Source organism: Sinohyriopsis cumingii, chromosome 2, assembly GCF_028554795.1.
Source record: "Sinohyriopsis cumingii isolate HCF-2022 chromosome 2, ASM2855479v2, whole genome shotgun sequence".
In the NCBI taxonomy this organism is placed as follows: domain Eukaryota; kingdom Metazoa; phylum Mollusca; class Bivalvia; order Unionida; family Unionidae; genus Sinohyriopsis; species Sinohyriopsis cumingii.
The window spans coordinates 56,159,311-56,303,489 of record NC_142962.1 but is presented as its reverse complement, the minus strand read 5'-3'; the positions used below and the strand labels follow the sequence as shown (position 1 = coordinate 56,303,489).

Genomic DNA, 144,179 nt, shown 5'->3' with positions numbered 1-144,179 from the left:
TTTAATGAAAACGCGGATAACGATGTTATCGAGTTTATAACCGATATTGATGAAGCACCATCAGTTGATTCCATAGACGGACTTATTAATAATTTAGTTGTATACGACGATGTGATGCTGGAAAAACAATCAAACCCAGCTAGGATTTTTTCCCGTGGTAGACATAAAAGTACCGATGTTATTTATGTTACTCAACGATACACACAAATACCAAAAGTGATCAGAGATAACTGTAATATTTTAGTTGTGTTTAATGGAGTTGATACACATACGTTGCGAAATATTCATCAAACCTGGTGCAGCGGTGACATGGATATAATTAAATTCAGAAATTTCTTTTCACAAGCGCAAGCTACTCCGCATGGGTTTATAACAATAAATTTGCACGATCCTAGAACAAGATATCGTATTGGACTTGATAAAATATTTGGATAAATTAATAGCAGCAGAGGGGTGATGACCTCAAGTTGGTTCATTTTTTTTTTTAATAGTAATTTTAATTTCACGAGTTTTCAGATCAGGAAAGCAATTTACGAAAACAAATGGTCTAATTAACCGGAGAATCCTCAATTTGTTTAGACAATCATTTATTTCAAGCAAATATTCAGCTCGAAAAATATTTGCGTTAGAAGCCTTATTTCGGGTTTTTGACGCTCCCCAAGTCGGTCTGTTCACCCCCTCTGCTGCTCGATATAATATACTTGTACTATTCTGTTTGTTTTGATATCATCGTATTGTATTATATATGTGTCGCGATGGCTTAATACAATTCTTTATCTGTGGTGATATTTTAATACTATTTTATCTGAAAACAATGCAAGTTCGATTCAGCAGTGCATCACAACGGGGTTTTGTCGTACTTGTTTGGGGAAGTAAGGGGAAATAACTTCGGTGAGACTCGAAAAGCATCTGGTCAAATTTCATTATCAAAGATTAATCTCCATGTCTGAAATGTGTGTGTGTGCGTGCGTGCGTGCGTGTGTGTGTCATTTTGATTTTTCATGTAGCTTTAAAAAAATTCAGTCATATTGATAAGTTATCTGTCGTGTGGCGGTTTAAAGTGATGATTGTCACTGGGGCATCATGCTGCAGATATGTATTATGATGTCCCACCCAGTCACATTATCTTGAAACCAGGCCGACCAGGCCTAACACTATGTCTGAAATTAAGGGCAGTTCTGTAGACACACACAATACAGGACACACGGTACTAATGGTATGGAAAAATGGGAACCAGTCTGGAAATGGGTGAAGAGTATATATGGGTTAGGCTGACCAGGATTGGTTAATAATGTAAGTTATGTTGTAGGAAAAAGAATCTTTTGAGAGCTTATCCTAGTTGTCAGTGAATTTTTTTTATAGAGACATTGTTTAATTGATGGAATTTCAGTCCTTTAACAGTCTTGAGTTTGAAACACTCATTACTAAAATTAGCACCTGACTCTTTGGTGGGGAATTGAAAGCACATGTTTCAAACACATACAGGTCCAGAAAATACCGCGGCTCATATCCTTTCCTCTACACAGAAGCTGACATCCAGGTTTCATCCATACTGATAAATATAGGTTTGATCATGAGCACTTAAAATTGTTAAAGTTATTGAATTTTTAATATCATGGTGTTTTCATTGGTTTCATATGGGTATTGAATTAGTACCGTGAGTCCTATAGCGTCGCATGGCATGAAAGAAAATCTTATATTTTCACATGTGTAAATATAAGTATATATTTTCACATGTTAAAATAAGGATATAATTTTCACATGTGAAAATATTGAAATAAAAAATATGAAAAATTATTTCGCCAATAAGTCTCTATATTTCACACTTAAGTATATAATAAATACGGAAAATAAATGCAAACCTACTCTAATATGCAGAATTTCTTACACCCATTTACGCAATACAATTTTGGTTTGGTACGCAATTTAAATTAGACAAATACTTTCTACAAATTTTCTACACACTCACTAAATATTGATACTCGAATGATAAGCTGAATTCTCAATGAAGTATTAAGAACTTTTCCACACGTGATCATTAGATTTATCGGATCTTTCAACGGATTGGCTTTACATTGCCTATTCAGCAACACACATTATCCTGTACACATAACACACCTGAATAATAATAGAATTATGCTAACACACAATATGTGAAGCGGTTCTGTTCACTCGATGTATATCAAATGGGAAACTATAGTGACCACATAAAATGCTTAAATTATGCTATTAACATAACAGAAGTGAATTTATGAAACTGCTGTTTTTATAACATAAATAAATGTATGAAACTGATATTTTACTTATTATATAACTGACACGAATATATAAAATTATGATATTGAACAGTTCATTTAAGATACAAGAAATTATAAACCTATGCTGTTGATATAACGGGCATAAAAATGCCACATTGCTATATAATGGGGCGGTACAAAAGGAACGAGTCCATGTACGATAGTCCTTCCTGTATAGCCGAGAACCTTACTGGAACCTCACTTCTCTGAAGACAAAAGCCATATACATGCTCAGCCCTTAAGATCACATGACGCAGATCGGGGTGACACGCGTATTCCACAATACCAACATAACTTTTTTCACAACCAATATTACAGGGTCTAGCACCAAGAAATCAGCTGAAAATACATACAACTGACGAATGCAATACATGGGCTAGAAGCTTTTGGCGTGCTCTTGTAAAAATAAAATATTAAAAAAGACATGCCACCATTAATTTTAGTACTGATACGCAAGAATAAATTAAAGATTGAAATTGTTCTGTCTAAAGAACGTAGGTATGTTTTTACATGATAACCAAGTTCTTACATGAATCTACCAATAACAAGAATAAGCACACGGATTAAAAGCTAAAACCCTTTTCATCCTTTACTATATACAACAATCATATCGTAATTCAATCCAGCTTGTCATTTGGGATAATTAAAAAAATACGCTTGTAATCTGAAATAGACACTGTTAAATCGGACAGGATTGTTATATTTGAAATTTGGCTATCATAAGAGGAAAACTTCAGAATCATCGATGGTAGAAAAATACACTCCAAACATTTATGATGGAAACAAAAGAGTAACATATGAAATTATTACCTAACTTCCCAGCTGAAAAATAAAACAACAACGAACTACTGTATAGAAGACAGAATCATAAAAATGGATTCAAGCTATGTTACTACACTACAAAATTCCAGTTCTATTTGATGTTACGTCGCGGAGATCACGGACGGAAAACATGTAGTAAGTGAATTCCTACTTTCAATAATTTGCACGTGCCACAGTAATGGGGCAGCCAAATAACTTAAAATATGCATGTCACAATCGTGCAACACAATTAAAACATACAAACACGTATAACGGCTGTACGCGGCAATATAGCCTATAACAAATTTACATTAGAATAAAATAAAATTGCAAATTGTGCACATAGTTCCGCGACAATCAAATTAATGTTTAAACTTTTCATATCCTAATACTAATTTACTTAGTACTCGCCTAATATTAAATTATTCTGCGATCTCTTAATCTCTGCCAAGTGTTTTATATTAGTATATGACATGTGTGAATGTGTGTGTTGAATTTTTAACGCAGCACAATCAATTTTGCAGTCATATCGCTACGATGTCTGCAGTGTAGCAGTTTATAGTGATGTCTAGCACTGGGACATCATGCCGCAGACATGTATCATGATGTCCCACCCAATCACATTATCCTGACACCAGGCCGACCAGTCCTAACACCAACTTCTTAATACTGAGCGCCTAGCGAGGCAGCTGTTAGTACCATTTTTATAATTGTTTGTTATGATTCGGTCGGGGTTCAAACCCACGACCTCCCGCATCCGTGGCAGACGCTCTGACCACTAGGCCACCGGAGCTTTTATATATATATATATATATATATATATATATATATATATATATATATATACAGGGCCGGCGCCAGACCCGGCCAGACTATCTGGCGCCCTAGGCAAGGTTAGATTCTGGCGCCCCCCCCCCCCCCCCCCGCGCGGAAAAAAATATTTCAAAATTTATAAACTAATTTTTTTTTAAAAAAAATGCGCCCCCTGAAATCAGCGCCCTAGGCGGCTGTCTAGTTTGCCTATATGGTAGCGCCGGCTGTGTGTGTGTGTGTGTGTATATATATATATATATATATCCTTGCACCATCTGCCACTTGTTTACAGCGGTAGTTTTGTTAAACATAAGCGTTTGATCTTAACTAATAACAAAATATTTTAAAACTGTTTCCTTTTCTGGATGCAAATGAGAAAATAATTAATCAATAGAAAACGCATCAAAGCTCTACTTTCTTTTTGACCCCACCAAACGCAAAACTCTCACATCTCATACAGAAAACCGAATAACGTCCTGCTTGGCCGAATAAGGTCATATACTTGATGTTTACACCGATACAAGCAGTCACTTAACTGACGTTGTTTATATATCGCCCATTGCCCAAGTTATGGTTGAGAAGAATGGTACTTGAAACTTTGACGTCATCCCGGAATGTTACAATCGTGTATCACTGTCTTGTGGGTCGAACTGACGATGACCCAGCGTAGTAAACGAGAAACCTGTAATGAATACGTAATAAGTATTTCATTCTTGTATTTATTAAAGGGGGTACTACGGGAAAGAAAATAGAGGAGTGGTGTTTCCAGAAAGCATCGTAGCTACCTCTATGAAGGACAGACCCTGCTCCTTTGGTAGTATCTCCGTAAAATATGTGAAATTACCAGGGTCAACCATACACCGAAACGAAGAAGACAAAATTTCGCAAAGTGCAATTTTACCCGCCACCCCAATTATCTATAGCGTAGCAGATGCCATTTGACAGACATAATTGCATGTTTATGATAACAGAGGCATGAAATAATAGAATGTCGCCGATCCCGCATAGCTGCCGCTGATGATTAAATTATGATACATGTAGTCAGGGGCGTATTAACCATTAAGCAGACTAAGCACGTGCTTAGGGCACCAGGGCCAAAGGGGGCACCACAAAGTTGAGAAAAGGGTGAAAAGAAAAAAAAAAAGAATGAAGAGTTGTAAAAAAAAAATTGATAAAACTAGTGCAAATTGATCATAATGTTCCGTTTCTTGATCATGGTGCACCCTAGGGTTATCTTCCCAGGTGTACGTGGAAAGGAGGGGGGCACCAAGATTTGTCAGTGCTTAGGGCACCAGTGAGCTTTAATCCGCCCCTGCATGTAGTCGAGTCACTATGCATAAAATTTGAGTATTGAGGGGAGAACGTGTTTTCAGGCGTCCACAGGTCCTCTTCAGAGAATAACTGAAAATATAACTATATAAACTTATAACAATCATGAACATTTCATATTTAAAAAAATGTAAATTTTAGGTTTTCTGCTACGCACGACGATGTGATACGTTAGTAGTTACAGGGGATACTTTAGAGTCTATGGAAATCCAAGTCAAAAAGGTCGTGTAAACGTTTAGGGTCTATGGGAAATTCAACATGGGGCAAAACATTGGGACTGTTTAGTGTCAATGGAAATCCCAGTCAGAAAGGTCGTGGGAACGTTTAGGGTCTATGGGAAATTCAACATGGGGCAAAATATTGGGACTGTTAGCGATAAGGCGAATTAAACATGGGGAATATTGGGTCTGGATAGCGACAAGGAAAGTTGGGGTGTTTTATAGAATCAATAGGCGGAGTGGTTAAACAAAGACACACAAACACACATATATGGCAAAGAGAATACAGTTTCTTCGAGGCATATGAGTGGCCCTGAAAGTAGCCTTTGGTTTTCTTCTTCTAATTTCTTCTATTCCTCCAGCAGCGTCTTATTTTCTGCCCTACACTATTTGTCTTCTTCTCATTCTTTTCCTTTTCCTGTTTTCCTTTTTCTCCTCCTCTTTCTTCCTCTTTGCATTTTCCTCTTCCTCTTCTATTTTTTCATTCTATTCCCTCATTCATCTTCTGTCCTCTTCATCCTCCTTTTGTTATTTTTCCTCCTTTATCATTTCTCTTAACCCATCCTTTGCCTTCCTTAGACGGTGGTGAGTATAGCCATAACCATCCTCCAATCCCACCAACATTTCACCCACCATCCCAATATCATCAACCACTTCTTGCAGCTTGTTGATTTTGTCCAGATGATTACTAGCCATCTTCTTTACATATTCAATGTTGAATGGCGCGAATGATGATTATGATAATACAATTTAGGTCGCCTATGCAACTAGTGCTTCTGCGACCGGTTAAGTCCTGAAAATCAGGATTCTTAATTGGTCGGGGATGTGGGTATGGTGCCACCGCAGCCCCATTTTTATGTGCAAATGTCGCATTCCTTAAATTTGGACATGTATAGGCGAGGTAAAGAGGAAAGGCACCCTGGGGACGCAAAAAGTCACAGGAAAGCGGTACGCCCTAAAACGCTGAAGCGCGTATGATCAAATGTTAGTCCAGTTTTGCTAGTGGACAATTACTTTCCCAATAGTGTGTGAACCACCTGTGTAATTTTCCAATTACATTGAGTTGTATAATTTCCTTTACTATTTCGACAAAAAGTTAGAATTTTGTGTACATGGCGTACCTTCAACTTTCTAAAGAGTACCAATCAGCTGGGGGTCAGGCACCCTATGAACCTGTTGTGTCATGTTATGTTTTCTTTGGTTTTGAATTTTGACGGTGGTAATCAAAAAGGATCAGATTAGCATTTTGGGGATAGAGCTTTTGTCAAAAGAGGACCTCATAAGCCAAAGGAAGAACTCATATAAGAAGGCAATTTGAAAGTCGATGTCGGTCTTAATTTTCTTCTTTGTTTTCTTTTATCCTCTTCTTTCTTCTTTCCGTTGGTCTGATGTTGGAGTAAGGTTTTTGGTTCCGACTCGACTTTCAGTGTTGTAGGCCGGCCATGATGTTTGCGACTGGTCCATGGGCTGTCATTTCTTATTTACTTGTTGGAATATTTGTGAATACATTGTGCCTCTAAAATTTGTTATTTATAAATGTATTGGTCTGATGGGTAATGTTGGGATTTGAGTGTTGTGTGTTTACGAATTTGGGGTCTGTGTATCTGTTGTTTTTAAATTTTATTTCCGCCTTGTGCTCTGGGCCTGATGACTGGCCTTTGTCACCTTATAGTATTAATTCATATGGAGACCTGAGTCTTTGTGGTGTTTGTTTGTTCATTAGAATCTTTGTCGCATTGTACAACCGGGCCTATTGGCAGGTTTAGCCACCTTATATGCATTATTGTTTCTTGGATGGTTGAGTTGTAGAGTTATTTGTGTAGTTCTTTCAGACCCGTGTGGTTAATATTGTATTAATAGCCTGAACACATGCAGTGGAAGGCAGTGTTAATTAATAATTGTTTAATTTTATTTTTTAAATTTATTAATAATTTATACATATACACATACATACACACACACACATACACTGACACACACAGATATATATATATATATATATATATATATATATATATATATATATATATATATATATATATATATATATATATATATACATACATACATACACATTTTTTATTTTATATTTTATTTTTTTTTAAATTTTTCAATATGGACCTGGCAGTTGGCTAGCGGTCTTACCCTACTTAGTCCTGTCTGGTGATTGCTGTTTTGATTTGATTGTTTTCTTAGTTTGTGGATATAGTTATTTATGTGATGTTATTTTCAGGCTAGATCTATTTTTGTTTTGGTTTGATTATTTTCCTAGTTTGTTGATTGAGTTATTTATGTGATGTTATTTTCAGGCTAAATCTATTTTGATAAGACATATCTTTGCCGAATACATCTGGTCTTTTTTATTCCCTAATTTTAAGTTTGTTAGCCTGTCTACTAGTTATGATAGGTTTGGACTTATTTGTTTTGTTTATTTACCTAGCTTGTGGATAGATTTATTTATGTGATGTGTTACGTGTTTAGGCTCGAATAAACAGTAACACAGAAAGAGTGAAAACAACAAGCTTTTTAAAATTAAACAAATAATATATTTTCCTGGAAAATTCTGTAAAAATGAAGAAAGGAGAAGAACTTACGGTTTCAAGAATCAAATCCAAAAATAATCTAAGAATAATCCACGAATTAAATTGCAAAAGTCCTGGTAATAAATGTTCTAATAGTTTCAAGTTCGAATCCTGATGGAAAATCCAAGATGGATGACGATGGCGTATGCAGTAGTCAGTACTGTGCTTATCTTCAGTTCCAAGTAGGAATACTATTAATGGCACTCCGGTATTGGAAATCCAAATTAAATTTGTAAGCAATGTCTTTCCAAAATGTCTGTGTGAGCACTCCTCAAAATATTTCCAGAGAATAAAGAATTAATCCTTTTGAAATCCAATTGATCTGAAGAATTATTATAGCTCAAATCTGGCTACAACAAATTAACTATACATCAGTATGAAAAGCCCAAAACTGAGAAATCTCTCTCAAAACAAAGATTGTATTGTATCATAAGACGCAGTTTCGAAATTCCCCCAAGTTGCGAAATCGGGGGTGGGGTGGGTGGGAGGATCACATGATCATGTTTATATCACATGCACAGAATATGGCATTGATTAGACCAATGATTTTATTCTCAGAATAATAAAAAAAGTGTTTACTTCTTAACCCACGTAGACCCATAATGACCTTTACAACAACCAATCATTTTTAAATAAAATAGAACCTTGTTTACTAATTCTGAATCCAGGTCAGAATTTAGATCAACACCTGTTGTTTATAAACTAACAGTCAAGGTCAAACAATTTTCTGAAGAAGTATCATCTCTAGTGAATAAATTTACATTACAAAAGCATGTAAGAAAAATAAAAAGTTAAAACTGACAAACAAACAATATATATATCTGATTTTATATATATATATATATATATATATATATATATATATATATATATATATATATAATCAGATACACGTAACAGATGTTATTTATGTGATATCTTACCCTAGCGCTTCAGTCCTGTCTAGTGATTGATGTTTTGTTTAATGTTATGTTTTTGTATTCTTTTGTTTGCTTATATTTTTTTTTCATATTTAGGTACCTTAACATATTTTGTATGTAATTTCGATGTTTTTATTATATTCCTTGTTTAATATTCCTGAGTATGTTGTATGGGTTCCGTATTTCTTCTGTTGTTCTTGGAAGTTAGTTCGTTGATTATGATATTTGGGGCAAGTGTTGAAAACATGGTCTAATGTTTCCACCGTTGGACAATGGGGACAGTTTGTGGTTTGGTTTGTTTCTTTCTTAAATGTTTTCCAAAACTGCTTCTTAGTAAAGTTTTTCTTGTTTTTAACCTGTTAGTAGTGCGGACGTCGGTGGTTTCTGTGTCGTTAGGTGTCATGATGGTTCTGTTGACCTCTTTTTTGCAGTTGAAATAGATGTCTGCTCTTGTTGGTATTTTCCCAGAGTTGCGTCCATTTCTTTTTTATTTTAATTCTTATTTGACTATATACCTCTTGTACACTGTAATCAAGGTGTGATAGTGTGATGTTCATGAGGTTAAGTTTTGCTTGTTGGTCAGCTTTGTCTTTTCCTGTTAGAATAATATGCGAAGGCACCCATAAGAATTCAATGCTTTGCTGTTTTCCTTCAATCTCTCTAATGGATATCATTGTTTCTTCTAACATATTACCTCTGCCTTTTGTTGTACCAGTCTCCAAGGATTTGAGTACGCTTAGAGAGTCTGTGATAATAACGTACTGACTGCACGTTTGGGTTTTAATCCATTTAAGAGCCTCATTTATTGACTAGAATTCTGCTGTAAAGATGGAACACTCATCAAGGAATCTGTCCTCGAGTGCAACCCGGTGTTTGGGTATTATTATTGCAGCTGCTGTTCGTTTTAGTTCTTGGGATTTGGATCTGTCTGTATAGATTTTAAGATGTTCAGAGTATGTTTCCTCAATGGTCTTGCGTACTTCTGTTATTGTCCCTATGGGGTTTTGCAGTTTGGATCCAAATGTCTGGACAGTAAGGTTGAATTTGAGGGTGTTATTTTTCCATGGAGTAGGATCTCATATTTTGTACTACTGTTCTGCTTAAATGCCCGTGAGTTCCATTTCTTTGCAGAGGGTATGTATTTTTTTGGCCTGCAAAGGGGGGGGGGGCGTGGGACAAGTTTTTTTTGCTGAATGGAGTCTTACATCTTTTCATCCTAAGTTTGGTTGGATTGGAACTTTTGTGAATTGAGTTTCGGGTGGCATATCTTAACATTTGTTCCTCTCGTCTCAGATGTAGTGGTAGATCCCCTGTTAATATTTGGAGTTCCTCGATTTAGGTATTAGGTAGAGCTCCCGTACAAAGTCTAAGCGCTTTGTATTGTATGTTGTTTAGTTTTTGGAGCAGATTGTTGTTGGCCGATGCACACACTTGCCATAATGAAGTTTAGCCCTGATTAATGATCTGTAGAGCATGAGCATTGTTGTTTGGTCTGCGCCTCACTTTGTCCCCTTAATATTTTTTTTACAAGGTTGTGGTCATGTTGGCATCTTTTGGTTAGTGCTGTTATGTGCTTTTTTCCAGTTGAGTGTCTCGTCAATTAACATTCCCAAGAAATAAGTTTCTTTAACAAATTGTATTGGTGTATTTTGTAGATGGAGTTTGGGATATGTCATATGTCTATTTTTGTTGGTGAGAAAAACATTCCAACAGTTTTGGTGCCTGATATTTTAAATCCCAAGTTGTCTGCCCATTTGCCGATTTCATCTAGGCTCTGTTGTATTTGCTTGATGTTGGTTTGGTTTTTTGGGTTGCCTGCTTTCCAGATTCCACTGTCTTCAGCAAATTGAGATAGTTCGATTAGTTTGTTGATAATATTGTCGTGGAGGTTGTTGACCATAAAGTTGAATAATGTGGGGCTTATCACACTTCCTTGAGGAGTTCCGCTGTCCAGAGTGTATGTATCAGAGAGAGCATCACCTAATCTGGTTTTGATTTGTCTCCCCGTAAGGAATTTTGAGATCTATTGGTTCATGCGCCCCATTATGCCAAACTGATTGAGTTTGGAGATCAAGCCTTTAGTCCAGACCAAATCAAATGCCTTTTCTAGGTATGCCGCTAATTTTGTTGTTGTTGAGTTTAATTATAATGGAGTGCGCACAATTGTGCATATGCCACTTTTTTCTGACTGCACCGCAGCCTGCTACTTGTTCCTGGGGAAGGGAATGGTTCCACCTCCCCCAGGCCTTTATGGACTCAAGGAACCCTGATAGTTTGGCCTCAATCTGTGGGTCCATAAAGGTCCCTTACAGTTGAATGGTTGGCTGTCATTAGTGGGAAGGAGAGCTCTTGAAAAGTCCTGCTTGCTTTACATCGCTGGTTTCTTGTTGCATTTGCCTGGTGTTTCTTGCGATTTTTTTTCGATTTTTTTTCTTCTTCAAATTGTTCTAAAGGGTGTGTGTGTGTGTGATGTTCTATGCTGTTTATAGAGGTTCTTAGTAGAAATCATGTATGAAGAGAGATTTTCAAGGTTATTATGATATTACTAGTCGAGGTGTTTAGGTTGTGCTTCCTACGTTATGTCATTTATAAGTTTTTAGATATTGCCTCTTTAAGTTATTTATTTATTAATGTTTTTAGAGATTGAATGTTATTTATACTTTATTTAGCAAGAGACCGGAGTCCTAGCCGATTACACGGTTCGTTAAGGAAATCTAGAACATCCGATTTTGCGGTTTCCTTAGTTTTTTTTATAGGTGTTTCGTAAGGGAATTATTTATTAATACTTTTATAAAATTGAAGGATATGTTATGGGTTTTTATGTGGTGGCTTCTAAATTTATTTAGCTAGTTACTGGGTCTTTTAGGGGCCTCGAGTGGTCGAGTGGTCTTAAGCGCTGACCGTTACGGATCACTGCCATCTCACCTCTGTCTGTGTGGGTTCGAGTCTCAGATTCAGCCAATGTGGGTATGTGAGAAAGCTTGCCAGTAGCTTCTCGTGGGTTGGTGGTTCTTTCCGGGGTTTTCCCGGGTTCTTCCTCCACCATTAATACTGGCCGCCATGTATAGCCTATCGTGTGCTGAAAAAATGGCGTTAAACCCTACAACAACAACTGGGTCTTTTGGTTTTGTGGGGATAGTAATTATATTTTGTTCCTAAGTCCTGCTGAGTCTATGAATTGATTTATATTTTTATATGCTGATTGTTTATTTTTATTAGAGTCTTCAAGTAACTCTGGGTATGTGTGTGGTGATCCAATCTCTTTTTGATTTTTGATAAATATTTTCCGAGCGGGTTGATATTTCGGGCATATATTGAATACGTGGTGTAGATCTTTGGTGGTGTGGCAGTTAAAGCAGTTAATGGTTGCTGGTTTGGGTCCTATAAACCTTCCAAAACTGCTTGCTAGTTTAGTTTATCCAGTTATTATCCTGTTTATGGTTTTCTGTTCTAAATAGGTACCCGTAGGTAGCTGTATGTTTCTATCGACGTTTTTTTTTTGGTTTCATGGTGCTTTTTAACTTTTGTGGAGGAGTTCCAAAAATCTTGCCATGTTTGGTCTAAATATATTTGTGCGAAGCTTAGTGCTTCTGTAGAGCTATAGTTAAGCTTGATATAGTTTTGATCTCCCAGTTTGGTTTGTGCAACTTTGTCTGCTGTTTCGTTGCCAGAGATTCCAATGTGCGACGGTATCCACATGAGCTCGACTAATTGATGTGCTGTGGTGATATCGTCGATTAACTGGCATGCTCTGTCAAGGAATTGTTCTCTAGAGTGTGTATTGCGATTTTGGATCGATTTGATAACGCTTAGGGAATCGCTTATAATGACTGCTTTAGATATTTGGTTGTCTTTGGTCCATTGTAGTGATTCAAGTATAGCCCAGAATTCAGTGGTGTAAATGGAGCAATAGTCAAGTAATCTGCATCCCGTTTGTATATTGAATTCAGGGATGACTATTGCTGCTGCTGTTCTTAGTGGGTTGTTTGTATTTGATCCATCGGTATATATTTTAACATAGTCCGGGTATTTTTGGTTGATTTCGTTTACCAGTACAGGTTTTAGTAAGTTTTCTTGTCCTTCTTTATTGTCTAATTTGGTGGCTTCAGTGTTAATCCTTGGTGGTTTTTGTAACCATCGTGATTTGTTCTGGTCTGTATTGTTTGTTACCTGCTTTTTAGTAGAGGTATGTTTTCTCTTAGTTCAAGGATTACTTTGCCACTGTGTGTGGTGGGTATGATTTTGGGTTTGAAGACAACTTTACACTTATTTATAGCTATTTTGGTGGGATGGTTGTCTGGGTGTGTATCTAATCGAATGGAGTATCGGAGGAGCAGTTCTTGCCTACGTAATTTTAAGGGTAGTTCTCCTGTTAGTGTTTGTAGTTCTTCTAATGCTGTTGAGCGGAGTGTTCCTGTGCATAATATTGAGGCTTTTCTCTGGATAGTGTCAAGTTTTTGTAGTACAGGTTGCTTAGCCGAGTTATATGCTCGGCAACCGTAATCCAGTTTTGATCTAATTATGGTTTTATATATCGTGAGGAGGGTTTCCTTTTTGGATCCCCAGTCAGTCCCTGTGATGTTCCTGAGTAAATTGAGATTTTTGTTACAATTCTGGGTGAGTTGTTCAATGTGCTGTTTCATGTGAGATGGTTGTCAAAGAACATTCCTAGGACTTTTACTACTGTTACGTATTTGAATAATTGATTTTGTACATAGAAATTTGGATAGACTAGGTTGTTATTTCGTTTGGGGGTGAATGTGATTGCCACAGTTTTTTCATGAGATATTTTGAAACACCATTTGTCCGCCCGTCTCCCGATGTTGTCTAGGCTCTGCTGGATTTCTTTACTGTGTTATTGGCAGGATTTCCATTCCTCCATATGCCACTATCATCTGCAGATTGTGACAAGTTTATTTTTGCGGAGGCTGTATTGAGGTCAAGGTCGTTTATCATTAGGTTAAATAGTAAGGGACTTATTACACTGCCTTGCGGTGTTCCATTTTCAAGTGAAAATTCTTCCGAATGGGTGTTGCCTATTCTTGTGGTAATTTTCCGGCCTGTGAGGAAATCGCCAATCCAGTTGAACAAGCGTCCATTTATTCCAAATTGGCTTAATTTGACCATTAGTCCATTGGTCCATACTAGGTCGAACGCTTTTTCTAGGTCTAGAAAAACCGCTATGAGGTTGCGATCGGTTTTCCTATGTGCGTTAAAAGCGAGTTTGATGTCTGTTTCCAATCTGAGAAGTTGGTCAGTGGTGGACCGTTTGTTCCGAAAGCCACACTGATTTATGGAGAGTAGGTTATTGGTTTCTAGGTGGCGTTTTAACCTATTTGCGATTATTGTCTCCATTATTTTGCAAATATTGTTTGTAAGGGAGATGGGTCGGTACGAATTTATGTTGTTGGGATCTTTACCTAGCTTGGGGATTGGTATTACTATGGCCTGTTTCTATTTGGTGGGTAGTTGGCCTTTATCCCATATCCTATTAAAGAGTTTGATTATGGCTATTGTTATATTAATAGGTAGTTTTTTTGTAGATAATGTAACGTAACTGATCTTTACCAGGGGATGTTTCATGTACTGTGATGTCGCTATTTAGGTGAGATTCTTTTGTTCCTTGGTCTTGAAACATTTGAAGTTGGGTATCCTCCATTAGTTTTTTGTGTTCTTGAAAGTTTCTGGTGTGATTATTGTTGCTACTCATGTTCGAAAAATGCTTCGCTAGGAGGTCTGCCTTATCTTTATTTGTTATGACATTTTTAGTTTTTGGGGCTGATGTAGTTGCTTTCCCTTTTATGGCTTTTATCTTGTCCCATATTTGTTTTGAGTTTGATTTTAGACTCAGTTTAGAGCAAAAGGTTTGCCATAGATTAATTTTAGCAGTTTTTATAGTTTGTTTTAGTGCTTTTTCTTTATCTTTATATTGATTGAAGTAGATATAATTTTTGGTGCGTTTATATTTATTTAAGGCCCTTTTTTGTCCGTATATGCTATAGTGCACTGTTTAGTCCACCATGGTACAGGGTTTTTATTTTGGATATTAGTTGTCTTTGAGATGCATCGGTTAGCTGCCTCTATAATTGTGTATGTTATGTTATCATAATACATGTCAATATTTGGGCTTTCTAAGTTATCTGGATTTACTCTAGCTAGTAATAATTGGAATTGGTCCCAGTCTGCCTGTTGGTACCTCCATTTAGGTGGGGTTTCGTTTGGAATGTGTTGAGTTTTTGTTTGAATATTGATTGTGATGGGGAAATGGTCACTTCCTAACGTATCTTTTTGATCCACCCACCAATTTGTGATTTGAGCCAATTTTGGGGTAGTGATGGTTAGGTCTATGGCTGAGAGAGTGCCATCCTCAGGGTTTAATCTAGTGTTCGACCCGTTTTTTAAGATGACCAGATTGTTCTCAGTTATCCATTTTTCAACCATTTTCCCTCTTTGATCTTTCTTTTTACCTCCCCATAGTTCACTGTATGCGTTCAAGTCGCCACACATCATTAGATTGTTGTTGTTGTTGTTATTAGTGATTGCCTTTAGTGAGATTAGGTTGGTAGGGCAGAAGGTACCCCCTGGGTCGTATGCATTTATTATTTGAAGGTTTGTGGTTCCTATATTTATCATTACTGACATTATTTCGATGCTATTATTGATGTTTAGGTTAGGGACTACTTCTATTATTTCATAGTAGATTAGTGTATCTATCAAAAAAAGTGCTAGTCCACCCCCTTTCTGCCACATGGGGCTGTTTTTAAAGATTCTCTGGGTATATCCTTGTAGTTTTGGCAGGCGTTTGTGTTCTTGTGTTATGAGGGTTTCCTGTAGGCAGATTACGTCTGGTTTTACGGCCGTATCATTCAATTTGTTCTGCAGTTCTGATAGGTTTTTAAAAATTCCTCTGCAGTTGCATTGCCAGATGGTGATTTTATTATTTTTTTGTACTATTCATTTTTGACGTTGTCTTTATCTCTTAGTCTTGCGGTCCAATCAGCTAGTATGGTGAAAATGGTTTTGCGGGTTCTCATTATGCTACTGAGATCTTGCATTAGGGTTCCTGTTGTTAGGTTCATTTTTTCCTGTATTAATTCTGTGTTGGGGTGTGTGTTAGGTTTGGGGATGTTTGGGGTGACAGTTTTGTTTGTATCTGGAGTGTTATCAGGGTGGTCTTGGTTTGTTGCAATGTGGGTTGTACTTTTTGGTTCTTTTGTTTCCTGATTCGAGGGTATGTTTTGTGGTGCAATGTTTTCCCTTCTGATTCTGCGTGGAGAGTTTTGGTGCTCATTGATTGTTTCAGAGGTAGATTTTGGTGTGTTGGGGTTGTTTTTACAGATAATGTTTTGGCAGAATAGTAGGTGAGGTGTTTTTCGTTCATTTAGTCCACTGTTTGTTTCTCTAATGCCGCTAATGAGGATTGGTTGGCTTTATATTTGTCAAACACGGACGTGAAGGAAAACATCCGTTGCACTCACTTCACATCTTATCTACTATCCACACAAACTTACGCTAACTCACACAAACCCCAAAGTCTACTATCCACACACGGGAAGAAGAAAAAACAATCACAAATATACTGTCCACACACGGACAGAAGAACAAACTATTATATACTATCCACAAACCCCATATGTATTATCTACACACGGAAAAAGGAATAAACCACAGTATCTACTATCCACACAAACGTACGCGAACGCATACAAACCCCAAAATCTACTATCAACACACGGAAAGAAGAAACAATAAACCCCAAATATACTATCACCACAACGTACGTTCACACACACACACACACACACACACAAGCACATCACGAATGTAATGAGTGTTTATAGTCATACTAATCCACATTCACACCAATTGGCAACTTGAATAATCTCTTTTCTAGAGATTTGGCATGACGTTCACAGTGTGGGGTAGAGGTGTTGCAAACAGAAGTTCCACACGAATCTGACCGGACTTTATAGGACTAGAAGTCGAAGGTAGTGGTGGTGATGGGGGTTGTAATGTGATGGCTTTGGTCGTCTTTTCTTTTTTAACTTCTGGTTTCCCTTCTTTCTTTTTGAATTCTGTCGAAGGAGGAGCGAACATCATCTTTTTAACCCAAGCTTTCAGGTCTTCTCGTTGGGGAGTGTGGGAAGGGGTCAACAACAACGCTGCAATCTTACTAGGAATGGGAGTTGATGACGGTGTTTGAAAGACTTCTTGTACCTCTTCTTCCTCAGACATTCGTCGGGCTGCGTAGGTCTTGAACTCTGTGGGTGGTGGTGTTGATAGACTTTTCATCACTGTCTTAAAATCTTTCAGAGCTGTTTCGTCTATAGCTTTCTGGTGAAATAATTGAAGTCGTTGCAATAGTTGACCGTACTTTTGCAATTTTTCTGTTTCGGACGATTCGTGTTGTAACTGGGACATCTCGGTCAAATGAGGATTGGGAGGTAAATTCGGGGTCCGTTGCTCTTGCCAACGATGGAATTCCATCCATCGGTTGTAACGCACTAAAGCCAGTTTTCGTCCTTCCATTCGATTTCAACAGTCATGTCTGAGATCTTTTGACTGCAGAGGTCCCTTTTATCTTTCTGGAAGATTGGGTAAAATACTTCCTACGTTCCCCAAAATGGGTCCTAATATTCCTTTCACAAGAGTTCCTAACAGGGGTAAAAGTCCCCCGTGTTGGACCAACATCTTTTTCTTTTGACGGATGGGTATTTTCTTTTGAACCATTTGGCGAAGAACGTAACGAAGCTTGGCTAAGCATTTTTTTTCTGGTGTTTAGACAAAGTTATCATGCCTTTCAAGACATTCGAAGAACGTTCGCTCACGGTATTGATGACGTCTTGAATGCTGTTTGAATGAGTTTTTTCACATGGGAGGAGAAGCTTTGGAAAGGACGGACAACATGCCCCCATGTTTGACTAAACGAGGAGGAAGTAATTTCCTTTTCTTACCTTTTTCGTGGGAAGAGGAATGTTTTCCGGGGGGGGGGACATTGTCGGTTCCGGGGCACACACAAAAAATACCTTGACGTCGATGACTTAGCACACGCCATTTTATCTTTTTTTACTATCGCTTCGTCAAAAAGGTGACGATAAGTTTTCCACAATCGTCAAAATCGTCAAAGAATCCTTTCCTTTGTCCCCAGGTTTGAATAAACGAGGAGGAAGTTCTTTCCTTTTCTTTCATTTTCTGGGGGGAGGACATCTTTGTCGGTTCCGGGGCACACACCAAAAATACACTGACGTCGATGACTTGGCACACGCCCTTTTATCTTTGTTTTTGACTATCGCTTCGTCAAAAAGGTGACGATTTGTTTTCCAAAATCGTCAAAGAATCCATTCAATTGTTTGCTCCTCTTTTTTCTTTGGACTACTGATGTCTTATCTGGGGATGATGTCGATGCTTGGCTAAGCGTTTTTTCGGATGAGTAGACTGTCCTTGTCTTTTTCGTTTTCCTTTCTGGACAGGAATGCGTCGCCACTGATTGTCTTTACGTCCTATCAACTTGATGACAGGAATCACACGTCGTGAAAGGGTTAGCAACGGACTAAATCTGGACAGTTCTTGATTAGACAAATCCAGCAAACTCTGTAACATGCCCGATCTCTCTTGGGCTTTGACATTGTGAGCAGGTACTTTATTAGCAACTGTCACTTCAGCTAAAGAGGAGGAGGGTGCCACAACTGGAGAAGTTCTTGGAGACGCGAGTTTCCATTGTTTCATCAAATGAGGAAGAACATGTGTTAAATGAGGTTTGGCAGGCATCACAAACAACGGAGAAGTGGAAGAACTTGAGGCTACTGAAGACGCGGCCACCGTCTCAGCAGGTCATGGTTTGCGAATGTACGGTTGCGTTCTGGCCGAAGTGCCTCTCTTGTGGGGAGAAGCTGCTTTCTGGGGGCTTTTTTTTCTGGAGACTTTTCGTTTTCGGGGTGTGTGGCCTGGTCTGGACACCGTTGCTGTTTTTCTTCTTTTGGGTCCGTTTGGCTTTTTTGGGAGTGGCATTTTTCTTGGGAGCAATGGGGGGTGGGGCATTAGGATCCCATTTTATGAGAGAGCGAATGATGATACCTTCAAGAGAACCGCTACATCCAGGTTTCAAAATGATTTGCTTTTTGTTTTGAGTATCGCTGCGGGGATCGGCCAGTTGCGTCAAGTCTACTTTGTTTCTGTCAAAAAAGCGTTTGGTTTGATGTGGAATGTGAATGGTGCTTTTCAGTAACTGACTTGCTGTCACCGTATACCATCGTAGGACTTCTCTGAGACTGGCTTCTAAGACAGGAGCACATATTTGTGGATTTTTTTCGCGACTGATGCCATACAAGGCACGAATCAATTTGACGGGAAGACTGAAGGGACGTCATGTTGACGCTGTATAAGACAGACCCAAAGTGTCTGAGGTTTTTATAGATATTTTTGTTCTTGTTAAGTCGACGACGGGGACGTGTAGACGACATACCCTCCATCTTGGCACCAGTGGTGAAACAGATGGGTACGAAATAGCAAATAATCGGGGGTAGTAGGTTTTAATTTCCACCAGTAAATATGGATCTGGGATTTGAGTGTCATCGTCGTACGCCTGAGTGAGCCAAGGCGTTCCTAACTGTTTGGCTAAGACTTGCATTTGTGATTTATCTCTAGGGCTTTTAAACAAGACCATGTAATGAGCATTGAGACCAATGGTGCGATGGGCTTTACCTTGTTGAAACAAATGTTAATGACACCGACATTATGATGATGCCCTTTGGGTGTAAACCATAGCTTAATTTCTTCTTCGTCTTCTCCTAACATGTCGTCGAAAATGACCAAATCGGTTTGACTGGGGTCAAACACGATCACGTAGTCTTCGCCAGGAATGCCTTCCGCACACACAATGGAATCGCCTTGACTTTCTCGCAAGAGACTGTACGCCGATTGCCACTCTTTGTAACACCACACGATCCGTTGAGGTGGACGATCGATCAAATGATGTTTATGTTCAATCAAACGTTTGACAAAATCGGTTTTACCTGAACCGCTGGGTCCGGCAATTAACATGTTAAAAGGATGGCGAAGATACAAGGCCTCCCAACTGGCACGATCTAAGTGTTCGTCGATGACTTTGGAAGTGGAGGAAGCGGAAGCAGAAACATCAGAGGTAGCCATAGTGCAGGGAATGTCACTTTTGCCACGAAGACAAATAAGACAAGAGTTTTTATACTTTTTTCATGATACGTTTATTTCAACAAATGTTTAAAATGGAACAACATGAAAGACAAAAATACATAAAAGCCAAATGGTTAAGTATAACGATAAAATACACATCAAAATGATCAAAGTGGAGTACAGACAGGTCTCTGCACAAGATTTTTGTTGCCCAAGGTGTGGTGTCCTACGGACAGTGTGTAATGTTCTTTCAGTCTCTACATTGGGTACAGTCACACAGGGGTCCTCCCGGAATGGTCTTTCGGGAATGTCCATGACAGTCCTGTCCTAAAGGGAGTGGTTGTCCTCTGTGTCAGGTTCTTTTTCTTCTGACACCGTCACTAACACAAGTTTAAAAGTTGCTTTTCTAATGGACACTTTAAGTTCACTTTTTCTTTTGAATGTATAACATAAATCTCGGTCAATATAAGCCACTTCTTTTGTCCAAGCCTCGAAACCCCAACTTTTACAGTCACGTACATCTTTCCAGTGAGAGTGTAAGTCACAAACTATACATACATCTTCATAAGTATCCGGAGTGACTAAAATTTCACAAAGAAACGTTTCTTCAAACAGAGGTCGAGAAGTTTATCAATGAAAGCGCAAAGCTTTTAAGAGAACGAGTTTCTCGTGTTCATTTAAAGGAAACACCATCATGTTTTTTGTTTGGTACAGTACAGATCGTACCGAGTCCACAAGGAATCAGCTGGTGAAAGAAATCCCAGAAAGCATGTCACTAAGACACACACCACACGTCGACCCCAATTCAACGGACACAGTTCTCATATTAAGTGTTGGTAATCCTCCACCGTTTGAACACTCTCATTGATTTCCTTCCACGGAATATGTTGTATCACCACTTATAAAGGTCGTGGCATGGTAGGCCGTTTTAATACATCTTTTTGTCGGAGGAAATAAGTATACTTTCTGCACAGAGATGATCGTACTCCAGTGGCGAATCTAAATGGTTTAGTCACTAACTTGCACATCAGACTCCGTTCAAAATATCCCTCTTGAACTAAGTTTACATCGTGAAAAAGATTTTGGTAATCCTCTAACTCTTCTTCTGGAATTCATTGCAGTATGTCTACTTTGTAGTAAAAAGAATGAATCACAACAAACCAGTCCTTCTCTCCCACGTCGAATTTAACAATGTCTGGTCAGTGGAACACATTCATCTGAATCAGTCCTCTTATACCGTTCAGGTAGCACTGGTTTAAATATCGGTGACGTAACGGATACAATTGTTCTTTGCGTTTCACATGTATTTTGACTAGTTCTCGGTAAATGCGTTCTCTCAACTCCGCAGGCAAACCACGAATGTTCTCTTGCAAAGCATCCATCCAGAGATTACTGAGATCGTCCCACTAAAGATAGGTAGTGACAATCCGGAGACCATCAAGCATGTCCCAGGTAAGCCGAACCTTTCTGCTCCCACTTGTGAAGTGACACACCCCAACTGAAGCACTTGACTTTTTCCCCTTCGCCCAAGTAGAAAAATCTGGTTATGGCTAATTCTTTAAGGGTAGGTCCTTCCAGATATTTATGCCATTTTCCCTTGAAGGTTTGAAATCGACTTTCAAAGGTACAGTATTCAGGCAAACGCACAGTGAACGAATATTCGTCTTTTACGGGCTCATTTCGATGAGGGTACGGTGAAATCTGCAGTAGTTTGCTCATTTATGGATGACATTCGTAGGGTGGTAGACACATTGTTTCATTTGGAGGATGACATCCACAATGAAAACCAGTAAAGTGATAAGATGTTCTGTAACGAGTGGCACCACTTTCGCATTCGTCGGGTTTGACACGCACAATACCACTTTCCATAGTAGGTGTTGTGGTAGTAGGAGTCATTTGTAGTTATCATGATTTATCGGTCTTGGACGTTGTCCATTTGTATATGCTGGCCAATATTGACGTGTCTGTACGGCAAAGTGAAGTGGTCGGGAAGCCACACTCGCTTCTGGTACCCGATCTGATACATTTTTCCAAAGATCGACTGACAATTTGGTGTGATTAAACGCATATTCTTGTGCGGTTCGTAGGTGGTTACTTTAAATTTTCCTTCCTGTACAGTTTGTAAAGCTTCTTTCAGCACGCCAAAGTTCACCACTTCACTGGTGCGATGATTGAGAGTCAATCCTGTCACTTTACAAACCGTGTGCACTTTTCATTGTTCGTCCCGGTATTGGTAACGTTATTTTTAGAACCTCCAAAAGCAAAACTTAGAATCTTGTTGTCGGGGTGCTCGTCCGTCCAGGCTCCCATACGGTCTCCTTCGATGTCAAGATGACGTTGACCCAGGCGATCAATGTAGTGAAATTGCCCTTGTCAAAATACGGCACGCTATCTCCCAACAGTTCTAAAGCTTCGTACAATTTTAAGCGAGCATGGGCTGCAACGTAAGCCGCAATGATGACATTTCCAAATTCTTCGGCTTCTACAAAATTCAGTTCTTCTTCATAATTGACTAAGATCAAGTTTTCACGAACGATGTCTACGTGTTTCATGTATTGGTTTTGTCGTGAATCATCTGGAAGTAGCAGGAAGGTTCTGTCAAATACTCCGTCTTGCGTAAACACGGTCGTTGTGCGATTTTACCCCACAAGCAATTTAACATCTCTTTGGCAAACGACCGCCCTCCTTCGTTTTCTCCACGTGGTTCAAAGTGATGCCTTCCTGCTCCAAGTATTTTTCTTTTAATTTATTTTGGTCTTCGGGAGTGTGGCACTAGGAAGGATAGCCGCTGACTTCTTGTTTCAGTTTCACAAAGTCATTCACGTAGTCTGCGAAAATGCATTTCTGAGTCTCGTCGCCCTTGTTGTATGTTTCTGTCTTGGGAAAGTGGTAGATTTCGTACTCTTCTAACAGTTGGTATCCTATGTGCCAGAGCTTTATACAGTTCCACGCTAACCCATGTTCCCGTCAAGGCGCGTTCTTCCTCGGTGTGCTGACAAGGTCGGTCTTGGTTGCACGTTTCGGCACAAGTAGGACACAAAGGAAACATCAGTTTCCCTGGCAATGGTGAGGTAAAACGGGATGGTACAAGTCCGTGGGAGGCAAGACATTACATTTTATCAATCCTTCTTATTGTCGAATTTTGTCCAGGTCGATGTGTTTCGTCAGCAATTGTGGGTGCCCTGCGGAAAAGTGATGATATTTGCACACGTAAGGTTACAGCGAACACACGTCCAAGTCTCTGATTTCATCTCCTTTCTCCTCGTCCGCGTGGTACAGCAAACAGGTGGCATTCGTCCGTCTCCCGTACATGCTGTCCCTCGGGTTCAGTGGGTCCACCAGCTTGTAACTTTTCTACGATGAGTTCAAATTCGGGATCGGTTTTCAAAACGGTGATCGTACTCATGTTCCCACATTTCTACCGTTTGGTATTCCTGCTGTTCTAACTTCAAGCTCCGCTGACAAGTGGCCTGGTACAAGTCTTCCATGGTCCGTTTAAAAACTGATTTTTATGTCACGTTGAGGATAGCGGAAGGGATATCCGTGAAATAAGCATCCATTAAACTCGTACACGATCTTGGGGTTTTCTAAGTCCCAACTATCACTGAATATCATCCGATGGTCTTTTTGCCTGCCCACGTTGCGGGCGTGTTGAATCCATTTGTCTTCCTTGTCGCACAAGTAATGTAGCCAGCGTAGGGCTTTGACCGAGTATTAACGTTTTACAAAGTTCGTCGTTTGAGGGCTTATGACAGCCAGGGTATTTTCGGGCATGAATCGTTGGTGGTAAACTAAAGAACAAGCTTTGGCAATGGTGCAGGATTCTTTCAAAGGATCGATCCCTCCGTGTTCTATGAACAGTTCTCGAAATTTTCTACAGCAACGCCGTAAAAGTTCCACGTCGGAACGACAATACTTTAACATTTATTCCTAAAAGTCGAAGGGGTCCAATGCGTGAGTCTGGTACCAAGCTTAGAAAGCTTGTCGTTGTTCGGTATAGATGTTGTCGGGGTCGTAGTAGTGATCCTCAGGCAAATGGAATAGAACAGCTTGATGATTGGCTTCGGTATTGACAAAGTGCGGGAAATAGCCTTTGGTCATTTTTGTCATTCCAAATGTTTTAGGCATTCGGCTCAAAGAATTGGCCAAGCAACTCATCGAATCTTTAAACTGCACTTGTCCCACTTGCATGGAAATGATTTTGGCTCCGTTCAAAGTCACTTTAGGCCATTCGGTACTTTGTTTAATATAGTATCTCAAAAGAAACTGTCCATCATATCCCGAGACACTGTGAGCCATTACCGTGGCATGGCGGTGACAATCTCCGTAACGTTCGGTGTCCTCTTCACTCCACGTCTCGTCGATTGGGTCTAAGATCCATTGGGCGAAATCCATCAGCGTGTTAGGTCTCCGAAAGATTTTTCCCCGTCCTCCAGGAATCTTTCTGCAGTGAGGGCAATGACTAAAGATAAGCTCTTGGATGCATTTCTCGCACGCTCGATGAGCCACGCAGAAATTAGGAATGCGAATACCAGTGCCTTGTATGCATTCGAAATCGAAAAAGATGAAATCGCCTTTCTTATGGTGGTCTTCGTCTTCCTCTTGATGTTTTGGAATGGTATTTTTGAATGAAGCATTCAGTTTTTTAGTATTAATCCCTGTCAGAACAAAACACTTGTTTATACATCTGTTACTGACCTTGTTTTAAAGGCAGCATCACACCAAGGTAATAGAAACGCGTCTAACGAGGACTATATCACTATGAACTGACTGACACTTGGGACAGAGCTGCAGTTATGTCGTGCCATTATGCTGAGATATATTTTCGCATCTGTCTCTTTGCGCGTCCATCACAGTTGTTCTAATAACAGTATTGCCGCGAAGTATAATTGCTCGATGGACAGACCTTGTCCATATGCATCGCGACGAGTGCAACACGCACGTGCACTTCTAACCAAATAGTTTTATACTGCCACACACTTACAGAAATATTTCCTGGGAAATATTTATATCTCCTGCGATTGTCTTGGTTAACATTACACCCCTGCTTGGTGTCGCAAATGATTGTTCTCGTTTATGACGATGAACAGTTTTACGGATAAGTGCATCTTTGATGAATATAATTCTGAGTTTTTCTTTATAGATCGAGTTAATTTTCGTGGTTAGATATAATTGACGGATCACCTGTATAATTTCAGTCCCGACAGTATAAATGCTGACCGGACGTTTTCACATGCTAATGCTATGATTCCAAGCTGGCGACGAGTTGGTTTCAGATTTCTAATTGGCCATCTGCGTAATTATATTCAATTGTATAATGGATATGTTAACCACGTTTCCACGCAAATATTTGTCGACAAGTGGAAAAAAAATGTTGTCGATGTTGACATGCTCTCCCAGCTTATTCATTACCGCATCACCATCATAGTGTGGCTGTTTAGGATCCATCACATATATGTAATGTTAAATGTTAGACACAAATGCAAGAGATAGTCAACTCGACCAAATCCACTTCGGTAGTTATCCTGGTCAGACCCATATCAGCGTTGTTTCTCCCATGTGCTGGAACGTTTATATTTTTCCTTAACGTATTTTTAAGAGAAGCCTCTCAGCGTCGTTACCCGATTTGTATGCTTTTGGGATGTTTGTCCGGTGATCTACATTACAACTCGATAGTGCAACACGAACTCGGGGACTTTAACTCTTTGACGACCTTACTTAACTAACTCGGCGGCGATAGCGACTTCGGAAGGGCGGAAGTCTTTTTCATCAACGACCTTGCGTACAATTGCAGCTCGTCTTGCCCGTGAAAAGCTCTTGATATGCAGTTGTGTCGCTGTTGCACGAAGCTGCCTCACGGTCGTCCGCAGTTCGTCCCTGAGTCCTGATAGAGTAACCATGTCGGCTTTTCTTGCGTCTCTTGCTATCTTTAAATCACGGTCTCGCTTGAATTGTTTGAGCTGATTCACAGTTCGCCCTGGAACCAGTTGTGTTTCATCTGAGTGAACTTACCTCACAACCGGCCGTTGTTCGTTTGCAAGTCCTAATGGTGTAAGTAAATATGCTTTTATAGTACCTCTTGTTATTCTTATTTCACCTTTTATTTAATTGCTTATTTAGCAATAATGTGTTTGTAAAAAAAAAAATCTTTAATTTACGAGGATCTGAAACCATAATCGATTCGGTCATGGATAATACTTTATGGATTTCTGCGTCTTTTTCGATAACGTCTTTTCTCAACCGCGACGACATTCGCTTTGGCAAGTCTTCGCCGACGCTCGCGATAATACTGGCGTACAGATCCGTCTGGGGGCATAACTGATTACGCAACTTAATTCCGATACCGCATACCGCATTTGTGGCATGGTCAAGTGCCAGTACCAAGATTTAATGTTGGCAAGTGGATCGACACAAATGAGTCCGTTTTCTTTTAGACTTCTTATATAAATATAGATGAAGATTATAATCTTTAATATGAAATACTGTTTATGTGTCTTTTCGATTCATGGCGTGTGTAATAGGAAGCGGAAATTTATCAGATGCTGCACTGGATGGTATACACTATTACACCAATCGGCAACCAGAGAAGACGTATCGTCCATGTTGATGTTAAAAGGCAACGGTAGCGTCTCGTAATCAATATATTCTGCCTCGTGGCAACCTCCGCAGATTGGTATAAAATAGCTCTTCCTGTTTAAATAATCGTTTCTTCAATCGGGTATCTGCCGATAATGTTAACACATTGGAACTTTGGCTAGCGAAGATGAGTTCCGATATGTGGGGTGGAAGGAAAAGAAGGATCGCGAATCGTATTTTCAACAACTGCGTATTAGTGTTGTGCTCGCTATATAGATGTATTCACTGAAGCCGTTTTAATAAACATGAAGAAAAAAAATATTTCCCCCACCACAAACAACAAACAAACAAACAAACAAACAAAACAAAAACTAAAGCATAAAATGCAACAATAATTTGTTCCTCCCCACCCCCAGACCACCGTAAAATTTGCCGCCCTAGATCTGGGCATAGTCGGCCTGTACGGAAAAGTCACTGCAACCAGGGTTTGTGGGTGGAATCAGAATACAGATAAACCCTGAGAGTACTTTAAATTATACACGCTGCACATAAAGCATAGTGACATTACCATAAAGTGACGAATGACATTCATATTCAAAACAAGAACTTAAACAGTAACTGAAACGTTATTTTAGGGGTCAGAGAGAGATTATGCGCAGGGCCGGATCAGTGGTGGGGGATCCGGACCTCATTCCGGCTATCCTCCCAAACCGTACACACACACACACACACACACATACACAGAGTAACTTGTCAATTTAAATGTGACCATCATTTTATTCGATATAACTTTTATTGGGTATTATGCACACTTTGAGTAAACAGACACGTAGAATTTTGCTTTGGTGCCCTTTCGAGGAAAGTCGAGGCCATTTTGAAATTTTGGAACTCCTTCCTCCAACACTTGACCTGACCCAGCTTTGATGCGCACATACAAACATACATATATACATCATGCATGCATGCGTATATGTATGTATACATATATGCATACATACATACCCACGCACACACACCTACCTACCTACGAACACACGCACGCACGCACAAATATCTACCTTCCTATATACATATTTGTTGCTGACAAGTTTACTATTCAAGGCATGCTAGGTGAGGTACGAAAATTACAGAAGGTTAAAAGTACAAGTTAAAAATTATACCAAGCAAAGAAAGATGGTCACTGAGAAACAACGAGACGTGAACAACCAAACCTACATGTAAAATAAAACAACCAAAGACTAAATATAGAAGAGGGCTCAATTAAGCACAAATACAAACTTCTTTGTTTGCTGTGGTAGTTGTTGACCACCCCACCTCACCCCTCGAAAACGCATTGCAAACACTGTAGCGCAGTCAATGAAATTTAATTAAATGACATTACAGGAGTCTTGAGTGATTTCGGGAGATTCAGGTTACAAATCAAATGAATATATGTTATCTTCAATGTTCATCTCCAAACTGGGGGCTCCCAGTGGCCGAGTGGTCTAAAGCGCTCTCCGTCGCGGATCACTGCCATCTGACCTCTGTCTGCGTGGGTTCGAGTCTCGGGCTCGGCCAATGTGGATATGTGAGAAAGCTTGCCGGTAGCTTCTCGTGGGTCTGTGGTTCTTTCCGGGGTTTACCCGGGTTCTTCCTCCACCATAAATACTGGCCGCCATGTATAGCCTGTCTTGTGCTGAAAAATGGCGTTAAACCCTATAACACCAACATCTCCAAACTTAATAAGACCATACACATACCTTCAGAGCTAAAGAAAGACGATGAAGAATTGCAGACACATGATTACCCGTACAGTTAAATGCAGGGATTATCAAGATTCTCTTTTGTTAGAATATTGTTTTAAATAATAAAAAACCTAAGTGTTGTTTTACATTATAAATAGCTGTTAAGTACAGAAGCTAATATCGTGTATTGTAGAAAATTTGAATAAGGGTTTATCTTTCTGGATTTTTGTGTAATTTAATTATTTTTTTTTCAGACTTTACATTAGATTGGCACCATAAAGCTGCTATTGTGCGGAGGTGGCGTAAGACGATAATCCATCCTTCCATACATACAGTTTTTGTAGCATAGCCAATTACAAACACAGTGGATCACATGGCAGATGGGTCAGTCATGACCAAATGTGTTTTATCCTCGTTAAAGACAGTTGTTTATTATTATTATTATTATTATTATTCATACATCAATACCGAAACCCCAAAACACATGCATGGGACTCATAGTTAACATGTACATAGCAATATGCGTCAAAAGACCGTATGGCTTCTAAACACAGTATATATAATCTAATCTCTACCAGGTTAAAGACCAAGCATGGGAGTAAACCATTCTCTTTCATTGGTAGAGATAGATTCTCAATAAACACGGTGGTCATTAAAAAGAGGAACTAAAAGTTGTTGTTTTTTTTTTAAATAACTCCAACACAAGTTAATATATTTAGATAATCTTTGCTGTCTACTAATGCTGTTTCCAACGAGAAGTGGCAAGCTGTATTGCATCAGCAAGACCATTGCAACTTGGTTCTGTTCTAGTCATGACAACTGACCCATGTAAATTTTAGTAGTGTGAGACGACATCCATATATGACTTCAACACTGCAAGAAAAGGCTAAATGTTGAAATATCAGCCTTCTGAAGTAAACTAACTGGATGGGTGACGGGTGTCAATAGTATGCTAGATCGACTAAAACTGCTGACGGAAGGAAGGTCTGAAAATGGTTATTTTTTTTCGGACCGATGGCGATTGATACCTAAATTCTTTGATAGCTTGGATATAATCCCTATTCGACGCCATTTTACATATCTTTTAAAAAATGTCAATGAAAAACGATGATCTTACGAGCAATATTACTTTTCTGAAGTTTCACGTTATGCTGACTTTGTAAGCCCGAGTTTTAATTTTAAATAATTTTAGCTGGTTTTACGTTGTCCTTGTTTACATAGTTTACATTTCGCCTTGCTTGTTCCTTTTATGAGATGCTGTCAAACTCGCCAGTTAAGCAAGTGAATATTCAAAAACCAATTTTCTATTGCAGTGTTCGAACAATGGTATTTTCATACGAATTTTGGTTGTTCGTTTCAGCTCTAGTTATGCTCACCACATCCTTGCTGACGCGTTATCTTTCCAAAGGGAGGTAAGGTTCTGTGTCTTGATCAGTTTTACAGCGCACCTGCCGTAGACATTTAACAACTGGCATCAGTGAACGCAAACGAGTAAGAATTAATGATTTAAAATAAGAATTTGAAAATTCGCATATCATAGATGTTTAGTTTATCCCAAAACAAATATACAAAATATTTAGTTATAAGTTTTGCCTTTCACAATTTCTTTTAAAATGTTTATTTTCTTACTTTCGTTTTAAATAACCAACACGTAAGAGGGAGTGAGTACATATAATGAAACGCCTCATGGAAACAACGAAAACGAGGTAGCGTTATCACGTGGTCTTCAGCAATCGTTTCCGCTCCCATGTGATGACCTAACTCCATAGTCCACGTTGTGAATAGGTTTGTATGCTTGACTATTTCTACTTTACGTCTTCGCTGTAGACAGGCACTAGAAAAAACAAATTAATGGAGGTAACGCTTGATATATATTTCTAGAATTACTATCTACATGTAATGACCCTTTTTCACATCGTATTCCTAGCCTATGCACCCAAAATCTGGGACATTTCCCGCGTAAAAAAAAAATCACACATGAGGTCGAAGATGACTTCCGCCCCTTCGTTCGTAATACTTTCTTTTATTCGGGTATAGTCAGCATGCAATTTTAAAGCCATACTCTCTTCTTTGCTTAGTTAACATATTAAGAATTTATTCCACTACAGAGGCTAGGATTATCAATTTAGCGTTTGACACCCCTCGTCTTCTGATGTAAAATATATTATTTTTATATGATAAACAATGGTCGTCTGCCTATTTCTTGTCCATTGCACCTGGTTCGAAAATAACATGAGTTTGAGCAGCTTCTCCAGTTATTTTATAAATGGGTCGTTAACCTATACAAGTGAATTTTACTTTAAAATGACATTCGCTTAGTGTTTGTATATTTTCCCTAAGAAATTTACTACATAGGTGCACTGCAGCATGCAGAATGTTTGTGCGACAATTAAAAAAAATCAGAAGATCATTAAAAAACAAAAGCAAACAAAATAATTATACTAATAACAATAAGTCAACAGTAGTCAAGAAATTATCTCAAATTTGCCGAGTTTCATCTGACCCGTACCACCCAATTTTTTTATTATATTTTGGACTCATCGTAAGATAAATGTCAGAATATAAAAAATGGTATGGCAAGGGTCAGAGGAAACTCACCTAACCTGGATTGCTGCTGTGTTTATAATCAATATGGTGGATTTTCAGTTATATGGTTTATTAGTGACATGGTAGCATTTCACACTGGATCACTAACAAACCATGTAACTAATGACCCTCCTCCCCCAGTTAACTTTTGCCTTAAGAATTTCATTGCACATTATTTTGACCATGTGAAAGAGTGGTGTAGAACTGTTGTGTAATTTCTGACAAAACATCATAATTACCTGGTATTTTTCCTGCTGACTATGTATTACTAATTTCTTCATTTGTCTCGCTTTAACCAGTAAAAATAAGAGGAAGGGGTAAAAAAAAAAACCGAATTCTACTTAGTTTTTGAATTGGAATCTTAGCACTGGTGGTAGTGAAATTCTGATTTCCATCTTAAACTAGCTTATATGTTTTTTTTAAACATATAACTTGGATAAAAAAATGTAATGACAGTTTTTTACCTCTCACATTCTCATTAGCACAGGAAAACTACAGCAGTCTTTATTATAAAAGTTGCAGATATTTACACAGGAGTATTTTTTACATTTGAAATAACCATTCTGCCAGACAATTTCATAACAACAACACTTCAAGCAGTTTTCAGATTTAAATAATGCATTTCCAAATTTGGAACTTTACCAAATTTGATATGAAAATTTAAAAGTCTAGCAAAAGTTGTCAAACTTGCAAGCATCCTGGGATCAAACGGAAACTGAACTTATTTGCTTCTCTTGAATCCAGTATGTACTGATGTAGCAAATATAACACACTTTTATTTGATGTAATTTACAAGCAAGTTTATAATTTCTGTTCTTGGCAAAACATGCATACATATAGGTTTTTTTTTCTTCTCATTTTTAATTGATTCTTATTTTGTTATTAGATATTCATTCTTTAAGGTTAGCATATTGTTTATTTTGTGTCCAATGTTCATTTTTATAATAAATCTTAGATGTTATGATACATTAAATTTAATATTAGGGCTCCACAATGAGATGTGGGAGCTTTATGTAATCATATTTTCCTTGCATCCATCAGTTCATCTGGCTGTTTGTGGATTTGTTCACTCTTCTTTTAACCAAAATTGCTATGTATCCTTTCCATATACATGTAATTGGCAGTCATTTGGTTAGTAAACTGGCTGTTACCTGTAGAAGCAGCTTTGAATGGTTTTGCCTTTTCCTTTGACATTTTTATACAGTTATTGCATATTTTCCATTAGTGTTACATCTCCCCTACAGCAGATTCTTTTAACTAGCATAGCTCAAGTACCATTCAGCATAATTATTATTGACCAGTATAGCTCTGCAGCCTTTTCACACAATTTAGATACCGCTTGAAAGGTGAATTGCCTATAACATGTAGATATGCCTTCTAAAGGTTTCATTTATTTAGGTCCAATATTTAGTTATTATCCTTTTTTCCCCATCAATATTAAATTTTCACTGCATCAGCAGATCCTAGTATCCAGTATAGCTCTACAACTATTTAATGTATTCTGATGCAGTTTAAAATGTACATTTTATTAAGACCTAGATGTGCCTTTTATGTGATTGGTATATTGACATCCATATCCGTTTGCCAGTAGCTTCTCATGGGTCAGTGGTTCTTTTCTGGGTTTTCCTGGGTTCTTCCTCCGCCATTAATACTGGAAGCCATGTATAGCCTATCGTCTGCTGAAAAATGGCCTTAAACCCTACAACAACAACAACATCCATATCCAGTAGAGTTATAGCCCTTGACATACAGTGAACTTCGTTTTTTTTTTTGGGGGGGGGGGGAATGTCAATTACAACAGCTAAAAATGATTATGTTCTAAGGCAGTTTCTTGTGAACATTGTTTTGTATTGAGCTGAAATGAATACCAGACTTTCCTTGAAATTATTCAGATAGAATGTTCTTTTGATGTTAATTGGGTTGGGTGACCATTTAATTTTTTCAAGCTTTATCATATCTGCCATATTCCCAGAGATTGTTCTGGTTTTTGAAGACTCATAATGTGTGTTTGGAGGACCCAAATGGGGGCAGTGTGCATGATCCCAAGAAATTGACATCATCCAATTGAAAATGAGTTGTCTTTTCATATAAGCTTACAGAACGTACAGGAAATTAAAATTTGACATAAAATTTTTTAAAGAACATAGCTGGTGGATTTAACATTGTTCAGTACCATCACCACACAAATGTGCTGATACTTGTATAATCTTAATTAGAAAGGCATTATTTAAATAAAAATATATACCAAGTTAATTTACTTGAAATCCATTGGACATTAGAATAATTTGTTCGTTAGATTATGTTCTTGCTGCTGTCATTGGTTGAGTGTGTGTGTATTTGTATTTGTGTGTGGGAGGTTTGAAGGTAATGCAAGTGTAATGTTCATCTTTGCACACATTAGAGACTTCAGTTTTTTGTTGGGAAAGTAATCTTTTTTGGCCTGAATTGTGTGGGGGAGTGTCAGATGTGCCTGGTGTTGTTGTTACAATATTATATTACCATTCAGAATTACTGATATCATTATGGTGTTTGCATTGTGTGCAGAAAATAAATCATTTTGTTGAGCTTCGCAGATGGCTTTATTAAGTCACACTTATGTACTATTTAGACTACCAGATTAATTGGGTTTTATGTTTTCTACATGGAGTGAAATTGGAGTTCAAAGAAATGTTGCCACTGATAGCAAACTTGCCAGCATTTCTTTAAAGATTGCTTAAACATTTTCATTCAAAGCATTGATGCGATTATTTTTGTTTTTCAACACATGCCTTTTTGATTTACATACAACTCCAAATAGATTGGGCTATTCCACTTTACCTATGGAAATTAGCCTAATGGGTTGACCCACAGCAGTGTTAAAAGTATGTAATAGGGTTTCACTCAAGCTTTTCTCAGCTAATTAGGTAATCTATTGAAATGATGTTGCTCTTGTGTGACCACCTTACCTTGCCTGAATGACAGTCTATTGTATAAACTGCCCCAAGGATAGTTTTCATGGGCTGTAAACAGGACTGTTTACTGTTTATACATACTCAGGCCATATATAGTGGTGATCGGAACATTTTGGTCGCTCTCTTTTTTTGTCTCCCAAATCTGATGAAAAACTGTGCTTATTGAAATATGTTCATGTCTGGGTTTCTGGGTGAAAAAAAGTTTTTTTGCATGAACTGTTGTGTTTTGACAGGTATGTTTTATGGCAGCCAGGAGTTAAACCCCTCCCCTTTCTATCCCCACAAGAAATTGAGATTGAATGGTTGATCCCTAAAAGTATCAAATGTGTCCTCTTTACTTTGTTTGCCTTGGTATTTATTGATACCAGCCACTCTCAGCCAAACTGCATTGAATACTGAACCAAGTCATCTAAATCTAATTAAATGACTGTTTATGGGTCCAGAGTAATTTTTGAGGAATCAAATGAAAATTCAAATGAATGTTGGTGTTATTTTCCATGTTTACATATAAACTCCTAAATATAGTTGTTTCTTTTGGTGCTGAAGATATACACTTATGGGGGAAAATACATTATCTGTTCATATGTATTTAAATGCTGAGCTTATCTAAAAAAAATGTCTCTTTAAAGTGATCTATACATAATCCAAACCACACAGACTTGTGGCTAAATTAATTTAATTAAATTTCAATGCATTGTATGTCTCCAGAATTGAATTTGTCATTATCCTAAATGCCTGGCATTTATGCTGGTACTACTTTTTGATCTCCAATGAAATGCCAAATGCTTAAAGAAGCCCATATTTAGACTTGATAAATAATTGCTTTAACTGAATACATGGGTTGACCCAATCTTTTATATGCAACTTGTACATTGAGAAATGGATTCTGTGGACAGCTTAAATATAAATTTTACGTGGGCCAGGTATCTCGGAAATAGTTAACATCTGAATCCTGTTGGGGAGTAGATACTTTGATTTCATGGCTAAAGATGGACTCCCAGCAAGAAGTTAAGTCATTTTCAGGAAGACATATGAAAATAATGTGAAATAATCCCTTCACCAATTGCAGTATGTGCAGATAATGGTGGCTTTTTTGTGTACTAATGCACAGCAACAACAGTGGTAAAGAAAATTTAAACAGAAAACTCTTGATTCTGCAATTTAAATAATTCTGTTTGAAGTCCAGTGGCTTAGTGGTTTGAGCGTCTTTATCGGATGCGGGAGGTCATTGGTTCGATCCCTGGCCGAGTCATACAAAAGACTTACAAAAATGGTACTAACAGATGTCTTGCTTGGCGCTCAGCATTAAGAGGTTAGTGTTAGGACTGGTCGGTCTGGTGTGAGGATAATGTGACTGGGTGGGACATCATGCTACATGTCTGCAGCATGATATCCAAGTGCTAGACATCACTATAAACTGCCACACTGCAGACATCTTAGCGATATGACTGAAAAATTGTTAAAACTATGTTAAAAATCCAAGTCACTCACTCACTTGAAGTCATGTCAACTGGCCCAAGTACATCTTTTACAATGAATCTGGCATATGCAGTTGAATTCACTTTGATGGAACTGTCTACTGTTTAAATCTACCCCTACATCTATACGACTCTGTCAAGCCCTGCAGCGATTGGAAAGGGCAAAAACGGCAGGTGAAAGGTGTCACTGGAAGCCGCAGTCCCAATCCTACATGTAGGCGACTCGGGCTTTTGGGCGTCTGATGTTGATCCGAAGACAATGCTATCACCTAGTAGCAGCCTGAGTGACCAAGCAGCCTTCTCTAGGGACAGCACTGCTTGCTCCCATAGAGAGGTGACTAGAAAAGGTGGACTAAAACTGGCTTGTTGGAACATTAGAACAATGCTAGACTCAACTGACAACAACAGACCAGAATGACACTCTGCCTTAATTGCACACAAACTCTCTCATCTTGGTGTTGCATTGTTGCACTTTGTGAAGTCCACCTTCCAGAGGAAAGAAGTCTGAGAGAACTCTGTGCTGGATACACCCTGTAGTGGTCAGGAAAACCAAAGACTGAAAAACGAGCGCCCCAGAGAGCCAAAAAAAAAAATCATCCTTGGAGATTTAAATGCCAAAGTGGGCCAAGACTCGGAAGCCTGGAAAGCCATTCTTGGGAAACATGGCGTGGATGGCTGCAATGACAATGAGTGCCTACTTCTTGAATTTTGTGCAGAATTACAGCTAACCATCACAAACACTGTATTCCAGCAGAAAGACAGCCTGAAAACGACCTAGATGCATCCTAGATCAAAACATTAGCACCTAATCGATTACATGATAGTACACCAGAGGGACTTAAAAGATGTCCTTCATACCAGAGTGGTGCAGAGTGCCACACAGATCATCATCTTGTCCAATGCAAGCTCAACTTCCAATTCAAGTCCAGGCCCAGACAACAAGGAGGCACCTCGAGAAGGAAGCTTCAGGTCAAAAAGCTGCTGTCTGCACACATCAAGGCAGATTTTCAAGAGAGCCTGCAGTCTAGACTTAAAGAACCAATTTTCCATCAGATCTACCTCAGGAAGAGATAAGGCTGCCATTCTGCAAACCTCTAAAGAAATCCTTCGCTTCACCACTAAGAAAAACAAAGGCTGGTTTGATGAAAACAACCAAGAAATCCAAGAACTGCTGGCCAAAAAAGAGATCAGAATACCAAGCCTAACTCCTCAACCATCCTGTCCACAGAAGAAAGAGCCTTCCACCTTATCTGCAGCTCCCTTCAGTGCAGAATCGGAGACATACAAAATGAATGTTGGACAAAGCTTGCAGAAAGAATCCAGCTGTATGCTGACATTGGTGACTACAAGGGGTTCTATGAAGCATTGAAAGCAGCATATGGTCCTTTCTTCCAAATACAGGGCATGCTATGGAGTGCAGATGGCCAAAAACTACTCACTGACAGGGAATCTATTCTGAACCGCTGTTCAGCTCTCTTCCACACCCTCTTCAGCACTAGCCGCACCGTCCAGGAGGCAGCAATTTACCGCATCTCACAGCAGCCACCAAAGATGTAACTTGATGAGGCACCCACACTGCAAGAGTCTGTAAAAGCCATAGAACAGCTGAAGACTGTAAAGGCTGCAGGAAAAGTATCCCACCAAAGATATAGAAGATAGGAGGCCCAGCATTGCACAACAAACTCCATGAGTTCTTCGTTTGCTGCTGGGAGCGAGGGAAACTTCCACAAGACCTCCGAGATGCATTCATCATCACCTTGTACAAAAACAAGGGGGAAAAGTCTGACTGTTTAAACTACTGTGGGATAACTCTGCTCTCCATTGCAGGCAAAATCCTTGCTAGAGTGTTGCTGAACAGACTGGTGCCCACCATTGCAGAGGAACATGCTCCAGAGAGTCAATACAGCTTCATAGCCAATTGGGGCACAACTGGCATGGTTTTCGTCCTGAGACAGATCCAGAAGAAATGCTGAGAACACAACAAAGGGCTGTACATCATATTTATGGACCTGATGAAAACATTTGACATGGTGAGCAGAACTGGAATGTGGAAAATCATTGAAAAACTCGGCTGTCCTCCAGAGTTCCTTACCATGGTCATCCAACAACATGAAGACCAGCATGGTCAGGTCAGAAACAATAACGATCTGTCACAGACCTTCCCCATCACAAATGGCATGAAACAGGGCTGTGGTTTAGCCCCCACATTGTTCTCAATCTTCTTCAGCATAATGCTCCAAAAAGCAACAGTGGTCCTTGATTACGAAGATGGCATCTATATCCGTTTTCGTACTGATGGCAACCTTGTCAGCTTAAGGCGACTTCAGGCCCAAACCATGACTTTGGCAAAACTAATTAGAGAACTTCTTTGCAGACACTGCCACCCTTGTTGCCCAAGATTGCACTGTATGGAGAGCTGGTCACCGTGATAGAGGGGCACTTCGAAAGAGATGTAAAGACTCCTTGAAAAAGACCCTCACCACCTGTGGCATCGATCACTACCAATGAGCAACACAAGCTGCTGACCATGAAAGCTGGCGATGTACCATTGACTGGACCACTGCCACTTTTGAACAAAACAGATGAGCCAGCTTGGAGGTAAATAGACGGCGAAGAAAAAAACGGGAGCAAATGGTAGCACCTTCCACAACTCGGAGATTCCCCTGTAGCCTCTGTGGACGTACATGCCTGCCATGTATTGAGCTCATCGTCCACCAGCATGCGTGCAATAGATGTGGACATCCCCCTTCCTAAATCTTTGCAACTCTTCTCTTTCACTTGATGTAACTAGGCAATCTTTTGTTTGTAGGAAGCATATCACTTGTCAGCCAATGGATTAATTGTAACAAATCAGCAGCAAATGACATCTGATAACAAGCTCGACTAGATGTCCTGTCTTACTTAATTCAAGGTAGTAAGTTAATGCTATATACTGCTCAGAACACGATAAGTTTGGAACCAGAAAATTATATAATTCAGAAATAACAAACAAACATGGATATCTAATTATCTATGGTTAAATGCTCATCGGGTATGTGCATATGAACCTAAAAATTAAAAAAAAACAGGGCCCTGAGTGGCAGAGTGGTCTAAAGTGCTCACTGTTCTGGATCACTGCCATTTCACTGCTGTCTGCATGGGTTTGAGGCTCAGCTAACGTTGGTATATGAGAAAGCTTGCTAGTAGCTTCTCGTTGGTTGGTGGTTCTTCCCAGGGTTTTCCAGGGTTCTTCCTCCACAAGTTATACTGGCCACCTTGTATAGTCTATCTTGTGCTGAATAATGGCATTAAACTCTACAACAACAACATATATTTAAAAAAATAATTCCAAGTGCCATTCTTATCTGTCAGTTTTGAAAAAGGACTGATCGAAGGCACTTCATTGACAAGAAGCATCATTAAACACTTAAAAACTTACAAATCTAGAGGGCAGAAATATGGCATGAATGACAAAAAGCTACATGTTGGGTATGATAATCAACGATTAGGTGAATTACATTTCAGTGTAAATTAACTTGCACTGACACAGCAAGTGTTACATGTATATGCATTGGCTTGTACAAACTTTGTGCATTTAAGTTTTTGGAACATGTAGTGTTTCATATGAGCATTAGTCCTTGGACAGAGGCCAGTTGTTTTGCATTTTTTGACATTTTCACTGGAGAATTCTGGCAGATTGAATGATGCTCAAAAACATAATATAATCAATACAATTCAAATGTGTGTTTCACACAGCTTAAGCTAATGTGCCAGTTGTTTGCATCCTTGATCACTGATATAAACTTACTTTTAATTTGCTGAATCATCATCCATTGAACAGTTGCAGTGTGCATTAGAATCATGGCAGTATGGCATACTCCATCAGTGAATGCATGGGACTGAGCCCAGAGCAGAATAAAATGGTGGTCGTTTGTAAAAAATGTTTAAAAATAGTGAATCGGTTTCCTGAAGATGGTGGGTGATACACAGATAAAGTATAATCTTTCTTGTTACCCTAGAGTTTCATGTGCTTGTGGGTTGCAAAGTTGTCTCTGCAAGGTATGGGATTGTAGTCTCAGTTGTTTGGGATATTTTTAAACATGGTTAGCATTTATCTTTCCTATAAAACATATAAATCAAGTCTTGATGATGAAATCATCAATAATTGAATGGCCCTAAGCACTTTTGGGGTGATTTTCAGATCTTGCTATTGGTTAGTGTAGAAAATACATGGACTATACTTACATGAACTTTGAGCAACAGGTTTTATAAGAAGAACAATTTTGCAAATAAAATAAGATTAAAAAAAATTTGAGAAGAAAAGCAAGAAGGAAAACATTTCAACTTTTGGAATACTTGTCAAACACCAATATCAGTAAAGTTAAGTATTTTCCTGGTCTTAATATTTGAATGAAAACTGGTTTAAAGACAATTTCTACTAAAACAAATAAATGATATATGACGTGTAAGGGGACTGTAGGTGTGTCTGCCTTCACAGATCACTCATACTTCATATCACGTTCTCCTTGGGTTAAAAACTCTGCTGGACCAATGTGGATATCTGAGAAAGCTTCATGTAGGTTGGTGGTTCTACCTCCACCAAGTATACTGGGTGCCATGTATAGCCTATAATGTGTTGAAAAATGGTGTCCACCCCCACCCCCAACATCATTTGTTAAGTTCTGAATTACACCAGTAAAGCATTAGGCCAAAAAATGTGTTTCTGGTTGGCTGACTATCCATATTTTTCGGTGCTGACCCTAATACTTTTTTCCTTCCATGGTTTAAATAATTTCAATTGAACCGGTTTATCCCAGTGGCTAAATCACATAGTACAATATATATATATATATATATATATTTTTGTTGATGTAAAATATATTTGCTTTTAGACTCATAGCTAACTGTCCAGTTATTATGCCCCTATTTCAGTTCCCTATGTTTGAAATCTAGCTTTAAATATGGAATTTCTATATTGTATTGGGCATGACAGATTGTAGGTCTATATTTTGTACCAAAATAGGATTACTGACTGTTTTTGTGATGGGCTTGATTGACAGGCACTCCAAATACATTGTCTGAATACATTTATGACTTTTACTAAAGAATAATTACAGTATTATCTTGAAGACATGGAGTATGTAATATAATAAAAAAATTCCAAGAGGAAGAAATGATAAGAATTCTATATTATTTGTATTCAGTATTTTGTAATATTACTTACTCAGTGTATCACATACATACACCTTCTGTTGTGAGCTTCAGTTGTATTATTTATATTTGAAATTGTAGAAATATAATAGCATTATACCACAATAGCTTTCAACTGTTTATATCAATATATCAATTCAGTTTTTAAGTTCAATAATAGTTCATTAACAATAAGTTAAGTTCAATAAGCTCTCTCTCCAGAAACATCCACAAATCAAGAAACCCAGAGTTCATGCCTCTTTAATTGTCATATTGGTCATATGTTTGTCTTGTTGCAGCATGAAGCACTAGCATGATGTTGGCTATGAAGGTATATTAGAAGTGTATCATCATTAGACAGTAGTACTTTATTGCCTAATGTATATTAGAAGTAACATAGAGACTATGGTAATTAGCATATATGTTTTTAAATGAACATGGCATTTTATAAAAGCATTTAATCATACAGTTGATCAAACTACCACAAGCATTCAGGCAACAAATTGAAACAATTTATATAATGGTCATATGTTTGTAGTTTATATTTCTGTCCATCTCTCATCTCCTTGATCAGTCATAATTGTTGTCTTTTATCTTCCAATATATAAAATCCAGTACCAAAATTTATATAAAATCCAGTACCAAAATTCTAGCCTTATATTTTTAGCAAATGTCTAGTTTGACCGAATTATTGATGTCAGATAGGTAATAATTTCATTCTTCAACAGGTTTCCATATCTATATCGTCACTGGATTCTCTGTCTTTCAATAAAATTGAAGGTGGAACTTGCATAGCCATTGATGATCTTGTAAAGTTCCTTAAATCTAACCACTCAATTCCTGACAGGAAAAAAAAATTATTTTACAAGAATTACTTGGATAATCCAGAGAGAAGAAAGTAATTTGTTTTGCTGATGTATTTCTTTTGATATATGTTTCATCACAAATATAAGATGACTTCCAGGTTTGCAAAGTGGTATATGATGAATAACAAACAGTCTATATTTTCAAACAAATTGAACAAATCAGCATGGAACCTTTATCAACAACTAGGGTCTGCTGAAATTCAAAGTCTGAGTTTGTATGAAGAAACCATTAAAAAGCTACAACTTATGGGGATGAAGATTTCATCTTTAATTATTGATTATAAAACAGTTCACCAACAGCGAATGGAATAAAATTCAACTGCTTGAATGGCACTATAAGAAAGAAGTATCAGAATATGAAAATGAGCAGGAAAGTAAATGGGAATCTTTGGATTATGTAACAAGTTGGCAGAAAAGGGACAAAAACTAAATTAGTCGTGTTTGAAGTTCTGTCAGTGGAATTTAGCTCGGACGTTTGCTGCTGATGCAATAAATGGAATTACTATCCATCTGGAAAGTATCCATTGACCTGAGAAAATAGAAACTGACACAGAAAATGCTCTTAGAGACATACTTACTCTTCATTTCAAAAATATCATATGTTTTCAGTGCACAGTTCTGTGTGCACATAAAGCAGGAATACACATTGGTATTGGATTACTGGAATCGCAACACAATGTTGAAACATATGATGATATCTCTCTGACAGTTATGCCTCTTGGAAGAAAAGTCAAATTGTATATGTGCCTGTCATACACTTCTTTCCCAAAGGCTACCTTCTGCCTGGTGAGCGTTTTGTTGCAAAAAGTCATGTGAAATCTGGAAAACTCCAACCCCATTACATGTCACTTTTTCTTGTCTGGATGACCAAGATCTCCCAGAGGAATGCAGAATTCTTGACTCCATTTGATTTCAATGTTTTAACGAGGAGAAACATTAGCTTGTAGACCCCTTAGATGTGACTTGCACATTCCTTTACCATTCCAGTGTTTATTAGAACAAACACTACCGAATAAAGACAGCCTCAGGCATCGATCATCAGATGATTTCTGTACCTCGAAAGTGTCATCTTTATATTGCCATTTTGATTCATCAATGTAATACTTGACAGAAATTAGAGTAGTCTCATACAAGATATCACAGATGAGTTGTTCATCAACTGCTATAACATGACATCTGTTTTTTCCCCTCAAATCAGCTGCCAATATAAGCCAAAGTCTGCAAAATGGAGATATTTTTCATCCTTGATGTGGAGAAAATGGATACTGTCAGTAATAATGAAAGAAACGAAAACTTCCCACTAAACATCTCCAGTGAAGATAATGAGGGCATTAATGGAGCCATTACCTCCATAACAGCAGCTGATGGTAATGGGGGTACAGTCGAAGGTATAAAAAACATCCAGTATGATCCAGATGTATCTTGTGATTTGTTGCCATGTATTGATATCAGTGTTATAGATGAGGAGGACATACAACCAATTTATGAAGATAAAATGAATGAAAGAAGAGAAGAAAAAAAGGAGGAAGAATATTCTGATATTATGATAAAAGTTGATGCTGATAAAGATATTCTCCAAGATGTTCAAGCCCTCAAAGAAATACAGATACCATTTATGACAAAGATATACCGCTCCGGTGGCCTAGTGGTTAGAGTGTCCACCTTGGATGTGGGAGGTTTTGGGTTTGATCCCCGGCCGAGTCATACCAAAGACTTATGGCCTGTCAGTAGCTTCTCGTGGGTCTGTGGTTCTTTCCGGGTTGTTCCTCCACCATTAATACTGGCTGCCATGTATAGCCTATCATGTGCTGAAAAACGGTGTTAAACCCTACAACAACAACAACCAAAGACTTACAAAATTGGTACTAACAGCTGCCTCTCTTGGCGCTTAGCCGTAAAAGGTTAGTGTTAGGACTGGTTTGTCTGGTATCAGGATAATGAGACTGGGTGGGACATCATGCTACATGTCTGTGGCATGATGCCCCAGTGCTAGACATCACTATAAACTGTCACACTGCAGACATCGTAGCGATATGACTGAATTATTTTAAAGCTACGTTAAAATCCAAATCACATGCACACAGACAAAGATGAAACTGGTTTGCGGTACTGATAGTAGCATACTATCAAGATCTAAACAACGCACCATCACCGCCACTATTATGCCGCCATCCTCCACCCTCCAGTGGTAGAGATGACGATATAGTCACATTGAAAGTGGTTCTGTTGTTTTTTTGGGAGAAGGCTGAATTGAGTGAAACAAATGAAAATGTTTTGTTTGCACCTGACTATAAGATTGCAAGAAACCTATTTAAGCTTATAGATGGGAACAAAGGTATGAAATATTTCTTCCAGAATTTCCAGTACTGTACTCAAGAAAGTCCAAATTCATGAATTTAATATCAGCCAATGAAACATCAGGCCTCATTCATATATATGAGACAAATGATGTTGAAAAAGACTGCAGTAAATTAGTAACTATTGAGAACATTCACGTGCAGAGGAGTTGAGAAAAAACTTTGTGATTGGCCAGCATGAAATGAGATTTTGACAAATGTTAAAGAATTCATTAAGAAAACATTCACTGAGTATAAAACATTTCCCTGCATACCAATATAATGAGGCATTGTGACAGAATTATAGCCATTGCCATTGCTGAAAGACTAGGATAAAAAAAATATGGACACAGATTACTTCTGGCCAGTGTGAAGTCTTCAGTTTCATTCTCATTCTTAAAAGGAACTTCCAGTTAAGCTGGATTTTGCTCACGGCTTTTGATAGAACATTACAAATCATGTCACTTTCACAGACAAATGAGACATGCTCTATTCAGTACCTCCCACAGTGGTAGTATTGTCAGCTTTGGATTAGACACAGCCCGAGAGATTGACCACAACGACGCAAAGAAATGTCTTTGACCAGGGACATTCACTAAGTAATGTAATGATAAAGATATCCACTGGAGATGACCAGAGACAAATGTATACTGTAATCCAGTCTGTCATCTCTGGAGAAGATGCTTCGAAGATTAAGCAAGATGGCACAAAAGATGAAGAGATACCATCCAAAATATCTGAAAGGTACATGGGGAAAAAAGCCAGTTATAATGACTTGGGACATATTGTAAGAACATTTGGTCTTGTACATCGAAAACAAAAAAAGTCATTAAGTTTTGACCCCATTCTAAGAAATGTATATCACAAGGATAATCCAGAGGTGCAGCAAGAGATGTTAGATTCAACCACAGAAGAGATAGAAAAATTTGTGACTCGCAGGTATGCAGCAAGAGAGGGTCTGTTGGTGTGACACATGGTGATTGTCCGAACATTGAAGTCATAAATGGACCCAAACATCTCATTAATAGAATAAAAAGACCAAAAGGGTCAACTATCAAGAGGACTAAAGGCGAGCCAAAAAATACATCATGCAAGAGCTTGAAAGAGAAAAGCGAGGAGAAAAGAAAAAGGACAGTAAAGAAGATGACAACGATTGTGGACTGTCTAAGCTCTTCCATGAATACTTGCCAGTCAATCTTTAATCCAGATGAGAAAATATTTTCCACCAGTGAATCAGCTGGTGTGAAATGAACTCTTCTTGAGTTCATGAAGAAAATATCTGATAAACGGGTACCCTATGGCACATTTTATAACCTAGGTTATTATGAATAGTCTGGTCCCCGAGTACCCGAATACCAATTGGCATCTTTACTAAGTTGAGTTGACGTTTTCCAGATTTATTGTTTATCATAACGATATACAAGTTTTCTGCCAGTGCTTGTAAAGGCAGCACTCACATTGTTTTCAAGTTGACAGTCCTTGTGATTGAGCCTTGAGTACACATAGTTTTTCAGTGCTGAGCAGTGGCAAGTAACAGAGGATGGTTATTTCATCTTGCTGCACAAATAATGTGTTCAGTTGCAACCTGTTACAGATTTTACAAATTGTATTATCGAAGTGTTACTTACAAAGCTCAAGCTCTGACTTTAAATAAGCATCCGCTTATGACAGTGAGGCCGAGGAAGAGGAGTCAGATGATATTTATAATGACTACATCACAAAGATTTACTGGACAACGATGGAGGATTTCTTGAACTTTATGAGACAATGAGGATGAATTCTTCGGTTTTGTACCAGATGACATTTGATAGTGATATTTATAATATACTTTGTGAATAAAAAAATATGGACTTGTACACATGTAGTACAATTTCCGTTTTTCGGGTTCCTGGGTAACTGATCGTTTGAAGAAGCAAATTGTTACTCTCTTATGAACTTTTCCCCTCTCTTTGTCTCTCTATCTGTCAGTCTGTCTGTCTCTCTCTCTCTCTCTGTGCTGATTCATGGTATTATGGAAAGAATATACACAGGCATAAAGTCTGAATCAGCTCAGGTTATCATAGATAACACATATAAAACATTACATTAGGCATTTATCTGATATCAGCAAGAGGTGAATATATTCTAAATTTGGAGGAATACTTATAGAGGTGGACAAGACCTTTATTATTTATTCCAAAATCATTTTCCTTGGTGAGTTTTGCTGAATATTTTTTTTCCTCCTATCAAATCGTTTGACACTAAATTTTTGCCTTGTCTCAAAGGTAATTGCAACATAAAATGCCGGATCAGGTCAGGGGTTGAGGGGGTGGGTTGGGTTACAAAATTTCAAAAGGGCCCTGACTTTACTTGAAAGGGCACTAGTGCAAATGTTTTTTGTGTCTATTTACTCAAAGTGTTCATAGTACCAAAAGAATAAAATGATGGCCAAATCTGTGTGTGTGTGTGTGTGTGAAATGAGTCTAGTCTAACTGGACTGTGATTTGGATTTCATTATGTGCTAATTTTGAAATTTTGTTTAATTTGCATATCATCAATAGAAAAATATATATCAAGTTGGTTGATTGTATTTTTTTACTTTTCTTTTAAGTCTGCAATAGGTGTTTAACATATTTGGTTCCAGTGTAAGAGAGTCATATATAAATACGGTGGCATAGCAAATGTTTTTTCTCTCATAAGTTTACCATCTTAGAATTTCTAAATTTATTATGTTAATGCAGGTGCATCATTCTTAGTTGCGGCCAAATTACAATGTGTTATGGACAAATTACAGTGTGTTATGGACAAATTACAATGTGTTATGTAACAACATTAATATGGACTATTCATAAATCCATTTAAAATGTTCATATGTGGCTGTGGAAAACAAGGAAGTAATAAGCCTTTATAGTAGACTGAAATGCATATGAATGACACTCATTGTATTGTCACAAACACCTGCATCAATTGCATGTTTGGTTGTTATGTGGACTAATAACCAGGTGCATACAGTAGTTTACACCAGCCTGGAAGAACTGTTAGGCTCACAGTGATCGGCTTGGGTTGTTGATAGCAGAGGGCCATTCAGCTGGAGTGTCGTATTACCATGAATAGAAACTACCCAAATTTTTGGGACCTGTCCTAGGAGTGTTTGTGTGTGTGTAAAACCTACTTACCTCCCCAAATTTTAAAACCAGTGCAATAGGAAACATATTTTTTGTGTTGGCCTTTGTGGAAGGAAAGTAATCAGATAATTAATGGGCCCTACAGTTTATGAGTCCTGTTTATATCCTTTGACAACTAGAATTAAATTATGTCATTGTTTTTTGTTTTGTTGATTTTCTGAATAAAGAATTACAGTAAAAAAAAAAAAAAGAAATTGTATTTGAATTTATTTACATAAATCAGTGTAAAAATTTAAATTCAGGATTAAAGAATGCATGCACCAACAAAAGAGTTTTAAATAGGAGTTGTGCACCTAAATGTCATTGTCATCAACTAACATGTTCTGAAACTTTTTTTTGCATTGTCCAGAAGTTTGGACAGGATTCAGGACAATTGCCTCATGGCGTACATGTATGCAGATGTAATCATCTGAAATACATGAGGCAATAAATAGAACTGTTTACTTCTGTTGGTCTGGATTGATATACCATTGATGTCAGTCTTCTACTATCAGATCTAACCCTATCTTCCATCTGTTATGTCACCTTGTAGTTCGTGATAAAAGAAAATTGCAAATATAACAGAATTGACAGTATAACTGTAAATTTGTTTTTTTCTTTAATTCGTTCAGTCTCTGCTTTATTTCTAGGCCTAAAAATTATAACTCATCATTGAATATTGTTTTCTAAAATAAATGAAAGCATTTATTAACCTGGTCTCAAATTTAGTTGGAAAGGGGGAGTGAAGCAGCAATTCTCCTTCAACATCCGAGTGGACATAAATGTTTTTTAAAGGGCTGTGTTAGTATTGAAGTGGAATCTTTTTACAGTGTTCCCCTATGTGACTGAAATCTGCCAAAATAGGCATATTTTAAATTTCGAACAGCCAGGTCTATGATATACAAGTTTTTTTATTTGATGAACTTTTCTTTTATTTGAGCTGTTTCTGCAAAGCGAATGACAGTTATGAAAGTTTGCAGGTTGTTAAGGTCCATGTGAGGATTGGATGAAGCAGCATATTCCAGATCTTTGTAGATATAACGATTAAGACACCTGTTGCTTGATTGTTGTTCCTTATCATCACTTGAATCAAATGATTAATTACACACGTATGCTTTGACACCGCAATTTGATAAGCATTATTCAGTTCATAAGGTTTCCCATCACATAATTCTTTCAAGACAAAGGTCTTGGATATTTAAAGCAAGAAACTGTAAGAAAATTGATGAGGGTGATGGAGGATGGACCTGAATTTAAGAATTATGATCCTAGAACTGAATTGGAGAAGTTGGCTCAAGTTTAAGAAAAGAGTGAATGAACACGTATAATGCTGTATCCCATAATGATGAGAAAAATAAAGGGATTGGAATATTATTATTTGTTTCTTTGGCAAATTTGTTTATGAAATGTGGAATTAATCTTAGGAAATAATACAGAAAATAAACTTGAATATGTTCTTTGATTCCATCTACCTGTATGCAAAACTAAATAATAGCAAGGTAAAGGGATTGAAAATTGTACAATCACAATCATATTTATCACAGTTATCAATGGCCTAAGATCACAATCACATTTATTGCAGTTCTCAATGGCTAAAATTTTTGTCATTTGTAGTAATATTAAAAATGTATAACCATTGATGAGCATTATCATTTGGATTGCATTTATATTGCTGACACAACGGTACAAACATATTGCCCTGAATTATTGCAAAGAAGAAGTAGGGTAAAACCCTCTAATATATAATGAATTTAGTTTTAATTTAATTTTAATGAAATGAATATTGTGGAGATGAAATTATGCATTTGTCACTCGTACAGTGTTGAAATAGAAACCATACCAATATTATACTCCTTTTCTCAGCTTCAGTTAGAGTCACTTGCTTTGCTTCAAAATATGCATGGAAAGTTGTAATGATTTAATAATTTTCTTGAATAAAGTGCCGGTATGCAGCCTAATTATATTTAAATATACATGTATGTTGAAATTCATTTTCTGATATTGCTACCTAATTTTTTAATGAAATGTATACCCTGTGTATGCATTTTTTTAAAATAGCCACTCTGATGGAGAATTTGTATACACTGCCATTGTAAGCAGAACACTTTTGGCTGTATTTAAAAAATCCACCTTAACACTTGCATAGTCACCACCCATGAACTGAGGAATGTATAACAAGCCAAATGCACCCTCCTGCATGTTGAAGAGGTGACAGCCTTCTTGCCCTGGTATGCATCCCATGGTGATGTTCTAGCTGAGAAGTTTTAAAACGTTTTAAAAGAGTGCAGTTTACATCATCTTTGTTTTGTATGCATTCTTTCGGTTGTCTTGGGACAAGATTGTGAGGATTGTGTTTTAAGGCCATTATAGCCCCATACAATAGATATATGTGCATATCATTCAGACAATATCAGATTGTCCATGAGTTGAAACACCACAAGACCAGTCTTTGACCATATTAGACCATTCTGTCTCACCAAATTAGCTGACAGTAGAGTAATATTGGGCTGCTATTGATTTTTGCAGCAGCTTGGTTGCAGGCACTTTTGGTAATAATTGGTTTGGGAGGGATGCATAACCTCTTTTCTTTCTGATGTTCCTATTTCACACAAGCTGTTGCAGATGGATAAAATATAATCTGAAGGGATACAATGTACTGTAATCATGAAAGGTCAATAAGTATTTCATTTTGTCAATTCACAATGTATTTCCATTGCTAGTCTTCTTTCTCCCTGTGGGATGGAAGATGTAGATTAGGCCGTATGCAGCCTATTGTATGTTACAAGAGGTGGCTAACGGAGATGGGAATTGTGATTGGCATGTAGGTTAGCATGCACTAAATAGCCTACTTGTGCTGCTGTGTTGGAAAACACCAGACCAAACCAAATCCAGCTGTAATCTAATCATGGAAGTTTACTGTCCAATTTATTTCCCCCATCTTTTTGAGGATGTAATGTAATTGTAGCTACAAACCATTCACTTAAAGACCCTCAATCTCTTTGTAACCCCCATCCTACCCTGTGGTATATTTGTGGCCTCCAACCTACCCTATGATCTATTTGTGACCCCCAGCATACCCTATGAGCTATTTGTGGCCCCCAGCCTACCCTGTGATCTATTTGTGGCCCCCAGCATACCCTATGATCAATTTGTGGCACCCAGCCTACCCTACAATTGATCTGTGTGGACTGTTGGACTCCATCAGAGGTATGCCTTTAGATTTAAATGCAGAGTGAAATGTTTTGTTTTTGTTGGGGAAAACAAGCCCCCCCCCCCCCCCCTTTCAATTCACAGTATTTGATGACATAACAGAGCTTTCTTTGGTTGGAATCTGTGTTGTCCTGGACTAAATGTCAAAAATTCGTCATTGTGTTAAAGTGTGTTAGACTACCACAAATTTTAATATTGTCTATAATTATAAGGACTTATATCCCAAATTCCGTTTTTAGAAATCTTAAATTTGGAGGACTGCTGGAAAACTACAACAGACAAAGTTTGTATGCGAGCGCCATCAGTAGTGTAGATTTAATTGCTAGGTATCAAGCAATTTCTTTAAATTTTGAAATTTCGGTGAATTTAAGGCCAGTGTATGTGATATATTGGCCGTTTCTGAAAAAGTTTTGAAAGCCAGCCATGGCTTTGTCTTTTTAGGCAAGATGTATGCCTTTGCAGAACATGTCTCAGTTGGGCCTGTGACTAAAAGAGCTTGAGGATATGTAATACATCTATTCTTTTCCAGAATATAAATCTTATATATTTCAGATAGCATCGGGGCTATTAAAGATACACCTTGAATGAACTGCACAGAATCCATGTTCTACTACAGAAGCAGGTAAGAAAGCTTGTTTTACTAGTAAAATATTATAAACATGGTTGTCATTCTCTTAGTACTGTAGAATTTGACCTGCGTGTTAACACAGTAACCCCCGGTGACGAGTTAACGTGGCAGGAGGTAGTGGCCTACTGCCGAGCTCTGTAGCATCATGGTCAGGCATGATACACTAAAGAGGCTGGTATTATAGAAAGGTAGACAGATGTAGCTTTACAGTGATACCAAATAATCGGGAATTTCTAGTTGCACTACAAAATAAAGAGGGAAAAACCTCATTTTTTGGACCAGATTTTTTTTCTACCCAAACTTCACCTGTGGTCGGGATCTGATTTTGTGTCAGGATTTTAGACTTGTTGGTCTCAGATCTAAGGCTAACTGGTTTGAACTGCAAACAGACAGATGAGCTTTTGCAAAAAGTAGGATAAGATGGGCATATGGAATAAAGAGTGGTCTCAATATACAAATAATGGGTCCATTTAGCAACAACAACAAAAATCCAACTTTTACCCTTCTAGTCATGCACGAGCCAAATAGCCAATGAAAAACCATGTTTCTAACACAACTAGGCATTATGCTATTGAAAGATCACCTGGGATTTGGTGTTTTCAGATCTGTTCAGAAATAGCTTTCAAAATGTGTTTCCTACTCAAATTTCAGGCGAAAATGACAAAAACCTCCAGGGGTTAATGTGTTAATGGGTGCATTTTGATGACATCACCAAATTTGAATATTCCTTGCGTATTTAATCACTTGTGCATCAATGTTGTACATAAATTACAAATTTAGCCATTCCTTGACGATTTGTAAAAAAATTAAAAAATCCTTGTTAACACATTAACCCCTGGCGACGAGTTAACGTGGCAGGAGGTAGTAGCCTACTGCCGAGCTCTGTAGCGTCATGGTCATGCATGATACACTAAAGTGGTGATATTATAGAAAAGTTGACAGATGTAGCTCTACAATGATACCAATTAATCTGGAATTTCTTGTTGCACTACAAAATACAGACAGAAAAATGTCACTTTTTGGACCAGAATTTTTTCTGCCCAAAATTCGTCTGTGGTCAGAATCCAGTTTTGTGTCCAGATTTTAGACTTTTTGGTCTGAGATCTAAGGCAAACAGGTATGAACTGCAAACAAACAGATGAACCTTTGCAAAAAGTAGGATAAGATGCGCATTTGGAATAAAGAGTGGTCTCGATACAAAAATAATGGGTCCATTTAGCAACAACAACAAAAATCCAACTTTTACCCTTCTGCTTATGCGCGAGCAAAATAGCCAATGAAAAATGATGTTTCTAACACAACTAGGCAGTACGTTATTGAAAGATCACCTGGGATTTGGTGTTTTTCGATGTATTCAGAAATAGCTTTTAAAATGTGTCTCCTACTCAAATTTCAGGTGAAAACGACAAAAAACCTCCAGGGGTGAATGTGTTAAGAAAATTTAAAAAAAAGGAGCAAAGATAGGATTTTTCCTTCAAATTCTGTGTAATCTTCTTATCCTCTGATATTTAATAATGACTATAGCAGTGGCTTTTTTCAGACAAGGATGCATCTTTATAGAACATGTGAGGCACAGCCATTTCCAGCTCTTAAAAAATTGTTGTATGAACTTTGTTGTAGTACATGTATTTTTGGTCTGCATGTCAAGATTATTAATCTTGAATTAGTAATAACAACCTCATAGCATGCCATTTGGAGTCTGCTACAGGATATGAGCCTATCAGGTGTCTTGTATGATTTTGAAAGTGTTACTGTTGTTGCTGTTGTAGGGTTTAACGCCATTTTTCAGCACAAGATAGGCTATACATGGCGGCCAGTATTAATGGTGGAGGAAGAACCCGGGAAATCCCCGGAAAGAACCACCAACCCTCGAGAAGCTACTGGCAAGTTTTCTCACATACCCACATTGGCTGAATCCAAGACTCGAACCTATGCAGACAGAGGTGAGATGGCAGTGATCCGTAACGGAGAGCGCTTTAGACCACTTGGCCACTCGGGGCCCCCGAAAGTGTTACTGGTACTTTACTGTAGCATTATGTTTTTCTGGTCTTTCTTGTGACTATCTGGCCCTATGTACTGGATATGCTTTCTTTTATCATTCTGGCCCATTGTTCTGGAAATGTGTTTCAAAGAACTTGTATCTGGCCACATGGACAGGATATGTTTCATGTGACTTGTATCTGGCCATAGCGACAGGAAATGTTTCGTATGACTTGTATCTGGTACTTTGGACAGGAAATTTGTTTCATGTGATTTGTATCTGGCCCTATCAACAGGAAATGAAACATGTTTAATGTGTCTTATGTGTGACCCTATGGACAGGAAATACATTTCATGTAACTTGTTTATGGTCAGGAAATATGTTTTGTGAAACTTGTAAGTTACTGTATGGGGAGGAAATAATTTGAACTCGTACTCAGATAATAATAACATGTATTGATTTGGTACAACTTCACTTAAATTATGGTTAGAGTATAGGTTGGATGAGGCAGAGAAAAATAAACTTATGCAAGCAGCATATCCACGATGGAAAGTTACATTTTTCATTAGGAGAAAAGGATGAGCAGAACACAATTATTTGTAAGGGCTTTGTTTTCTAAATTGCTTATGATTTGGCATAGTTAGTGGAAGGCAACCCTTTGTAGAAAACTTAAAATAATGCAGACCATTGACCATAAATAAAATTGGTCATCTGTCTGGAAGGCATTTGCATTTTTTCAATATTATTTCAATTAATTGTCACAGATAAACATTTTATGATTGAAGGTTCTGGAAGAACCTGATAATGTACAGTTCTAATTACCTAAACTGATTTACTGCGAATCTATTGTCATAATACTCCAGAACAATTTAAATGCTTTTTAGTTCTACTGGTCATTGAACAGGACAGCTTATGGTATGACCTGTTGTCTGATGTCTATCCATCTGCTAGTACAAGTTTGTTTCTGCTAATCCTCCTAAACTACTTGGAGGATTGCCATGAAAATTTACACCCACATTCATCCCATTTCATGTAAATATACCTACCATAGAAGCCATGGGTTGATATCATCATGGGGTTTTCTTTAAAAGACTTACAACATATAGCTGTTCTTAAGTGATAAAGGTTCTGATTTGACATCCAGTATAGATACCACCACATCCGTCTTAAAAATCATGATGCTACTTCTTCTGAAAGGAAACTCATATTGTCATGGGTTTTCACAAGAATACTTCTTATGATGTCTTATTGGTCTTAAATGAAAATAGTTCCACTTGGACAGCCAGTGTGACTGCCAGCAGAAATGTTTAAAATCTTGTTACCGCATCATTTAATGAATGTATGGTCATAGTAACATGTGGTTTCACTTACAGACTTTTTAAAATGTTTAGATGGTCCCAATTGAAAATAGTGCCAATTTGATGTCCAATATGTCTGCTACTGCAACCATCTTAGTTTGTTAATGCTACTTCTTTGAGGAAAGTCATATGAACAGGTAGTTTTCACCAGATGGTTTCTTATGTTGTCTAGTTTGTTGTAAATGAACATGGTTCTGGTTGGGCATCTAATTATGGATGCCACATTGACTATCTTGAACATTTGTTGTTGTTGTTGTTGTGGGGTTTAACGCCATTTTTCAGCACGATAGGCTATACATGGCGGCCAGTATTAATGGTGGAGGAAGAACCCGGAAAACCCCGGAAAGAACCACTAACCCACGAGAAGCTATTGGCAGGCTTTCTCACATGCCCACATTGGCTGAATCTTAGACTTGAACTGCCGCAAACAGAGGTGAGATGGCAGTGATCCGTAACGAAGAGCGCTTTAGACCACTCGGCCACTCGGGGCCCCTTGAACATTTGTTGTTGCTACTCTATGTGAATGGATGGTTATATTAACATGAGGTTTTCACTAAAAGATTTATGATGTTTAGTTGGTTCAGAAAATGATGCTGATCTAACTGTTGGTGTTGTTGTAGGGTTTAACCCCATTTTTCAGCACACGATAGGCTATACATGGTGGCCAGTATTAATGGTGGAGGAAGAACCTGTGAAAACCCCGGAAAGAACCACCGACCCACGAGAAGCTACTGGCAAGCTTTCCCACATACCCACATTGGCCGAATCTGAGACTCGAACCCACGCAGACAGATGAGATGGCAATGATCCATAATGGAGAGCGTTTTAGACCACTCAGCCGCTCTGGGGCCCCCCTGATCTAACTAAATTGCCAGCTTGGTAGCCATGTCGAAAATCTTGTTTATTGCTACTGCTCCTGAATGGAAAATCATATTGTGTGGTTTTCACCAGAAATCTTGTAGTATTTTAGTTTGTCCTGAGTAAAAATTGTGTGAATATGATATTAATTATGGCCACCACAGCCGCCATCTTGAAAAATCGTTTTACTACTCAAAGATGGGATGTCATATCAGTTAAAAATGGGTTTTGTCCAGAAAGATTCTTATGACATCTTGTTGGTACTAAATGAAAATGGTACTGATCTTACATCAGTATAGGCACCATAGCAGCCATCTTGAGAATCTTGTTATTGTTACTCCTGCTAAACAAAGCATTGTATCGATATGGTATTGTCACTGGAAGATTAATTATGATATCTAGTTGGTCCCGAATGAAAGTGGAGCTGCTTCTGTCATCAAATATATCTGACACAATGAACATATACAATCTTGTCATTTTATTCCTGAAGTCTTTTAATTCAGTCTGGTTTGTCAGACATAAAAATGGTGCCAATTGTGCATTCAGTATGACTGCCACACTAACCAGTTTGCAAATCTTATTACACAATAACATTTTTGATAGATTCAAGGCCCAGCACTTAAAAAGAAACTATGGTCTTGTATTGAATCATTGGAAATTCTTTTTGGACATTAGAGTGTCAGGCCTTGTAGGGACTCTTGTTTATATTTCTGAGAAACTTTAACATGAGGCTGATGAATTTAAACAAAATTGAGATTACTAGCATGCAAGTCTTTTGGTCTTTTAATATTATTTTAGTTTTGTAAAATTTATAAAATCTGTTATACTTGGGGTTACTTCTGTGGCATAGCATTAATAGGGAATGAAAATAAAAACAATGAGCAAAGATGAACTGGGTAAATTGATTGAATTTTAACTGGAAATAAAAATCCTATAAGTGTTTGTTAATAATAAATTATAAATCGTGTCAAAAAGATTACGAAATGAATGCTGTGTTTAGCCCATCTCAGCAGGTTGGCTTTGTGATCATACATTGAACTTTGTCCTTGTCTGCTTTGAAGAAATAATTACAAAGCACAATGAACTTGTCTAATTGCAGTTTTTCCAATTGTTAGTTGTGCATTTAATGAATTTTACTGAAAAGAATCCAGTCGTATGTCATAAAATAAAGTTAACCTGCTAAACAGAAAAAATACAGTAAAAATGAAAGAGTCTCTCGATTGATGAATAATGACTAACATAGTCACGTTGATGGGCATAACAGCTAATTATGGCCTATTTGAAATAATTTATTTAGAACTAAATAGGTATTGGGTGACGTTAAGGACTTAGTAGTTTGATGAAATACAGCGGATGAGGTCACAGGAAATTTTAATAAGATTATGAGTTAAGACTAATTCAGTTTTCAATGTATTAATTTTTACATGCTGCATTGAACAATTTGCTGATTTTAAGAAAGGGTAATGTTCAAGCATCATTTGTTTCTTGTTTTCAATAATATTGGTGATTTAAAGTGATGTTAGAAATGTTGTCCTTTGTGTTTGAAATTATCCCCAAAGTGTTTAAGGTAAAGGCCCAAAAGACCCTACCTTGCTGGGGGGAAAAACAACTGTGCAACTGGAGCAAAGGGATACTACTCCATGAGGTAACCTCCAGTATTGTATCAATTTTGATTCACCCAGAATCGTATTCAGTTAATTTATACATTATTTTTGGAGAGAATGTAAATAATCACAATTCTGAATTTAAAATTGATGTATTTTATTGAATTTAAATGTTTTATTATCCTTTAAATAAATTTAGGGATTTTCTTTTGCAAAGGACAAACAAATCTGAGGACTTTAAAACATGAAACCAACTTTTAATATACAGAAGTCTCACCATGGATGGGGGATATATTTGATCTGTGAATACCCTACAGTACTGATAATAAAGACATATATATATATATATATATATATATATATATATATATATATATATAATGCAGTAAACATGTACAAAGTAAAATAAACTAAAAACGTTTCACTAAATTTATATTTAATGGGGTGAGAGCATGGGTCATTGTGGTGCACCATGAGGTGCAAATTGGCAAATAGCTAGGGTTTCATATATCAGCCACAAAGTATTATGTTATTGTTAATTGTCCATCATTCTGTTCCTTATTTTGTGTCTGAACAATAAAGTTCTCCATCAACAATTACCAAACTTTGTAAGTAGCTGCAAAATGCTGTTGTTTCAGATTAAAGACATTAACACATTATCCCCAGGAGGATTTTGTCGTTTTCGCCTGATATTCGAGTAGGAAACACATTTTGAAAGCTATTTCTGAATATATCTGAAAACACCAAATCCCAGGTGATCTTTCAAAAACATACTGCTTAGTTGTGTTAGAAACATTTCATTGGCTATTTGGCTCGTGCATGAGCATAAGGGTAAAAGTTGGAGTTCTTTTCTTTTTTTGTGCTAAATGGACCCATTATTTTTGTATCGAGACCACTTTATTCCAAATGCCCATCTTATCCTACTTTTTGCAAAGGTTCATCTGTTTGTTTGCAGTTCATACTGGTTTGCCTTAGATCTGAGACCAAAAAGTCTAAAATCCGGACACAAAATTGGATTACGACCAATTTCGGATAGAAAAAAATCGGGACCAAAAAATGAGGTGTTTCCCTCTGTATTTTGTAGTGCAACTAGATATGCCAGATTATTTGGTATCGTTGTAGAGCTACATCTGTCTACCTTTCTATAATACAACCCACTTTAGTGTATCTTGCATGACCCTGACGCTACAGAACTCTTCAGTAGGCTACTACCTTCTGTCACGTTAACTCATCGCTAGGGGTTAATTTGTTTCAGGGATGTTTTCATTTTTTTACAAATTGTCAAGGAATGGCTAAATTTGTAATTTATGTGCAATGTCGATGCACAAGTGATTAAATATGCAAGGAATATTCAAATTTGGTGATGTCATCAAAATGCACCCATTAACACATTTACCCCTGGAGGTTTTTGTTGTTTTCGCCAGAAATTCGAGTAGGAAACACATTTTGAAAGCTATTTCTGAAGACATCCGAAAACACCAAAGCCCAGGTGATCTTTCAAAAGCATACTGCCTAGTTGTGTTAGAAACATCGTTTTTGATTGGCTATTTGGCTTGCAAATGAGCAGAAGGGTAAAAGTTGGGGCTCTTTTTTTTATTTTTTTGCTAAATGGACCCATTATTTTTGTATCGAGACCACTCTTTATTCCAAATGCCCATCTTATCCTACTTTTTGCAAAGGTTCATCAGTCTGTTTGCAGTTCATACCAGCTTGCCTTAGATCTGAGACCAAAACGTCTAAAATCCTGACACAAAATCGGATTCTGACCACGGGCGAAGTTTGGGGTGAACAAAATCTGGTCCAAAAAATGAGTTTTTTCCCTCTTTATTTTGTAGTGCAACTAGATATTCCAGATTATTTGGTATCATTGTAGAGCTACATCTGTCTACCTTTCTATAATACCAGCCACTTTAGTGTATCATGCATGACCATAACGCTACAGAGCACGGCAGTAGGTTACTACCTCCTGCCATGTTAACTCGTCACTAGGGGTTAATGTGTTCAAGACAAGTGGAAATTTTTGCTGGCAGTTGATAGTTGATCTAGCAGTTTTTTTTATAATCAATGGGATTAAGTCCAGCAGTTGTATCAGTCCAGATGGCTACTGCCGTCTTTTTGGGCAAGGCACTCAAATCCAATTTACAAGGTACTAAATGGCCTACTTGTGTTTCTGTGCCTTAGAAAAACAATCCAACCCAAACCAATGGCCAAATTATTATATATATTAAGATCAGTGTTTTGACCTGATTACTGATTTAAAAGCAAGATTAAAAAAAGTGTGCACTGTATTGTTAGAGCTTCTCAGTTTCTTCTATGACCTGTTTTTGTATTGTACAAGTAAAATTCCATAACCATGTAAGTATATAGGGATCATTATGTTTTTTTTCTTCAGGCATTGTTTGTTGAATGCCTTATCTTTTAGGATGGGGCTTCACCAATCCCTTTGGGATTTGGTGAATGTTGATGCCAGAAGAAAAAAAATGTATGACTGTTATTGGTGTAGGGGCTGAGGTCTCTCAGTTGTTAAAGCATCAGATTCATAATACAAGGTTCTTGGTTAGATACCCAGCCAGATTTGCTGGCTACCTCTGTTTGTTTTTGAGAAAGGCTATTTTACATAGTGTGCCACTTTTTTCTGGATTAATTACCAAATGAATGAGCACGTGCCACAAGTAAGAGAGTAACACTGTTATAATCTAGATTTTTGGGTGCCCTTGGCATGCCACACAAAACCTCTTGATGTGCCACATTGTGGCATGTTTGCCGTAAGGTTGCCAACCCCCCGATACAGGTATTAATGTGTTAAAAGAGGCGTTAAAACCAACAAAACAAATTTTGGATAAAACTGATAAAGTAAACTTTGAAATAGTTCTACCATTAGTACTTGCTTAGACCAGTTGTAAACTGCACATATCCAGATCTGCTGATGCATAATGCACTGGCAGACTTGGGCCTGTGCAGTTTGTTAGGAGTAATCAGTAGAACAAATAACATAGTTCCTGATCTGCAGGCACATTATGCTATGGCCGATTAGGCTCTTTGCTTGACTCGACTTAAAAGCAAGTACATATGGTATGCTATTTAAACTTTGTAATGTGATGGTGATGATCCTGTATATTGACTTTATTAATAATTTTTTGGGGGTTGGCATGTTCCTGAAAAGTTAATTTTTCTAATATCTTTTGAGAAATAACTTCTTTAGCCAATACAAATAATATGGAATGTAGTCATTTGTTTTGGGTGCACCACAGAAAAAAAGGTAAGTATAACAACACACCAGGGTAGTAATATGGTGTGTAATTTGTTTGATGTAAGTATATCAACACATCAGGGTAGTAATGTGTGTAATTTGATGTAAGTATAACAACACATCAGGGTAGTAATGTGTAGTGTAATTTTTTTTGTGTAAGTATAACAACACATAAGGGTAGTCATGTGGTGTATAATTTGATGTGTAAGTATAACAACACATCAGTGTAGTAATGTGTATAATTTGATGTGTAAGTATAACAACACATCAGTGTAGTAATATGGTGTATAATTTGATGTGTAAGTATAACAACACCAGTGTAGTAATGTGGTGTGTAATTTTTTTGATGCAAGTACAACAACACATCAGGGTAGTAATGTGATAATTTTTTTGATGTAAGCATAACAAGACACCAGGGTAGTAATGTGGTGTGGAATCTGATGTCGATACGTAAATATGGCCACATTCATACAGCACATCCAGCAATGCTGTGCACGCATCTTTATGTTAGAATAATGGTTACTTTTCATGATTTTCATGTCTGTTTTCTAATTGGCATGTACATGTATTATGGTTTCATCAGTTTCTATATTTGTGTTTGAAATCCTGCAGAAATACAAGAATTTATAAATTAATTACATATATGTTATATACTTATATACTGGTACAGTATACATGCCCTCCCAAATTGGCCTACAAATGTATTACAACACTATTCTTGATAAGGGCCTTGGCATCCCATACTACCAGCATAAGGCAGTAAGCAAACAAGAGCAGCAGTTTCAGTTTGTTGGAGTTGCTTAGTAACCAAGAGAAGAGAAGCCTAAATGTTGCTATGGTAATGTCCCTGTAGTCAGTTTTGATAAATAACGGAGCACAGTTCTGCTACCATGTCTCTGCACTGTTAGAGGTTCTGTATCATATAAGGCCTAACACCAGTCAATATTTTTGGTGCCTTGAAACATCCTAACATGGGACACAAAGGAAAGATTATAATATATTCTGGGACTGTGCAAATGGAACTAGAGTGTATTGGAGGACTTGCATAAACAATAGTAGGTAAGTTAAATGAGTCAGCTGGGACTAGTTACCAGTCATTAGCTGTTGGGGTGACCTTTTCTCTCTCTCTCTGTCTTGTAATTATCAGACACTTGATGTATTAATTAGAAGGCTGGTTGATGTGATGTGTATTCACATTGATACAAGTAAGAGAATTTGCTTGATATAGCTCTAAATATTTATTAGTCTAAAAGAAAATCACAATTCTCAATTCATGCAGTGATGTATTAGACTTTTATAATTGGTTTTGAAGAGAACCTTTATTGAAATGAAATTAAATCTAAAGTAATCAAAAATGTTGTTTTATTGTACATTGATTTACTTTTCGTGGTTTTTCTAAAAATGGCACCTTTTGGGTGTATAAAATTGGGTGTGTGTGTAAAGCATCAGAAAGAAAGCGGACCATGTGTAGATAATTGTTTGAAGACACTTTAAATTGACTGTGGTATGTCGATTGTTGGTTAATACTGGGTTCTTCCACCTCCAGTTATAATTCATGTCATTTATAGTCAGGTATTGAAAAATATTGTTAAAGTCACACAGACAAACCAATACATAAAAAAATTGTCCCATGCAAACAAGTAAATGTGTTGAGTTGTCACATAGATAATAATTATAAATTAAAGTTATTTAAATTGTACAAATCATGTATCCAAAATATTACATTGTCTTGCAGCTTTGACATCATAAAACTTATATTTGTATTTATATTTTTTATATTGTTACTTATTTAATTTACCATATATAATCATTTATAAGACTTGTCCAACTACACACTGCATAGACCCAACTCTGCTATATATATGGGTCTGTGCTGTTTGCTAGGACTGCTCAGTAAAACAAACATCACAGACACTGATCTGCCAGTGCATTAGATGATGACAGATCAAGATCTATGCTATTGGCAGTTAGATTTGATTTATATGACTATATGGTGATGTTTTTGTGCAAAGTATATTGCAGCAGAGCTGATTTCAGAGAATTGCGTTGATAGCCAGATCACAGACTTTATGCTACTTGCAAAGTTTGACGATGGGAATTCAAGCCGATTCATGTTAAAATGGCAGAGATAACCAATGGGAACCCATTGATAATGACTTTAAATTTAGACCATTGATATAAATTTACCTTTTATTTCACCTTTTGCACATATTCAAAACTCTGATCGAAGTTACTATTGAAATAACATTTATGAATTATTACCACTTTCACCAGACTTCTGTTTTTTATGAAAAATGTCAGATTCGTCAGCAGTTTAATGTAAATTGAGAGTCGTCAGCAGTTTAATGTAAATTGAAAGCATGTGAATTAAGATAATAGCATGATGTCTATTTTGTGGCTTACCCAATGGAAAAAGTACGCTGGAATCGTGATAAATGTAGAACCTAGGAGGTAGGAGGGGTGGGGGCTGACCCATTCTTTTGAGCAGAGGAGTAACAGCATATATAAATTTAAGTAGAATATTCATCAAGCAGGCATATAATGATGTAAATACACCAGTGATAACAGCATGGCACATTTAAGACCATGCACCAGTAATACCAGGGCTGGCAAGGCATTGTGTAGAGCTCATGAATTTACTGTCCCCAATCTAAAACCAGTTCTGCCATTAAAAAAAATGTATGTTACACCCCATCCAATTCCCCCTCCTTCATCGATGATTTTAGAAGGCAGTATGTTTTTAATTTGGGGATACAACTGTTGACTTAGGATCTGGAATACATGTAGGTCCAATGTTATGTTCCCTCCTGAATGTCATAAGAGCTGCCTAATGGAGCAACCATTTTCTCTGAGATGCTTCCTGTGTTGCTCAAGCTGAGAAGCTTATGGAATAATTTGACATTGTTTTGGAAGGATTTTACCATTTCACAGCCACCATGAGTTTCAGTATGTTAGGTTGTGATGTGTCCTTCCATTTCTGTGTCAGTCAGTTTGTTGCCATTAGTTACTAAACGTTGTGGATGACTTGTGCTTGGGGTAAGGAAAAAGTCTATTGATTTCAGACTTAAAAGGTCAAGGTCACTGGCTGAAAATAGTTGATGCATAAGTAAACTCCATTTATCCATAATCAAGAGTTACTAAACATTCTGGATTGCTTGCACTTGGGGTAAGGAAGAACCCTATTGATTTTGGTGATCAAATAATGAAAGATCAAGGTTACTGTGACTGAGAGAAGAAAAATGCTTTTTGCAAGCAACTCTGTTTTCCAAAATCTTTAGTTACCAAACTTTGTCAATGGCTTTCACCTTGGGTATGGAAGAACACTATTGATTTCAGGCTCAAAAGGTCAAATGTCACTCTGAGAGAAGAATGTGGGTTCTTTTGCACAATAATTTGAGAACTCCATCAACTTTGTTGATTGGTTGCATTTATGGTGGGGAAGAACTTTATTGACTTTCAAATCAAAAGGACAAAGGTCAAGGTCAGTATAACTGAATGAAGAAAAATGGTTTCTACACAATCCCAATATTTCTACATCACTTATTTTAGTCTGGCTATGTGCATGGCATGCACTTGGGGTCAGGAAGGATACTATTGATTTTTGAAGTCAAAAGTTAAGGTCACTGTGACTAAAAGAAGAAAAATGGTTTCTGCACAAAATGTGAGCTCCATATTAGACTGGGATCAGACTTTGTGGATGGCTTACATTTAGGTTAGTTCATTTTGGGGTCATAAGGACAGGGGTCAAGGTGATTGTGACAAGACTGTTAGATTTATGGTAAGCATATAAGATGCTATTCACAATACACTTGTTTAACTTGCACTTTATTTTGTACTGGGATGCCATTTTTTGGATACCTAAACTTAATCAGCACTATATAGCCATGGTTGAGCCATTAAACCCTGCACAAACATTACTTGCATCTTGGGGAAAGCACAGCTTTTTTTTTTTTTTAATTACATCACTGAGTATAATTCATATCATATATAGTCTTCAATACCATGGTTTGCCCAAAAGTTAACAGTTAACAAAAAGGCCAGGGGCTGTATGTTAAGCCCATGATTTAAGCATTTCTGAAAGAAATTTGAAGCAAAACATTGACAAACTAGATGCTGCTTCTGGCAGTGGCAGAAATTTACTGTTCTGTCTCAACCCAGTGAACATTTTTTAAAATGGGGAATGCAGCTTTTTATGTAAACACTATCTGTGGAGGGGGCACTGAGAGTTACCCCTGTCCAGCCTTAATCACGTGATGTCCTTCATGAATTTGGTTTCTGCTTAGAACATTTAGAAGGACTTCATGGCTGAAATCATTTAGTCTCGGGCTGAAAATTAAGTTCAACTTTAATTTTCACTGTTTTCCATAAACATTTAATGGATTTTGACCCCAGATTAACTTGGAAATTTGCTCTTCACTTGAGTCATATTGGTGTAGGGCATCCGTGTCAATATCTACCGTACTTAACTCCATCTAAAAAGGGTTATTAGTCTTAACACTGCATCCTTGCCCTATTTGCAGTAATTATTATTGTCTGAGGAGTAACTGCAAAGTAATTTTTTTTTCTCATCTTGTTTACTGCCAGGTTTGATTCTTTAGTGTTCTCCTTATTCATCCACACTATGTCTGTCAGTGTTGTACAATCTACCTGGTGAAAGGTATGTAATCATTGATAACTTTATCTGAATTGGAAGCTAATGTGGCCAATTTACCTTGCAATTATTTCTTTCAGTGGTTGGTTGCTTTTTAATGGCACTTTCAGCACTTTATTCACTGTATCATGCCAAAGAAATAGAAGATAAGTGTCTTTCCTAAGGACACACAGGGGCAGGCCTGGGGGTGTATTGAACTGATGATCCTTGGATTAGGAGTCCAGTGCTTTAACAACTGAGCTACCATGACTGTTTGCTTCAGAGTTAGGCAGCTGCACTCTTGAGTAGCACCTCAAAACCTTAATTCAATTAGTCTCATCAATTACTATATATATATATATATACACACACACACACGCATACACATGTGAAGAAGACCTTCCAAGAGTTTAAAACTTCTGCCAGATATCAAATATTTTGCATGGGGACCACTTTACCACTGCTGTCCATTCATCCCTACTGTCCAGTGATACAAATTTTCAATTATCAATCACCTGTGTGTTTAGTATATTTCCATTAATATGCACCACCTTAATTTTTGGTTTAACAAAAAAAAAAAAACTTCAGTACCAGTGCTTGCTTCATTGCAGGAACTTAAAGCCCCAATACCACCATTTATCGTAAATTTCACCATTCTTCCAGTCTAACTAAAGTTTGGAAGGATGGAAATGATTTATTAAAAAAGCTATATATTCTACATAAACCATTCTTTGACAAAATCAAGATGTTAAGTTTAAATGACATTCAGATATTCAGGTTTAGAATCAAAAGGTGCCACCCATCATGTCAGTCAGTGAAGTTGCTTGTGGTTCTGTTCATTTCTGGAGTGCTCCAAAAGTAGTGGTGTGATAAATTCAACATATTCCCCTAGTGACTAATTTGATAATATTTGCACTTGGCACACATTGATTTGAAAGGGAATAAAGAGATACAGGCCGACCTTTTTAAGCGAAGCTGAGAAGAAAAAATGTGCATTAGATAAGTCGGACATGGGTGAACATTGTTAATTAGTGGGGGGACTGGAATATTTTGAAGTGTACACTTGGGCTGAAGATGATCTGACATAGCATTGTGTTGACTTTTTATGTTTACAACGGTGTTGTCATCATATCTTGTGTTCTAGCTTTCGACTAAAAATCTGTTGACCAACAGATGTCACTGATCAACATCAGGTTAATTTGTACACGTGAAAAATGGCAGGCTTTATCATTTTGAGGGAGAAATTACATCGCTGAAAATGCCTTTTATGTGAGGGCAGAACTTTTTGAAGTATCATTTCTTTTCCATAATCTTCAGTCGCACACTTAGACATGTTAAATTTGAAAATATCTTCCAGGATATAAAACTTAAGTATATTGTCTGTGGTAAATTCACAGAAAGGATAAATGGTTGAGTAAAAGAAAAAATTACAGTAAGAGATCACACTGGCAGAAATAGAAGATATACCATGGATAACAAACGTAGACACTGCTGTTATATGTAGCATGTTATCCTGAGTCTACCATGAAGTGTGATCACATGACTCACCACTGGTAGACCGAAGTGGTAAACAGATAGTTTTGCTTATACAGTTCCATAAATACTACCAGTTTTACAGCACAAGAGACTGGATTTGTGCTGGGTGTGTGGATTTGGAATGGATACCATCCATGTGCTTATTCTCTCACTGAATTCATTACAAATAATTCCAGTCTGCAGTCAGATATGGCTGCTGTTACTATATACAGAGAAACCTTTAAAGAAACTGAGCAGAATTTGACCAAACTTGACGGAAGCATCCTGACTTGAATGGTTGTAAAGTTTGTACAGTCATGCTAATCTACTTCAGATGGGTACTATTACTTAACTCAAAATAGAAAAGCTGTAAATGACTTAGTCTCAGTAACTGTGAAACATAATTTGATAGAATTTGACAGAAAAGTATCCTGGTACGAAGACAATTTGGATATGTGTATCTGCCAATGAAACGTAACCAGCATTTTGAGAAAAAAAACAAAATACCCATTTAAATGAATCTTTCTCAAAAAGCACTGAACAGAATTTAACAGCACTATGTTGTTAAAAGATTTAAAGCTTGTACTATCAAATATGGACATGTGACTAAAATTAAGAAACACATTTAAAACAATTTTATCTAAAAGGATGCTCAACAAAATCGATCAACTTTGATATAAAAAAAGTATCAAGTGTAGAAGACCTGTCAATATTGAATAAATGATGCCAATAAGCTTTCAACTATGGATGAAGGTACAAAAAAAATATGAAAACCTTGAAACATAGTCAACATTACTTGAAGAAATTTCCAAAGAATATCTTGCTAACTTGTGTTTCTTGGCCAACTGCTCTTGCATTTAACTACTTGGTCCACTTGGCTTCTTGTTTTTCATTAAATGTTGGAAATTGCTGTTATTTGAATCTGATGTGCAAAGTTCAATGGATTTACTTGTACAGTTTGAAAGGATTGGATTTACTTGTACAGTTTGAAAGCATTGTATTTCTTTGTACAGTTTGAAAGCATTGGATTTCTTTGTACAGTTTGAAAGCATTGGATTTCTTTGTACAGTTTGAAAGCAAGATGATTACTAAATTCCAGTATATTGTCCAAAAGCTGCATTTGACTGTTGGATTGCTTATTTAAAAGGCAGACATGATGTCAGATTATGTAGCAATATTTTAACAGTTTTATAAAGTCTGTACACCATAAACAATTAGAGAATTAACACATTTTATTGTCACAACTTAAACTAAAATGATGAATTTGATTGGGACAAAGTTACAGCAACTTGTGAGTTCCTCTGCATTATAATTGTTGCATGATACACAGAGTGTAAAAATGCAAGATGCATTATAAAATAATTATCGAGAGAGAGCCAGTTGTAAAGGATGTACTCAATGAGTATCTATTGCAGAGTAGAATGGTACATCAACACATTCCTGGCTATATAGGGAAGTGTATTTTCAGGCATTATATATATATATAAGCTGCTTCTTAAAAAGTTCAAGCCCTTCTAAAAAAAGAACATCAGCACAAGATGAATCCCAGAGCTTTAATTAGTCATCCCTTACAACATGCCGGAAGGGTATGTCAAGCAAAGTCTATATTCTCAATCATTTCAGGGGTGTTCCCAAAGTGTTTTTTGTTTTGTTGGTTTTATTGGCAATTTTAACATATTTGCCATATTAGGAGGAGGAAGTTCATGCATTTTGAAAGGACACACAGGTTAGCATGTTTGGGTATTGGACCTGCAAACCTTGGATTACAAGTCTGATGCTTTTCAACTTACGCTACCATGGCTTGCAAATAAAGAAACCGATTGATAGTCTTGACAAACATTTGTTTTTCAGTTAGGATAGATTTTTTTCTGTATTGATTGTGTTTCACTTCAAAAACATTATCTATAAACAAAATACAAATGTAACAATTGCTGTTGGAGGTGTTTAACAAATATAATTATTCTTACTAACTTAAGCAAAACAGACCCTTAGTGTTAAAACATGTACCGGTAGATTTATTGGTTTGAAACAACTTTTTGACATCTTGCAAAGTCTTGCAAACACAAACTGCACAATTTTCTTCATTTTTGATATATTTTTATCTCAATCATGTGTTCATTTTATTGAAAAGATTTTAAGGGACAAAATGAGAGATTTCCCTTTGATTAAAAACACTTCATTGTTGCATTTACAGAGTTTGAACTTGGAGGTACAGTCTTGGTAGCAGCTTGGGGAGTGGTTTATTAGTTGTCATGGTGATATGGATTTGAAACTTTACTTTTTTAACTTCCTCTAACCCTGCTATAGATTTCCACACAGCTGTTACTCTAGGCTTACTAGTTTGACAGGGGTGACAGATTGGCCTGTGTACTGTTGCTATGGGAACATGCTTTCTATTGGTTAATGCTTTGAGTGACAGCACACTTGACAAATTGTTGGCTTGGGGCAATAGGATGTTCACCAGCCATAGCACAAGACATCTAGTCACATGTACATGCTTGTGTTCAGTATTTTTGAGGTAAGACAATTTTTTTAATATATTTGGAGATAAAATATTGTATATAAATTGTTTTTTATTAAATGCTTGAGGGAAGCAAAAGAAATATTACTTGTAATTTATAAATTAATATTTCCTCTACAAATTGTCCTCTGTAGAATGAGAGTCATTTTGGAGCCATTAAATAGCCATATTATGTCTTTTATTTTGAGGTTTTACATTGATATGGCCATTATGTAAGGCGTGGAAGGAAAGTCTTGACTTGGTCATGTCTGTTTTTATGTACATCTGTTCAGAGAAGCTTGTTAGCATGACCACCCCCCCCAACCCCATCCATTATACAAATGAAGTTTTGCTATAGCATATTTATGTCTGTATGTAGATATTCTGATTAAATTTTAGGTAATCACAACAATTTTGTATTGCTTTTATTAATTTTTAATATATATTTTATAACATTTGTGACTTTGCATGACAAAATCATTGATAGCTTGATTTAAACAAAAAACACAGGAGGTAAACAAATTAAATTTGGTAGACATGTTTGTATGCATATGCATGTGACCCAGATAAAGTAGATCAGTGTATGTAGGAAAATAAAACTCAAAACCTCCTACAGCATTTCTTTATTTCCTGTACAAATTTACAACCTGAATTATTTCTTGGAGGTCAGTTACATTTCCTTGTAAAATAGTTATTAAGCTATTAAGGGTGGGCGGGAGGCATTTAAAAGTAATCTGAGATTTTATAATGTTAACTTCTTGCAATCTATTATAGTAGTGATCTAGTATGAAAGTTGAATGAGATTTCTACTTTCCAACTTCATCAGAAAAGTGTTAACTAATAACCTTGAACAGAGAATGAGCAAATATTATATTGAGGACAAAAATTTTAGAGATGGGAAAAGTGTAAGCAGACGACATATTTCAGATAGTTACAGTAGCAGAGTAGATTATACATTGCAGGAAGTAAGGTGGGTCAGTTACACATTCACATCTAGCTAGGCCAGACTGGTATGAAACGGCATCTTATCAACATTCCTAAATTTTGGCAGACGACATCCCCTTTGGGGAAAACAAAATTTTGTAAGTGCAATTCATTTTTTGGGCTGATTATAAATCATTTCAGGTTTGTATAAAACTTCTGTTTAAAGTCGGCAGTTATTGTATAAGTTGTAACAGTAAAGTTTTCTCATTCATATTATTTCAACTGGGAAAGTTCAAAGTAGATGTAAAGTTTCAATTTATGTTCATGGAATATATTGGAGAAAAACTCCACCAAAAATATATATATTTGCAAATTGTGCTTTAGTGCTTGTTTTAGTGTATTAGTGTGAACTGAAAAATAGGGAAATTGGATGGGTTACTAATGGGGTAGGATTGAATACTGAATTGGGACTCTTGTCCAAGGGATTATTTCTTGGTTTTCATTCACCATTTCCAATGCAAGTTCATTTGCTAAATGTTTCTTATTTCTTATTCTCCCTTTGTTTGTTACAGTTATTGAAATCAGTCTGCATTGTATTATGAGCTTAACATAAGATTGTTTACTCAGTTTTGACTGGAGTACTTAGATAGGCATTATCCCACTTCCCCATAGGGAAGTAATTAGAGCCCTAAGCTATAACTAAAACTATCCAATGAATGGGGTTGCCAAGACAACTGTGCCTGGTTGCCATGAGAATGATGCCTGTTAGTGTAGAGTTGAGACCAGGGGTGATCACATGGCCCATGTTGAGACAGCCAGTAAATTATCAGTTCCGCAAGGCTGGCTGATTCAGTGGTATTATGTTAGTAGGACAATCAGTTAGGATGAGGCAGTAAAATGAGTCAAGTTAGTGGATTGGGAACCTTCCCATGAGGCAGCTGCCAGCCTATCTAGCATGCAGAGTTGGATAGTGTCAGTCAACAGCCATGTTGAACGTAGCATCTTTATAGAAAGGGTAGGAAAAGTTGGTCAAACTTCTTAGAAGGAAGATTATGTAGGATTAAGTTGATGGATACGTTTTGATAGAGAAATTCACTTGTGTAGGTGGGTATTTTGTCACAGTTATAAATTGTTTAAACTTTTTAGACAATAATGAGTGAAATGAACCCATACTTCCTAATCATACTTGTAACCCATATGCTACAGGAGACACGTATTACATGTATATATGATTCTCTACCAGTTTCACCCCTGATAATACTTACTAGCACGATCAGTGAATGATAAGGATTAGATCCAGTCTGTCTTGTTTTCAGCTTTGTAGATATGAAATGGGACAGTGATATACATTTAACCCATATCCCCACCCCATATCAAGATGTATAAGGTAGCCTGTTGGTTAGTCTTGGGCAACATACATATATACTGACCTAGTAAAGGGACATTGTCCAGTCATACGTGGTCTGACATTGTTCAGAATGATTACCGAATTAACGTGCTTCTGACACTGCAGTTTGAACATTTCAAGAAGTTCTACAACAAATTTTGGGGGCAGAAGATATTCTTGTTCACCTTTTTTTTTGTTTTTTGATGTCTGTTTAAGCTTATGGACAGTTTGCATTCAGGAGTGTTGAAGCATATGTATACCCTAGTATGGGGATCTTACCCCTATCACAGTACATTCTTAAAACAAATCTGAACAACATTAGGGAGGACAACTATAATAATAATACTTATAATAATAAATAATAATACTTGTCTTGCAGTTCCCGCATAACAGTTAGCTATTCAAGTAATTGGTATATCTACAGACTAGCAGAGAGTTCCACACCAACTTTGTTTTACATCCAAGGGTTTCCTTGCCATAATAATTTATTTTGTTGGTTTCACTCATATAATCTTGAATTCTTTTTATTTTTTTATTTTATTTGTATACAAAAGGAAAATTTACCAGTGGCATAACAGTTTTGATCAAACCAGCTTTACTATCTATTGGTATATATAGGGTAAAGCATTTATCAAGGTGATAAAATGGCAATTACTGTGTCATTCCACCCATTGATATGTACTTGAAAGTTATCAGTTAAATATGCACTCATAACTATCAGCAGGCTTCATACTATATCCAGATACATATATATGGTACCTCAAAAAAGATGAAACTTGCAGTAAAGTCCATCCTTTTTGATCAACCTCAAAATAAGGGACCGTCCATAAATGACGTCACGCACCTGGGGGGGAGGGGGGTCACACATTTGTGACGAGGGGAAGGAATTTGTTTAAAAAATGTGTGACGAGGGGGGTAAGGGTAAAAAAAAATCTGCCAAAATCGCATGACGTCATTTATGGATGGCCCCTAAGAACCCTCTTTAATTACTATTAAATTCGGTCATTCTTGTTTACAAATGGCACAGTTGTTCTTTAGAATTGACCTGTTGCCAGAACATTGATAATCACACCAAAATATTTAGCATAACACATATACAAAAGTGAAGTTATTTTGTTTTGACAGCTTAAAGAGACACCCATCATACTCGTTTGTCTCATATTGCACAAGTTTACTAGGCCCCCCCCCCCCCTCCCGATGGTCATATGTTTGAACCCTGGCCAAGTCATACCAAAAACTTATAAAATTGGTACTAACAGCTGCTTTGCTAGGTGCTCAGCAGTAAGTGATTAGTGTTAGGAATGGTCAGCCTGGTGTCAGGATAATGTGACTGGATGGGACATGATCCTCTGTGTTTGTGGTATGATGCCCCAGTGCAAAATATCAGCATAAACTGCCACACTGCAGACATTGTAGCGTTATGACTGAAAAATTGTTAAAGCTACGTTAAAAATCCAAATCACACAGATACTGCGGGATTTCTAAATTGTTTGTTTATTTAAGTAGCTTTGTTAATGAAAAAATTACCCACAACAGAATACAAAGGTATATAGTACAACGATACATTTGACACATCTGAAGGAGTAATGTGAGGTGGGTTCCATTACCCCTTGTTAATTAGAGTATGTACTGACAACGGTTGAAAGGTATTGAAGTTATGACCATTTTACTTAATATGTTAGTCTGCTAGATGACTGCAAGCCAGAATGTTGGACAAGCTTTTGGTGTGTCTAAGATAGAATTCCACAAAAACACCAGTGATAGTACTGGGGATGGTAATATATATTTGCATGTTTATGAGACTGTCCTAACAATAGATTAATTGGATCATATTCCAATTTATCAGCATTTTTCTTCAGTCCAATCAGCCATTATAAATCTGATTTATTTTGTACATTTAAATAGCAAGAGGTTGAAAGCAGTATTTAACAATGGTTAAAGTGATGTCAAGCCATTGTAATGGTCTCAACATTCTTCCTATTATTTTATCACCTTGGTTACAGTGTTCATATATCTATACACTCTTTTTTTTACAGAGCACAACTCATACCATAGAAACCTATTTGATCCAGTCTTGGTAGACATGTCAGGCTTGTAGCACATAGGCTCTATTTGATACTTAGATTTTTCTGCATTCAGTAATTTTGTTATAGAAACAAGGTGTGGCATAAGTAGTATTTAAATTGAAAGTAGTGCACATGGATTTGTGCAAATTGAGAACTGGGTTGTAGGTAGATTCATTAAGAACCTTGGCATCAGTAGGGGGAGGAAGGAGGAGGGGTATGCCATCTCTAGATGACCTTTCTTTTCTTTTTTGGACATTAATATTCATGGTCACATTTCAGTGTCAACAAACTCTAATGTAGTACACCTTTTGTTAACTTGTTCATCCAGGAGGTGACTGTTATTAATGAAAAAGGCATTTTGATCCAGTACAGCCATGAATTTTATGAACCCTTAACAAGGTTAATATTGTTTGATCCATATAATTCTCTAATCTAATCTTTTTTATATTCAACAGGAAATCATTATTTTCCCATGAGGAAGGTTATTTCAGCAGATAGGTTTCCTGCTTGACTTTCTGTTGAATTTTTTTATTTATTTCATCAGTGAGATGAGGGGCCCCAAGTGGCCAAGTGGTCTGTTACAGATCACTGCCATCTAACCTCTGTCTGTGTCTCAGATTCAGCCAATGTGGGTATGTGAGAAAGCTTGCCAGGAGCTTCTTGTGGGTCGGTGGTTCTTTCCGGGGTTTTCCTGGGCTCTTACTCTATTAATACTGGCCGCCATGTATATCCTATCATGTGCTGAAAAATGGTATTAAACCCCACAACAACATCATCTGTGAGATAAATATGCAAGGTTACTACTCCATATTTATATGGGTTTCTGTGTGGCAAAGTGGTATAAAGAACTCAGCTTTTACTGATTGCTGCCATCTTGCTCTGTCCTTGTGGGATTGAGTCTTAGACTCAGCCAGTGTGGTTATATGAGAAATACGTGCCAGTGGTTTTTCCCAGGTAACCTCCCATTTCTTCCTGCTAGATAATCTGGATGACATATGTAGCCTATCCTGTGCTGAAAAATTGGAGTTAGGCCCACAATCCACCACCGTGTTTTTATGGCTGTCTTTTGAAGAAAAAAAACCTGGGTACTACGTCTTTTCTTTTCTGGTTTCTCACTATGGGGACTGTTGATTGCTTAAATGCTTTGATCACCAAAAACTTCACTGCTTCATGATGATAGGAACATTGATTTTAAAAGGGATCTCCATGAGTTGAAAAAAGGTCCTAATCCCTATTGAACTGGTTCTGATTTTAAAAAAACTTTCGAACAAATCCCAATATTAGCTCTGTAAATGACAGGAACAAAGCTTGTTTTTCCCAGCTTCTTAAGTGAAATGACGGATTTTGAAGATCTGGAAGAATTATGTGGAGAGGATGCTTTTATATTGATCTTTTCCCTGCTTACACCCAAATTTCAGGGCAAATCAGACTGTGGCATTACACACACACACACACACACACACACACATATATATATATAAAGAGAGAGAGAATTACTATTTAACCTTCAGGATCCACTCAACTGATGATTTAAAGTTGCATGGAAGAGATAATGTTGCTGCGTGGAACAATTTTTAGTTCATATGGCCATGGGAGCTTGTGGTATGGTCCTGTTTCCATCATCTGTCAGTAATTAATTATGCAGGAGTCCATATTTCTAATCTAATTTCAATCATTTTATATGGATTTATATCATTAACATTTCAGATTATTTCAATAATAAGAAAGAACCATGCATATGAATGAGATGATCTTGGCTAACCTTGTTGCCACTCTGGAGGCCATATTTCAGATCTGATATTGATCAAACTTGGAATAAATGCTTATATCATTAAGATCGCAGATGAGTTTGATAATGAGCAAGATCAGTATATACAAAAAGTGGTCCCTGGTTGGCCGAGTGGTTGAAAGCACTGGCATTTACCGATGACTTATATCTCATGTATGCCTGTGTGGGTTTGAGTCTCCACTTTGGCCAATATAGGTATCTGAGAAATCTTGTCAAGAGCTTCCCATGGGCCCATTGGCGTCACTAGGGGTGATGTTATCCATTGCGGTAATTCATGGTGTCACCCCCCCATGGACCTCCTTCCTGCACAAAAACTCTAAAATTGTATAGGCAGTCATTTTGGTGTCACCCATTTCTGCTGGTGTCACCAGGTGCAGTCTGCACCTCCCTAGTGATGCCACTGCATGGGCCAGTGGTTCTTAGCAGGGTTTTCCTGGGTGTTTCCTCAACCAGTTATACTGGCTGCCATGTATATAGCCTATCTTGTGCTGTGAAATCGCATTAAACCTAAAATAACAAAAGAGGTGATCTTGCATCAGATGGGCTGAGTTTTTTTTACCCCATCTATATTTGTCATCAGATTTGGGGTCAAAGATATTGAAAAGGTTTAGTAATGAGTGAGATCCATGAATACTAATCATGTCATCTTGCATCTGACTGGCTGACCATTCTGCCACTCTGAGGTCAAATTTGATCCTGTTTTGGTCAGACTTGGAATGTATGCTTATATCATCAAGATTTCAGATGACTTTGCTATTAAATGAGATCTGCATATTAATGAGATGATCTTGCATCTGATTCGCTGAGCTTGCAACTGTTCTGGAGGATTCAGTCCTGGTCAGACTTTAAGTATATGTTTATAACATTGAGAACTTGTACGATTTTGATAATGAATAAAATACATGCAGAGTAACGAGTTGATCTTATATCTGACCGACAGCTTGTTACCGCTCTGGAATCCATTTTTTTATTTAATCAACCATATTTGTGATCTGACTTGAATCGAACTCGAAATACATCTTCTATCAAGAGGATCTTGGAGTCTTTTAATAATGAGCAATATCACTACATATTGATGAAATGATCTTGATCATTTGTTTTTATTATCATCAACTTCTTCATTGATTTCGATTTTGAGCCAGAAGTTCTGCATATTTATTATGCCTTCATGTTCTTGAAATAATTTATTATCAGGATATACTAAAATAAATAAAATCAGCATGATAAAACGTTTGGGAGCTCATTTACATGGCAAGTGTTAAAACAAATACACCAGTATGCTTAGTAAAACTGTCATGTAAGCCAGATGAGCTAAACAACTCCCGTTTTATCTGTGTTCAGAAGTCCAAGACTTCTTTTTGCAGTATAGACAATACTTAAACGTTGTATATGTTGAATAAAGTGTGTCCCAACTTGTTGCAGCTCATGCTGTTCATAAAGGTAAAAAACAGTGTTTCTGAGATAATGATGGTCCTTGGACAGTTGTTGGACGATTTTTAACTGTAGTTTCTGCACCCTATTTATTTATACCATGCAGAGAAAATGGAAGCCAAGTGCCTTTTAACGACATGTTGAGGCAGTCATCCTGGGCTGGTCTGGGCAGGTAACAAACTCTTGACCCTTGGATTTTGATCTGAGACTCTACCAACAGAGTTATTGCAGCATTGATGAAGGTTGCAGTTTTTACACTTGTAAATGGCTCATTTAGTTCACTGTAAATGTTAATAAAGTTTAAATGTACATGAAAATTGCAGTCAATGATGCAAGAGCTACCTGTTCCAATGAAATATTCGATTTTAACATTTTCATTGAATATCACATTCACATGCCTAGGCAGTTTGTCTGGTTGCATTATTGAGTTTTCATCTGGTACATAAACATAACAGTAGGAATCCATCTATTTTCCCTATTTTTTTTGTTTTAACAGCTTTTGAATACACTATTGACAGTATCATGCAGAGGAAATGGGCACTATTGTGAAACACTTTAAATTCATAGGGTTCCAATTTTCGTGGGTGAGCTAGACCAATAATTGCAACAAAATATCAAGTAAGTGCCAAACATTCCTTCTCCCCATCAACATGTATCACCTGCTTCCTCATTTGTTTTAATACCATGGCTATCTCTAGTGATGAGAACGTGAAATATACATTAGGATGTGTATACATCACTGACAGGGGACACTGGTACTAAATTTGAATGCAAAATTACATGAACATGAGCAGTACTCAAATAGTGGCAAGTTGTAATTACCTGGTACATATGAATAACTACAGATTTGCTCCCTCCTAATTTCATGTATTATTGCCATTTAAATATACATTTTTGAAGATATCAACTGTTACATAAAAATAAAACAGCAGATGAGCCCCACTTTCTCAAAGTTTCGATCAGGTCTGTTTTGTCATGGCCTCAGTGTAGGTGTTTTGGGGTCAGCTGAGACCTGTCCTCAGTTTTTCATCCCCACTCTCTGTACCTTTGCAGTTATTTTTTTTAATATAACAAAAACCTATAGCACCAGCCATCACAATACATGCATTAATAGATCCAACATTCATCAGAAATTTACAGGTTCACTTTTTAACAATACAGTCACGGTCAATCAGTAACAAGGGGTTTCCTACATTGCAGTTTTACCAGGATTGTTTGGAACAAAAGAGGTTTACAATCTTGGACACTGTTCAGGTACCTAATCCTAATTATTGAGAAATTTCTGCTTTGATTGTGGTCTTTTAAGAACACATGAAAACCAAGTTACTGGTACTTAAGATTACAATAGTGGTATTAAATGTGTTAACTTGTTCATGTGTGGAAAAAGAAGTCAGCATTTTCTGCATTTATGCAAGATGTTAGCAGTGAATACCTTTATCAATCAACTTAGACACTGAAGTATTGATTATACCTGTCTGTCTAATAATTTACAGATACTTTTTTTTTGTATAATGATAGATCCACGAAATTAGGCAGCCATGAAAATGTATTTATCCAAATCACAAAATTTGAAACCCAAAAAAATAAAGTGTTTCACAGTAAGTGCCTTTTCCAATGACACACAGGGAACCTGATCTGGCCCGGATCAATACTGAAATCAACTCTTAGGTTATGAGTTGTATGTTCAACCAACTGAGCTACCTTGGTTCCCTCTGAAATACAGCTAAAGTTAAATATTGCATAGCAAATTAAGGAGATGGTAATATGCAGTTCATGAATCCATAGTACTATAAAATGCATGTGTTTATTTGGGTTTAGTTCTCATGGAAATCTATTATTTTTCTTCATTTTGTTAAAATTGGATCGGAAGGACATGAAACTTTATTTCATATATTCATATTCAGTTACGTTTCTCTATAAATGCGGGAGGTCATGATGAAGGAAAGATTGTTTGGAATCATATTCAGTTTCTTTGAATTTGTAAAGAAATTGTGGGCTAAAGTCAATGAAACAAAGGAAGATAATGACTTTGGTGTTGACATTCAAATCCAGCATGAACAGTTTGCATTGTAGAGTTTTATAGCATGTAAAACATTTCTGTTGACCAAACTCTTTCCATTTTTTTAGGATGTTTGTAGTTCTTAAACATGTATTTTGGTGTGATTAATCAACGATTTTATAAATATGTTGCTAAAGATAGCAATATTTTCCATGTTGAGTTAACGCTTTGTGAATTTCCAACTGGAGCGTGGGTTTAAAATGTCTAATAAACAATAGTTTCTCTCCTACACATATTATAAATAAAGCTGGTAAACAGAACATTTCTTAAAATACAACACAGTAGGTAAATATTACATTGATAGGTTTCACAAATTCTCTTACCATATACAGCAGATAAAAAACCCAAAGACTTGATTTTTGGTATAATATGCAGCAGATAATTAAAACGGTAGGTCTTAATTCACACTGCTAAATCAAAAAATATATCTAGCAGTAATTTCCTCTCTGAATGTGATATTCCCACAGAGACCATGGTGTCTAGATGGCAAAATGTTGATGTGTATTAGATAGAGGTTTATGACAAAAAGTTAATTAAAACTGAGTGAGAATCACTTCTATCATCCATGGTATTGGAACTGTGCATCTGTCAGTGTTAGAGACTATCATTGGCAGCAGACAGCAGACAAAATCATCATCTGCTGCAGCATTACTGGCCTCAGGCTGTGACTTGGGTTGCCATAGCAGTCTTTAAACAAATATGGAGGAAGTGAGTTGAGAATGACGAATACTTAGGTGGCAAGTCAGTGTTTGCATGTGGCTTAGTTCATGGAATAATAACACCTAAAGAAAACAATGGTAGGCTATCTTTGGTAATGGAAAGGTATTTTAAATCATGTATACATAGGATAAAATTCTTTGGATAAGCCATTCTCTAGCTTCACCTGCAGTTTTGTGCATTGATTGTTAAATATTTGTTTTCAGGTTAGATTATTGAGAAGTCTGTGCTCTGTGACTTCCGAGTGAATGTAACTGTAGCATGACTGAGTAATTTGATATTATAGGATAGAGTAATATATATCTTGTCAGATTGTTTCCTGTTCCTGTCATTATTATGATAATGCTTTTAATTAGAAGTTAAAACATGCCATTGTACATGATCAGCTTTGTTCTAAATTGATTATTTGTTTCTGTTGTTGCTGAAATTTAAAGCCTTTCAGAAACACGATGTCAGCCATAAAACAATTAAATTCCAATTTATTTACTCTTGGATCACAGATAAATGAATGTTATCGGAGAGAAAATAGTCATCACTTAAATATGTGTTTTATGAATGTATTAATTTAAGTAATCATTATAAGGAAATGGCAGAATATACTTTTATACTGTATATAGTTGACATTTACTAAAAATTAAAAGTAATTCTTTTACATAAATCTGCCACAACTTTACATCACTTTACGTATGTTTACTTGCTTGTTTTACTATTGGTCGGACCATTTTTTACATGTCTACCATAAGGTGGAGTCATCACACTTTGAAGTCCATCCACCTATTCCCTCTTTCATTCCTGTATGAAAACTGTAGCCCTCCACAGTATACACTTGTCAAACTTTGTGTATGGCTTGCACTTGGGGTAAGGAGAAGCCTTTTGATTTTAGGATGGAAAAGGTCACAGGCCATGTGCAGTTTTCATTTCTAATGCAGTGTACATTAAAAAATATTTTATTTAGTTATGCGTGTATTCCGTCCTCAACTTGATATGTTACAAAATATTTGCAGTTGACACTGGGCCGATCTGATTAATATTGAATCTCCAGTTCTTTGTGAAGATCTGACAGTGACTGCTTTTGGGTCATGTTCTAGTGACCTGTGTTATTATCACAATCACTAATTTTACCAGCCAATCAGATGAAGTCTTGTACCTTTAGATTTGGGAGACCGAGCAGTATGGTTGAAGAGCATCAAAGTGTGTCAGATGATTTGATTCACTTTCATATTTCTGCAAACTGCATTTCCATTGGCTAATTCAAAGGTCACCAGAACATGACCCCCTAAGCAGTTGTTGTCAGATGTTCACACAGGACAGTGGAGATCTGATTTTAATCTAATTGACACATGGCTGGATAGGATGAGGGAGTGCTTATTATGGAAATCAAGATTGGGGTTCATCAGGCAGTTGTATATTGTTTTAGAGTTCTTAGTTTATTGTCATCATATTCCGTCCTTATGTATCTAATTTTATTATTATCCATAGGAATAAGAATTTGAAGTTTTACATAGGTGTATATAGCATTCTCATTAGCTGCTGGCAGCTATCTCAGGATCCTTCCACTTAAATGATAACATTCTGGCCACATCTACTTTTACATCACTTAATTCTATTGGTATATTGTTGTTTACTTTGCCTTGTACTTTAAATTTTGAGCTGGTTTACTTGACAAAAGTAGAAATCCTTAACGAATTCAGTCAAAACTCATGTACATGGCCATCAAGGTCCAATTCTATCTATGCAGTACACTAAATGATTTTGATGTGGATATACTTATTAATGCACAGTAAAACTTGTCAGTTTTAAAATGATCAGGTGATTATTTTCCATGATAAGAAAAAACGCCTACCATATATCAGCTGCAAAACAGCCATTGTGTTGAGGTGCTCACTGATCCTCTTGCTAACAAATTCCTTGCACAGTTTCTTAGGTGTTAATAAGACATTTTTCTATGATTGAAAGATAGGTTTGTGGTTCTTCCTTCGCTAAATATACTGGCTGCAATGTATGGCCTGTCATGTATTGGAAATGGTATTAAAATCCAAATATCACTTGATAATTTTCACTGTTCATATTATATTTTCTTAAGAACCAATGAAAGTATTGCAGGGAGATAAACAAATGAACTGATGAACAGGCAGAAATATGAAAATAGTTCATTGTGTCACTCACATATCTGAACAAACAATTCCGTGTTTGTCATCAGTAGTCCCAGTACATGTAATTAATGTTGCCCATCCTATGCCTAAAGCGTAGTGTGTGATTGCTTGTTGAATGTTTCTAATATGTTTGAAAGTACCCAGAAAATGTATATTGTGACAAACATAAGCAAAATGTCCAGTATCAGCTTATAGTAGAAATTCTTAGGTGCATCTTCTTCACTTGATAGTGATTACGATGGAATGAAACAGATAATGAATTTGTGAAGTGAACAGGACCCTTTTCCTCGAAAACCAGTTGAAATTTGAAATCTTCTGTTTTACACAGTCTATAAAGAGGACCAAAGATCTTCTGAAAGTTAAAATATTGTGGACATTAAAACTAGTGATTGCTAACGTTTCATATCCTCTGTCTGCGGTGGTTCGAGTCTAAGATTCAGCCAATGTGGGCATGTGAGAAAGCTTGCCAGTAGCTTCTCGTGGGTCGGTGGTTCTTTCCGGGGTTTTCCGGGTTCTTCCTCCACCATTAATACTGGCCGCCATGTATAGCCTATCGTGCTGAAAAATGGCGTTAAACCCCACAACAACAACAACAACGTTTCATATCGTCATCTGAAACAAAAATTATTTTAATCTGTTTCCTTAGGTTTTTAATGGATGTTTTATTGCTTAGGCATCAAACTAGTGTCAGCTGATGTTGATTATCGCTACCACGAGTTGCAAATAGAATTTATTTAAGAAAAATTAATTTGTTTTACTTTGTTAAATTTAATCCTTGAAAATGTCATGTAATTTATTCATGCACAGTGTGTATGAACCATCTTTAACATGCAGTAATAGAAATTATGTGGAGAAAGGTATCCTGTCTATCCAAAACCCAGCAACTGATGAAATACCTTTCAACATGTGACTGCTCTGGTGGCTTAAGTGGTTAGAGAGTCTGCCTTGGATGTGGAAGGTTGTGGGTTTGAACCCAGGCTGAACCATTCCAGTGACTTCTAGAAATGATGTTTCATCCAAGTTTTTAGCTTTTTGTCATGGTCAACAAATAAAGTTAGGATCAGGGATTACTTTTGAGTCTTTGATGATATCATTTGTTGGTGGATTAAAGGTCCGCAGGATACAGTAATCATGGAACAAGTTGGAAGAGAACCACATAAATGTATTTCATTATTTTATACTTTTTGTTGAATAGTATATGAAACTAAATTTGTTGATTTTGTAATAACATGATAAAAATATTAATAATAATACCTGGGGATAATAATAATGCAATGAAATTTTCTTCAGGTGTTGCTGCATAGTCATTTTCATAAATGCGCACAAAGCAGTTTTTTGTACATAAATGATGTTTTTTAGTATTAAAAGATAATGATAACTAGGTCTGTAAAAATTTAATGAATTTAACATATTACACTATATAGTTTAACAAAAGATCCCACGGAATCAATTTTTGATCAGAGGCTTAGAAGGTAAACTTTAATTTTGAGAATGTGCATTCTCTTACTGCATTTAAAATAAAAATTTGTCATGAATACAGTAAATTTTCATGTTTCATATATGCATTAAACTAATTTTTCTTAAGAGTCATAAGGCATTTTTTTAAAAACAAATGTGCTTCCATGTTCATTTGCTTGATGTTTGACCACTCTGGTGGCTCAAGTGGTTAGAGCGTCCATCTTGGATGCAGTAGGTAGCGGGTTCGAACCCAGGTTGAAAAATTTATAATAATGGTACTATCAGCTGCCTCACTAGGCTCTTTGTATTAAGAGGTTAGTGTTAGGACTGGTTGGCCTGGTGTTAGGTTATTGTGAACGGATGGGACATGATGCTACATGTCTGTGGGGTGATGCACCAGTGCTAGACATCACTATAACTGCCACACTGCAGACATTATAGTGATATGACTAAATTTGTTAACAGTTGCTAAAGCTATATGAAATATTCAAACACAAAACTCGTTTGGTACTGGGGGACTTACATGACAAATTTACCTTGAACAAAGTTATAAACACGAGAATTGTTCAGTTTTTTAAAATAAGTTAATGCAAGCATCATCGACTGTATTTTTTAGTTAACTTCAATTTTATTCACATGCTTCTGAAAATTATCTTCTCAGTGAATCAGATTTCATGGGGAAAACATTGACCCAAAGCCTCTTTCCCATTTACAAAGAAAAGAAAAGGTTGGACACTCAACTGTCTTCATTAGTAACATTGACTAATTCTTTTTTCAGGTAGTGAATAAAGAGAAAGTTGACTGCCATGCCAAGTATGGACATCAATGAAAGTGATGCCTCGATGAGGCAGCGCCTTGTGAACAGCCTCAGTGCCAGTTTTCCTGGAAGTGCACTGTCAAAAGCCCTGCAGGGCATGAAAGATTTAGATGATGGCAGTGATGAGATGAACGATCCTCTTAGCAAAAGTTGCTTTGCAGAACTTCGGCTCATAAAAGAGGAACCAATGGATGAGGAAGATGATGAACTAACAAGTCTAGCATGGCTTCAGGACTCTGATTTATTGAAGAACATCCATGCTGGTGAGGATGGTTTTGACAGTGACGAAGGTTCAAAGGAAAATGGGGACATTAAAATGAATGGATGCTACCCACAAACTCATCCGCCACATGTTCCATACAATCCACAAAAACACATTCATAGCAAGCCTCCATATTCCTTCAGTTGTCTCATTTTTATGGCTGTGGAAGACTCACCACAAAAAATGTTGCCTGTCAAGGACATTTATGCTTGGATTTTGAACCATTTCCCATACTTCCAGAATGCTCCAACAGGTTGGAAAAACTCGGTGCGGCACAACTTGTCCCTCAACAAGTGCTTCAAGAAAGTGGACAAAGATCGTGGTCAGGTAAGTTGGAGTTGGGTGTAAATTTTGTCAGAGATCACTTCTGGATGGTGACAAACAATAGTGAGAGACTATTAACATAAAATTATGATTAAAGGCTGTCTGTATCCAAAATAAATATTAATTCATGCCATCTTATTTCTTTAGATGCATTTGGGATCCCAAAATGATAATACATAAGTATAGTGCTTTCTATAGTAAATCATTGATGAATTTCATTTACAAGATGGAAATGACATGCGACAGATGAAAGAAACTTGCGAGTTATGTAATAGAAGAATGTGGTACATAAACACTAAATAAAAGTTCTGATATGTGTATAGTGGCAATATCATAGGGTATAACAGTTACCATGGAAATTTTGGAACTTGTCCAGTCTGAATTGAGTTTACCCAGTGAGTGGGGCAAGTGGATTTGTAAATCCCTGGTTGATTTTTTTCTTCTTTTTTCTAATGAAAAAAAGATGGCCCCATCTGTAATAGGGTGGATGGTATTGAAGTTTATAATTATGCAAGCGGGGTTAGCCTCTTTCATTTCAGTTATCTCATGAAGGATAGCTGAAACCGCAGAAGGAAGGTGAACTTGCAAATAAACAAGTTAATCATTGCAATGGTCATTCAAGTATCTGATCATTCACTAGCCTTGTTCAAACTACCTTATTTGATTACTTGTTTGTCAAACACAGGGTTCCCATGCAGTCGGGAAAAGGTCGTGAGAAATGGAAAAAAAAATATTTCCAACCATGAAAAGTCCTTGATTTTTGCAAAAGTTTGGAAAACCCCGGGAATTTTCCTTCACAACTTGACGCCCAAAACAAGTATGCAGTTGAGTCGTAACTGAACTGATTGTGAGTTAAATTTATCGAGTTCTAACCAAAATATTAAGAGGTTGCAGAATGGATCATTTGGGTGCTTGCTATATATTTGTTGAGACAGTCCACATGCTCAGTGTATTAGATTCTTCTGGTAGTTTTTTTGTTTCACAGACAGTTTGATATCCATATAATTGTTTTAATGGAAAGTTGAAAACCAGTCTAGATGGGCTAGAAAACTTTAATGTTGTTAAATTGAGTTATACCTGCATGAAATCGATATGAAAATTATTTATTTTCTCAGAAATTGCGAGTATTAAAATCGTTATGTCATTAATCTTCTGAAAGACATTAAAACTAATGCATTGATGAAATTTGAACTGGTATTAGCGATTTTGATTGCTATTGTCTAATTATACATCCCGTTTGTTTGTACCACCCTACCAATTTCAATAATGGAAATCTTTAATGTGATAAAAAGTGCAAGGAACTTAGTCAGTTCATTCATTGATTTCAAATTTCTAACCTGACTTGAGTAGAGTGTCCCAAACACCATCATCGTCTGTGCATTTCACTCTTATTGGAAGCTTTCAATATAATAGACGGACATGCTTAAGATCCATTTCCAGATCCTGGACAGGTCCATTTCCAGCAAAGGGGTATGCAAGACTACAGATGTAGATGCATATGTCGTCAGCTTCTGATATTTACAATGTCAAATCAAGCACAGGAAAAGAACGACAACAACAAATTTGCCTTTCACATGGATTTAACCAGCCGTTTAATTTCTGTGTTCATGTGTGCAGAGGGATATATTTCCAACTCTCAGTGTTATGGTAATTACAGAATTATCTGGCAGTTACTGAATAGGATAAACTATGTCATTATGTTGTCTGGTGGAAACAAACTAGCCTATAGTGTACGCAATATGGTGCCGCATTAGTAAAGCCATTAAGCATGAAAGGTGCAGGGGATGCCAGTATTAGTGCCATTCTGGTCACAGTCTGGTTAGAAATTATAAATCAGTGATTCAGTTTACTTAGTTCTGTGCACTTTTTATCACTATAAACGTTTTTGTTATTGAATTCAGTGGGGGGGGTAATTGGAAATTTTATACAATGACATTAAAAAGGACTTCCGATGTTGTTGGGTGAGAATTGTGAAGTCATGTGACTATTAACGCAAATGGCGAGTAACAGGTAAGGTTTCATCTATGCAAAGTTTCATGTAGTCTGAGCGGATTAAAGAAATTTTCCTATCGATTTCATGCAGGTATAAGTTGATATAACATAGTTTAAATTTGCTTGGCCCGCTGGTAACCTATCTTATTTTGGTTGCAGATTCCATTAAAAAAAAATATAATTCCTCTGAACCCACACTCCATCTTAAAAGTCCATATGTGAAAATAGGGTTGGAATATTCAGAGGAAACATGGATTAGAAAATTTTGAATCTCCGAGCTGAACTTTGGTGCGAAACTATTACACAGTGACATGTAGCATGAAGCATTGGTTTCAGATCTTAAATATTGCGCAGGAGAAATGGGAAATTGTCGTCCCTTTTATTATAAATTAAGAAACGATAAGAGCACATGTAGCAGTACAAATTTTGGGACTGGTTTATTAAACTACAAGAAGACAAGTTTTTACAGAAAATTCAGTCCTTGTTTATACAACAATATATAATTTTGAAGGTCTTTTGTCAGAATTTAAATAAACCCTTTTGTAAATGTCTTTAAATGGTGGAATTTTGTAAGCAAATCGTCTTAAGGAATTTATGTTGGTTGAAAAATCTTGTTTGAGACTTTGTTGGCACACACAAATTCAGGGTTAAACTTTTTTCATTACAAGATAAGATTCTAATAATTTGCATTTATTGGGTTTTTTTTTCATACTGTGATAGGAAATGTTTACTTTGTATAATATGCACATACATTGCTCTAGAATTCTTTAGAAAAGGAAACAACATAATTTATGCTCATTATATTGTTTCCACGTAGCAACATAATGCAGGTAAGCAAAGTGAAGTTAGGATTTGTGTTCAGTACATTGAAATGGCTTTAAATGCCAATTTATAGGAATATAGTCAGATTTGTTTTGTGTGACTTATTTTGTGGTTTTGTACATGATCGTCTTTTCTGACATATATGTTTTGGAGAATCTTGAAAGAGAAACATCTTCAGATTTGGAAAATGCATGTTCTATAATTGAAAAAATGAATTTCATCCTGGAAAAGACCTGGAAATTTATATTAGAAAAGCGTGGGAACCATGCAGACAGATTTCTTAATGTTGGCTATAATCAGAATGGGGAAACATTATTTGGCCAGACATAAATGATTCATATGGGCTTTGCTTAAAATGAAATGTGACCATTCAAATGTGGCAGTGGAGTCACTTTTCTTTGATAAGAAGTTGGTTCAAATTGGATATGCTTGAACATTGTTTTTCATGCTGGTCAACAAATACCTGTAACTTTTTGAAGGAGAAAATTTAGGCTGCAGATAGGTTGAAAATGAGTACATCAGATTTACCATATGTATCACGTAGTGAAAACTGTACAGATAGGTGTATTGTTTTTTTTTCCTTCTCAGTTTGGAAGAGATATAGCATTTTACCTGTTCACTATTGTTAAATTGTTTGTTCATGTTGTTGCCTTGTCAATATGTAATTAATTCTTTGATATCTCCTCTGTCACCTACAGCTAAGAAAATTAACATTTGGATATATCTTGGGTAAAGTAGCTCATCCATATACAAACTAGTTCACAATGACCTACTTTGCACACTTGAGTGACTTCACCATTTTCAGCTGTTTGTTAATGAAATCTTCAGTGTTTTGGACTTTAATTCATTTATATTGATAATTGGTATCTGCTCCATTAGTAGCTTACAACACATTTATCTTCAAGTTTTCCTCTATACAGTCTGTATATTGTTGCCTGCTCAAAATGTACTTTGTAGAAAGGGAAGTTGTGTTACCAAGTAAACACCATGTTGATGTTTTTTTTTTAAAAGAGCATTATACATGTACTGTATTTTCACAGGTCACATATCGTAGCTTGTAATTTAGATATTAGTCACACAGTTTGTTTAAAGTAATGTGGCAGAAATTTGGCTTTTGACCTTCCAGATCCTACAGATTTGGTTGGATATGTGATATGGTACCACTTGAATAGGCATACAGAACCTTTGAGAGCCAGGTAGATACATTAGATAATAAAGTGGTTGATACTGGTGGAGATCAATGGATCACTTACTGATAGAGAAACCTGTTGGAGCAAGCTGCCCTCCACTTACCTGTGAGGGGCACCTGTCATCAACTTATCAGTTATCTTTAGCAGCAGGTTACCTACTTATGTTGGAGAGGACTTTGGCACATGAGCACTTATCTGTAACTTGCAGAATCTTGTTAAAGTTATGTAGAAAAATGCAGTGGACTTTCATAATCATGAAGTTGCAATTTTTATACCCAGAATTTCAAACTTAACTATTGGATGTCCATCATGTGTTTCATACACCAAATCAATCTTGTGGCTGTTGTAGTGATAAAGCTTAAGCAAACTAACATATGTTAGATTAACAAGCTGAAACTCTATACATGTAAAACTACTGCAGAGAAGCAATATAAAAATTATCTGCAATTAAGTTTAATTCCACTTTAATATCTTCCGTTTTTAAAATTGGCAGTGCCATTTTGCCAAATTTAAGTTGAATTTACATGTTCTCCGTTGCATTTTTTCTACTTTTTTCATATTAAAGTACAGAGTTGTATCTTGGACACAATATTGAAAGTCCTGCTAAAATCGAAAATTATGCACAAAATTATGTCTGTACAAGCAGATTTACACAGAAATAGGAATTAGGCACATAATTTTGTGAATCATGCATGCTTCATTTACAACAGATATAAAAGGTAATTCATTTTGCTCCTATATTGTGTACTGCCATTTTGATTGTGCTTAAGTTTCTCAACATGAATATCAGATCATATTGGCTGAATAAGAATATATATTTGTTCTTTTAAAGAAAATTAACATTCCTCAGCTACCTTGTTTATTTTCTCTTCATAAATCTGAAAACGCAACTGCTCAGTAGTGCCTAGATTTAAGAAAAAAGGCAACAGTATAGTAATAATAAAGTGACAAGATTATCAGTATTGACTCTTCTACTATGTGAAATGTTCATCAGTGTGGCCTACATTGCCCCTTTTGACTTCCCATAACACGTATTAGGGTTGATATCTTTGTTGGACACCATCATAAAATTGCTCCCGCAAATAATGGCACTTTTGTTGATGAATTTGAATGATTGATGCAGACACGAATGAAAGTAGTGCAGCACCTTGTATCTGACAGTAGTATGTTGACTTTACAATACCTTGCCATAATTTCAAAGAACAAACCTGTACTGGATGTGTTGTTTGAGATTCTTCATTCCATTTATACTCTTGGATGAAAGGTGAACTTTGAGGAGAGTATGTACCCAGCTGGTGTCCACAGACATTGAATACATTCTTGTAGAATGTATGGATTTCCACCCACTGAGACAGAAGTATTTTGATGTGAACTGCTTTCAAATGATTATTTTGGTTTATTTTATGATCATAAGTTCCACCAGGAGCAGTTTTTTATGAGTTTAAAATGTATTTTTTGCTCCAGTATGTTGTTTGTATAGTGTTTCCGTAAGCTGACCATTCCACTTAGTTTCAGTTGACATTTTCAGAAGATGTATAACCCTTCTTGGTTGTTGTTGTAGGGTTTAATGCCATTTTTCAGTACAGGATAGGCTATACATGGTGGCCAGTAGAACCCAGGAAAAAACCTGGAGAGAACCACTTACACATGAGAAGCTACTGGCAAGTTTTCTTACATATCCACATTGGCCAAACCAGAGACTCAAACCCATGCAGATAGGTGAGATGGCAGTGATCCATAAGGTGAGCACTTTAGATTTAAACCACTTTGCCACTCAGGGCCCCACCCTTCTTGGTAGAATAAAGATGAGTTTCTGCATATACATAATTGAGTTCAAGGAATTTTCATCAGGTTCCTTTCAGCTGTAGGTACAGTATACCATGCTGGTGAAACCAGATTATATTGGGTTGTAGTTTATGGTCATTCGAGTGAGTAGATAGTGGTTGTCATTAGATAGAAGGTAAGCCATTTGATAGAAAGTAACCTTCCTGTTGCCTAAATATCCTGCTACGCTGGCTTGTCATTTGATTACCTGGTGTTACTATACCAGTTGGACATAGTAAATACAATACATACAGCAGCCTAAATCCCTTTCAACTTTTCCACATGACTGCTTCTCAGGAATTGAGATGGTTTGATAATGTAGTTGCCATAATCTTCACCTAGCATAGTCCTACATGTAAGACCTTGATGCTTTGATTGATTGGATTTACATAGCGTGCACCCAGATATTTATGTTTTGGGTGTCAAGGTCTTACAGCCTAACTAACAGCGCTGTGTAGCATGTTTGATGGCGACTAGCATCGTTACGAAAGTCAAATTTTCAGGAATATTTCACACAACGGACAAGTAAAATAACGACACTTTTCTTCAAAGTAAAGTCATAATGTTTTAGTCAGACTTTTCTCTAATAAATTCAAATTCTCACAATAGAAATGGACCTGTTTTCAAGTTCCGTTGGCCTGCATTTAGACGTTTCATTTGGCTTGAAAGCGATGAAAGCCAGGAATGCCAAAATCGGGTTAAGTTGAAATATTATTCTTTGACGAAAGGAATAACAATATATTATGCCTATTGGAACTGTAAGCAACTGTTCGTTTCATTAAAGAAACATATCCCCAACATGTTCCTACTTGAACTTACTTCGGCATACCTCAACTACCATCATATTGCAACAAATTCAAACGTATGTCAGTGGAACGTGAAAATGTGTTAATTTGCTAGTATCATACTTTCATTCCACCAGGATAAAGACAACACAGCAAGTATATTAATTACACATAAATTAGTGGAAGAGTATCAATATAGGCTGCCAAGTGTGTGAGATGTTCCTGAAACTTTGATTACTCATTCCAATGTCAACGACATTGGAACATGCTATACAAGGCCATTATTTGGATAATAAGAAATAGCACTGAAAACAAAAACATGTGCAATGTCTTACATTGTAGGACTACACTAGCATAAATGTATGTTCCTTCAAACTACATTATTGCCATGGTTTATGTTTCATCTGGTTGATTAGATTCAATAAATATTTTTAAGCCCATGGGCATATGGTTCAGATATAAGCTAAGGAGCATTAATTGCACAATGATTTGTCCATGTGTAACATAGGTATAGTAGATATTGTTGACTTTGAAGTTCATTCAAGAGTCTAACCATTAGTGGGAAACAATAATGAACACTGAAAATTCCATCTTCTTTCAAACTCTTTTATTGGTCTTCGTGTGATGAGCAAAGAAGTTTATAATTAGCCCCCCCCCCCCCCCCCCCCCCCCCCCCCCCCGTTTTTCTGCCACTTGTGTGAAAACATAAGGTAATAAAATTACTTCTTATCATTCTCACTGGGACATGGTCAGAGGCAATTTTTTAAGCATTCATAGAAGCAATTTTTTAAGCATTCATGAATCTGGTGAGTTGGGTTACTGAAATCACACATGGGGGAAGGGGTTCACCACTTAAATATGTCCACATGGAACTCTAGGAACATAATTTTTTGAAAATAAATTGTATGTCTAGTATGTAAACATTCTAGATCCAATTTCAACATTCAGAATCTTTGGATCTGAAAGTTGAAGTCATGGAAACTGATTCTGATACAATCATATACTGGTAAAAATATGGAGTTAAATATAGATACAACATGAAATTAGAAAAAAGTTTAAGCATCTAAAACTTGTATATTTGTAGATATGTTAAAATTCCTCACTTGAAGTCTTGACTAAAATTCATTTTTATGGTTTGCTTACAGCTCTTTTTACATGCATAAAGATGAATAAGAAAATTAAAAGACACAAATTTAATTGAATTTGAAATAAGGCTTTTTCTGTTGCACAGGGAAATATCGTGACACATCAAGAAGTGCTGTGAATTATCAGTAATTATCCACTATGTTTATTTTATTGTTTCTATGTGGATTACATGAGTAGGTAGTGTAAATTCTAATACAATTTTTACACCTCCATCTGTACAGTTTTTTTAATACAGAGGATCAATTTAATTTCATCCAAAAATGAGCTTGCTTTTCTATCCTAATAAAACTGAAACTGCATTTTATGGCTTATAACTTAAAGACAAGATCTTTTTGCTTGTCACAAAGAAATTTCAACCACAAATTGTTAACTGACAGCTTGATAGATCACATTTTTAATCATTGATCATTTCAGGAAATTTTGAATGATGATCATGCAAGTTTTATTAAGATAATATTAACAAAAATATTTTATTACAAAATAACACAACATAGACATAATATATTGATCAATGATAGTGTTGGTATATGCCTACTGATGGCATCACTGCAACAAATAACAATTAAATAAGTCATCACACATAAAATTTGCTTTAATATTCTTTTAATTTGGTTTCAATGTATACAAATCTTAAATGTGAAAATAGTAATTTGACTGTCAGCAGTAACCACCGGCAGTTCAATCAGATCCCAGTTAAGTGCTTACTCAGCAGGATATGTTATAACAACTGTTGAGAAATTAAAGGTCCTTTTACGTGATGACACAATCTTGTTAATAGATCATAGTGTTACATTTATATGATTTAATTTATATTCGATTTAATTTAATTTCAATTTGTAAGTTTTAATTTTTTAAAATTTCATTACATATCAAAATAATGTAATCTTGTTTACATGATTTGGCATTTCTTCAGAAAATTCAATTTGACTTGACTCTTAATAAACAGCTAATAAAAGAATCACTTTCTATTTTTGACTTGTTTTCTGACCTTGATTCAGAAATCACTGAGACAAATAAAAAACTTATTTTTATTTTCTTCTCGGAGTAAAATGATTGATTTTTGTCAAGGTCATACTGGGAGTATGTGATTTTAGATATGTAAACAGCCTCTATTTAACAGTTCTGTGTTTTCTGAAATTGTGCAATAGTTAGATTTACTAGTGATGTTTTAGAGAGCTATTTCTCAGTTCGGGCATTTTCCTTGGACATCGTTGTGACCAGTTTGGAGTTGCATTTTAATTTTTATTCAGATTATTTGGATTCTAAAAGATTAATTCTTTTTCCTGGAAATATTTGAGTGCTCAAAGATATTTCTTGATTGTTTTCTCGGAAATTCAAACACCGGAATATTGTTTGTGAAACAATAAAGAACTGTAGACACTATAGCACAATACTAGTTACAGTATACGTCATCGCCTTCCGTTTTGGACTTTTCGTCAGGACTCTTGAATTCATTAGAACATTTGATTACTAGGACTTCTAAATTTAATTAGTGGATTATTCTTGGATTATTTCTCGATTTGATTTCTTAATACCATAAGTTCTTATTTTTTCATTTTTACATTATTTTTCCAGGGAAATAAATTATTTGTTACATTTTTCAAAGCTTGTTGTTTTCACTCTTTCTTTATTACTGTTTATTAGAACCTAAACACTTAACATAAGAATAGCCAGTTACAATACAATAAATGCACCTACATTAGGGTCATATTTGGGTGTAGGTCAGTCCCATTTCTTGTTAGAATCGTTCACCATGACAACTCCTGAGATTTTACGTTAAAGTATTTGGATTGTTCTTGAAAATGTCCAGTGATAAATTAAAAGATAACTGACAAGTTCATATAAAATGCCTCTCTTTTTCTCAGTTTATTTGACCACTTTTGTGGTTAGAGCATCTGCCATCTGAGGTGGATGCTCTAACCACTAGGCCACCGGAGCGGTCTCTAATTCAAAAACATTCCACATGGTTTCTGACAACTCTGGTTGCTTAAGTGGTTGGAACATCTGCCTTTGGAGGTAGTGGGTTCAGGTCCCAACCAAGTTGTAACGTTTGCTCAGGCCAGTTCGGAAGTCATATATCAACTAAGGTATTAGTACAAGTCATGGATGCTGTCTAAACACTTCTGCATGCTAGAGTTAATATCTTACACAAGGTTACCATTACCAGAGAGAAGATCTGGCATCATGAATAAGCATAGGTTTTAGATCAAGCAACTTCCAACCTATGTGTTACAAAGATCAGAGGAACCTGTGAGGACTGGGGCATGTTCTAAATCCATCCCCACGTGGATAGACAGTGAGAAGGACATTGTCCACTAAGTTTGATTAGATCAAGTCAAAGCGACATCCAATCAGAATTGAGTGATAACAGTTTTGATCTGAATTATTACTTATAACTAGCAAGTGAAAATTGAGTTCTCCTGGGAAGATTGCTGAGCAAATACAGGGCTGAGCAAATTTTTTTTTAACCACTAGTCCAGGACAAGTGGTTTCAGAAAATTCACTAGTCCCACCTTTCTCTTCACTAGTCCCACCTTACTCATTACTAGTCCCACCTTATTTTTCACTGGTCCCAAAATAGTAATCACTTGCCGAGATTTGATGAGACATATGTGCTTAATCCATAGAAAGAAGAAGAAAAAAAACGATATACAACATAATTATTTCTTAAAAGAATTTAATTTTTCAAAAACATTGGTTGTTATATATTTGGCTTCTTCAGGTTCATGTATATATGTTTTAGCTGATGGATTTGAAAATATGTCCGTGTATGTGTCTGCCACCTGCACCAGCAGTTGATAGCTGTGTCTGGGTTAAAGTCCTCAAGCTCTGGTCCATTTGCAGAAATGTTCATTAGCATTTGTAAACTCTTTTAGTTTAAGGAATTCCTTAAAGAAGTCTTGATTAAGTTCATTGAGCTAAATCCTCGTTCACACTCAGAAATAATTACTGCACACTCAGTATCCGTCTTACGTTTTATCCCTCTAATTTCAAGCAAATTTACCTTCGCTGAATCGCCGTTATTACCTTCCTTGCGAAAATAATTTAGCAAACTCATTTTATCCACAGAGTAACTATCAGCTTGCTTGACAACTACTTCTAAAGTGATCATAACATCAATTTTCTCTTTCAAATACGAACTGAAACAGCTCATTGATTAGCATAATTGTTTTGCTTTAAACACAATATCGCACGTGGAAGAATCATTACTGTCATTTAATCAGTTCATAAAGGAAACCACCACTGATGTTGGTAAAGTACCTTTCATTAATTTAATTACACTGACTTGCTGGATTAAAATCATAGTGAGCCGCTCGTTATGATCTAGATTGAGTAAATTCATTGTAACAAAACCGTTTACAACGCTGCTAATTGATCATACTGGCTTTCTTTTGTTTGACGTGTTTGGATTTGCCAATAATTTGGTCGCTTAGCCCAATATGCAGTCAAGCGGTACAAGGATGTAAATGTATACACGAAGAGGGATAGAATAAAGTATTCATTATGCCCAGAGGGCATGATTGGCCAAATAAAGGTAGATATAGTGATTAAAGCACGAAAATAAGGACTAGCCTGACTTTTTTTAAAAGCACTTGTCCTGGACTAGCGACTTGGAAAATTTTACTTGTCCGACTTCAAAAATGACTAGTCCGGGACGTCGGGCTATGGGATTTGCTCAGCCCTGAAATAGGATTACTCAGAGCGTGCCACTTGTAATTTGGCACGAAGACTTGGGAGATTTTAAGGAAAGATAAAGCTTCATAAAGGTCAGAAGCTTTTGGGGGATGGGACAGAACTTCCGGTTCAGTGAGTCCCAAGTCTCTAAGCAGGGAGACGGAAGTAAGACTAGCAGAGCAGTCGGAGTTGACAAGTCTAGTCAGTAGAGATATGAGGAGGAGCAGGAAAAGGAGTTGAGGAAGTGGAGGAGGAGGAATATAGAGAAGTTGAGGAGGAGATTGAATTTGGAGAAAGTCGGGAGGAAGAGGAGAGGAAATGGAGGAATAGGAGAAAAGAATACACAGATGAGTAGAATACAAGGACAGGTGGAAGGCTATCTCACACTACAAGTCAAATGATGCAATAGGCTATCACAGGGTCGAGTGGAAGGAGAGTACTGGGAAATTTTAATCATTTGATTATTGAATTGTCATTAAATTTTTATTAGTTGAATTTCACTTTTTTTCTATATTCAATCATTTAACCGTTGGCATTGCAGACTGGGGGCTTGGAGCTTTACATCAGTCTTTCACTAATTTAACTTCCACCCAAAATCGAGCCTAGGTGGGACATCTATAACAATTGAAATAAATAATGGAAGCACCCCACCCTACACATACCACAGTGATGGCATAACAACCTGGTCACACCACACAAGTCATACCAAAGACTTACAAAAATGGTCCTAGCAGCTGTCTTTCTTGGCACTCAGCAGGACAGTGTTAGGACATGTCAGCCTGGTGTCAGGAAAATGTGACTGAGTGAGACATGATGCTACATGTCTGCGGCATGATGCTCCAGTGCTAGTCATCACATAAACTGCACACATTGTAGCAATTTGACTGAAAATGTGTTAAAGCTATATGTTAAAAATCCAAATCACACACACATACACCTTGTGGTTTCAGTACACATAACATATTTACCGCTAAACACATTGTTTATTATGTCACTGCCTTTTTTCTTGAATACATCTTAGTTATATAGTTCATTCAAAATTAAACGAGATTTCATTTTTCAAAAAGATTGACATTCATCTAGAGAAACAACATTTTAACTTTTTCCTTTTTTCCTTCTTGTCACTGGACTGATCAGTTGATAGATACATAAACACACAGAGTAGAATGCGAAAAAATAAATAATTTCACAAATGTTAATCATTGCCAAGCACAGATACATAGGGTATATATTCATTTTTTTACAAATATTGCTTCACATTTCATGACATGATTTGCTTAGCATATCTATCTAGATAACAGATTTTGTTTTATTCTGTTTTGATGCTTGAATCTTCAAAACCAACCATGGCCTGCTATTAAATAAGTCACTATATATACCTTTTGCCATTTTCCATTTTCTTTGCCTAGGCCAAGAGAATTGTTCCAGAGATAGGAACACATTGTTCACATTGATATGTGAACCAGGTGTACACAGCATCATCTAATTCTTCTTTGTTTGCTGTCTGTACTCATTTGCATTTGAACTCGTCATTAGAATTGACATCCTTCAAGTAACCCCTAAAAATTTCTGATTATCCTTGAGCCAACTTCTTATTGTTGACTGGGCAATTTTGAGTGCACCAAAAACTTTTAATTGTTTTTTTTTCTTCTTTCTATGTTGCCACTAGTTAGCATATGCCAGAATTTTTCATTGATCACAATTTTATCATATATTATTATTCTAAGTTTATTCAAAAATATTTTTCAAATCAAAACTAACAAAATATGTATTTTCTTATTAAAACTTGCAAATTTCATGAACTTGATTCTAACATTTCTGGCACTGGCCACCATTTTTGATGATAAAACAAGTGACATAAATCAAGGGTTAATTTACTAATTCTTTTGTGATGTTGGACACATTGGGGCCATTTTCAGTATATATTTTCTTTGAAAAAATAGGATCCATGCTGGACACTGTTATAAGTGGGTTCGTTGTATTGGCAGCTGTGTATGAAGCATAATATTGTATTTGTTTTTATAAAGGATACGCTTGGTTCTAGTGTCCAGAGGGAGGCAGCTCAACCATTTCTGAAGCTCAAATTTGTAACGCACATCAGCTTGATTGATTTTGAATGTCTGATCAGTTTTTTTAAAAACTCAATTGACTTCATGTGATATCATATCCAAAAATGTTAAAATTTGTTATAGAAACTTTTGTGTAGGACAATGGAGTGTAAAATTCTCCAGTATGTATTAATGGAAGTTGCTAATACCATCCCTATTAAACCAGTTAAAACGTTAATGTTAACCAAAATGTAAATTTCTATCTTGTGCAATTGGCTGTGCCGCAGCCAATATTTGTGGACCCCTTTGCTTGTAAGTTCTTGAGGGAGTGGTTTCATATGGTCTTGATAAAGGTCTTTAAAATCTTGAAATCTTAAAAATGGATTATCTAAGGGGGTCTTCGAGCAAATCCTCTTAATCCAATCTCAGCTCAGTCTTGCACTGAATCTTAATCAGAGTACAATCAGTGTGCTGTGGTATAATCATATGGTGTGAGCAAATAATGATTAGTACTGGAATTCTAAGGTAGGTCTTGAGGCAGAAATTAAGAATGTGCAAAAAGATACAAAAATGTCAATGTTTTTTCGAAAAGATACAAAAATGTCCATGTTGCAACTCTCAAAACCACTCTATATATCTTTCTGTAGTCTCCTTCCACTATATGCATCATCTTAAACTGCCTTCATATACTTGATTCTATAAGTAGCACCTAGATTAGCGAAAACCTTCAGGATCTTGTCTAATAAGCTTAAAAGTAAGGTCTGTTTGCTTTCAGTTTTCCATGGCAACCAGACTAGACAATAATCGTAGTGGATTCAGTAATCAGAAATTTGATCCAAAGGTTGATACATTAAATATTGTTGATTGCACTATGTGTGAAATGAGAGCTTGCTGATTTATGATTTCTGATAGTTTTTTCTTAATTTTTTTTTTACCATCTGCTGAGACATCTGCATACTCTGTGCATAGAATGAGTGAAGTAGCCCTCCTATTTGTAAGTGGAGTATAATGTTCAGGAAAAAACCCCAACAGAAATGATCATTTCTCAGCCACTATTAGGAATGGGGCATTCTCTGTAACTGTAAATTATGGTAAGTTTTGGCAGAGTTCAAGCATGGGGAGGTGTTACCATGGAAACATGAAGCTTTCCAAATCAATACAGTTGGTTTGAGAAATCTTCTTTGAAATATGTATGCAGAGCTGACAAATTAAATTGCCTCCCAAAGAGCACCCAACACCAAAATTGAGACCAATGCACAAACATCAAACATGGACTCATCAAAATCAATATTTGTTAATCAAATAATAGGGATAATCTTGATTTCCTGCTTCTCTAACCTCTTTTATATTGACTCCATTGAAGGTGACAACAATGTTATCTCGCCTAGTATTGCAATTGGGGCTATTGATTTCAGTATTAGAAAGTTGGAGAAATTGAATCTCCTAGAAGTTGGATACTTTTTGGGGTAAAGGGGATTTGTTATTATTATTAATCAACACTTCCCAGTCCTTTGGTGAAGCTAGTAATTTTGGGTAGCTTTTAACAGCATCTGCTTCTAGTAAATCCAGTTGATTGGCCTCAATTCTGAAAAACAGTTTCTGCAATATGTCATGCACCATTGTAAGCACAATTTTCAGTGTATCATATAACCATTTAATGTTTGCTGTCAATCATTATTTGATTTGGAAAGAAAATTAATTAGGAAACAGAAATAGAAAGCATTATATTTGGCATACAAGTTGCCATGATGATGATGACTATCAAATCTGTCTCTAACATCATATTGATTCTTACGCAGTTTTTTTTGTGTGCTTGTGTTTTAGCCCTTTTTTCTTTCCTTTTCTTCCTTCTTATGTACCTGTAACCACAGTAAAAGCTTGCGAAAATCTGTCATGACAGCTATTCTGATGATTATACTGATAAAGTCTCAATGTGGATGTATTAAAATTGATTTCTAAATGAACTGTACTAAGTGCAAAGTTGTTGGATGGTAGTAGTTTAATTTGAAATACTTTTGCTCCAAACAAAGGAAATGATCTAATGTTCCTGGTATATAGGATGCTTATGTAAATCAATTGACATGAAATACTAGATTAATATGCATATATATATATATATATATATATATATATATATATATATATATATATACAAACCTACCTAACTACTTACCATAATTTTAAAACCAGTGCAATAGAAAACCTATTTTTTTTGACCATATTAGCAAACAAATTTTTTCTTCCTTTTCTTTTATACGTGGCTTATAATTACACACTGGTCCAGCAAGCATACTGAAAAAGTCACTTGCTCTTCGGCACCTGGAACGGTTATTTTGAACCCTGAATGATTAGTAATACTTTGTAAGGAAATGTACAGAAGTAAAAAATCTTCTCTGTCGTAATTATTATCAATTTCTTTGCATATAAATTAGGTTTAAGAAATTTCTAAATTATAGTTTGCTTTTTCCTTTTTTCTCCTTTAAATGCTGTAGATAAACACTATTTAATTTATTGAAGGACAAGATCTGTAATCTGTTATGTTTTCTAATTCAGTTGATGAAACTTTTCTTGGAAAAAGGACTATAACCAGTGTTTCCCTTTATGCACATTTGTGCGTCAGGGACGCACGCTGGAGAAAATTGACGCACACATTCTGTTACCGTGCGTTTTTTTGACGCAAAGGATTTTCATAATATGAGCATGATTTATTTAATACCCAATGCATTGGACGATGGATGGCATCGTATATACTTCGCCTATAGGCATTGACTGGTTCCCCACTTTGTTTGCTTCCTGCCTTGCGCTCCTCTATTTGTATAGCAAAGTGCAACGCAGAGAACATATAAAACAATGAACCAGACTAGCATAGGCAATGTTATGACGGAGTAGCTTCCCCCTAATCTCGCGAGCTTCTCGCGATTTCCATCGAGCTTAGCAAGCTGTTCTAGATATTTAACATCAAGGCTCGTTGCACTAGAAAGTGATCTCCAGATTAAAACGTCATGCACTAAAAAGCATTAGCGAAGAAAGTGAAAGAAGCAGAACACAAAAGAGTAACTGTGGATCTAACTTTAATGAAAAATGGAGAAAATTATTCCTTTGACTGGAATATTCATTATGATTACTGGTGTGACTTCTGATCGCGTGATTGCAAAGACTGCAGAAGTGAATAATCCTCTCGTGACAGCATTTTACAATTTTTAAAAATAGGCCCACGTTGTCCATAAGATATCTGGAGAACACATTATAACCTAAGACATTATTTCACAACAGAGAAATCAGTAAACATGCAGAGACAAATGCATTATTTGGATTACAAAGTCAGCGGGTCATTGCAGATTTTGTTGGTTTTTAACTTTTACTGCAATAAAAGAAAGATCTTAAAGTTCAAGTGTAACTTATTATAAAGAAGATGAATCACTATCCTCCTTGATATTTGGATAAATGTGTTCTAGGACGAAGTACAATGAAACCTATGATAGTACACATTTGATGAAAGGCAGTAAATTAACTCCCATTTGGTTAAAAAGATTTATTTGGCTTTTTGTATTGGCTTATATGTAATGTGTTGGGCTATAATATTGTTGAGGAGACCGTTAAAAGTATGTCTTTAAAAGAAAAATGAACTAATAAAATTATTCTTTAAATGGACAATGCATTTGTTTGTTAATTGTGCATGTTGGTGTATTTGTATGTTTAGAGAGAGAAAGAGTATGTTGTGCAAGTTGCAATATCCTATTTCAAGCTGAAAAAGTACGAGTTGTATGAAAATTTGTCAGTACATTTTTGACCCCCACATTTTTTATTTGACCCCCAGTTTTGACACCTAGGTTTTTTTTGTACCCTCAATTTTACACCCCTGGGGGATACACTGTATAACCAGCCATTAGCATATTTTTTATCAGAGGATTTTGCCAGTTTGAGAATGGAGTGGTACTCCATGTAAAAGAATGGAGGATGAGATTTTCCATCACATTTTCTGCTTTAGTTAAGAGTAATGAAATATATGAATTATAAACTGACAACTAGAACCCATTAGAAAATGTTTGGTAAGGCACATTTGCTACTGGGGCAAGGTCAAAGCACCTGATGGAATTACCAGCTATTGTCAAAGAAAAAATTATTGTGTCAGTTAACTGGCTTTTTTTTATAATGTTTTTTTAAAAGTGTGATCCAAGTGTGCTAATTAAAAGTTATAAACATTCGAGAATATTGGTGTTAGGGAAAAGGCCCCTAAAAGGGCATGGTATTTAGATGGAACAATATCATCCAGTGTCATGCAAAAAGGAACAGGGGAAAACACTTCTCTTGAGAAGAAAATTTCCTATTAAGATTATATTCTTTTTCAAATAATGTTTCAGTTATAACAGTTTGTTTAGTGAGGTAAAATATTCCTTGATTTGACAGGTTTCTCACCAGGCTTTAGCGTGACGCCATATTCTATCAAATTGGATAAGGGACTGCTTCATTTTAAAATTGCTTTCTAAGTCACCTCAGCAAAAGTAAAGGTTCAGTTGTAGTTGTCCAGGTCTGGATCTCAGTGTTAACATCCACACATGTTACAATATTCACTTTGTAACCCGTATATAAAGGATATTCACAGGACACCAGTGCGTTTTATATATAGGACTAGTATGCGTGAGGTGCTTTATATCTCGTACAGTAATGACGGACTAAAATGAGGACAAATAGGATCTTCAGGATAATAGGATTTCATCTTGAAAAAATTTCCTGCACTAGTACATTCAGTATGAAAATATCAAAATCCAGTAGCAGTGATATGCATAAGTAAAATAATAGTAAACAAGAATAAAAATTAAAATATTAGTGCACTAAGAAAAACGTAGACTGGTTTTCAACAAATAATTTTAAAATTAGAGTTGACAAAAAGGCATTGAATTACAGTTAGCTTGAAAGGTCAAAGATCAGCACAGCATTAGGTGATTTTTGGGTGAAATCTAGATGTAAAAAGTCACATAATTTACATCATTATATTATCTGCTCTTTGTTACTTTCAGTCTTCCTTTGTAAAGCAAATGGCAATTGCATTAAATATATGTCTTGAAATGCTTATTGATGGTCAAAACAGCTGGGCTTCACAAATTGGTGTCGATTTGATAGCACCAGTGGTAAGCTGCAAGGGAGGCAAATAATACATGTCCATTATGTCTGCAATACACAACTTTGATGGAATAATACTATCTGCTGTGCATATTAGACAGCATATGCATTGTAAATAACATTTATAGAAGAGTTTTAATTGGTGATCTCAGGAAGCATCTGCTGTTAACAGGTGGTTGCTATCTGAAGGTATCTGCTAAGGAAGGTAACAGTGTACATATGTGGAGTCTTGCAGCATCTTTGCCATTTTTTCTTCCCAGGTCCTAGGCAACAGTTTGGAGAGGTTTCATAGTCCCTAACCTGTTCGTACATTTACATTCTTGGTCAAATGCTTACTTCTAGTTGAGGTTTTTTCAACTTGTATACATGCTAGTTATATCTGGAATCGTGAAATGTAGAGTATTTATCCTGGCATGTACTACATCCTCATCGTATAAATAGGTAAGTGTGATCCAGGACCCAGGTTGGCCTAGTGGTCTAAGGCAATCACCTTAACAGATAACTGACATCTTGCATCAGTCTACATGGTTTCAAGTCTTGGCTTGACCAACATTGATATATGTGAAAGCATGCCATTAACTTGCATGAATTGGTGGTTCATGCATTTTTTTCTTGTAAAATAAAAATAACCGAAAAGAGGCCCCAATTTGCTGAACTTGAATAGAATTGGGATAAAAACTGGTACATGAAACCTTGATATATCAGTAGTTTTATTGACGAAAACGTCAGTTAGTGCTTGGAAAATATGTTTTTAGTGATCTGAAAGATTGTTTTTCTTGAATTGTAGGTATTTTATATGGAAATGGGAACAGCTTCATAAAAAATGCAGTATAGTGATAATTATTCACAATATGATTATCAAACAAGAATTCAATCGTTCATACACATGCACCCACTATCAATATTCACCTCAATAATTTAAAAGTTTTAAGCCAGTTAGTTTGGTGGGGTGGTTGTATAGGAGGAGGCTGGCAGATTTAGGTCGGTAAGTCTGCAGCCCACTTTTGACTGTTGTCTCTGAAAGCTACATACATGTAATGATGGAGCGATGTTTTTATGACAACTGACAAGAATCTGAAATAACCTAGAAGTATTATACAAAAGTTCAGTCTTGTATGGCTGAATTGATACACAAGTTTATACATTTTCAGAGTATTGGTAAAGGATCTCTATGGTGCATAGACCCTGACTATCGGCCAAACCTTCTTCAGGCACTAAGAAAGACGCCCTACCACCCTTACCACCAACTTCAGATGCTGGCCAATCCTCCTTCATCACAACAGTACCAGAATGGACAAGGGTAAGTTGGTAGAGTAACCATATACATACTATTCGATATAATTCCATTTTTCAAATCATATGCAGTTGCATCTGCTTAAGATGCTGGCCAACCCTTCCCCATTGCAACTGGACCAACACAGACAACTAAGTCAGGAGAGTAACCATGTATTTTTGTAGGCCCCATTCGTTAGAATCCTTTTCCCTCCACCACATATGTGTGCAGTTGCATTGGATTTTAGATGCATGACAGCCCTTCACTATTACAACTTTGCCAATAATGATCAATAGGAAAAGTCAGTTGAATAACCATGTATTTGTCTGTGCCAGTTGTTAGAAGTCCTCATCAACCTCCCCATGCTACCTCAGCAGTTGCATCTACTGAAAGTACTGGTCAACCCTTCCCTATCACAAGGGAAAGTCCAGGAAAGTGAGGTCAACAGAGTATAACCATGTACTCTTTTAGGGACCAACCATTACAGTCTTCCCCCATTCCCCATACCCTGCAAATCCCAGCAGTACCAAATGGGCAGGTGCAAGTCCACTAGATAGCCATATAATCATTTATAAACAATATACGAGACTGGAATGCCATTTTCCACTTGCCTAGAATCCAGATTGTGAAATTGCACAGAAAGATAATTTTTTCTTCAATTTTATGTAAAATTCCAAGCTTGTCCCATAAAATAATACCTGCCAAGCAAAATTGAACTTGCCCATGGCTGCAGGACAAGTTTTTGTTTGCCAATCCTTGTGTATAGATTACATAATGATATAAACAGCGGTGCATACTTTATGTGTGACATGGTAATTAAATAAGGCCTACTGTTGTACTGTTTACACTGTTTGCTTTGTATGACATCCATCGTATTGGGTTAATATATAACATCCATCATGTGAAGTTAATGTATAGCATCCATCATGCGAAGTTAATGTACAATCAAAAGTTTATTCAAAAGCAATAAATGCTTTTGCACACTAAAAGAGTTTTATCAATATTTTCCAAATGTTTGACAGCTTTTCCAGAAGTTAACAGCTAGATTTCTAAATTTATTCATGGTTGTTAACTGTTTGAGATCATCTGTATGCAAGTGAAATACAACTTTGATGCAACACTATCAGTTAATTGGTTTCATGGTTGGTAAAGTAGGCTACAAATAGAAGGGCTGTTTCCTTATCATCATACTTAACTCTGTTAAAATATTGATTTGTGTGAACTTCTGCTTAGTTCAAGAGGTTGTCCAGGGTACTTCTGAATCAACTAAAATAGAACTTAATAGGTACAGTGTATTCAATTTTTCTCTCACCTGCATAAGCATGGAAAACATAGGTACCACTTTTTTGGTGATGACAACATCAGTGTTGAAGTTTTGTCTTCAGGTATTTAACTCTATTGTTCATAGACCAGAAGAGCTTATGGGATAATCTGTTGTCTATCATCCAACAACCATCCATGAATACAAATATGCTGTGCTGAACCTCTTGGAGGATTGCTATGAAACTTTGCACACTCTTTCATCCCATGTTTGGTCCTAAATGAAAATGGTGCCACTCGTGCATCGATTATGGCCATCACAATGGCATCTTTAAAATATTATTAATATTACTTGTCCTGAATGGAATAGCCATATCAGTATTGGGTTTTCACTAAAAGACTTATAATGTTCACTTGGTCCTAATTGAATGGTGCAGCTCTAATGTCCAGTTTAGTCGCCACAGTGGCCATCTTGAAAATCTTGCTACTGTTTATAAATGGAAGGTCATATTGCCATGGGATTTTCACTAGATGTATAGTTGTACATATGCAAATAGTACTGATCTGTTGTCCAGTACATTGCTATTGTAGCAGCCATCTTGAATAAATACTGCTCCAGAATGGATGGTCATATGAACATGTTTTATTTTTTACTAAACAATTTACTATGATATCTAGTTGGTCCCCACATAGTGTATCTTGAAAATTTTGTTGTCACTACTTTTCCAGGGTGAATGGTCATATGAGCATAGGGTTTACACTGAAATACTTCTTATGACATCTAGCTGGTCATAAATGGACGTTGGTGTTAGTCTGACTTTTAATATGGCTGCCACAATAACCAACTTGAAAATCTTGTCACTCCTCCTAGATGGCTGGTCATATCAACATTATATCTGAACACAATGATTCTTGTATCTTTAAGTACTAAATGGAAATGGTACCAGTCTGATATTCAGTATTGTCACCATGGCACCCATCTTGAAAATCTTTTATCACAACTCCTAAATCAAAAGTCGTATCATTGTGGGGTTTCCACCAGAATACTTCTTATGGTTATCTTGTTGGTCCTAAATGACAATGGTGTCAATTTGAAATCCTGTATCAGATCGTTTCAACATATAGCAGTTTAAAGAAAGTAATTGTCTTATCTTGAATTCCTGGGGAAAACAATTCAACCTGTGGAGCATCATTCCCTTCTTGGGACTCTTGATGTAAATGAACTTGGGTGGTGGGTGGGGTGGCAACATCAACACACAGATTTGGTTAAGAAAGCAGGAACCAAGGAACATATTTATTTATTTTCAGGGAAAGCTTGAATTTATAGACTCATTGTGACAATGGTTTAGATGCAGCGATTTGATCAGAGGTTTTTATTTTTAAAGTTCAATATAATGAATTGATCTTAGATTCCAAAATGAAGTGGTATTTGTTACTGCTACACTATACAGTGCAGCTTTATCAGATAAAGGGACACGTCAAATTCATTTTACTTCGCTTGGATAGGATTTCCTGGCGGAAGGGACATTTTTGTATTGACAATTGAAGATCTTGGTGACAGCAGGTGTTGTGTCTGAAACAATTCCTGAAAGATGCTATGCGATTTTCAGCCACAATTGATCATTGTGGATTGGTTCGTTTAGCTGACATAGCCTGCAGTTGTGACAGGTGCTATGGAGTAGGTAAAAATGAAGAAGACTCTTCAAGTGAGGCCCAGGTAATTTAGGGTCTTAACCAGCTCATTTTGGATTAGGGAACACTTCAGATGTCATTTGATTTCTCAGTATTATCTTTAATGCAGCTGACGTTTCCCAGTACAAAGACAATCCATATCACTTTTGAGTAATGTACTTGTACACAAGTCTTGATTGCAAGACCTATTCTACTATCCAGCAGTAAAAGTGTACGATGCTTGAATGTCCACAGTTATTAGCATAAAAATGTCTTTTTATTGTTTGATATGTGTCACTTTTTTCATGAGGCAATTTTAGTATTTAGACTTTTAAGCTCCTTGTCTAGAAGTGTCTGTTAAATGGAGCTGGTTTAAAATTGACTCCTGGATGCATTAAGTGAAAAGTTCAAATTACCCAAGGAAATATGACATTTGATATGGCCTTCATATGCTGCGTCCTGGATCTAAAGTCTTATAGTCCACTAAACCTTATAAAACATTATACCAAAAATCACTCTCCCCTAGGTGGTGTAGATAGAGTTCAAAACATAAGAACAACAGTGATGGACAGATGGATAGAGGGAATGACACTTCGATTGACAGAAATGGCCTATCACAAATGTGTGTAGTTAAAAATGGCTGGCATCCATCCATAATAAGCTACCATATATAACTGCATATATGTTAGATGGAACTGCAAGTTACATGGACCTAGATCTGCCGTTACAGAAAGTACTAGCTGAGCAAGGTCAGTTCAGTTTGTTAGGTGTAATAAGTAGTACAACAAAGGCTTTTGGTTCCCAGCATGTGGGCTGTGGATCCCAGGTGGGTCATGAGGAAGAGACATGTTTAATCATAATGAAAGGATGAAAATGGGAAATGTCATGACTTTGATCACTTCAGCAATATGGGGAAATTTAGGACTAATCTTACTAGTAAAGACTAGGACGAACAAGAAGAAGCGGATCTAAAAATATCCTGGTAACCATGACACAGTATAAAGTTTGATGTTAGATATGTAGTTCATCCCAGCATATTGGCACAATATATACTACTGAAAATGACAGCTGGTGCTCTGTGATGACCTATCTTACATGTACGTGTTCCACAGATATGAGGTACCTAAATGGAATGACTGCTGTATGGTCCTTTACTAGTTGCAATAAACTTATTAGCCTTCTTTGTTTGTACATAGTTCTTTATGAGAGAATGCTTAAAGGCTGAATTTGTGAACATTTCTTTATCTTGGCATTTTCTTGTATCTGATACTGTCATTGTATTGTATTTGCACTGAATCTGTTAATTTTGCTTAGGGACTCAGAAGTCCACTATTTGTGTCTGTAATATAATGTACAGTTTGGTAAAATTAAATCCTTAATTGTCTAGTTGTTACTGTAATGTACCATACACAACAATAGAGATGCAGATGACAAACCTGACACGTAACAATATAGATAACAATCTGATGAAATGGGAAGCAATACCATACATCTAGATTTGGAGTAGATAACATTGCAATAACTATTGTACACTAGAACTAACAATTTCTTAAGTGTTGGATTACAAAACCTCATATATTTGCATTTAAAAGTGACATTAGTGAATTATAAAGAGTCATTTAAAAGGAGTTTTCTTCAGTTCATTATGTAGATGAAACTATTGCTGTAAATAAACTGAATATTATCAGCTTGTCCCAGAGTGCTGTGTAAAGTTTTTTTTCTTCATCTAACTGTGGTAACTGTTATGATTTGACAAACAGGTCATACAAGTATTAAGCAACCAAATCTTGGAGCTAAGGAGGTTAACATAAGCATTTATATGTTGCTCTACAGTGTGTGTTTGTGAGTGTGTGTGCGTGTGTGTGTGTGTGTAATATATATCATTCTGCATTACAGTGGTCCCCCTCTTATACGACTACCCCTTCTGCACCGGTCAAGTGGCCTTATAAAATGGGTGGCCTTTCCAGAGTGGGGGGGGGGGCTATATTTATGAGATGTGTATGTCTATGTGTATATAGCAGGAAAGCTACATATAACTTAAAGCAGTTATATCTTCATTTAAAAGTAGCATTAATTATTAAAATGTTCTTGTCTTAAAAACCGTTATGTCAAGGTAACATAATTTAATAGTACTTTTTCTTAGGTGTGGAATGTGAGTTGAATATTGTTGGCATGCACATAACAGAACCATTCAAAAATGTTGTTTAAATCTTGGTACATACATTGTTTCATATTTAAAGTAGTTCTTTCCATTTACACCATTATCCCACTGCTACAGAGTATTCTCCTTATCTTTTACCATCTTGTTTATTTGAATCTTGCAAATATAAAATCTTTTGGTAACTGAACTATTCCCTTTGTTGTCAAGTTAAATAACTTTTACTTTTCCTTCTAAAGTATTATTTCTTCATTTATGTGATGACATGTTAAAGTTTTGTAATGATTTATTCCTATGTTACTAACTGTACAGTACTGCAGTTTAATTTTGCAGATGAAACTTTTGTAAATGAAAAATATAAAGGCACCAGCTGTCATTTTCAGTAGTATCGTCACATGATTTTTCAGTCTCTGTTAGGTACCCTGTTTTGTTCAAAAATTGTTTCTCTGTCTGTGTATGTGTGTGTTAATTCACAAAATCTATGTTTAGCCTATCTGACCATGGTATGATGTTGACAATTATGTTGGTTATAATCATTTTAAAAATAAAAAATCTGCTGTGTGAAGCCCAAACCTCTATCAAAACATTGCTGACCTCATTTCTATTTGACCCTGTTATGAACTTGACAATTTCATCTGGTCATAATCAGCAATTAAACAAAAAAAACCCTGCAAATGTCGGCATTAATGATATCATAATAACCTTAGTAGTATATGTACTTTAGCCAACGCTTCTTTCAGTAACGAAAACCTAACACCCGGAAACAGACATTGGGAAAGTTATACAGATTACTTACCTTACCGTAATTAAATATTGTTTCTGGACACATTAATTATAACATTTGTCTGCTTGTGAGTGGTCAGTTTTATATTTTTGCACTAATGTGTTGGCCGCTTGTCGTGTTAAAGGGTGGCCATTATTAATGGTTACTTTTAAATGCAAACTTATTGGTGCCAAGGGATTCTGGCTGCAAAGAGTGGGTGGCTGCTGGTCAGGGTGGCCATTCATGAGGGGGACCACTGTATGTCCGTGCATATGTGTGTGATATGTCTCTAGAGTGCTAGAGTGTGTGTATGTATGTGTGAACTTATTATAGAACTTAATTGTTCCAATAGTACTGGATAGTACAGTAGGTTTATAAATGAAAATCCAAGTGATGCTGATGATGTAAATTTTAAAATCAATAATATCAGGACAGTACTGGGCTATTTGTCCAACAGCATGTTCCATTAATGGGGCTTGTTTTTAATTTTGCTATTGTTACACTCTTCACATAGAGAGTGCATTGTAAGATTAATATCAATCTGAATAAAGAATCTAATGATAATGCAGGATAAATACCCAGATAACAGCAAAAGAAATGGCAAGACGAGTTTTGTTAAATAAATATTAAAAATCAAGTACAACTTGGGAGGTGTGCTACCTCAAACCTTCTTATCCAAACTTTATGATTCTACCCCAGATTGACAGTTCCATACTAAATACATTTCCTATGCAATATCTGAAATATGTTCTCTGGGTCAAATTTCCTTTAAAATTATTAACCCCACGGGCAAAAATTCACTTCCTGAAATGGGTTCAGGTACTCAAGTTAGGTCAACTTTTAGTTTTCATCTTTTTCTTTCAAAAATTTACTTATTACCTGAGTTAGATTGTTGATGGCATCACAATTTTTTTTTTTGTGTGTAACTTTTGAAGCACTTCATAGACTTTTGGCCCTAATATCAAGAAGACTTTATTTTTGCATGTTAGTTCACAAAGTAATGGTCCCTGTTTGTTGAAGATGTTTACTCTTGCATTTTGAACCCACCTTTCTTCAGCTACTAATATGCCATATTTTGGGGAACATTAATGTCCTCTGGACATTTCCATTTCTTTGGTACTAAATACCAGCTTTACTCGATTAAACTCCCATAGAAAACATATGCAAATACCATGATGTAAAAATTCAAGAACTTTCGGTTTCTGAATGCTCTTGATAAAAAATTATGGACACATCCTTTTCAATGGCTTCTATGTAGAGTAAGCCATATGAGCCACTGCATTTTCTGGATCTATGTGTTTGAAAAGTGTCTTTGGCTCTGCACAATAGAGTCTGGTACTACATTTTATATATGTACACACACACACACACACACACACACACACACACACACACACACACACTATCTCTCTGTTCACCTATTTCTAGACTGGTTAACATGTCACATGAGTGGTACATTGAGTCCTATATCCACCTGTGATTTACTTGACAGACCAATGGATACTAATAAAATGCGCATGTCAACTGCATAGTTCTGCTTGTCAGAGATGACTTTAGCGGTTGAATATTACATTGCAAGTTCATGGACACAAGAATATCAATGGTGCATTTCAGGCAACATTAAATAGTTTTTGCTTCATTTGAGAAAATCGGAAAAAATTATTAAAATAAATCTGTTTAATCAAGAGTTACCTTTTTTTTTTTACTACAACCATTTACCCCTCTTCAGTTTAAAATTGAAATGTATATTTGCTCGAGTTACGGCTTAAGGTGACCGTTTATATGTGCATGTATTAGTACAGAATAGTAAATTTAAACGACAGAAATTAGCTAAGTTTACCCCAAAACAGATATATTATAAAAACCAAAGTAAAATAAGAACGAGCCAATTAAAATACAAAATATGAAGTTCCAAAACAGTCACTGAATGAAAGTTTGGGACACAATCATGAGGGGCCATCACCATTAAGCTTAGTGGTAGAGACCTAAGTGATTGTATCTATTGCATAATGTTTCAAAACACAACTCGGAAATATCACATTACTGACCGTAATTACCTGCATGTGTTTGAAACGTGCTTTCAATTCACCACCAAAAGGTCAGGTGCTAATTTTAGTAATGAGTGTTAAAAACTCAAGACTGTTAAAGGACTGAAATTCCATCAATAAAACAATATCTCTATTTTTGTTCACTAACAGCTTGGATAAGCTCTCAAAAGATTCTTTTTCCTAAAACATAACTTAAATTATTAACCAATCCTGGTCAGCCAAACCCGTGTATACACTATTTCGTGTTCACCCATTTCCAGGCTGGTTCCCATTTGCCCTTCAGCTATTCACACCCACCAGAAGAGTGGGAGGGTACTGTATATACTTGCTTACAAGTTGGGTCTAATTGCAGACTGCATTGAGCCAGATCTACTGTCACATATTGTATCGAAGTAATCAGTATATAAACATAGACCCACGATCTGCTGATGTATTATAGAATGGCAGATTAGGGTCTGTGCAATTGGACCTGTTTTATAAATAAGAATATATGGCAGGTCAATCTTAATTAAAAAATAATCAGGCACAATCACATAGAACATAGTCAAATTCCAAGGTTCTGAGACTTAGCCACTAGTGACTCTTACTAGGTTTTTCCTGGGTTCTTCTGCCTCTTAATCTGGCCTAAGTTGTGCTGAGAAATGGTGGTAAACAACAGCACTGTTAGTGAAATAAATATTCATGCTGTTGTTGTTGTTGTAGGGTTTAACGCCATTTTTCAGCACATGATAGGCTGTACATGGCGGCCAGTATTAATGGTGGAGGAAGAACCCAGGAAAACCCTGGCAAGAACCACCGACCCACGAGAAGTTCATCCTTCCCTCTGGTGGACATACAGAAGCAAATTTTAACATTTTTTTTTTAAAGAAACCTATTTATGATATATATTTTGCTTTTGAAGTTTTTGCTAGTATGATGATGCTTTGAAACTGACGAACAAATTGGCTAAATGTACCTTGTTGCAGTCCAGTTGTGTACGTATTGTAACTGAAGCAGGTATTCTTATCAGAAAATTTATATTTTAGATGCAAGAATGAACTTTGTAGCATCATTTGCATTTAGAGATTGAGAGTTATTTTACATACAATTAGTTGATTCATTTTCTTTTGTCATTTCAGTATTAACAGACCACTTCCTTTGGCTCCAAGACTTGGGCCAAATACAGTATCACCTCGTGAGTAATACTGAGTTTTATATTTCTCTTGTGTAACGTATGCCATCTGGCAAAGAAATCAGACACCTGCCCCAATCAGAGATGCATGCAAGCACACACATACACACATGTGTGTAAGTATGTGTGTGTGTATTGTTGGATGGATGATTGTTGCATGCATCTTCACATCCTAGATTAAGGTCATTGCTAATATTTGTTTTAGAATGTTTTTTTATAAATTACTTTCTGACTAGTAAAACTGTGCTTGACCATAAGGTGGTCCCTTATTTAATTTCTTTCCCCAATATATCTTTACATTCGAGCACAAATATTGAACATGATTTAAAATCTTAGTGTTCATCAACTTAAAAGATCACCAGCAACATGGATTTCCTTACCAGCAAAATTTCTCCGACAATATTAGTTATGAACTTTACTTCCATTTTGTAACTATGATATCTTATGAGTTACATAGAAATTAGTTTCATAGTCTACGAATCATGTGCACCTTGAAATATGCACCTGTCAGATTTTCTTTGCTATATTGCATAATCATTGTATGTTATGAACTATATATGGCTTTAAATAGTCCATTCCCAAAACAAATAATCCTCATTGTAAATATTTGTAAAAATACAATGTACTGATTATTTGCAGTACCCTCCAGAGCTAGAATTATTGTCAAAATCTTTCTTCAAGCAATATTTCTTTTAATATTTCATGCTGACTGTGAACACTTATGGTCATTTTCCAAAACTAAAATTAAATCTCTTTGGTCATATGTGACTGTTCATACCGTTGGCAAAAGACTTTTTCAGGTTGAGAAGTTCAGTTTTCATTTAAAGTGATGAGATTGAAATTTCTTGTGTATGAACTCTGATTATCCAAAAGAACAATTTGGATCATACACCTATGCCTGATGTCCTGACTCTGCAGTGGTTATGAGCAGTTTTTGTGTGATTTGCATTTGAACCCAGATTGCAGCTCTTTCAGCAAAGTACAGGTACTCAACATTGTGAGAAAATAAATGGAAACTGTGCTTTTATGTTTGGACTATTTGATGACACTGTAACTTTGAAGACTTCACTGTCAATACTATTGAAATGACATTACACTTAGTACACTTAGTACTGAAGTCGGTTTGTCTTTTCTTGATCTATCCTGCAGTATATCTTGCCTGATCAAAGACGTGCCATCTGATGCAATCAAAACTGAAATGATGGGGCTCTTCTGACCCATACCTTGCTTTTTATAAAGTATATTAACATGGAGGGTATACTGAGCCTCAAGTTAAAGAAACCTTTTCTTTACGTGGATAAATATCTAGTATATTAAACGTATGTATATTACAACAGGCTAATAATGCCAATAAAATATTTAAACTTGTTTTCATGAAAATTGGATAGAAGGACAAAATCTGTACTTGAATCAGCGATGAGCCGAAGATATTCTTTTTTTTGATCAGAAAGAAGTTCCAGCTCTTGTGGATTTGTTGACCAGTACATTCTCACATGCTTCAGTAATTTTGCCAAAGTCAGTATTAATTTTCCCTCCGGTATGTAAATCCCAATCTGTCTCTGCATAATTTGCTGGCAAATCACATTTCTATGCTGTTTGTTAAAGTTGATACTGAATTGCCTGCAAATTATGAGACAACACTACATTGGTTGGATGTTTATTTTAAATAGGTAAATATGGTATTTTCATAATCATTTCTTCAGTATTTAATTGACACAATTCTTTTTACTAGTTTAAATAGTTTTGCGGTTCCTTGATTCATCTATATTGTGTTACAAACCGTTAAGAAATGTGGAACATAATTATTGAAATTGAAATTTTTCCATTGATACCTTTCAGATTTTAAGAGCATTAAATTTCTGACCTTGGCAAAAATAAATTTTGCTTTATTATGTAAATATTCCTTGTGGACCATAGCGTGATCACTGATGCACATATAATTAGATTATCTTCTCTCCTTCTTTTAATCAATTAGCACACAATTTCCTGTCGTTAACAATTGCTGTAGAGTTTAGCTAGTTATTGGCAAGCTTCATTTTTTTCTCTAATGCATAGGAGTCGTGGAAGTTATTAATCAGATCCAGGTTGTAAGAAGTTTTTAGATGAATTTTAATGATAATAATAATGGTATTTATGATCTTAGCAACGGGAAGCTTTCTTACAACTGGCAGAACAAAAAATATGTTCAAGATCATCAGGTGTCATGTCAACTGTTTATAATTCTTAATACAGCAGGGATCATGGGAAGAGTTCAGAGGTGTCAGTAATTGACCTTAATGTCTTAAATATGTAACACTAGTCTCAGCATTTTGATAGCTCTTGCTGGACATGTAATTTTGAAGCTTAAAGTAGTGGTCAGATATTTATGGAACTAATTATTTAAAAAAAATTGTGAGCACATATAAATAGTTTTTAAAAAGAAAGAAATATTTATATATTTGTTATTATTGAAAGTGTGTCATTATCTGTTCCAGAATTGCTTTTGCTTCAGATGTACCATTATTCTTGTATGCTTCATTAGTTTTCTTTCTAATATATATTTATTTTAAAAAATCATTTTTTCCTTCTTTGAGAAACTTTTACTTTAAAATGTGATGCAAGTACAGTATTTTATATTATTTGCAGTTTTTAACAATTAAATTTTAATTGCCAACATGCAGTCTTGATTTCTTAAAAATATATTTTGCATTGATAGGCATTAGATGAGGTCTTCACACAAATGTTGGAAGATTATACAATATGTGTTAATTGGCATTGCTTGTATCATTTCTTTTGTTTTTGTTCGAGCTTACACTTCGCTTGTTGCAAATGTATGTTATGTGCTGCCACACTACCACAGAACATTGTTAAAAATCACTTGGTGTAACTTTAGTATAAACCCTAGGGCTGTCCATCAGTAATAAGCTTCTGTTAAGTCCCTTTCACACCTATTGTCAGGTGCTTTATAGCTAAGGAGTGTTTAAACAACTGGTAAAATTGAAGGACCAAATAAATCATGGGGTAATTTTGTCAGTTTATGTCCAGTGTCAACATTCCCCAGAATGCTTTGGCACTATTCCAAGCACCATAGAAAACATGGGACTTCCAGACTTGACTAACACTAAAAGTTCAGAATGGTCAAAGAGCTACATAACTGTTTAATGTTTGAAATGTTTGGAAAGGTGAAGTGATTCACATTGTGTCTTGATCTGTGTCATTGTGTCTGATTCTTAGGCAAGCTTACAATGTCAGTAATTGGGACATTGTGTTGGTAGGTGACATCAAGATGCAAACTGTACGAGCACCTACTTCATCAATTTGGAATTTCTTTGTGAAAACAAGCTGGAATCCTCTGCACTCCAATTTGCCAATGCATGATATGTGAAGAAGGTCACAATCTGCTGTTTTTGTTGTAAACTTGTAATCTCTATCCTCCAATGAATTAATTATTGAAAAGATAGTGATAGGAAGAGATCTTGTAGTTACCAAGATATTCTTTGATTTTATTCTGAAACAGTTTAACCTGTTAAACCAACAGGATGTAATGAACGATGAATACTTTATTTTCGCTTTTAGCAAGGGTACCATAGGATACTCTCAGAGTGTAGTATTGTCCACCTTTACATCAACTGCTTCTGTTTCCTTACAGATTTGTTTCCCTTTTTAAGTAAGAGATTAAACCAGACCAGTTATGATATTGGTAAGTATCATCTAAAAATTCTATACTATTTTCAAAGACCTTTTCATTCTGTAAACTGTTTGAAATTGTTTTTCAGTGTGTTTCTTTGCTCAAGGGATGATCTTCCTTGTTCTGTTCCAGACCCCAGAGAGTATTTTGAATATTTCATGTTTAAATCATTTTGTTGTATGTGTGCAAACGCGCATGCACGTGTAGGAGAGAGAGAGAGAGAAAGTAACCTCTAGAGTTTTCTTTAGGAAATGTAGCTAGAGTTTTCTTTAGGAAATGTAGCTGGGGGTGAGGGATTCTGAAAGGCAATATGTTATTAGGGATCTTAGCATTGTTGTTACTGTTATAGGTGGCAAGCCCAGGGGATATTTGGCAGTAAAAATATCTCTGAAAATTTAAGACATATCTGTCTTTGAGGTCATTGCAAGAGGAAAAATGTCTCAACCTACAAAATGTAACCAAGCTCTCAGAATCTGAGTAAAACATTGTTGTAAGTAAATTATGAAGCATCCCTTTAAAAGAGATTCAGTTATGACTGGATATATCAGTGATGTCACATGTACTATTGCACAGACGAGAAGTAAAAACACTGCTTACATTGCACATAATTTTTTGTATATGTTGCTAGAAATTTTGGGAAGCATTATTATCTTCAGTTTTATTTAAATGCACAACTGTACTTATCACACTACTATACCTTGTTTCTGGTCACTTCATGTTGATGTACATTTAATTTTATATAGAATTCTCAAGAGTGATTTTTAATGTGAAGATGATTAAAAATAATTGTTATGGTATCATAGCATATTTAACACAGTAGGTGTATCGGCTTTCATACAAAATCTTATGTCTGGTATTTGCTGTAAGTAGTACCGTTCTGATTAAATAGCTTCAGGATAATATTCAATTAGTCATTAATTGCTCTTACATAACAAGTTTCACATGCAGTTTATTGAACAGTGGGATGAAATGTATAAAATACTACATTGCTGGAGGAAATGAGATCATTTTGTGATCTACAAATCCCATAATCCTTTCTGATTGGTTTGTCTGTGTCAGGAACAGCTGTGTACATGTCACTATGGTAACATCTAATATATGGCAGCAGTCAATTAATACACTTCATATGTGACAATTTGTTATTTACATGTAGAATTTAATATCTTGAATTTGGCATTTATTTGGCTGCATGCAATGTCATGATAGCTCAGAATCAATATTTGTACCTTCTCATAGGGGTAACCGATGCATCTCATTAAGTAGCATTAAAAATAAAAAACCCACAGGCACTTAAGCTGATCATGAGAGGTAGATGTCAAATGAACAGTCATAAAATTGGGGGAAAAAATATTGTTGCTGCTATATTAGAAAGACTGACTGCCATCTGATGGAAATTTATGTTTGGATGTAATTAATGGAGGATAATTCTAGATCTTTTTTAATGCATTCATGCTGGGAGAAAAAATAATTTTAGACACAGGTCCAGGGCTGGTGACTTGATAAAAAAGAATTACAGGCCCTGACTTGAATTCCGCAAGCCTGGACTCCAATCTCCATGTGCCCAGAATCACCCATTTTTAATGCTGTTTGTCACACAACGTTGCAATTGCTACCGTTGAAATAAGATGAAATTTTAAAAAATTCATTAAGTTGACTTCTTTGTTTATTTAAAGCACTAAAAATTTGACGTAAAGCAGTGTTTTCCTCCATTCCAGATGTCAGCTATTGTCTAATTGCTCTTACAACATCCTTATTGCCCAGTAGATCAAAAGTGTTTTTATGTTCATTAACATCTGAAGCGTGTATTGATTTATACAGTTTCTTTTTACACTTTCAATGTTCATAGGTGCTGCTTAATTTTATTTAATCAGTGCTACATTATACTAGTGTAGGAGTGAGCAAAGGAAGCTGAAGTATTATTCATTAAATTTCTAACATGAAACATCTTAAACAATGCAAAAGCAGTTAAACAAGACCATTAAAATAGTCAAAATACTGGTCTTTTTGTTTAAATCATTTTTATTCTGTTTTTTACATTTTATCTGAACTCCACCAAAGGACATCCAATTTGTAATCAAGGACGCCAAAGCCAAACCACATTTGATTCCTTTATTACATGTAATACCTCAAAAAGATCCCACATTTGGCCTAAACTCTCCAGGTAACAACAGTAAAATTGTCCATTAACAGCTTGTCATGTATACCTGTTAGCCTTCATTCTATGAAGAGGCCACACATTGCACCAATTGCATGCTGGTTACAGTTATAGTACTCACTAGACTGGTTCTGGCTGGTGTCTGTACTGCGCATAAATAAAATAGAAATAAACTTTATTTTTGAGTCACATGTTAAAGCCATGGACCACTCTGGTTGCCTAAGTGGTTAGAGTGTTTGTCTCAGGTGTGGGAGGTTGCAGGTTCAAACCCAGGCCAAGTCATACCAAACTTGTAAAAATAGTACATGCAGCTACTTCACTTAGCATTTGGCATTGAGGTTAGTGTTGGAACTGGTTGGCCTGGTGTCAGGATAATGTGACTGGGTGGACATCATGCTACATGTCTGCACAAGATGCCCCAGTGTTAGACATTGCTATAAACTGCTACACTGCAGACATAATGGCAATACAACTGAAAAATTGTTAAAGCTACATTAAACATTGAAGTCACACGCACACGTTAAAGCCATGTGAGCACGTGTTAAGAGTTCAATCTTTTCTGCATTCATAGGTGACATGCTTTGTTTTGTATGCAGAGTTTGCAGGTTTCGATACAAGTATTAGTAGATGATGTTCACAAGGGTAATGGGCATACATGGGGATAAATATTAATAATTTACCCATCTTTCAACATCATGAATATAAATTTCTGCATTTCATCAGTGCAATCAAAGTTTTCAGAGGCAAATTAGGTTTGTATTTTTAACAAGCACAACAGGTGGCACCTCACTTGGAATATAGAAAGGTCTGACCTGAAACCAGAGTGGCCCCAGGTATAATGCTATCAGATTTTTGTTCCAGCACTGGCATTTAAAAAAAATTGAATAATGCTAAATGATTTAAAATTTTTTTTTGCCTTTTATGTTATCACAGTCATGGAAGAGGCATATAGTGTCACCTGTAATCTCAGTGCCACATCTTGTCCCATCCCATCATATCATGTCGTCTATGTCCTTTACTGTCATGTAGATTTTGTAGCAAATCATCTTTCCACTCCATAAGACTCTAGATTGAAGATTTCTTCAAGGCATGGGTCAGGTTCGATTTGTATCATTTCATCATTGTATTTGTATCATTTTCAGATAGTTATGGCCCCTGTATGACTTTCCATAGAACATTCATTTTGCATCATATTTATATGGAAATCAGAGGCAAATGGAGCCATATCTAGTTTATTGTCTCACCTACCTTTGCAGATAAAAAGGCTTTGGTGTCACTTCTGTGGGGCAGTGATGTTGTTGACATCCATGTTTGAAATCCTTGTGTTGAGGTTTATCATTATCATAGAAAGGTTTTGCAGGCACAAATAACCTTACTAAGTTTTCCAAGTTATGGAATTGAAAGGGTGGGTAGGAGGTTGATGGCAGGTTTGCTTTATTCAGAAATCAGATGTGAAATAGATGTTGTGAATTAAATGTTGATAGCATTGATTCTAATAGTAATGGATTTTCTGCACCATCCAAAATCCTTTCAAATGATATGATTAGAAACGCTGGACAGAAGTAGAACTTAGATTTTATTGAAAGTGGTTGTGTAAGCAAATTAAATCTTGTATAAGCAGCAAAGAAACTGAGGCTTGGGGCATGTTAGAAAAGGATTTCTTTGCAGAGTTTCTAATTGAGAATAAGGCAAAGGAATAAAGAAACAGATTTTGTTTAATTAATATAGATTTTTGTACTGTAAAATCTCAAATTGAGATGACTGCAGATAATGATGCATGTCATGACAAACTATGGACTTTTGTACAGTTGGACTGAATATTACACATGCAGATAATGATGCAAGTCATGATGAACTATGGACCTTTGTACAGTTGGACTGAATATTATCCGAAAACAGATAATGATGCAAATCATGACAAACTATGTACTTTTGTACAGTTGAACTGAATATTACGCAAATGCAGATTGTATGAGCCATATTAGTAAATGATCAGTTGCTAAATATGGATTTATGTGCTGTAGGGAATCTACAGGCAAGTAAATCCCATAAAGAGAAATTTTAACATTTTAGTCAAGGCCTTTGCAAGACTTGCAAAGAGTGGGTTATGGGGTCATTGACAAATTGCATCTGGTATTAAGACTGACTAATATTTCAGCCATGAAAAGAATTGATTTTTCGGGATTACCTTAGCAAAAAAGGCCTTGAATTAAAAAACAGCAAGGGTGGATGTTTATCCATGAAAGTCCTTGAATTGAAAACTATGGAAAGTTTTGTCATTATTTTGGACAGAATTTCATTTTACAGCATTGAGATTAGTAGTGGTACTGCTTACTGCTATTTATAACCTTTTCATTCCATTTTAGGCAGCATTGAAATAAATGGGCATAACAAAAATATAAAAACTTGTTTCTTGAAAAATGTTGATAATCTTTAAAATTGTTTGAAATAAAGTTGCTATGGTTGTACAAAATATGCTATCTTCTGTACAGACCATCACTTTAAGACGTAACTGGACATGTTAGCTTATGAACTCTAGCAGAGCCTGATACCAGAGCCAATTTTTATGTTTAAATCAGTGAAGAATTTTAGAGGGGGATGACTTGCTTTTTTTAACAACAATTAAAGTTTCTACATGTTATTGTTCAAAACATTTATTGCTTTTGAAAATAGATGAAAATGTTGTTTGTGGAAATCAAGTGACATCTAATTATACATTAGTTTCTAATAATAACTGGAAGAAATGAATAAAGTGATTCTGCTCTCCATATCTGCTAATTTAGTGTTTGCTGTAATGGTTATGGTTTCTTGTTTTGTTTTTTTTTAGTCTTGAATCCCATGGCTTCATAATCTTGACGTAAATACCAAGTGTTTATAAGGTTGCCATGGAAACCAGTCATGATCTGGGATGTATCTTTTTGGGCTCTCATGGCATTTGAGAAGCAAATGTGTAGAGTTATTGATTGCTGTAAATAAGTAGGAAAATTTGGAGATAGTTCTTTGGTAGAAGTACAGTGATTTGAATGGGCATAAGGAGTAAAGGAGTTTAATCATTGTCAGTATCGTTATCATTTGATACTCCCTATTGTATGTTTTTGTCAGCCCCCCCCCCCACTTGTATATTTATTCTTTGCTTTTATTTTATTTTTGTAGTTAACTTTTTAGTGACAGTGGTAAATGTAATTAATTTTCAAAGACTATATTATTCCAGAATTTTGTAGTTTTTTTGGCATGACGGATTTCCATTTCTTCCCTTCCATTCCCAAGTTTCTCTTGCCCCTTTTATTTGAACCGAAAATGGGAGATTTAATAGGATTCTACAGGTGTTTAATAGTCATGCATGTTTTGAATATTAAATACCTGAAGAAGACTATTAAATTTCCTGTTTAGTTCATAAGTAATGTGCTTGCTTTGCACTTCTGGTTTCCCAGGTTAAGTTTCCAGTTCCAACATGTGTAGGGGCACACATACATTCATCTCATGATCTAGCTGATCCAGAATGAAACTGCATTGTCCAATATGGTTGCCACATCTGCCATATTGAACATCTTTTCACTATTTCTTGTAGATGTGAAGTCGTACCAGCATTGGGTTTTCACAAGAATACTTATAATGTCTACTTGGTATGAAATGCAAATGGCACTGTTCTTGCATACATTATAGTAGCCATTTTGAATATCTTGACACTCTAATATTGGTTCTCTTCCTACATGGAAAGACATTTCACTATGGGGTTTCACTAGAAGACCATTTATGATGTCTATTCTGAATGAAAATGGTGCTGATCTGACCTTAAATATGGTTACTACAATGAACATATTTAAAATCATTTGTAATTCTCCTGAATGTATGATTATATCAAAATCGGGTTTTCACCAAAAGTCTTCTATGGGTTTCTAGTTTAATGGTGTCTAGTTTGTCCTAAATTGAGATGGTGTGGATCTTACGTTCAATTTGGCAGCCACCTTGGCTAAAATTTGAAAATGTTATTGCTTAAGAATGCCAGAGATGGTTTCAACAGTGGCAGTTGACAAGAAGAAATGGTCAAGTCTGGAATTAATAAAAATTCCTTTCTTGGACAGCACAGCATAGTCCCTTTGAGAAATTCTTGGAATGCCATTTACTGTTACCCATTGTCCTAGCCATGATTACCAAAATTTAGAAAACTGGAAAGATCTGATGCAAAAGCCAGTTTCGTACAATAAGTACAAAAATAGCTTTCCAACATGACAACTAGTTAGTTTCATTTAGCTTAGGCATAACATTAACAAATTGATGCAACCTTGACTGTCACCTACATTTTTAAAAAATGGAGAACACACAATACTTTTGTCATCTTGTGAATTCAGAATCTTTTTCATGTCTAATACTTGAAGTGTTTAACAAAAGTAGCAATATTACAATTTCTGTTGTTTTGTTATTTTTTCCAGATAGCGATATTCAAGATGTTGCTCAAACTTTGGTATCCCTTAAGAGTCTAAGCAGTAAGTATTGCCCACAGGTGGTTACAGACAGATAAAAGAATGTATGCAAAATGATACAAGTTGCTGAAAATAATTTTATAAAACATTAGGCAATTATAGATCATGTATATATGGTGTGTCACATACCATGGCTGTTCCGGCTGCTTCAAGGACAAGAGAAATCCTGCCATTGTCTGGAGTACAATTTTTGAACCACACGTTTCAATGTGTGTGTGTGTGTGTGTGTGTGTGTGTGTGTGTATATATATAGGGTTATAAGTGGTCCTCAAAAACATTGGAAACCTAAAACTGAAAAAACCTAAATAATAAAAATGAAGTCTAAAAGTTTTGGAAAAAAAATGAATTGTTCTGTCCTGACCACACAAAAATTGCTCTTTTGCATGTGGTATTTTTGTTAGACTAGTCTTGCAGTCAAGAAAGTGAACAAATTATGCAAATTAAAGACATCTGATCATTTAAATTATTTATTACATTTCACTATTACTTTATTTTCATTGATTTTAAAGAAACTTAAAGCATTTCTTATCAGGTTTTCAATAAATTTTGTGCTCACCATGGAGATAATTTTGAAACTGCTTTTTGTCTTGAACTTCAAAAATGTTAAAGCCTTGAAAAACCCTCAAATTTTAAAATATTTTTTCCCTTTTAACCATGTATATGTGTGTGTTCATGCATGTGTGTGCATGTATGATGTATAGTGTGTTGTGTACAATAGCCTCACCGTCTGCCTCAAGGTAAAAGTTACAGCAAGGGAAAATGCCTTTGTGACATTCTTTTCTAGAAGACAACCCTTTTGTATCACTCAGTCTTTTTAACTAAATTTTGGACCACAGGTACAACTGTTGAACAAATGAAGATATGCTAATGAAACTACCCTTTTTTGTATCTTGACTTTACTGTCTCATCTGTTCAGTTATATTCCTTGTCTCAAGGTCCAGGTTGTGACAAGGGGCGATGCAGCTCAGTGGTCTCTTTCCATATCCAGGGTATCCAATTTTAATACGAACAGATATTTTATTGAATTTTTGCGCAGGGTCTTGCCTAATTCAGCTTTAAGCCCCTAGTTCAAAGGCCATGATTAGTAGGGACAAGGTCATGAGATAGGAATATTATATACCATTTGTTGTACTGAATTGTACAAGTAAATTACATGTAAAATTATAAATTTGGATTTTCATATAAAATCTTGGTCATAAAAATAATACCATTAGAATACAAAGTACAAAAATAAAAATAAAATGATAGCACAAAATAATGAATTTTTGTGGATTGATTGCACATAAAAAGTTAGAGTATATGACCATCTCCAGACAAGAGGGTATTTGTGGAGCCTGAATAGTTTGATTTGTTGCTTTATGATACTGCAACACAAGGAGATTTTTTAGTGCCAGGGCAATTAGAGGAAAGTGCCTTGCCAAAGGTCAGCATACGATAGCTGATCCAGGCCAGTCTGATTTGTAGGATTTAAACCCATATTCTTTCAATCGTGAGTCTGGCTTGCTAACCAACAAGCTATCTTGTTTTGGAGCCTTAATAGTGCAACAGGTAATTTTAAGTATGCACCTCTTGTGTATTGGGTTTGATTTCTGGTTCTGATATGTCTGAGGTGTGTGATTAACCATTTGAAGATGGTTTCCTCCAGTATTTGTTTTTTTCCTCACCTCAAAAATGTTTTTTTTTTGTTTACAGCTGTGCTGGTAAGAAATGTATTTGTTTAAATTGTAAGAAGTTCAACATTAAATGTAAAATAAATAATGCATCTTGCCCTTTCCACTTCAGAATTTCTTTCAACAGTTGTAACAATAAACCAGTCCTGTTACTAAGAATATGCATATTTGCAAATGTATACCTTACACCTAAATGTAAACATTATAAATTCAGATTGCCATAGCAATGTTACAAAATATTGTAAAATAAGATCTGCCATACATTATGTGACATCTTTAGACTCAAATTACCAGGACCCTCTAGACTAGGATTGCCATTGCAGTGTGTGACAGCAGATACGTAAGCCCAGATTGCCAAGGCATTATATAAAGACAGATTTGCAGCTTCAGATTGCCATGACATTTTGCAATGGCAGATCTGTGGCTTCAGATTGCCATGACATTTTGTGATGGCAGGTCTGAATTGATATTTGCAGTTGTATGTATTATGTACAGGCAAAAACAGTATGCAGATTTCCACCTGAGGGCAGGTTTTGTTCCATTTTCTTGAATGAAATTTGTATGATTCTTTTGGGCCCATTATTAAAGGCAAACATTTTTATATTGATCAACATGTTTTAACCAAATCAAGTATATGCTATTAAATAGGTTTTTCTTTGTGTTTTATGGACAGTAACACAGGTAGGTTATTTAGTACTGATGCAGTACTTAATTACCTTGCCCAAGGATATTCCAAAGGCTCAACAGATGGTTGGTGTTTCCTGCACCCTTTCAGTCTTAAGTCTGGTATGCTAATCACACTGCTACTGCAGTTCCAGCAGAGGTCTCAGGGATAGTTTTGATTACTTGTATTATTGCAAAAGAATTTTGAATTTTTTTATATTATTATGGGAAGAAATTTTGTTTTACAAAAATTTGTATTAGGACTAGTTGCAGGTGTGTGATGATAATAATGATAAAGCAGAGGGAGAAAATGAAAACAGACATTTAGCATGCTGATGGAAATGACAATGATGCAGTTGTTGATGTAATTGTAGTGATGATGGTGGAGATGATTGATAATGATGATTGTTAGTAGTAACACATCAGAAAAAATTAAAACAGCATACTGGTAGAAATAGTAATCATGTTGGAGTTAACTTTTTGATTGTAATTGTGATATTGAGAGCAACAACAGTAATAGTGGTTTGTTATGACCATATGCAACTTCAAGGTCAATCCTGCAGATCATCCACAGATGTATAGCTACATTAAGATGGCCTCTGCTATTTGCACAACAAATTGACTAAGGAGTTGCAAATTCACCAGACTATTTTTTCATTTGTTAATTCTGTCAATCCCACAATCAATCCAATTGTAGAAATAGCTGAGGTAGTCCAAATACCTTGCTGGTTCCTCTTCATATCACAGAAAGCTGAGGATATTCTGATTGTATGAGAACAAAGAACACAATGATTGGATGGTAAAGGTAACACCTAAATGGTGTTAGGTTTGTTGTGGTGGAAGATAAAGAAGAATTTCAGACAGTCACTATCAATGAATAGAAATTAGTTATATCTGCAGCTTCTTAAAGAGGAACATGATATTGAAGAAATAAAAATCAGAAATCATAACCCAATTTGGGGGTTTTACATTTGGAATTGGGTAATGATAATCATAGGGCATATGTTTGGCCAGTAAATGCCATTTACATGAGAAAAGGCATTTGCAGTCATTTTTATGATTTTTAAATTTGCATCTTTTCAGACTCAAAACACTTCCATGAGTCTCAAGACCTGAAAAGAAAACGAGGGTGAGTTTGGTATTTAATTCATTGGTAGACATTTACAGATCATTTCTATACCAGCAAAATTTGCACCATTTGAAAGTGAACACTAGACCTCTTATAATATGTTGGCATCATGGTTTGCATGTTGTCTGTTAAATCCTATATGCATGTTTTGCTGACGGAAATTGTTTTAGAGCCTTTTTTTCCTTTTTCAGATGAGTGCTAGTAATGTAATGCATAGAATCTGATAAAAAGAAATGGCTGGAGAGAAATATTTCTTCATGTGTGATGTAATTTTTGCTTGTCATAAGATTTAAATTATGTTTCATATATCATTTTGATAAGTCACATGCAGATGCCAACCATTCCAGATTTTGTTGAGTTATTAAAGTCTCTTATTAGAAAATTATACATTCTGAAATAGATCAAATCTGATTCTTGGGTCCAACATTTTGAATAAGAGTTCTTATATTTTTGATGTGGAGTATTTCTGCAGAAGTGTAAAACTTAGTATAGACCCACAAACATCATGTTATCGGTGTGATTTTTAATATTCATAGCTGTTGGTTCAGTGGTCTACTTTTTGGGGTATATTATTTAAGAAAGAAAAGTTCGTTTAAAATCTTAAGAAAAAAGTTCAGTATAGATCGATTGAGATCTTTAAAAAATATTCCTTGTGTAATATGTAGATATCTGGACATAGGATGGCATGATGTATTTTGCTTTATGCACTAGTCATGATATCACACATACCATACACTTCAGTTTTGGTTATTCAATGTATATTTGCTCAACAGCTATGAATAAAGAAATAGTAATTACTGATTCTTATTGGATTGGACTGTAATTGTTTCTGTGTTAGGCATGTATTACATTCTTACCAACTGGCAACTTGAGTTGGTTATTGGAATTTCTATTCTTTGTTAGTTGATTGATGCTATGCCAGGCCAGATAGATCAGTTATTCTATCAGATGTTATTGTTTGAAAGTAATAGTTGGATAAATGGATGTCAGAGTTAGGAAACAATACTATTATGTAACTCAGTTAAATTGATTTCACATATATTTTGAATCTTTTGAAGTCATTTCACATGGTATGAGAAGTAACCTGAACATCTTGATGGCATACTAAGTCAGCTCCGAGTATATGAAGACAACGGTGATAAAGTAATATAAATGATTCCATGAATGCGTAAAGCTGCATATTCACCTGCCTATTAAGACCATATATGTTTTAAAATTATGACTTTTAGCTGGACCTGTGGGAAGTCTGCATGCATAGGTTTGATATTTATATATACTAGTTTCAAAAGCATTTATTGATTGCTCCTTATAAAAAGAAATGATAGACTTGTATTTATTGCTATAGCAACTGTTCACCATTTTCCAGATTTTTTGGAAGATTTTGTAAGTCTGGATCTGCTGTCTTCTTTGCTGCAGAATGGTAATAAATATCAGCCATTATCTTTGCCATTAAAGAAAATGGGATGACTAATGATAAATAATTTTTTTAACCAATTTTTTTCTCCATGCTGGTAACAAATATTCTTGATTTCTTCTGTTTGTGTAAATATTAAGAAAGCTTTTAAGAAAAAATAATGCGACAGTCTTTAAGTATCAGCCAGTTTTTCTTATGTTTCTTTAAGCAGTGAAAGTATTTTTCTGTTTTTATTCAAATATTGACCAGAGTGCACAATTTTTGGATGTAAATTCAAAAGGTGTACAATTTCCTCAGTTTGTCTTTATTTTGGCAATACTTAATTGCAGATTTTTGTTTTCAAATGTAAAAGATGCAGTGGTTGGTTTTATTAAAAGAATCCTTATTTTATGTTAAAATGTTCACCTTTTAATATGACTGTTTGCAATGAAGTAAAGATAATCTGATTGATTCAGTGCTTTTCAAACATGAAGAGGAGCAGAACAATTTCTGTTCAGAATTTAGTTTTTAGCTGAACATTATTTTTTGCTGCTAAGAAGACTGCTATCGGTGGATTTTTACCGTGTTCCTATAATGTTTGCAGTGTGAACAATTCTAATATATCTGCTGTTAACTTTCTTTCTTACCTTATATTTTCTTATTAAGTTTTTTGGTTTGAATTCTTAGTTCTTGCACTTAAATTTTAGTCTTCGTTTTGACTTAATTTCAGTTCTGTACATTGTGAAGTTATTTGTGATGAAAAGTGAGAGTGGTCAGCATTAGATACCATAATTAAAGAAACTAAGCACATCTTTCATACGAAATAATTTTTATTTGTTATTATGCTATGAACCCAAGGAATCATAACAGACTGATAACAAAGCTTTATATAAACATAACATTTTATAAATTTTTCAGCTTTGTGTAGATTAAAACTTGTAATAAAATACTTCTACTTCTTTCAACTCATTAACCCCTGGAGATTTTTGTCATTTGCCCCCGACATGCAAGTAGGAAACACATTTTGGGGGCTACTTCTGAATACATCCAAATAAATCAGCTTGCAAGAGATTTTTTGTTAGCTTGCATCCTAGTTGTGTAAGAAACAAGCATTGTTTTTCATTGGGTATTTTGGTCGTGCATATGCAGAAGGGTGAAAGTTGGAGTTCTTTTTTGTTGTTGTTGCTTATTGGACCCATCATTTTATTGTCCTTAACCCTTTTTACTACAAATCCCCACCTTATCCCACTTTCTGCAGAGGTTCTTCTGTCTGTGTGTATTTCAGACCGGCCTGCCTTAGATCTGAGACCAATCCAGACACGAAATATGAATCTGACCAGAAGCAAATTTTGGGTTTAAAAATTATCGCGTCTAAAAGACTTACGTTTTCTCCTCTGTATTTTGTAATGTGATTAGAATGTCCAGATTATTTGGTACCATTGTAGAGCTACATCTGTCTACTTTTCTGTAATACCATCCATTTTAGTTATCTTAAATGACCTTGATACTACAGAGCTCGGAAGTAGGGTCCTACCTCCTGATGCTTAAATGGGGTACTAGAGGTTAATGAGTTAGTGTAATTCATCTTACTTTATCCCATCTGTATGTAAGGTTACTTTCTTTTTTTAATGTAGGAAGATGACTGTTATGTGTTATAATATTTTTTTTTTACTGTTATTTGCTTGTAATAAAGAAATATTGCTGTTATGCACTGGTAATATTAAATGAAAGAGATTTAGAGATTTGTTACAAAATAAACAGTAAAACATGGGAAGTAAAACTGTTTTGCCAGTACCATTTATAGTTCGTTTGTTTATTTATTTTTAAAGATAATAAGCTTTCATTTTAGACTATTTCCCAATATTTATAATAAATTGCAGTCTCTTTGTACAAGTTGTACACTTTGTACTTAAAAAATCACTTTACATCATAAAGTTGTTACAGTGTTGAATTACTGCAATTTAATAAAATTGGCAAATTTGGGATCTAAAGTTGGTTTTAATTTTGGTTACTTGTAATACCCAACAATGTTGATACAAAAGTATTTTAAAAAATATTTGCAGAATTATTTGTCTCATTTTATGAAAATCCTTGCCAGTGAGAATTGCTTGATCTATAATCTGTCATGTCTTGACCCTTTGGTGTTCAGTGCATATTTAACATGAAACAAATTCCTTCATTTTGTTGTAACAGATTAAGTAATACTAAAACAGGTGCTTTTTTTCTAATCCAATCACAGTTAAATCAATAGCTGTTATTGGTAAGTAACTCTTCACCTGCATTTAAAGCAGGTGTCATGTAAACGGGTTTATCCTGATATCTCCATTACAAAAGGCAATAGTACTTCTATGCAACTCGTTCTCTATATAACACTATTTCAGTACTATGCACCACAGGCGTGGATAACACATATTAGTGTGACACTGCACTTTGTATCAGTTTATCCTTGCTTAACTTTGGAATATGGGCAGAAGCATGGATTTCAGTAGAAACTTGTGTTAGTAGATCCTAGCTATGGACAATGTAGGCATTAATTTAAGATATCAGTTTCAACACAAATCACAGTCGATGTTTGCAGTTTTTGTTCCCCTGGAGATCTATTATTGACACTGGTTACTGGCCATGGTGTAAGTGACAAATGAAAATTGCAGATAATCAAAATTTATAGCTGTTCTTGAAGTTATTTTTTTATTAAAAATGCACATCTGGAAAAATTTCAGAAAATTGCATCAAACTATGACAGTTGAATTTAATGAGCAGTTTCTATACAAATAATCAGAATTTTATTCACTTTACATGGATTTCATGTGGTGGACCTTTTTAGTTAAGTACATGCAGCTTTTATTAATTCTTCAGTTTTTCTTCCACAATTTTTTTGTTCATTTAATGATAAACATTTCCAATTGAATTAATGAACATTTTATTTTTATACAGATTTCAGGGTTTTGTATCTTGATGCAAGGGGGAGAACTCTTGGAAAGAAAGTACAAAAAATAAATTTTTGTCAGCCTCTGACCTGCTTAGCCATCTAAATTTGCAGAAGTTATTAAATTTGATTGGGAAGGCCAGTTGATCTTCTGCAGTGTTATTGATTTCCATGTGATCTTGCCTAGCTTGCCAATGAAAAAAATCAGTAAATTCAGCCTGTTATAATTACAGAAGTTTTAAAAATGTAATCATGACTATTCAACTCTGGGAATTGTTTCTTTAGTGTTGGACACAGTATCATATTAACATGCTCTTCATCTTTTGCAGGATTCCATCCTACCAAACAAGAAATTTCGAGCCAATTGTGTGTACTGTTGTTCCAAGTGAGGACCATACATACAGTATGACCACTGTTGATGAAGATGACTTGGCACCATCATCACCAAGTTCATCAATTGATGATGAGTATGACTTTGGATCTGACGAAGAGATAGATGATTTCAGTGATAATGAAGATCGTTTGGGTAGTGATGGCGAATATGAAAGTGGTGTTGATGAGGTGGATGGCTATGTTCCTAACAATAGAACTCCAAAACGACCAAGATTAATTTGTGAAGAAGAGGATGAAGAGGAGAAGAAGAAAATTGAAGAGGGTGCAGATGCATTATTAAATTTAGCAGGAATTTTTAAGACATCACGGCCACTTTTAAGTTCTAGGAACCCAGAACATAATATTTGTTCTCAGAGAAATTCAGCCAAGACCTCAAAAAAATCCTAATTCTTTTGTCTTGGAAGTTAAAGACTCTTTACATGGAAACCAATGGAGATTTTGGCTTATGGATTTAATCCAGTTTCTCAATGTTCTTTATTTATGTGTGGTCTTCCAAATCAGGGAACTTACTGAATTAGTGATGAAGAGCATTGAGATGGTGTCGCAAGCATAGAAATGCCATACTTTCAGTCAGTCATTAGATTGTATTGGGCATTGGTTTGAATGGACATAAGGAAGAAAGCTTTATTTCAGTACATTCCATACTTTATTCACAAATTAAGTGAGATTCTAATAATTCATGAAAAACACTAATTCTTTTCCCTTGAAAGGGAAGTTATGAGGAAAAATACATTTTCTTGGAAATAAAAAAAATTAAAATTAGGAGGAGACAAATTTTTTTTGTTGCTACTTCATTTCATATATATGATAGCAAAGTGAGATTTCTTATTGTGAGCTTCCTTGTTTCCCTTCAAACCAACTATACTGGCGGTGTGACAGAAACCGAATATACTGGCAGTGTAACAGAAACTGGCTATCCTGGCAAATGTGACAGAATCCAGCAATAGTGGTTATGTGATGGATACTGTCTATACTGACAGATATGTCAGAAACTGACTATTATTGGCAACTGTGACAGAAACCAGCTCTGCTGGCAAATGTGATAGAAACCAGATTTATTGGAAATTGGACAGCCAGTTTTACTGGCAGTGTGACAGCAGTTATGTTGATATTGCAAATTATGATATTATTCAGAAATTGCAGACATTGTACATTCATAAATAGTGAACATGCTGAAATGGCACAAGAAATTGAAACTAGGCCTTACCATGGCAAATGAAAACTTAGAATTTTTTGTATTTGTTTGATTGCTATTAAGCTGTAATGCAGCTTGGAAATATGAACGACGATGCATTGATTCTGTTGTTCATAGATGAACAAGTCTTAAAAGACTTGGTCTGTCATGCTGTGTGAGATAATGTACTGTTGATAGTACCTTAGTGTCTCACATCATGTGTGAGATAATTTACTGTTGATAGTACCTTGAATATATTAAGTAGTGTCTCACCTCCTCTTCCAAGAAGAATATTGTTTCTTCCATGTTCCATACAGTTTGCACATTGACAAAGGAACATATTGTTCCAATGGGAAAAAATGTCTTCCAAGTATGCAAAACTAGATTTTTTGAGATCGTTTTATACATTCTTTTTTTAAAAAAAAAAAGACAAGGAACCAAAGCACATGTTAATGTACATGTCTGTTTGTATGGTATTTGTAAATAGTGAAACTATCGGTGAAACTGCTCATTTAACTAGCTTTTCCCCCCAAGAACTCGACTTAATACAATTTGTTATTGAACCATCATGCAACTGAATGCAATAGAAATAATATTTCTTGGTCTAAGTTTAAATTTGAGGCTCCATTCTCTTTCTGTCCATTTGGGGCTAATTCTTTCTTTTGTTAATGTATGACAGAATCTATAACTGTTCCATTGAATTCCTAATTTCTTGTTAGGAAAATTCTCTTCAAATGATTTTGTTAATTTGTATTTATTTATTTATTTATTTATTTATTTATTTATTTATTTATTTTCTGAGAGATTATTTCTTGTTTATGTTCAAAACTTCTTTCCAGAAGAAAGCATTAAATTCTGTAGTAGGTGATATTAATACTTTATCCATAAACCTTTGTATAAAACTTAATACTGTATATTGAAACTTCAATATAAAATCCAACTGACCCTGATCTGCCAGCACATTGTGTTGCAGATTAGGGTCTGTGTTTGCTGTTGCTAAGCAGTATATGTGGTAGTGTTAAAGAGCAATAAAGATGGTTTTATGGGCAGTTTCACTTGGAGAGTCTAAGCTAATGAATTGTGCCAAGCTTGCTCAATATGCTTGCATTTCAGTTGGTTATAGTTGGGTCCCTTGGTGCTATATCATTAAAATCATGCAGTGGCACATTTGTATTTCAAACTTTGCAACAAAAAGTCAAATTTCAGGCTATTGGACATCTGTTTGAATTGTTTTTGTAAATTCCAATTCACATAGAAACAGTGGTTTAATTTTCAAATTTGGTATACTTTAGGGTTTTCTATTTTACCCTGGCAAATTAAATCAACTTTTAGTGGTTACTGTCAAAAGGTCTCGTGCAGTGTTTGGATGCGTTTCAGATACTTTCTTCAGCTTTAAAATCCTAGTTCAGTTCAATGTCAATTTACGCTTCTTGTGCGAAGATAGAAAAATTCACTTGTTTGCTTTTCTTAATGAACAGATTATTTTCCTGAACAAAAAACAGTTATAAGCACAGAACAGTTGCATGTCCTTGAATATTAATTTTAAAATATTTTGAGGAATCATGTGGCAAACAACACTAAAAGTAACTACTATCTTAGTTCATCCAAAATGGATTGGTTTGTTTTTGGTGCTTTTTAGTGCTGAGGCAGTGAGAATAAATTGCCTTATCCAGGGACACAGTATGGTAGTCATCCCAGGCAGCTCTGATGGTAGGATTTGATTCTGTGCTTTTACTTACGAGTCTGATAGTTGAATCATAGAGCCACTGCAGCTTCTGGTAGAATGGAGTGATTAATAAAACTGATATCTATTTCTTTTCGTCCTTTCTGGTTTGATATTTAGAATATTGATGCTTACTTAAACATAAACCTGATTTGTACAAAAACAAGTATTTTGTTTGCTGATGTACAACATGCATAAAATCGAAAACGGCACAGAACCCGATTTGTCGCAAAGTTTTCCAGTAGATAAGGTATACTGATTTTGCTGCTTATAATTTAGAACAAACAGGTAATATCTCGAGGTAATTAAGATGTTGCATTAAATGTCGGCAGATCTTGCTCAAAATTCTTGCATTTGGTTGCTTGTTAATACATTAGTAAATATAGTAACAACTTGACTTTGAAAGGAATAAGTCTCTTACATTGCAAATTTATTTGACTTTGGTTCTATTTTAGGACACCAGATTGCAGGATTCATCCTAATTTGTGATAAAAAAAAGAATGTGCAACAAAAAAATTACCAAATGATTGAAAATCATGCATCATATCTGAAAACCTTATCTTTTTGTACTTCATTAAATTTCCACTTTTATTTCGATTCCCACCATTCAAGCAGATGCACGAGTTTCATGTCAGAATTCTCAGTTCCAGAATAGACACAACAAATTTACCATGAATACAGAGCATTAAATAGACTTTAAATTTAAATAAGATTTATTTGTCCTGGATTTTTCATATGGAGAATTAATATTACTGCGAATTCATTTATTTTCTTGGGTTTCACTGTTCATGATTTTGACAGAAATAAACCATTTTGTCAGCACTTATATTTGTGGATTGTGGAAAGGGCATATTGTTTCCACAGAAGGATTATTGTTTGCAGTCTTTAAATTTGTGGTTTGTAGCACTTATGAAGTTCACAAAATTGGACAAATAGTATACACACTGTATTTTTAAGAGGTGCATTTCATTTCCAACACAATTCTTACATGCAGCAGAAAGTTTGTCTTCAGAGATAATTAATCTGTGGAACAGAAAGAAAATGAAAAAGAATTTTGCATTTCTTACATAATTGCATATTACTTTAGTTTTGTTTCATTGATAAATACAAATATTGTACATATACTTGAAGAATGGTTTGTCCTTAACTTTCACCCACAAATGGTACCCATAATAAAATTTATTAAATCTTTTTATAACAAAAACTAATGAAAGTTGAATATCATTAGACTCAAGGATGTATCATTTTAAGTCCAGTCCCCTCCAGTCTTTTGATGTAAAAAGAACCTGTGGAAGACCATTTTGATTTGTTGGCAGATTTTTAAAAATTTATGTGATTTTTTTGGTAAAAAAATTAGATGAAAAATAAAACATTTAAACTGATAAAAAGAAGAAACAGTGAGATATTTTAGATACTCTGGTTTATTTCCACCCTGTTCAGGAGTATAGAACTTTATAATCTTAACCGTAAATAAATTCAGTTGGATTACATGTATTTGTTACTCGTTAGGAAATTTATTTGTTATACCGATAGTGCAGAAGTAATTAATGACTCTTGTTTATTCACACCCAGTTCATCATAAAGAAAAAGTTCACTTTAACAAGTGTTAACTTTCTGGTTTTCATTGATCAATACACAAATTATCCATTCAGATTATTTTGTTTTTATTTTGTCTTTGTTAATAGCATACATAGAAATATATTTGTAATCCACAACAATTAAATTGCAAAACTTTTTTGCAATTGTTTTGTTAACATTTTTTTAATAAATAGCCTAATTTGGGCTTGAACTATACCTTTAAAGTGTTCTGATTTATCCAGATGTGTTCAGGATTACTTAGTCAATGATGTTCTTTTTTTGTGCAACATTATTTTCTTCTGTTAATTAATAGTGCAATGTAGCTTTGTTTACAAACACATTTGTCATATTTGTTGATTTTAGTCAAAAACATATCATTTTTTAAATTCCTCTTTTTATCAAAAGTGGGATCTCAAAGAATTTTTGTAATCCTTTATGGAATTTAATAGGTGTTTTTGATATCGTCGAAGTTGAAAGGTTCTTTGAGAATAGTAATCAACATTCTATTGATCAGTTCGAGGATCATCTGCTGGCATGTTTCGATGTATGCAGTTGAGGTAATTAAGATGTTTCTGAATTTTGAATTGAGGACCTTCTGCTGACAGGTTTTATGTAGGTAGATAAGGTCATTAAAATGTTTCTGAATTAATGCCGATGGAATGGATGTTACTTTCTGGGGACTTCATATATTCAAAGCTTGATCATTGATTTATTGTTAGCAATGACTAAAGTCCGCCATTTCATCTGATGTAAATATTCACTTCTTGCATTTTGAATACTCGCCATTGCTCTTGTAATCATGCATATATTGTGTAATGGTTCTGTTATTTTTCAGTCCATAATTGTCTATGCTTCACTCTCTTTGTTGATTTATTTCATCATCCAAACCATCTTCATTCATTTAACTATAGTTGTTATAATTATTCTGTTATATATTAATATTATTTTATGCAGGTAAGATGTCTGCACAGATATATGTTAGGTTTTACAAAGATTAAACAATTTCTGTGTAGAGGAAATACAAAAGAATACAAAAATTAAAGTATTTTTTTTGTCATGATGGTGACTTTTACTCCAGAGCATATAACTTGTACAAAGAATATATCCACATATTTAACTTTAAATGGGTATTGTAGGTTTGAAGACAGAATTGCATAGTGGTAAAATTAAAAATGCTATGCCAAAACCCATATCTCATTTACATGGAAGAATCAGTTTATAAATACTGCCTTCAAATGATCATCTTTTTTTTCTCACCAAAAATAAGAACTTAAAAAGTTCCATAGATTCGTCACAGTTGAACTGCTTCATTGTTATTAAAACTGCCTGATATGACAATGGATTTAAGGACTGTATGCAGGATTGACTCTTGTGTTAAAATCATGAATTCTTTAATGGGTATTGCTTGCATTTCAGTAAAGTTTGATTCTACACTTCATTAAATCAAAAATATGATACTTTTTTGTGTGCAATTGTTGCTTGTTAATATTTGTTAATTTGGTAGATTTACTATGCATAGTCCTTGATTGTAACATCTTTAAGTCATGACTCTAAAAAAATTGTACTTTGTTATTGACTCTAGTGTTGCTCGATTAAAAACAAAAAGTCTTCCAAACATGTTATTAGTGATAGTAAAGTAGTTGGTTTGTGCTGCTTATTTGATATGATGTCAAACCTTGGGATAGAACTCAGATTTGTTCTAAAAAAAAAGAGTGCCATAACAGTTGGATTTTGAGGAAGGGAGCAGATATTTTTTTCATGAATGAATGAATCGGTAATTGGTATTTTTAATTATCCTGTTTGCTGCAGAATCTTGGATATTGATTGGGAAAAATGACATGCCTTTTTCTGATCGACTATGATCATATTCACTTGGACTAACTGGATAGGTAAAATGGGCTTTGCTTTATTTTCATACCCAAATTTGCTGAATTTGAATGCACTAGAATTAGCAAAATGCTTTTGGTCTTTCTCTCTCTCGTAAATTTTTGGTGAGAATTTTAAATTAGGTTAACCATTTTATTTGTATTTGGTGTGAATTTTAAAATCAAGTACGCCCAGTAGTAGAGTATGTAAAACATGAAGGCCAAAATGATTCCTATGCTTCTTAGTCATATAGGCATCAGTATTGAGAATTTGATTACATATACTTTTGAATAATTCAGATTATTTTGCTTGCTTGTTGATCAATATTATTTGCAAGATAGTATATAACTGTGAAAAGAAATGCATGCATCAAAGTCTTTGAGAGTGTATATTCACAATTTTAGATCAAGCCAAACTAAAGGGTGTGCTCCAGAGTAAACTAGACTAAATTTCAAACGTTGATGTTACAATGAAAGTGCCACAAATTGGAATAAATTTGTATTATCCTGTACTCTTAATGATTAGACCTAGCATTCTCTTTTCTTGACCCATTTAAGTAATTCACTACCATTGTAAATGTCCATAGTAATGCACAATTTTTGTCTGGAAGTGTTGTAATGACAGCTAATGTGCAGATCACTCAATGATCCGATCTTTGTAAAAGGAAATGAGTATTAAATTTAAGCAAGAACATTTTATACAACATCAATGAAGTTGCCTACATGACCATATTGATGTACACTTGAAAATGAAATGGATGATCTTGCCTTATTTTTGTATCTGGTTTCATCCTTATTCATTATTTCATCAAGACGTTTAAAAATGTATTTTGAACTAGTCGTAATTATGCCATGAGGGCCTGATAATGTGTTCATTTTTAAATCAAGATAATTATTTGTAAACATTTTGTGACTAAAATTCAAACTGTCACACCTGAGCAAAAGTTACCATGACTTTTATTATGTTACTGAAAATGTGTAAATATAGCTAGCATTAATGGTTGGTGTTTTATGGTACAACAACACTTTGAAGGTTATATTGTGCTAAGTAGAGATAGAAGCGCCTTGCCTCAATGATAGCCAATCAGGCTGATATGATGGAAATTGAAACCTTACCTTTCTGGTCACAAGTTTAGCACCTTTAACCTCAGAGCCAGCCCATCTCTTAATCATTGATCTGGACAAAATGGGCATTCATTTTCGAGGTAGAAATAGATCTCTGACATATGACGGCACATAATGTCAGCTTTTGCTTCAAAGATATTGGTTGATAAAAGTGCACATATTAGCAGTAATATATCCTTACAAAACCAAAAACTTTGATGAGCTAACACAATCCTCATCGTTAAAGTAGAGGAAAAAAGGGGTGGGGTTAAAAAAAAGTTAAGTATAAGCAAATTGCTGCTTGCAATTTATAACTGCCTGTCTGGGTTGGCTGCCTATTTGTCTCCTGGGAAAAGGTTCATAGCTTCTGTTTCAGGGCCATCCATTTAGTATGTACGCAAAAAATCTGGCAATGCTTGATCTTTCACTGTACACATGCATACTTTTTTATAGACCCCCCCCCGCGTAAGTATGCTTCCCCCCTCCGAATTCTATAGAACTGCCTATATTTAATCCATTCAGAAATGATCAAGGATTAATAATAACGTGTTTAATAAAACAGATGGTCCACCTGTGTTGAATGTCTGGCTGCATCAAAGAAATAAGCTGCATAACTTGAAAAAGTTTGTTTAGTGTCTGCTAAAATTCAAAAGCCGACTGAACCCAGTTGGACAGGTTACGTATTAGACAAATTATTATGAAGGTGTCACCCCTCCTGTTTCCTATGGATACATACATTATCAGTAGACCCCCCCCCCCCAATGCAAGCGTATGCATTTGGGTCAACTCCCACCTCCATGCGTACATACTAAATGGACAGACCTTCCTTGGTGTGATATTATCAGTACTGTCATGCATGTGCTGTTAAAACCCACAGAGTAAAAATCACAATTTTCATATCCCCATTTTTTTAAAAAGTGTTTTACAACTTTGATTTATGGAAAGCACTTAGTAAAAAAATAGCTGTAAGATATATGTATAGATGGATATTGGATATTAGTACCAACCATCTAAAGAGTAGAAACAATAGAAATTGTCAGGTTTAAAGAATATGTACTCCTGTCTTCCAGACTGTTAAATATCATCATTTTTGTGATGTTATTTGTACATTATGGAAATGTAAATTAACAAGCAGAGGGAAACATTTTACTGAAACTGATGATTGTTTTCTTTCATCTTGTGCTCAGGACTTGATACAGGGAAATTAATAGACTTGAGAAAAACATTGTGCAATATTACTATATATGTTGTTAAATTTCAGGATCTTTAAAATCAAAACTGCAGTATGTTTTCTCTCCTTAGGGAATTAGTAATGATTCAGAGGCTTTTGTTGTTCTTCGTGAAGGCCTCAAAATATTGCTCATTGCTTGTTTATAGGATATAAATCACTGAATATTTGGGCAAAGTATTGAATCTGTTCATGAGGTTGTGCAATACCAGTCTTAATGAAGATAATGAACAGGCTTTCTTTGTACTTCATCAGTTCATGTATATATTGTAAAAATGAATAAAATTGTTTGATAACAATGAAATTGTTTTCTTTTTTTTGAGGTTGTGGGCTTGTAAATTTCAGAATTTTCTGTTGTTCTAAGAAGAAAAACCCCATTTCAATAAGTCTTTGTCATACCCAAGTTTCAGATTGTAAGAATTATATATAATTCTTTTTCTGTTTATCCATGTTGATGAATGTCATACTGTTAATCCTTTCTGCCCATTTGGGCTTTAACTTGTACTTGAAACCAATCTTGCTGTGTTGGTAATCACAGCAATACACGTTTATTCAGCATCATTCAAACCTGACATGCCATCATCTAGTGTTATATTAGGAAGTGGCTAATGTTATATTAGAAAGTGTCTAGTGTTATATTAGGAAGTGTCTAATGTTATATTAGGAAGTGCCTAGTGTTATATTAGGAAGTGTCTTTTGTGGCTATTCTTATGCAGATCATGGTCAACAGAATTGTTTTATTGGACAGTTGTTGCCCAGTAAAGGGTAGCTACATCACCTTGTATGTTAAGGTTTTCACTGTTGAACAAGAAGATTTTTTTTCTCTTGTGGTTTTGTGCTGTCACATTTACCTTATAATCATGACATCTTAAAAGTTTTTGAGCCAAACCAGATCAAATAATTAGATGGGTGGGCTCCAATACCTGATTAGGTGCCTATGTCATTATCTTGCAAGTTTGTAGACATGTTTTTGAACTTTTTCCATTTTGACAAATAAATCTCCAAACATTATACATATAAAACCACTGGAGGTTGTCAAGTGAAGTTTGTAAAGGCATTATGGTGTTAATATATTGATGACCTATTTGGGTTTGTTAAGCTTGTTTAATTTTTTATTTTTTTTTATTTTATACATTTTTTAAACATATAGATTGTGACCTTTTTGACAAAATCCTTGTAAGCATGATCAAGCAAAAATCAAGAGGAATAAATTTGGTAGTTCAATATGCATAAAAATGCAGATAACCTGATTAGATTTTAAGGCTGTTTTAAAAACATTTCTTTTTTATACATATTTTTGTAACTTTTTTGAGCAGGCTTCTCTTGACAAAAATTGTGTAAACACTTTACCTTCTTACAAAATATATTTTAAGAAAACTCCAAGACAAACCAGACCAACCCTGATATATAGTTACCTTTAATGAAATCCCTGAACCTTGATAACTTTGATCTTGATTTCTGTTTTTGGCTTGGAGGGATACCTCCATGCTTATGGCATAGTGTCAATTTGTTAAAACCGAATAGAGTTTGTTGTTAATACTAGTAATGTAGTAGTAATAAAGGACAGAGCTAACTGGCCATTCAGGTCAGTATATATTGAGAGAGGTAATTGATTTAGGTAATTGATTAACTTGGATGGGCATTATCCTGTATATTGTTCCACTGATGGTATTACTTGAAACAACAGTAGAAAGTGTTTTTAAAAGGAAATCAGAGTGTCTTAAGTAATTTTTAAAATGTTAATGTAAAATCTGTTGAGAAATATTAAAATAAATACTGATTATTTATATTAGTATGTTTATGATAGGATTAAGGACCAGTTGTATTCTATTTGGTCTTGCGCAAATTAATATTCAACTCTGCTATTATTTCTCTTGATACTGTTAAGAATTGTTTGGGAACTTTTTAAAACTTTTTTGACAAACCTTGTAAGCATGATTGTGCATAAACCACTTGAGGCAGACAAATGAAAAACGAAGGTGTACTACAAGGGCTATCATTGGCTCAGGTAATATGTAATTTTTGAAGCATTTGTACAAATTGGTAATTTTGACATTTTTCAGAGGAAAGTTTGATTGTTAACACAAAAGTGAATATTTTCAGATTATGCTGCTTTCACTTTTCCTAGTGTTAGTTCCCAGTCTAAGTTCAATTTTCTCCATCGAGTAACTGGCAGCCTGGAACAAAAATAAAACATAGTTCCAGTCTGATACCTTGGTCACTTCTATCGTTTATAATATCTATCATTACTTGGTCACTTCCATCGTTCATATATCTTCATTACATTTATCAGTGTCCCCTTTATGCTAGCTTGAATGTTTCTGTGCACCTGCTACCTAGTGGTTGCAATAAATTGCGTCGCTCATTGGAACCAGTGTTAGGCTAGGAATTCCCCCTTTTAAATTTGTTTACATGGTTACTGTAGGTTTTTTTTCCCCACACCAGGTTTTCAGGATTATGCAAGATTTTGGCAAAAATGGCTATAAGAAGACTTCTTGGAATATTCACCACACCTGCTTGGCATGTGCTGAGTACACTTGCAAGGGTGGATGTGCTTTCTGTGCCAGATGAAGTGTGATAAGGAAGAGATCTCATTCCTATTGTGGCAGGAAAAAGAGAGTTCCACCCTCCACTTCTCTAGTGGACCTGTTGATTCTGGAAGGGATAATTGGCACTTCCCAGTTCTAAGTCAACAGTATCTGCAAGTGAGTCTTGCTTTTTCTTGTGGGCATCTTCAACTCAATTTTGTAGACTTGCACTTAAAGGGTTCTGGATCATCATAGTTCCTGATGAGGCATTTGTTGCCTGACTTGTTACACCGCTGGATGTGGAATACCAGTCACTAGGCAATAAGCGCCCAAATGGGCAGGGGACTTTAATCACCAATCATGTAGTACTAGTATCTGGGCTGAATCTACCAGTCACCAAACATTAGATTTCGGCCTTAGTCCAACTGGACGTCTCTCCCTCCAAGGACCATGCATCCACCAATGACATAGGACAATCTGAGAAAGAATCTGGGATCCCAGGAACATTTTTGTTCTTCAACAAGGAACAGAGATCAACTTGTTCCCTTGAGGCAAAGGAATTGGATTGACACCCTACTTTCTCCGTGTTTATGTTAAATTCCTACAGAGCTTGCAGACTTGCATTCCTCTTTTTATCCGCATGGCACCATGGATGAGTTTCCCACAAACCCCACTGGTTGGCAGACTAGCAAGTCATAGGCCCTCCCTGTCCATTCTTTATTACGAAAGGAAAAGGGGGTCACTATTCTTCTTCATCAGCATCAAGAGGGGATAGCCAATCCCCTTCTTCAAGGGGAGAGCAGAAATTCAATAGGTCCATCTTGCCTCATTAGTGAAGACAGGAAAGTGAACTCTATACTAGTGGAAACAAACAAGTTGTAGGAAGACCCATTTGTTTCAGTTCATACAGTAGCTAGCTACAAGGTGCATTGGCCACTCATGTCTCCTGATCTGTATTTAGGAGAGTCCCAGCTGGGGATATCAATGGGAACCTGTAAAGTTGCTTGAAGCTTTGGAGCTTAAAGCTTGGACCCTGGTTAACATAGCTTCAATGCAGATCTTATTGCCTCATTGAACCTATGGAGGGAGGGATTTTTGTCAGCAGCCACTTTGGAGAGACTTCTGGAGACTGCTGCCAGGACAGCAAGGCACTCTTTTGATTCCACTTCCATAGTGATGCTGTGTTAGATACCTCAAAGGTTTTGTTGGAACAGAGCTAAGGACAGCTACACTTTATGTGCGGTCCTTATTCAGTTGATTAATCCCTACATTGTCCTCTCCATATATTGGAGATCAACACCACCAGTTAAACTAAGAAATGTCCGCAGTTTGAGAGGTTTATGGGTCCCAACCCAAACATTTTAAACGGGGGTTGCATTGGAACATCCCAGACCCCCTATATTTGTTCTTGCCCTTCTCTTATAAATTGAGGTGACAGGAAGGGTGGAGGCAGTCAGCCCTAGGGAGTGTGCTTTGCCGCCAAGAACCCCCTCTTACCAATGTCACATTAGGTGCCAGACTTGACCTTTTTTCATAGCATGATTGAACCTAATGGATGAATGGGTCCTCATTACAGTAAGAAAAGGTTATCAACTTTGCTTTCAGGAGTTACCACTTAAATCAAAGACGCCTTATTTGGGATCATGAGACCAAACTGAAATCCCTAAGAGAACAGGTAAATACCTTTCTCAATATGA

At 35.9% G+C, this 144,179-nt stretch overlaps 1 protein-coding gene across 7 annotated transcripts; it reads left to right on the top strand.

The window, feature by feature from the left end:
- Window positions 1–30,152: 30,152 nt before the first annotated feature.
- Window positions 30,153–140,258, top strand: LOC149804911 (forkhead box protein N2-like). 7 transcript variants are annotated; one of them, XM_089945821.1, is made up of 9 exons: window positions 30,153–30,193; window positions 50,700–50,769; window positions 83,234–83,861; window positions 103,613–103,761; window positions 112,753–112,808; window positions 116,434–116,484; window positions 123,058–123,111; window positions 126,525–126,570; window positions 131,219–140,258. In XM_089945821.1, the coding sequence occupies exons 3-9, from the start codon at window positions 83,262–83,264 to the stop codon at window positions 131,667–131,669; spliced, it is 1,407 nt and encodes a 468-aa protein (XP_089801947.1). In that variant the 5' UTR covers window positions 30,153–30,193; window positions 50,700–50,769; window positions 83,234–83,261; the 3' UTR covers window positions 131,670–140,258. The 7 variants fall into 7 exon arrangements, with proteins under 7 accessions (XP_089801947.1, XP_089801945.1, XP_089801954.1 ...); XM_089945819.1 differs by having other exon boundaries at window positions 30,185–30,265; XM_089945828.1 differs by lacking the exons at window positions 30,153–30,193; window positions 50,700–50,769 and adding an exon at window positions 60,751–60,885.
- The last annotated feature ends 3,921 nt before the right edge of the window (window positions 140,259–144,179 follow it).

Excerpts from the sequence above, each read along its gene's own strand:
- LOC149804911 (XM_089945821.1), top strand. The coding sequence starts at position 83,262 with ATGCCAAGTATGGACATCAATGAAAGTGATGCCTCGATGAGGCAGCGC. Across the intron at positions 103,762-112,752 it reads CAGTACCAGAATGGACAAGG|TATTAACAGACCACTTCCTT; the intron begins GTAAGTTGGTAG and ends TTGTCATTTCAG. Across the intron at positions 126,571-131,218 it reads GACCTGAAAAGAAAACGAGG|GATTCCATCCTACCAAACAA; the intron begins GTGAGTTTGGTA and ends CATCTTTTGCAG.